The 143092-nt window shown below is 43.9% G+C and overlaps 9 protein-coding genes and 1 non-coding gene across 22 annotated transcripts in view; 4 read left to right on the top strand and 6 right to left on the bottom strand.

Annotated features, from left to right (window-relative positions):
* The window catches only part of eda (ectodysplasin A), a 110455-nt gene extending 98907 nt beyond the window's left edge, over window positions 1–11548 (top strand). The window contains exons 3-8 of one of the 2 annotated variants that reach the window (XM_063203888.1): window positions 1767–1808; window positions 3579–3746; window positions 4361–4395; window positions 4865–4916; window positions 6237–6358; window positions 8866–11548. In XM_063203888.1, coding sequence (XP_063059958.1) covers window positions 1767–1808; window positions 3579–3746; window positions 4361–4395; window positions 4865–4916; window positions 6237–6358; window positions 8866–9126 — 680 coding nt within the window. In that variant the 3' untranslated portion in view covers window positions 9127–11548. Of the gene's footprint in view, window positions 1–1766; window positions 1809–3578; window positions 3747–4360; window positions 4396–4864; window positions 4917–6227; window positions 6359–8865 lie in introns of both variants that reach the window. The other variant, XM_063203887.1, reaches the window with a different exon arrangement.
* Window positions 11549–18116: 6568 nt separating this feature from the next.
* On the bottom strand, window positions 18117–18188 carry trnap-agg (transfer RNA proline (anticodon AGG)). The gene has a single exon. It is a non-coding gene; the product is annotated as a tRNA-Pro (tRNA).
* Window positions 18189–19381: 1193 nt separating this feature from the next.
* On the top strand, window positions 19382–22617 carry wnt11f2 (wnt 11, family member 2). The gene is made up of 5 exons (XM_063202266.1): window positions 19382–19398; window positions 19894–20129; window positions 20256–20533; window positions 20641–20933; window positions 21353–22617. The coding sequence occupies exons 1-5, from the start codon at window positions 19382–19384 to the stop codon at window positions 21525–21527; spliced, it is 999 nt and encodes a 332-aa protein (XP_063058336.1). The 3' UTR covers window positions 21528–22617.
* Window positions 22618–26141: 3524 nt separating this feature from the next.
* Window positions 26142–31967, top strand: igbp1 (immunoglobulin (CD79A) binding protein 1). Its single transcript, XM_063203885.1, has 6 exons — window positions 26142–26366; window positions 26833–27141; window positions 27958–28153; window positions 30146–30222; window positions 31035–31153; window positions 31616–31967. Exons 1-6 carry the CDS (start codon window positions 26155–26157, stop codon window positions 31762–31764), a joined length of 1062 nt encoding a protein of 353 aa, XP_063059955.1. The 5' UTR covers window positions 26142–26154; the 3' UTR covers window positions 31765–31967.
* A 1250-nt stretch (window positions 31968–33217) lies between these two features.
* Window positions 33218–41773, bottom strand: zgc:158432 (uncharacterized protein LOC555281 homolog). Its single transcript, XM_063203886.1, has 11 exons — window positions 41137–41773; window positions 40846–41013; window positions 40171–40255; window positions 37821–37882; window positions 37253–37309; window positions 37004–37060; window positions 36239–36280; window positions 35822–35902; window positions 35108–35170; window positions 33860–33992; window positions 33218–33584 (listed from the first exon to the last, which is right to left on the bottom strand). The coding sequence occupies exons 1-11, from the start codon at window positions 41238–41240 to the stop codon at window positions 33498–33500; spliced, it is 939 nt and encodes a 312-aa protein (XP_063059956.1). The 5' UTR covers window positions 41241–41773; the 3' UTR covers window positions 33218–33497.
* A 1083-nt stretch (window positions 41774–42856) lies between these two features.
* On the bottom strand, window positions 42857–101539 carry taf1 (TAF1 RNA polymerase II, TATA box binding protein (TBP)-associated factor). Of its 6 annotated transcripts, XM_063203879.1 has the most exons (43): window positions 101247–101539; window positions 100480–100594; window positions 100163–100298; window positions 99535–99651; window positions 99141–99263; window positions 98402–98637; window positions 97555–97770; window positions 96846–97127; window positions 94927–95134; window positions 94001–94108; window positions 92022–92189; window positions 91488–91550; window positions 90974–91101; window positions 85856–85963; window positions 85237–85410; window positions 84525–84698; window positions 82089–82193; window positions 79481–79681; window positions 74882–75023; window positions 71443–71573; window positions 68648–68728; window positions 67449–67598; window positions 66393–66512; window positions 65909–66084; window positions 64119–64345; window positions 63048–63255; window positions 62242–62407; window positions 61817–61834; window positions 58981–59192; window positions 56252–56360; window positions 55650–55748; window positions 54570–54747; window positions 53848–53915; window positions 53380–53502; window positions 52438–52530; window positions 52066–52150; window positions 51891–51958; window positions 51477–51593; window positions 49747–49851; window positions 48998–49093; window positions 46684–46936; window positions 45895–46066; window positions 42857–44156 (listed from the first exon to the last, which is right to left on the bottom strand). In XM_063203879.1, exons 2-43 carry the CDS (start codon window positions 100591–100593, stop codon window positions 43922–43924), a joined length of 6093 nt encoding a protein of 2030 aa, XP_063059949.1. In that variant the 5' UTR covers window position 100594; window positions 101247–101539; the 3' UTR covers window positions 42857–43921. The 6 variants fall into 6 exon arrangements, with proteins under 6 accessions (XP_063059949.1, XP_063059953.1, XP_063059950.1 ...); XM_063203883.1 differs by lacking the exon at window positions 49747–49851 and having other exon boundaries at window positions 93995–94108; XM_063203880.1 differs by lacking the exon at window positions 91488–91550 and having other exon boundaries at window positions 93995–94108.
* Window positions 101540–109950: 8411 nt separating this feature from the next.
* Window positions 109951–112152, bottom strand: rhogc (ras homolog gene family, member Gc). Of its 2 annotated transcripts, none has more exons than XM_063203877.1 (2): window positions 112094–112152; window positions 109951–110801 (listed from the first exon to the last, which is right to left on the bottom strand). In XM_063203877.1, the coding sequence occupies exon 2, from the start codon at window positions 110753–110755 to the stop codon at window positions 110180–110182; it is 576 nt and encodes a 191-aa protein (XP_063059947.1). In that variant the 5' UTR covers window positions 110756–110801; window positions 112094–112152; the 3' UTR covers window positions 109951–110179. The 2 variants fall into 2 exon arrangements, with proteins under 2 accessions (XP_063059947.1, XP_063059948.1); XM_063203878.1 differs by lacking the exon at window positions 112094–112152 and adding an exon at window positions 111993–112086.
* Window positions 112153–114909: 2757 nt separating this feature from the next.
* LOC134452276 (FH2 domain-containing protein 1-like) lies at window positions 114910–124663 on the bottom strand. The gene is made up of 12 exons (XM_063202634.1): window positions 124550–124663; window positions 123220–123728; window positions 122796–122857; window positions 122553–122655; window positions 122030–122115; window positions 121041–121141; window positions 120698–120768; window positions 120454–120561; window positions 120018–120088; window positions 119488–119602; window positions 117562–117726; window positions 114910–117008 (listed from the first exon to the last, which is right to left on the bottom strand). Exons 2-12 carry the CDS (start codon window positions 123649–123651, stop codon window positions 115548–115550), a joined length of 2775 nt encoding a protein of 924 aa, XP_063058704.1. The 5' UTR covers window positions 123652–123728; window positions 124550–124663; the 3' UTR covers window positions 114910–115547.
* Window positions 124664–129168: 4505 nt separating this feature from the next.
* On the top strand, window positions 129169–139492 carry LOC134453089 (calphotin-like). Of its 5 annotated transcripts, none has more exons than XM_063203870.1 (11): window positions 129169–129394; window positions 131559–131588; window positions 132228–132342; window positions 132465–132530; window positions 133478–133555; window positions 134020–134070; window positions 134349–134444; window positions 134764–137079; window positions 137362–137415; window positions 137660–137765; window positions 138136–139492. In XM_063203870.1, the coding sequence occupies exons 2-11, from the start codon at window positions 131576–131578 to the stop codon at window positions 138256–138258; spliced, it is 3018 nt and encodes a 1005-aa protein (XP_063059940.1). In that variant the 5' UTR covers window positions 129169–129394; window positions 131559–131575; the 3' UTR covers window positions 138259–139492. The 5 variants fall into 5 exon arrangements, with proteins under 5 accessions (XP_063059940.1, XP_063059944.1, XP_063059942.1 ...); XM_063203871.1 differs by lacking the exon at window positions 129169–129394 and adding an exon at window positions 129602–130110; XM_063203874.1 differs by lacking the exon at window positions 131559–131588.
* The window catches only part of plp1b (proteolipid protein 1b), an 18500-nt gene continuing 13962 nt past the window's right edge, over window positions 138555–143092 (bottom strand). For both annotated transcript variants that reach the window (XM_063203876.1, XM_063203875.1), the window contains exon 7: window positions 138555–139777. In XM_063203876.1, coding sequence (XP_063059946.1) covers window positions 139703–139777 — 75 coding nt within the window. In that variant the 3' untranslated portion in view covers window positions 138555–139702. The remainder of the gene's footprint in view (window positions 139778–143092) is intronic.

Genomic DNA, 143092 nt, shown 5'->3' with positions numbered 1-143092 from the left:
CATCAGCAGTTGTTGACCAAAGCAGTGCCCACTAACACCCATTCGCGGTGCGCTTGATGAGGTGTTGAGCCGAAGTAGGCAAGCATGTTGTTGGGTAACTTGCGGCCTTTTTGTGGGGCTGTGTGTTTTCTTTATTATTACTGAAGTTGTGAGAATGGATATGTGTGTCTGGATGGAAGATGCTCAATGGCGTCATAGCGGTCAAACTTGTTTCTTTTCTTCGTGTCTGTCTGTCTTGTCTTTCCCTTTTGTTTCTTTATTCTTTTTTAGACAAAATGCTTTCTGACTAAGCCTCAAAACCACAAGGGAATCCGTTCAATGCTCCTTGTTGTACAAGGGCTAAGAGAGAGATCCACATTTTTCTGGATTCTAATCTGAGGGAAAAGTCGTAGATTGCTCTGGGAAATGTTTCATTTGTGAGTCTTTTCTTCTGAGCAGTCAGAGTCTTTTCTCCCCCCCTCCCCCGTTTCCCCCTCCTTCATCTTTTTTTAAGAGCTCAGCATGTGCTTGGCACACAATATTAAAATACCTGGCAAATCATTATCAGTCAGATCTTTCCAGGCTTCCCCCACACTTTCGCCTTTTGTCTCTCCTCCCTCCTACCACAAACACACACATACGCTCATTCACACAAACACAAAGACATAAGCGTGCTCGCACGCACACACACAAACACACACATGAACTCACACACAGAAACACACACACACACACACACACACACACACACACACACACACACACATGACACACACACACACACACACACACACACACACACACACACACACACACACACACACACACTCACAGACGTGTACATACGCAGACACTCTCACGCCCACCGCCTCCTCCACCCCCCCTGGAGTTCCTGTGTGCCGGCCCTGTGCGCCTCGTGAGTCCTATCTACCTACCCCTGTGAGGCCATTTTAGATTTTAATTCAGTAAAATTCCACAGTCTCTAAATGCTAATTGCTAACAGACTGGCGCTCGTCCACCAGTACCAGTAATAGTACCAGCGCTAGCACCTCTCTCTGCTCTTCAGAAGGGGGTGGAGTGGAGGGGGGGCGGAGGGGATGTGTGGGGGGGTATCTGTCGTTTGTTCCTCATCTAACATGTACCAGATTTCCAAAACCGAGCTCTCCTCTCCTCCCTCGTTAAACAGGCCCACTGATGAAAATCTGTTTGTTTATCTGCGAGGCATAAAAAAACAACCCGACGCGCTGGCTGGCCAACGGCCGTATATCGTAAGATGTTATCGTTAAACCGTCCTCAAGCACTGGACAGGAGCCATCACAAACTTCGGCCTATCTACGTTGTTAATTTCCAAAGTGTGTGCGTGTGTGTGTGTGTATGTGTGTGCGTGTGCGTGTGCGTGTGTGTGTGGGAGGGAGGGAGTGGGTCAATGTGTGTGTGTGTGTTCACATGATTAAGACTAATTTCAGCTACATTGTGTGTGTGTGTGTGTGTGTGTGTGTGTGTGTGTGTGTGTGTGTGTGTGTGTGTGTGTGTGTGTGTGTGTGTGTGTGTGTGTGTGTGTGTGTTGGTATATCTGTGTTTGTATGTGTGTGAGTGTGTGCGCACGCGGGTGTGCATGTGCGTGTGCGTGTACGTGTGTGTGCCTGTTATAACAGTAATTTCAGCTACACTGTTCTAATTGTACAACGATGAGCTGTTCAGAGACGTCATGACATTACAGCAAACTTGAAACTCATAACAATCTCTCTCTCTTTCTCTCTCCCTCCTCTTTGTCTCTTTCTCTTTAGAACGGAACGGTGGCAACGTGAAGAGAAAGGAAAGAAAAAAAGGTACCATCACCACATGACACAAAAAACAATTTTTTTGTAGCCCCATAATGCATGCCGTTCCACCAGTGGAACACTGTCATAGTCATTGAAAAGTGAACTACCAAAGTCCTACACTACTATGACTTAACACAGGGCCTTTATCAATGCACTACGACAGTGTTGCCCAACCTTTTTCTGTCTTGTGTACTCCCACCAGCCTTTTTATCATGCCACGAGTACCCACCAACCCATACTCCATGTCTCTTCCTCCATCCCAATGTGACAGTATCCCATACATTTGTTATCATTAGACTTTTTCCAAGTACCCCATGTAGTCTGCTCGTGTACCCCTAGTGGTACATATACCCGTGGTTGGGAACCGCTGCACTACGACATGGTCATTGCCATTCTGGTAACAGCACATTTATAACGCTGTGTCTTCTTGGGTAAACAAACAAAAAAGTAACCATTTCCCCACATTTGTGCGGCCCTTTTGTTTTGGTGGTGGCCATTTGCATAGTACATGTAATCCAGGCTGGTTTGGAATCGTCTGCTGTTTCATTTCAGGTCAAGTGGAATTGAGACAAGCTGGCCGATGTCTCGCCGACTAGACCCAGGGATGAACGGAGCACTCAGCTTATTTTTTAGATTTCTTTTATTTTGGTGCACAAACGTTGAAAAAACGTAATAAAGAAAATATGCTGAGTGTTCCGGTCATCGCTGGGTCTAGTCGTTGAGAAGTAGCCCAGCTTGTCTTGATTCTGCCGTGAGCGCCACAGACCGAAGCGCTAAAAGACATCCTTCTTCCAAGTCAAGTGGAATTGGTTTGCGATAGTTTCCAAGACAATTCCTTGGCTGTCATGTGCTTTATGTTTTGGTTTATGTTGGATGCATGTTATGAGTTTGTTTCTGTAGTTCTGTTGTCTGTATTTAGCCTCAGAGACATTGATGGCCATGACTGTTAACATTAGTTTGTGGTTATCTTAAAGGGACACTGTGTGAGATTTTTAGTTGTTTATTTCCAGAATTCATGCTGCCCATTCACTAATGTTACCTTTTTCATGAATACTGACCACCACCATCAAATTCTAAGTATTCATTATGACTGGAAAAATTGGACTTTTCATACATGAAAAGGGGGATCTTCTCCATGGTCCGCCATTTTGAATTTCCAAAAATAGCCATTTTTAGCTGCAAAAATGACTCTACTTGGACCATACTAGAATATATTTGTTTATTACTTAGTAAACTTTCATGTTAAGATCAAATTTGGCAATAGGCAGCCCAGTTTCAATGAGCAGCATAGTTGCAGTACCTTTTTTGACCATTTCCTGCACAGGGTACCTTTAATGGCTTCCTAATGCTCTACTGTAAAGCTTTACTACCTGTAAAGCCAGTCCTATCACTGAAACTCTGTAGAGCCTAGTCTCCTCTCATTATTCCAACCCCGTCTCCCCTCTCCACCCGAGTGGTTTGCTGTAGCTGCCCCACCTGACCTTGTTGCAAGAGTGAAATAATATTGAACTGAGGCACTAGCTGGCGACCGCCTGGCTAAACAACAGCAACACAGCTCCTTGGGTTACCACAATATCATCCTCTCATTATTTCTCTCTCCTATCCTCTCCCATCTTCTCCCCAACCCCCCTCTCTCCAAATGGCAAGAAAAGGCCTCTCATCTTGATGTGTCTTTGAATGTCATTCAAAGCGCTCTATAAAAACGTATTTATTTTTATTTACATTTTCTATTTTTTCCTTTCTCCTCTCCCTTCCCCAACCCCCTCTCTCCAAAAGGCAAGAAAGGGCCCCCAGGTGCTCCCGGCCCTCCTGGGCCCCCAGGCCCAGCAGGCATACCTGGCATACCGGGGATCCCAGGCACCAACGCCCCTGGCCCGCCCGGACCCCCAGGCCCCGTAGGGCCTCCCGGGCCCCAGGGGCCACCTGGCCCGCAAGGTCCGTCAGGTATATACCTCCAAGGGCCACTCTCATTCACTACACACAGTCATGGACACACTCTGAGACCACCTGCTCCTCAAGGTCTACGTATCTGGTACATGCAGTACCTGCAAGGGACTCTAATTCACTAACAAGCACTCACTCACTCAGGCCTCCCAGGGCTACTCTCATTCACTAACACCCTCGCTGACAAACTGACTCACTCACTCATTCACTCACTCACTCACTCACTCACATTCACTCACGCATATACTGAATGACTCACTCGTACACTCACACGTACACTCACTCACTCACTCACTCACTCACTCACTCACTCACTCACTCACTCACTCACTCACTCACTCACTCACTCACTCACTCACTCACTCACTCACTCACTCACTCATACATTTGTTGGCACTGCATTCTGACTCACATTACATTACTCACATTGCATTACTTTCCCATCCAGGCCTTACACAAACACAATATTCCCCTCAGGGGGATCTTTTTCACTGCATGTCAAATATGAGCCTGAGTCATACCTCTGTGACTGACAGCCATTTGCTTTTGTGTCATTAAAATGTTGATTTAATTAAGTATTATTAATTTATTTTGTCTTTTTGCTTTGGTTGCAGGGGGTGGTGAGAGGGTTCGGCTGAGAGACTTTCAGGTACAGTATAACATGCATAAGTTACCTGAGAAAAAAGTTCCATCACCAATCATGAACTGTGTAATATTTCTAGCAGTTTCTTTCCAGAACTCATGCTGCCCATTCACAAATATTAACTACTGCCATCAAATTCAAATTCATCAAGTATTCATCATGACTGGGAAAATTGCACTTTTTAAACATGAAACATCTTCTCCATGTCCTCCAGTTTTGAGTTTCCAGAAATTACATTATTACATACAGCATGTCTATGATTTAAAATAAAATCTCTAAATGAAAGGGTTAATCAGAATCAGAATCAGAATCAGAATCAGAATCCGCTTTATTGCTCAACTATGCTTGCATACTCAGTAAAATGAATTTAATGTGCATTTGTCCTTGATTTGTCCTGGCATGATATTTACAAAGGTGGCCACTAAGTGGCGCTGTCTTGCATTGATGACGGTGGTGTTTGCTTTGTGTTCCTCAGCCGGCTGTGGTGCATCTGCAGGGTCAGGAGACCACCATACAGGTGAAAGAAGGTAAGAGTTAACTTTTAGAAACCTCTTTAAGTTCACCTCACTGGAATAGTTTCATCTTTTCCCATAATACATACCAGCACATACATATTTCATGTGCACATGCATGCACACATACTACATACTACACACACACACACACACACACACACACACACACACACACACACACACACACACACACACACACACACACACACACACACACACACACACACACACACACACACACACACACACACACTCTATGTTTCTCTCTCTGTCTTTTTCTTTCCCTCTATCACACACACACACACACACACACACACACACACACACACACACACACACACACACACACACACACACACACACACACACACAGACACAGACACACACACACACACACAGACACACACACACACAGGTCTTTGAGTGACACTGCTGGGCAACAAGGAGGACAAGGCCTTGACAGAGTGTCAGAGCCTCTAACAGACAACGCTAAGTCCCTGTTTGATTTTCATCAAAACAAGTGAGGAGGAGGAGGAGGAGGGCCCCCCCTCTTTGGTCTTCTCTTGCTTCTCTTGACTCTCCTCCATTACTCTGTCTTCTGTTGTGACAGTGCTGCCCGACAGCGTTACTCAAAACGTTTCTCACGTTGCCAATGTTATTGTGTGTTATTGTGTATTTCATCAGCAGGGCAACTTTCATGTTAGCTCGCTAGTCGGTGACAGCTAGTGTTTTTAATCATCTTTAAGGCCCGGGCGGGCTGGTCCTGTGTGTGGGTGTTTTTTTTTTGTCTTGTGTTTTGTGTGATGAGTTGTTGTTAGTATCCCTGCGCTGTGTGTGTGTGTGTGTGTGTGTTTTGTTTGGTTGGTGTGCGGGCCTCTGTTTCTGTTTGTGCTTGTTTGTGAGTGTGAGGATGTGTGTGCGTGTGTGTGTGTGTGTGTGTGTGTGTGTGTGTGTGTGTGTGTGTGTGTGTGTGTGTGTGTGTGTGTGTGTGTGTGTGTGTGTGTGTGTGAGAGAGAGAGAGAGAGAGATAGAGATAGAGATAGAGAGAGAGAGAGAGAGAGAGAGAGAGAGAGAGAGAGAGAGAGAGAGAGAGAGTCTGGATTTGTACTCCTTTCAGTGTGTGTGCGTGTCTCTGCGCGTGTCTGTGCCCATTTGCCTGTACCCGTGCTCGTCCGTTTGTGTGTCTGTCCGTCTGTCTGTCTGTGCCTGTCTGTGTGTGTGTGTGTCTGTCTGTCTGTCTGTATGTCTGTCCGTGTGTCCGTGTCTGTGTGTTGTCTCCTCCTTATGGCGGATGTTGAGTGACTGCCCTTCTCTCACACTGAGATCTTTCAGAAGGCGTACTCAGAAACTGGAAAATGATCTCCATGCACCACAAGGTGTTTAAGATGCACTCGCACTCGGGGGAGCTGGAGGTGCTGGCGGACGGCACCTACTTCATCTATAGTCAGGTAGAAGTGAGTACGGTCCTTGACCTAGCTCTTTGCTTGCATTCGCTTCCCCACGCACCTGCCCGCTTGCTTGCATGCCGACACTGCTACACATAAACACACACACACACACACATACATACATACATACATACATACATACATACATACATACATACATACATACATACATACATACATACATAGTACACAGGGACATATGCATATGCATATGCACACACACACACACACACACACACACACACACACACACACACACACACACACACACACACACACACACACACACACACACACACACACACACACACACACACACACACACACACACACACACACACAGATAAATAAAGGCACACACACATACATTCAGTACACAGACAAAAACAGATCTACACTCAAACACAAATCTACACACACATAGCAAGAATGCACACACACACACACACACACACACACACACACACACACACACACACACACACACACACACACACACACACTGGATTTGGACTCCTCCAGGGCTTAGACGGGTTCGACAGGCCTGAAATCAAACGAGCCGGAGCTGGAAAGGCAAAGCGAGACAAGTCACGGAGAAACTATTCAATGACGAATTGATAGCACGGATCAGGCCCCCTCCGAAAACGGCACGCAACACAAATGAAAAGTTTTCGTCTTTTCCACTGTAGGAATAAATTAAGCCATTTTCACGTCCAGAGGGCTCAGGGTGACAGTGGTTGTGTGTAGACCTTGGCAGTAAGCAAAACATTTTATTTTCATTATAAAATAAAGGAATTGGGGTTGTATATTTCGGGGGGGATTTGCTCAAATGAATCCAGCCGTGTTTTTGCAATGCTTTATGGGGGCTATAACTTCTCATGCAGCCATGCTCAGCTGAAAAGAGGAATTATGCACCTTCTTATTCTTTTCCTCCTCCTCTCCCCCTCTCTTCCTCTTATTCTCTTCTCCTTTTCCCCTCCTCTCCTCTTCTTATCCTCTCTTCTGGCTATTCTCCTATCCTTTTCTCCTCCTCTCCTCTTCTTCATCTGCTCCTCTTCCCTTCTTCTTCTTCACCTCTTCCCATCCTCTCCTCCTCCTATTTCCTTCTTCTCTTCTTCTCCTCTTCTCCTCCCCATCTTCTCTCCTCGACGTATCCTGTTCATTCTCCTCCTTGATTCTCCTCTTCCTCTTCCCCTCCTCTCCTCTTCTTCTTCTCCTCCATGTTTCTTCTTCTCCTCTTCTTGTGTTCCTCCCTTCTTCTCCCCCTCTCCTCCCCTCCTCTCCTCTTTTCCTCCTCCTCCTCATTTTCTCTTCTTCTCCCCCCCTCTTTTCCTCCTGCACGAATATGGCATTTCTCATCCTCTTCTCTTCCTCGCCTCTCCTCCTCCGCACCTCCTCTTCTCTTCTTCTCTTTCTTCTCTCCTCATCTTCCTCCTCGTGCAGCATTCCTGCCCAAACCTCAGCAGACTGCAAAACATTTGGCTTCAGTAACGCAGCGGCATTCGAGCCGTTTGATGCATTCGATTCAGAGTTTTATGTTGCAGGCATTGACAAGCGTCGACCTTAAAGAAACCAAACAAGTTCCCCTTCCACAGCCGTAGTATTTTGACAGACTGCATGTAGATGGTTTTGATCTATAAACTACCCTCCCCCCTACCGTGTCCACCCCTTACCACTCACACCCACCACCCAATACCCCCTTGCCACCAATATCCACTGCTGCACCACTGTCCTGTCTCCACCCCCTCGAACCAACACCACTCAGCTCCCCATCGACCACTGCCCCTTCCCGCAAATACCCTACCCCACCCCATTCCACCTTTACTGCACTACTACCCCCTCCACCACCACCACCAAACACACACGCACACAGACATGAACACCCCCCTCCAACATATCCTCCACAACCCCCCGCCCTCCCCAAAAATAAAATCTAGCCACATCTGTGTCTCCCCAAAGCCACAAACGCATGTCGTCTCTCCCCGTATGTTTTGGGTTAGGCTGTGTGAGCAGCTCTTGCAGCTGTGCGATGAAACCAAGGTGAAGGGTTTCACAGCTGTGTCGGGGTGATGTCTGGGTGCTGGCGGGCCTCCGTTTTTTTTAGTTTTTGTGAGTGGCGTTTGGGTTGGCTTAGTTTGGGTTGGTTTAGTTTGGGTTGGTTTAGATTGGGTTTATTGTAGAGTGTTCGGGTTCTGGCTTCTAGTTCTAGCCAGTTGATTTCAGCTCTGACATCACAGAACCCTGGAGGAGTCCAAATTATATTTTTGTGAAAGTTGGAATTCTAAATAATATAGTAAAACTACACTACTAGTAACTACCAACAATAATATTAACTACGTACCTTCCCAGAGCTCTTTCTTCAAAGATTCTGTATTTTGTCCTTGTGGTATGTCTGCTGTGTGTGTATGTGTGTGTGTGTGTGTGTGTGTGTGTGTGGGCAATGTGTGTGTGTTTGTGGATGGGCAATGTGTGTGTGTTTGTGGCTGGCCAATGCGTGTGCGTGTGCGTGCTAGGTATATTACCTGAACTTCACGGACATCGCCAGCTACGAGGTGATGGTGGACAAGACGCCGTTCCTGCGCTGCACGCGCAGCATCGAGACGGGCCAGCGCAAGTTCAACACCTGCTACACGGCCGGCGTGTGCGTGCTGCGCGCCCGGCAGAAGATCTCCATCCGCATGGTGTACGAGGACACGTCCATCAGCATGACCAACCACACCACCTTCCTGGGCAGCATACGGCTTGGGGACGCACAGCCCGGGGGCCACACCTAACATCACTACCACCCCTCCAAAATCTCCTATCCCTTACTATACCACCTCCTTGGTATACGCCTGGGGGACCGCACAGCCCAGGGAGGTATCTCTAACATCACTGCACTCTAAAGTCCATTTCAGTGTCCCTATTCCCAACCATGCCACCTTGTAAGGCAGCATACACTTTTGGAGACGCACAACCTGTGGGGCACACCTAAAGTTACTACAGCCTCTCCAAATCTCCTATTCCTTACTATACCACCGTTTTAGGCAGCATACTCCTGAGAGACGCACAGCCCAGGAGACACACCTAACACCACTGCAGCCCCCAGTCTAACATCTAACCAGATTCCCTTCTCCTTACCACACCTCCTTGTTAGGCGGTTTACGCCTGGGAGACTCACACTCACTCACTGAGGTCCTGCACACTGTTGCGAACCCCTCTTCTCTCCATCCAAATCCTTATTCCCAACCACAGCACTGTCTTAGGCAGCATAGGCCTGGGAGATGCTCAACCAGGCGGGCACATCTAACACACCACTACAACCCCTCCCCACGTCCCACTCCAACGCACACAGATTCCATATTCCGTACCACAGCACCTTCTTAGTCAGCATACGGCCCGGCAGGGCCCACCTACCATCACTACAACTCCCTTACTCCAAACTATTCATATCCTCTATTACTTATCACACCAACATCCTGGGCAGTTTCTAACGCCCTTTTCTTCTACATAACACCTCCCCACCCAAACCTATCCAAGACGAGATGCACAGTTCACCTGGTAGGTCAAAGTTTGGGTGCTGCTGGGTGCATCAAAACCACTCATCCGAAATCCATTCATGCCTAAGATCAGTGCTTGGGTGCTAAAGCTGACTCTGCTTCTGATTACCGTGTGCCTAGTCCCCTACCCTGACGTCTACGATCACTCCCCTCTCCTTACACCTGTCAGGGGGGAATGCTCCCTTTGAGACTTTTCATTTGACATAGAGTACACCCCCCTAGCGAGGCAGCGCCCCTCTAGTGAAGCAACATCTTCAGTGTTGCTTCTAGTCAGGGCAGGAGCAATACAAATATCCTTTATGAGCGCCAGAAAAATCGGGAACTCCTCCCACTTTGTCAGGAAGCAAACAACCAGTAGCAGACCAATGGAGGCGGGTCAACCATGCTGTTTTTGGAAAATGTCCATTGTTATGCTCTTGGTCAGACCAAGTCTCCAAGAGATTTAAAGTCCATGATAACCACATCGCTTAAGCACTCACTACCGGGCAAGGCACCATCACACGCCTACATCCATATGCTGTCCCCTCCTGGCTACGACCACAAGTCATCCACACCCTTCCCAACACAGTTGTGTAAATTATGAGTAGAAGTGCTGTTACGGATGTAATTACAACACCAGTAGTATGATGTTACATAGCTGCAACTAGTAGCAGTACTTCTACTTGTACCGTACTTTACACAACTCTGCTTCCTTATAACCCCTCAACCCCATGACCCAACCACACTTAAAACCAGACAACCAAACAGCATCCGCCTTATGGAGGCACTGGGTGTTCATCCCTGAACATAAACACAGACTCACCTGTTATACCGCTGCACGCCCACCAGACCACAGACACGCCCCTCTCACCTCTGGCTTCCTGTCGTCACTGTCTGTAGGGCGGTGAGTCCTGGAATCCAAAAAGTTGGAAAGGGCAACAGCAACACACGCACACACACACACACACACACACAAACACACACACACACACACACACACACCCTACTTCACCTCCCCTTTTGCCTTTTGTATGCTATTAAACCCACTTCCACCTCCGGCTGTAGGCCAACTGCTCCCCTTTCCTGCCCACTCCACGTCTCACCTCGCCTGGACTCACCCGACCCGTCTCTGCCCTGGGCGTGTGAAGGGATTCCAATGCTCTGCCCCTCTCTCCCTCTCCCTCCCCCCTCTCTCCGGGGCATCCTGACGAGCTCGTTGGGAATCCTTTGACAGTAATCATAAAGTAGTGATGGCAACTGACGTAATGGAGATGCACGCAATGGCTTGCCAGCGGAGCGAGCGCGTGTCATTTCACAGCGACATGCAAGTAACCACAAGACCAGCAGAAGGAATTGTACGTAAATTGAGACAAGCGTGCACGACTCTACAAGTCGACTGTGCAGACGAGCGAACACAATACAATGTCGTGTCGGCTATCAAGCGCTCTCTCTTTTTTTGTTCTCTCTCTCTCTCTCTCTCTCTCTCTCTCTCTCTCTCTCTCTCTCTCTCTCTCTCTCTCTCTCTCTCTCTCCGAAGCAAGGTTATTTAAGACGGATAATGAACGAATTCCCAGTGAAGGAATGCATGCGACCATGGCCATGTTTCCTCATGTCCTATTAGCCTGGTTTGAACTCGGATCACTCCCATGTGCATGCACACCCATACATACATACATACTCTATACAGCTCTGTACTCCTGTTGTGCTGCTTAGCTATAATCAGAAATGGTCTGTAACTCAACTCAGTCATGTATAACCCAGCATTGTAACTAAGCCTATGGATATGCAATTATGGCCTAAATCAGTTAGATGAACTACTAGCAGAGATGGTAACTATGACAACATCCTTGTCCATGACGAATTACTTCCTGGAACCACTGTCGCATGCAAGGCCTATAGTTTATAGATGGGGCTTTTGAGGTCTCTACTGAAGAATTTGGTAACACTTTATTTTAGCTATTAGCCATTAGCACTAATACATACAATGTGCCTGTATAAGTAACTTGTAAGGCATGTACTAAGCAAAATCAGACATTTGTTAAGCATGTATTCGCAAATGTCTTGTTCATGCACAATAAGGGATTTATTACCAATTTAACCTTAGTAAGGACCTAGTAGGTCTTAGCATTTGCTTAGTACTTATGCAGGCATTAACATTGTATGTACTAGTGCTTATAGATGTATCCCTAAAATAAAGTGTTACCAAGAATTTCCCAAAGATAAAGATTTTCACAAAATATTCCAAAGCCTTATTTCTCACATATTTTCCCTCATTTCCAGTATTTCTAAAAAATACTGTAGATGTCCAGTTTTGAATATGATGATTATGATTTTTGATATTTTGATTTTCGTACCACAGTCTCCAAATTCTTCTCCGTGCCCATTTCAAAAAGATACAGCGGTACTGTAGAAGCCCTATGATTCTCCATTTTGGTTTCATTAGCTTTCTTTGAGGTGGTGTACACAGTTTGAAGGCCCCATTTAGTTACTATAGACATGAACTACAATGAGGTATCTTGGCATACTGTACTGCCTCTTTTCCACTGAAGTTTTTCTGGAAGGCCTACAGCTCGACCCAGCGCAACTCGGCCGGCACTTTTTGCTTTACGATTGAGCTGTGTCGTGCCTATTCGAAAAAGCAAAAAGTGGCGGCCGAGTTGTGCTGTGTCGAGCTGTAGGCCTACCAGAAAAACGGCAGTGGAAAAGAGACATAGTGTATGTAGCCTACCATCTTTGCTACTAGTCAGTATGAAGCTCTTCCCCTCACTAACACCCATATGTATTTATAATATATAGCTAGATAGCACATAGAGAGCTTATTCAACACTGGCTCTTCTCCAGTCTCTAACCCTGGCTCTCTCTCTCTTAAGCCGACAATGCCAGCCAGCTGCTGGATAGAAAACCGTCCGCAGAAGACATACATTCACACTAAGTGGCGAGACAGCCAGGGCGAGTCGGGGTAGGTGTGCGCGTGATTAAAGACTGTTCAAATAGCAAACAGGTGCACAACGTTGGATCTGTGGCCCTCTACTCCCCCTTTTTTCACAATACCTAACGTTTCTTTCTTTTCTTTTCATTTCTTTCTTTCTTCATTTTTGTGGTGAGCAGCTGGCGAAAAAGGGTAGAGGCCTTCCACACTATAGCGCTGGCCACAGAAGAATCTATCAGGAATCATTTGTACGAAGAAGTGCCTGAAATGGTATTAACATTTTGGCCTCAGCTAATGGAAGGTCAGGACATTTTTTTTTCACTGAAAGCATTGTACAAGGAGCTTTGAATGTGAACGCGATGAACATTTGTTTCAATATGCCGTCAGTCGTAAAAAAAAAAATGTCTACTACAAAATGTCCCTGCGGGCATCTCCTCTCCTAATAGTTTTCCGTTGAATCTTTTACATAGTTATATTTTTTATGTGTCTGTGATATTGTAGGTAAATATGGTATATTTGTTATCCTGTTTTGCTGAAAATAATGTACATTTGTATACTGTATTGTGGGTGTAAATAATGTACATAAATAGAATTCTGTTTGGTTGGTTTTGTAAATGGATCTGATTTTTTATATACTATTAAATTGTTTCTTTCTCACTCTTAAATGTTCTGCATTCTGGCCTGTTCACCCATAGACCTACAATTGTAAGTAAGAGTATTTTGCAAAGTCACATACGTAAATAAATACATTACAATCAATCACATACTAATGAAAAGGTAGTGCTATCAAAACTTACATACACTCTTACAGGCTTGACTTGTCTCCCTGAATGTGGAACGCTCTGTAACAATTTCTTTGGCGTGGTCTACATAAGAGTGTGTTGTAACCATCTTGTCTTGTAACAATGACATTACAGGCCCTACCGTGGCTTAATGGTAGGGCACTCTTCTACTATGTGGTCGACCTGGCTTCGATTCCAGCCAGGGTCATTTGCCAACCCTTCCCTGTCTCTCTCTCCCAAATGTTTCCTGTCTCTCTCTCTCAAACTATCCTGTCATTAATGAAATCTAAAAGAGCAAAAAATATCTTCAACAATGACATTATAAAAAAATTGTAACATTTAATTTCTGATTGATGTTTATGACTGTTGTCATATGTCATATAAACATTATCAACTTGCCATTCCAAAAATAGAATGACAATTTATTCTTAGGCTGGTTACTTCACATCCTAATGTTGATCACATTAAATAAAGTGTTACCGATTGTTGCCTTTATCAGACCTTTTGTGTCAGAGTGGTATTTATAGGGAGCTGTACTAGTATGTGACATCTCCATTATTTCGGCCATCATGTGTTCTTGGTCTTTTCTCATTTTGCACTGCTGCTTACAGTAATAGGGATGGAGCGCCTCTTGGTGGACAACTTCAGAAATACACCTTTATAGTGTTTGCTGCAGCTCTCTTTATTCGTTTGATTGAAGTTTGTGTTGGACAGATGGCTTCAATTGACTTTTTTCACCCTGCATTTGTAATTTTAGCCATTTGCCTTCTGACACAAACAAAAGCATTACGAATCTGTACCAGAAGCAAAAAAAAATGCCCTTAAACAACAGACCTTGTCAGATTTCTTGCACGGCTTCCAACAATACAATGGATAAAGCATTACTGCACTCAATCACAATGTGATCTGATTGAATCATGAGAGGCACAGGTGAGAAAGTTGTTGTAAGACACCTACCTTGAACAGTGGCTCTATGTTAGTAAATGGATAATACATATGACAAAACAAGGGGAGAGGTCTTCATAATATAAGAGGCCTTTTCTGCTGCTGGATTATATTCTATAATTCTATATCAAATCAATTCATACTGAAATTGTAATATATAAAGAACAACAGCATAGCATTTATTACATAATAAAATAATAACAATGTATGTAGTAAAGAGACCCTTTGGTGTGCAGATCTTAGTAATATGTATTTTTCCATGATGATGCATGATTTTGTCCTGCATTATTATAGAGAGAAAATGCCATTTTTTTATTGTGTGACTTTGGCCTTTTTCAAATCCATGGTTGCAATGCAGTCCGAGTCTGAAGGTTTTGCTTAGGGCTGCTGGCCAATGAAAGAGTTTTGCTGAGTTTTTCGCCTTGGATTATCAGCCATGGAGTTAAATAAATTCCTATGGTACCAATTGTGACAGGCCGTTTTCCCTTGTTCACACGCTCAATCCATCAGGGATATTGATCCACACAAAGGATCTGTGTTATGCTTGGCTGCAGAGAAGGGGTGTGAAATTGAGTGAAACCAATTCTGTGTATTCTGTTGTTGTGGCTAAAAGGTCACGGAAAAGATCAAGTGGACATCCTTTACATAAGTGGGTTTCTTGGCTAACAAAAAAACTGTCAAGTCAGTCTGTTAACAAGATAAGACCCTTGAGTCGGGCTGACACCATTACCAGCAACCATGTACATGTATTAATCATACACCAGCCTTCAGAACAGCAGGCAAATCATTGGAACAAGCCAGGCAATCATTGCTAAACAGTTCAGAAAATATTTTTACATTTAGATCCCATTAACAAACACAAAACTCTGGTTTAAAAAAAAAATCCGTTTTAGGGACTAAAAGTCTGTTTGTGTGTAAACAAAAGGCCCTAACAGATGCGTTTACAAAAATATCCATATAGGCCTACTATATGCAAACAGAGTCTTGATTGGAAAGATCTTTTTTTCTGCTAGCAATGATATGTATGTGTATGGGTATGTAATGGAAATTTACATTAACATATCCTTATAACCGCAATACTATGACACAACATTTTAGAATATACAACACTATGTATTTTGCAATAGGCAAATGAGGGGGATATACTGTGCCTAACATGATGAAACATGACATGTTTCCTCACACATCATCACATCACTTTGTACAATACACCTTCTGACTACACACCGTCTGTAAACAAAGATAAAGGTCATTCTCAGTGTTTGTTAAATATTTCCAACAATCAAAGGAATGTGATCAGTGGTGTAACCTGTTTGATATGTTTGATAGGGCTGGATCAGTGGCGAGGAGCATTGAATTCGGTATCACCTCTTGACAGTGCAGGGCCTACGCATCTCAAAGGCTAGCGCTTTGATGACTGGATGTCTGGCTTCTTGGCCTCTACACATCCAATACACAGTCCTCTGTATGTATATTGGGGGTCCCCAAGGAGGGTGTGTGTGTCTGTGTGAACTTGGGTGATTGGGGGACAGGGCCGGATTAAGATGGCCAGGGGCCCCTAGGCTACAGCTTGATGGAGGCCCCCATGAAAGTCAAATTCTGCAACAAAATCACATAGTCTGCATCTTAATTCCCAGATAGGAATTAAGGATAACATCAGGGCTTTAATGAACTTTTTTCATCATCAGCCAAACTAGCCACTAACACACACTCACTAATGGGTCATAGCCTAAGCTTTATTTTCTACCAGCCAAACTGACTTTTCACCAGCATTTGGCTTGTTAGCAGGTGTTCAAATTTAGATCTCTGGATAACTTGTCTAGCAATTGTGAAGTGGAGTATGATCAAGATTTAAAGCTGTATTTGACACATCAGATGTTTTTTTTTCAATACAGCTTTTGGCAATTATCGAGTTTTTCCTTCCTTTGGCCAGTTGAGGGTCCCCTGGCAGGTGGGGGCCCCTAGGCTACAGCCATATCTAACCTGTGAATTAATCCTGCCCTGATTGGGGGTGGGTAGGTGGGAGGGTGTGTGGAGGAAAGGGGAATACGGAATTGGGGTAGCAGTTAGGCTCTACAGGAAGAACTAGCCCCTTGCCTTCCTTGACTACCAGACTCCCTGGCTTTCATAAACATGAATCCCACCTCACCTTTTTGCCGTGATTTCACAGAGGCCCAAGCACAACAATGCAGACCCACGAGTTTCCTCAGCCTGAGAAAAAAAGATTTCCCAATCAGAGAGGAAGACCAAGACTAAAAAAAGTTTGAAATACACAAATGATCAGAGGGTGTTGAATTTACTTCCTTTCAAAACGAGTTCTGCCTCATGTAAACTGCTGGTGAAAGAAACTGAAAGAATTCTGTCCAGCGGAAAAATCCAATGAAGAAACAACTCACCAGCTGTAATTCTCCTCATGAACATGACGTTTCAAAAATACGTTTTTCGTCTTCGTTTGAAAATCACTTGGGCTAAATGTTGAGTTGACAATATTTGTGGGACAAAACAGACTAATCTTGACTCTTGACCACTTGAATTGGCCTACACACACACACACACACACACACACACACACACACACACACACACACACACACACACACACACACACACACACACACACACACACACACACACACACACACACACACACACACACACACACACACAGCATCCAGTGGTTTCCATCCATTCCATGTCAATTTCAACAGAAAGCTCTTGTGAGAATATGGGGACTTTGTTTCCAATCACATGAACAGGCTGCTTTATTGTCTGCATGGCAGTCTATATCCCCATGTCAAAATGATGCAGAATTAACAGGATAGGCTACCATATATACAATCTGAGAGGGTTTCAGTGTTCAGCAGGTTTCTGTGCCACCTGGGCAGCTGCCATTGAGATTATAAGGGCGGCCTCTCCAGAGATAACTCCTCACTTCTTGAGCAGAGTACTATTCACCTAAACTTAAAAGGGGAGCTACAGAAATTAAGTAAACAGGCATTCTCTCTATCTCTCATATGTGTGAATGAGTGTGATTAGGAGTGGTAATCCTCTCTCTATGATACAGCCCCTGGGAACCTTTCAACAGCTAATCCTGCTCTCAGACCACATACAGATAATGAATTCAAGATCCCCTAACTCGCCTGACCCTTCCCTCTTCCCCTCTGTCTTTCGTTCACCCATAAAGATTTTATATTTAATCATGTTGTAAAAACAGAGTAAAAACTGGGCAAATCAATGTTTCAAAATTCACAGGTTGAGAGGACAGGACTGTGCTGTGTTGCGCAATGGAAGGACTGATAGGTGATGAAAGGGCTGAAAAAGTTAATTAGTTTGTATTGGTAAAAACAAATTGTGGTAGGGTTTGTTTTGTGGCCATGGGGAAGCGTTGCGCACATCAATCATCGCCTTCCCCACCCAGTTGTTTTGCTTTGGGCTTTAGGTTTTCTACGGTGACATTCACATACGCTTCTCTCGCGAGGATAAACCCAGGCAATTTAACGTGCACCACACAAACAGGCAAAACAAACTTGCCATTTCCTCCTGTTTAAAAACCTGCAAACCTTGAAAACACGAACGGTTTGAAAAAGTAAGGGCTCGTCCGGGATTTGAACCCGGGACCTCTCGCACCCTAAGCGAGAATCATACCCCTAGACCAACGAGCCGCGTGCATGCCAGGGAAATTTACAGTAGTTAGAGTGTGCAGTAGTTGGTGAGTTGTGTCTTCACATAATATTGTCTACAACACAACACTTCAACAATTCCGTGTGATGTTCTTCGCATATTTTCATGATTCGGATTCGTCGATAGGGGAAGCGTGTCCATGCTTTTGCAACCAGGCAAGCTAGAACAGCACGACAGAGATGGGAATTTGTCACGATTACTATAATAGGCTAACAGAAAACGTTGAACCAGGATCACGTTCATTGAAATCAAGGAAAAGAAAACGGCACAATTTGACTGATTGTTTAGGCTAGTTCTAAGCAGGACGCGGATAACCGATAAAACTATTGTTTTAAGACACATAGCCTTCGAGGCTTCATTATTATAGCGTTGTTGTAGTACGCTACCTTCCCAAAGTCCTTGGTCAACCCTATATTCCAATTTAAAACCCACTCACAAGACAACGGTGTTTGTAGGCTTGTGCGTAAAAATGCCTGCGCGTAAAAATGCAAGCGTACTTAATCTCACAGTGGAATGCAATGACGAATGTATTTGAACCCTGCGTGGTATCAATAAGAGGAGCGAGAGCATTGCCTCCTGTCTTATGCCACTGACACTGCTTGCCTGTGAAGATGCGTCACTTGGAGAGGCTCTGGAGAGCCTCCATGAGCATATGAATGGAACGACGAACGGGATTAGGCTATAACTAGAGAACTAACTAAATCCGTTGTGATGTAAATGTCCATGTTGTAGATCCCGTCTCAAAAGAAATCTTCAAAAGACTTAGGCCTAAGGCCTGCTAATTGCTCCACACATAGGCCAACCAATCGACCATTCGGTCTAACACTGATTTTGTCACCGTCTGGGCCTACTACCAAATGAAACTTTGTTTCGAAATACGGAAAGGATTAACAAAGTAGTCTATGCATACTTTCAGTTGCGTATCGACTATTAATGACGAGTACACATTGGCTTGTGAGTGCGTAATATTGCTCGGCCTTTAAGCTTGCCTATACCAACCATACAACAGGCCTAAATGAATTGGCAAGGATATTGGCAAACAATGGCTCTAACTGACTTGAGAGATAGTCTGTGCATAGCTTCCATGCTTGAAAATCATTCACCAAGAAATTGTTTGGTTGACTTGGTTCGCATGATAAGCCTACTTACGCCTATTGGTGTTTTAGATGGCAATATGACATGTTTACACATGTAGGTGTAGGCCTATGTAAGATTTTGCTAAACAAAATTCCCAATTCTGGTGGAATTAATATCACACAGCAAAAGGTCAGAGGAAGTGCAGATGTAGGCCTACCTGAAGTGGATTCTCTGAGTTGGGATGGGCGTGGTTCACATAGGGGCTGGGTGGATAAAAAAAGACTCGCTGGTGGTGTCTGTTTTGAAACTGTCTCATCAGTTCGTGAGAACAGTAGAGGTGATCAGTGCTGTGTGTAGGTAACCGGTGTTGATTTACACTTGTTTCAATTATATCATCCATCTTCTGTGTCTGGAGTGGCCAAGGTGCACAAAATGAAGAACTCTTTTTTGCTTTTGCTGGTGGTGATTATGGAGTTTCGAGGATGTGCCAGTATATATTGGCTGTAAGTCTTTCATTCTGATACTTCTGTATGAATCAGTGCAGCGGGACTCGTGTAGACTGTTATTTGCCAACTGCATTGTTAACTTGTAGTTTTGTGGTGCTTTCAGGGGTCTCTCGGCAAATGGAAGTTCAGTGGGATGGAATCAGACGCACCATTGCAAGCTCCTTGACGGGTTGGCCCCGGACCAGCTCCAGGTCTGTCGGAGGAACTTGGAACTGATGCACAGCGTAGTGCACGCTGCCAAAATTACTAAGACTGCCTGCCAGACAACATTCAAGGATATGCGATGGAACTGCTCGTCAATTGAGAGTGCGCCTCGTTTTACACCAGACTTGGCAAAGGGTATGCATGTTTTTTTCCATGTTGGAAAAACACCTGCGCGCTGTTAATCCACGTACACCCGTATCCATAAATTAGACCTTTCCCCTGTAAGGGTAATGTATACTTACACCCATAATTGTTTTGTAGGTACCAGGGAGTCCGCGTTTGTATTCGCGTTTGCTGCCGCCGTGGTGAGTCACTCAATCGCGAGGGCTTGCGCCTCCGGAGAGCTCCCGAGCTGCACGTGCGCCCCTGCACCGGCGGAGCACGCCTCTCCGGACTTCCGATGGGGAGGCTGTGGCGACAACATTGGCTACGGACTGCAGATGGGCTCTGCGTTCTCCGACGCGCCCATGAAAAATCGTAGATCTGGCCCCCATGCTTTCAGGCTGATGCATCTGCACAATAATGCAGTGGGAAGACAGGTAGGTTCACGGAGCGTCCTCCTTTTCTGCACTGAATGACCTCATTTATGACAGCGTCTATGCACATTTGGTTTGTAATACTGATAGAAGATATCTCGTCTTCGCAGGTTCTGGCAGATGCTGTGGACACAAAGTGCAAGTGTCACGGCGTGTCTGGGTCATGCTCTGTCAAGACGTGCTGGAGGGGCCTGTACGACATTGGACATATTGCAGATGACCTAAAGGCCAAGTACCTCTCAGCCACAAAGGTCACCCATCGCGTTGTCGGTACACGCAGGCAGCTTGTTCCTAAGGAGATGGATGTGCGACCTGTCCGAGAGGCCGAGCTTGTTTACCTGGTCAGCTCACCTGATTACTGTAATAACAACTCCAAACTCGGCTCCTATGGCACACAGGACAGGTAAGGACACCCCCCCCCCACTATCTTTGTTTCAAAGCTGACCTGTCTGGCCCGAGGCAGAGTCAATCCTTCAAAGCCTACTGTGTGCTATCTCGTTGACCAGATGGTATTTTTATGGTGGGCCTGCTGGGCCAGAGGTGGATGCAGCCTGTGCCTGATTTACAGGTTTTATTAATGCCTTTTAACAATGACAAAATCTCAATTACAAATGAAAATGCTCAAATATTCAATGTCTTTGCAAAATCACACTTAAACCTAAGCCTCAAAAGAAGACTGTAGATGAGGAAGTCAAGAGTCTAATTAACAGGCTTGAGACTGACATGTTATTGTTTATTTATCTCAGTTGACTCTTCTCCCCCCCTCCCCCCCACACACACTTTTATTTATATTGCTGAATTCATCGTTTTATTTCTTTCCAGGGAGTGCAATAAGACGTCCAGTGGCAGCGACGGCTGTGGCCTGATGTGCTGTGGCAGGGGCTACAATGCCTACACGGAGCATGTGGTGGAGCGCTGCCACTGCAAGTACCACTGGTGCTGCTACGTCACCTGCAAGCACTGCGAGCGCACGGTGGAGAGGTACGTCTGTAAGTGAACTCACGAGTGATGGGGTCAGAAGACGCAAGAAAAAATAAACAAGGACCGGCAGATGGATAAAAGAAGAGAAAAGAGGTCACAAACAGTGCCACATTGGGACAACAAAACACTGCTGTGGCCTCCAAGCTGCCTTGCACAGTACACAACACATAGGCCTTGTTTCCATAAGGGAGAGGCTTGCTTTTGTGGAGGCCCTGCGACCATAGCGACACCTGACAGAAGAAACCATAGCGATGGCTTCTACAGACAACGCGCACAGCTGCAAGACGAGCCAGGTTCTGTTGACACGCCATGTGACGGATGGAGGGCGCAGCAGCAGCGGTCCCCTTTGAATGGACGAAAAGCTTTGTGGAGAGACAAAAAGACTGGGGATAAATAATAAAGAAAGGCTTTTCCAGAAATGACACACACACACACACACAGAGACCGCTCAGAACAAACGGATCCTTGCACATTAACTTCTCAGCTGAACTGAGCCGAGGCAAGAGATGCCAGAGGCCTGTCTTCACAGAGAAGCGCTGTTGAAAGCAATCCTAATGCAATACTGCACTGAGCAAAATGATTCATGGTTTTTGAGCAAATATTGCTCCAGACTGAATGTTTTAGTTGCTCTTTGGTGTTTTCTCATCCTATAACACATCCTTGTGGAGATTTGTCAGCATAAACAGTCACCACACCTTTTCAGTTGTATTAATTAGTTATCTTAAACTAGTTAAAGTGTTTAAAAAAACTAAGATGATGATCTCTTGGTTTCCACAGACAGTATGGTGTCTCTGAGTACAAATGAAATGCACTTACAAAAGTAGAGGGTATTTTAAGGTGAATGTGCAATAACATTTAAGGTAATGGTACGCAGGGCAACCTTTGAGCAATGTTGCCAAAAAAAAGTTGTTTGCTGCTGATCAAAGTTCTCTTGATAAAAATGTTATAGTGACTAACAGTCAACATATACTATATAAACAACGTATCGTTGCCCAGAAACACTGTTCAAAAAGTTGCCCTGTTTTCCATCAACTTAGACCTTCTGCAACCCAGCTTAACCTGCTACTGTAAATGAAGGATATGATTATGATTTATGTAATCTTCAAGCAAACATTTTTTTTGTGTGAAAAGTACTAAAGAGAAAGTGAATACTCAAATATTTTTAAATAAAAGATTGGTGCTATGAAGGAGTATTGTGGTTTACTTAAGCAGTTACTTTGTGCCTGTAGTTCATAACCTCAAAGAGTGGAAGATTGACAACGATTTTACATGAACGCAGAGACTTTGGGTAAGATCAAAAACATTTTGCATAGAACTATACTTGTACCAAAACATTACCACACCATTAAAAGCTTAGTCAGCAAGGCTGGATTTGATGTGCCCCATCGGTGAATGTTTCACTTGTTTCAATGATAAGTGAACAGGTAATGTTTATGAACTGAACTGACGGTGAGAGGCCATGTTGAAGTCAATGATGAATGTAAAAGATTCTATTGCAAGGGCGATTGTCCCACTGTTCAGTTTCAACAGACGAAACATTGCACAACATGGCAAACACAGCATTACCAACACAACAGTAGACCGTAATATAACCAAGCAATGCCATAGTAACTAACTTTACTTTTTGATGATCTCTGCATCAAGCATTTAGACAAGTTGAAGATTCAGAATGGATAACGGTATGATATTCTGCTGTCAGTGCATTTGTTGCTTTGCCTTCCCTTGCATGCTATTTGTGTAAGGCGCCCAGCTGAGAGGGCCACATGTTTGGTCTGTATAAGGACTCAGTCGGGAGGAAGAATGGAACCTCATGCTGGGAGAAAGAGAGATAGAGAAAAAGAGGGGGAGAGAGAGAGAGAGAGAGAGAGAGAGAGAGAGAGAGAGAGGGAGAGAGAGAGAGGCTGATGGAGCCTGGTGTCTCTGAAGAGTGGGGGATGGAGAGAGGGATGCTGATAGAGAGGTGTCATCACACTGTAACAAGCTGGCCTATTGACTCTGCAGCTGACACCACCATGTCAAGAATGCCTTGCCCTCTCCCAATCCCATCCCATGCCAATGTTTACAGTGCTGCTGTTTTTAAACAAACAGAATAAACCTAGCCTAGGAAACTAGACGGGCCCTAGCGACAGAAAATATTTTTTGCCTGGTAGGTTTGCCGGCCCTACAAAGGCAAAGTGCAGTAAATATGCCAAAATGAAAGCGGACAAAAATGCCTTCAAAGTTTTGTTATTAGGTTAGGTTATTATTGTCATTACTACAAATTTGACATAACAATATCTCTAAAACCGGACACGTTTGGAACATAAGGCTTTGTCACAAGATAAAGGAGTCGTTATGAAGACCATTTTCAGTGTAAAATCAATTTCGACAAAATATGTAGTTACTGCACTTTGCTTTTGTACAGGGGACAATCATCTGGGCCCTGAAATCTGCCCTCCAATCACACCCTGTATCTGTTTATCATATTTCTTGTCTGTGTGAATCTGTGTATCCTGTCATGGTGTAGGGCTTAGCACAGTCATGACGATGGCTGTGCCAGCCTTTTATGAGCAGTTAAGCAGTTGATGTCAGCTGTTGATTCTACCCACAGCCTTCAGCTTGGTCAATGGTGCGATATCAGAATAGGAGGGAGACGAAGGAGTCGCACAGGAGCTGAATGCAATTCAGTGAAACTGTATTTAAAAGCAAAAAATAAAGAAAAGACAAAGACAAAGTGGGTAACAAATGTTTCGGGACTCTAGCCCATCATTAGTGTTCCCTATCTGAAAAAATGATCAATCTATCTTACCATGCGAGAAAAGTCAAGCTTTCTTCACACACATATCAATTAAACAAGCCTAGCGAATGAGGTTGATAAATTGGAAAACAAACAAAACACTGCCTTTAGGAATCCCTCCAAATGGGTGTATATGACTCAAACTTTGTTTTCGTTAGGTTACTTTGTTTATCTGAAATAGGGACCATCTACAACAGCGGTTACAAAACATCAGTGGTTACAAAAGTAAGATGACTCATACTAGATTGTAGCTAAAAGCTTATTTCCATTTGGAGTCCCAGACTGAGTGACACACAGGCCGCAAAAGAAAAAAAAACATTTGTGAATGCTAAAGAACAGGCAGACAGGTCAGGCATTGTGGTCACGCCGAGTGATTTACGACACTGGGGGCAATGCTGCACTTAAATTCAGATGCAGAGATAGACATTTACAGCAAGGACTTAAGTCCCGCTCACATTCCTGGGGTCAATTCAACCTGGGGGGTAAAGCCACCGAAAGGACAGGTGGAGAATTTCTTATAGATATAACAGATTATAAATTCCTCTAAGCACACATTTCAAGTTGCAGCAAGCGTGCAACAATCTCTTACCATCAGGGTCTATTGGATGACAGCAAGAGCGCAAGGGAGTGTTATGAAGGACTGTCAGTTGTTCAAGCATGAGTGCTTTCATGGTGCTTTCATAGTCAGAGGAGTACACTTGAAATCACCTTTTCTGAGAGACGAACACAACAAGATGTTCTCCAAGGTCACTGGTTGAGCGCTTGCCATCTGTCTTCCAGGACTGAAAGCCTAATGGTGTCCCCCTATCCCAGAGGCATGCCAAGAATCTGTCAATGCCCCGTGCCTGTTGTTTGGCTGACTGAGGAATTGCTTTAAAAAGACACACAACATTTTTTTTTTTGCAAATAGAAAAATAAACAAATGAGCAATTTCTTGCACTGTTCATGGACTTGTGTAGTTATGTGCATCAGATCAATGCTTGCAGAAATGCTGTCATTAAACTATAAATGACTATGAAAGTGCACACCTGTGTGTATGCTCACTCATTTTTCTCCACTATTACACCCTTTTATGCACAACACTGAATAACATGTCCTAATATTTGTCCACTAAACGTTTTGATGGACCATATAGCCTATTATATAACATTAAAATAAGCATCTAAACTAAGCTTATATGGAACATTCATGGCACCTGTTAAAAGTGCAATGTGATGCTATTGCAGAGGCTTTTATGTTTCAGTAGGCCTTGCCAAATAGCCTACCCAAGGTATGAAACCAGGTATACTAATACTGAGTCTACAGTTATATAAATACTTCTAAAATGCAAAACTACTGACTTACACAATATTGTAGTAAATAATAATTTTCCAATTGTTTAAAGAGTTTAGTGTTGTCTATGCAAAATAGGCTGACCATAGGCCGCCTACTACGCTGCACTACTATAGCCTACTACTAACCACTGGAGAAAAGGCCTCGGTACATTTTAGTTTTGCTAAATGTACTTATTAGTAACCCATAGTATACTAAAATAAATTCTGTAAAACAGTTTAATTGCAGGCAATTAATCTCCTGGACACATCACAGAAGACAACAGAGAAAAAATGACAAAGAGGGGCGCTTTGCTTTTACTCATATTGATGTTAACGTTTCTCAAAACGGATTCCCAAAACTAATTCAGTTTAATCTATTGTAGGCAGGAATATACCTGTTATAGGGTCGGGAAGAAAGAGACTTTGCTTGAGTTACCAAAAATGACCTTTCATGTCCAACACTGACCCCTACTGGAGGGTTGTTGAAATTGTTAGTTCTGGAAAGTACGGAAGCCGAAGAGCACGCCTTCTCGTTGTTTTTCAATTTCGAGAAAATGGCGTCGACAGAAGATGTCAACCACATACAAAACTCAGAGCCGGAGACTCCTAAACTTGGCGATTTATTAGATCGTGGGTGGAAATTGTATGAAGAAGTTGATACTACAAATGAACCCACAGGATCTAATCCAATTCAAGTCAAAGTTAAGCGAGGCATTATGCAACTGGAAGAGGCATCGCGGATGGTGGCTCAGATCGCTTTATTCAGGTGAGTGTGCCAGTGCAAGCTAACTCAAACTAGCCCATGTTGACATTTGCTCACCAATTCACTAAGACACCCAAGTTGTTTTGTTATTTTGTACATAATGACGTTGACACCGCACTGTAAAATCACCCCAGCTAAACCGAAATATCACCATGTACAGAGTGTATAATAAACTAAACTGTCGGTAAGATAATAGCTAACTTAGCTCATCAGCTAGGGACCATAGTTGCTACAATGTATCAATCAGAATCGTCAGCCCGGTGCTGGAGTGATAATGATGCAAAATAAAATATTGTTGTTGTAGTGGTAGTATCCAATCTGACGTTTCAGTGTACTGACGGGACTAATGTAGACACAAGAAGTTGTAGCTGTATCATATCCATATTTCTGTCACCTGTTCTTCAATGTGATGCATACTGTATGTAGTTCCTATCTGGTTATCACTAATCCAAACATGTTTACCTTCCAGTCGGAATGAAGAACTGGAGGAGATAGCCACGGCTGACTTGAAGTATTTGATGCTCCCTGCTCTACTCGGCGCGTTGACTATGAAACAGGTGAATCTGTCAAAGCGTCTGGAGCAAGTGCAGATGGCCCGCGTCTATTTTCTGGATTTCCTGAAGAGATGCAAGGAATACAACGTTAGCAAGTTCGAGTTGCCTAAAGCAAGCGATGCTTCGGATGACACACCTGAAGAGGACGGTAGTCTTCCTCCAGCACCCCTCAGACAAGCTGACCTCATATCGATGGCAACACAGAGAAACGCCAAAATCGAAAGGTATGCATGACTTTCATATAAGTAAAATGTTGATGAAGCCTACACATGCACACATTCTTCACATCAAATAAAACCAACCTTCCCAAACTATTTAGCGATCTTCCATGACCAAAAATCAGCACATTCTTTACAAAACAATGTTAAATAACTATTTGTTGCAGAAAATAAGTCCATGCAATCTTGTGACCTTCCAAGTAGGCAGGTGCGCACAGGTGTGTAGCACTGGTATAAGATTTACAGCTGGTGCTCAGGTAAGAGAATAGGTTTAATGCTGCCCAAAACCCACATTTTAGAAAAGTAAGGTCTGCTTTTTTAATTAGAAAATGCATACAACCACACTATGCCATTTGAGACAATTGCTCCTATGAAGACACCTGAAATAGTCTTGCTGTGATATAGATCTCTAGTGCACATGTTTATTTTGTCTGTTTATTATTTGTTTGTGGGTTGGGGGGTGGGGGGTAGCACCAGTAAGAAATGAAAACTACTTACACCCCTGCCTAATACTTAAATTACCTGGCACGAGTCAGCTGATTATAATCATGACAGTGAATGCACTCCTGTCTCCCCTGTAAGGTCTTGGGTAAAACAAAAACAAAAAGAGAGGATGTACATGCACTACACATCAGGTTTCTGCTACTGCATCTGCACCAATATTTGCTGTATACTCACAGACTTGGTACGCAAGTCGATTCAATTCCTAGATTTCCCCTTTCTGGAACAGCCTTTACTGACGTGCCCTGATAATTCCAGGTATACCCATGAGAAACCTGTTCTTGTCCGCATAAACCTGCTCTATGCTTTCTACATGTGCAGGTATAAACAGAGGAAAGACACAGAGGCGAAGCTGACGGAAATCAGATCGTCAGTAGAAGATGGCACAGCGGATGACGAGATTGTGCGGGATTTCTACCTCCTCAACATTCGGAAGTGGATAGCGATCGCTCTCGAGGAAATCGAGAGCATTGATCAAGAAATGGAGATCCTCAAGAAAATGGACGTTCTCAAGCAGGTGTGTGTCTGATGTTTTTGTATCTGTTTATCTGTCTCTCGGTTAACATTCTCAAGCAAGTGTGTTTTAAATGGTATCTATCTATCTATCTATCTATCTATCTATCTATCTATCTATCTATCTATCTATCTATCTATCTATCTATCTATCTATCTATCTATCTATCTATCTATCTATCTATCTATCTATCTATCATTGCACTACCAAACAGTTTCACATGCAACATGTGCCTTAATGTATACATGCTGTATGTTTACAGTAATATGTATTGTACCTGTACATACAGTGCCCTCCATAATTATTGGCACCCCTGGTTGAGATGTGTTAAAAGCCTTAAAATAAATTCAGTGTTTATTGCAGAAGAATACTGTCACACTGAAAAATTTAGGAAAATGTAGCCTTCAACTCAAATGAATTGTAGGAAAATAAAAAAAATCCCTGACTAAAAAATAATTCTTTTTCATTAAATCACCTGTTCCACAATTATTGGCACCCTTAACAATTCCCAGGAAATAAATATAATTGAAGCATTTCTGTCATTTCTACAGTAGTTTACAAAGTTTACCAGAGTATGTAGGAACATTTAATTAGTAATTCATCACTTCCTGTTTCCCTGGGGTATAAATATGACGTGACACCGAGGCCATTTCTCTTATCCACTTTTAAACATGGGAAAGACAAAGGAACACAGCATACAAGTAAGGCAGATGTGCGTCGACCTTCACAGGTCAGGCAGAGGCTACAAGAAGATTGCCACTCAACTGCAGCTGCCCATATCCACTGTGAGAGGAATAATTACGAAGTTCAAAACAACTGGAACAGTGGTAAACAAGCCTGGACGAGGACCCAAGTTTATTTTGCCACCACGCACAGTGAGGAGGATGGTAAGAGAAATCAAAAGATCTCCAAAGCTCACTGTTACAGAATTACAACAAATGGTAGCATCCTGGGGTCACAAAGTGTCCAAATCAACCATCAGGCGCTGTCTACACGCCAACAAGCTGTTTGGGAGGCATGCACGGAGAAAACCTTTCCTCACCCACAATCATAAACGCAAACGTCTGGAGTTCGCCAAGCGGTATTGGGGCTTCAACTGGGACCGTGTGCTTTGGTCAGATGAGACCAAGATTGAGCTTTTTGGCAACAAACACTCTAAGTGGGTCTGGCGTGCCACGAAAGATGCGCATGCTGAAAAGCACCTCATACCCACTGTGAAGTATGGGGGTGGGTCAGTGATGCTGTGGGGCTGTTTCGCTTCCAAAGGCCCTGGGAACCTTGTTAGGGTGCATGGCATCATGAATGCTTTGAAATACCAGGACATTTTAAATCAAAATCTGTTGCCCTCTGCCCGAAAGCTGAAGATGGGTCGTCACTGGGTCTTTCAGCAGGACAATGACCCTAAACATATGGCCAAATCTACACAGAAATGGTTCACCAGACACAAAATCAAGCTCCTCCCATGGCCATCTCAGTCCCCAGACCTCAACCCCATTGAGAACCTGTGGGGTGAGCTGAAGAGGAGAGTACAGAGGAGAGGACCCAGGTCTCTGGATGATTTAGAGAGATTCTGCAAAGAGGAATGGCTGAAGATCCCTCTTTCTGTCTTTTCCCATCTTGTGAAACATTATAGGAGAAGATTATGTGCTGTTTTGTTGGCAAAAGGGGGTTGTACAAAATATTAACAACAGGGGTGCTAATAATTGTGATACACATTATTTGATGTCAAATAATTATTTCTTTATGTGGGATTTTTTCCCCACTGAATAAATGCACTTGTATTGAAGGTTGGATTTTTCTCTTTTTTTCCATTAAGGTCCCATATTATTTAGAAAAAAATAATAATAATTGGAAGCTAAAAAACACATCTTAACCAGGGGTGCCAATAATAATGGAGGGCTCTGTATGTACAGTATGTCTATGTCCTTTGTATGCCTATTGCATGAGAAGTGGACAATAAAGCTGACTTTTTCTTGGTTCTCTGCTTGGTTTCAGGGCACATCACAGCCCTCTCAGCCAAAACGCCCACCCATGAAGCCCTTCATCCTGACGAAAGACGCTCTTCAGGCCAAGTATGTTGGCACATCATTTTTTTCTGCAAAAATAGATTTAAAGTGTTACAGTAGTGTGTGTGTGTGTGTGTGTGTGTGTGTGTGTGTGTGTGTGTGTGTGTGTGTGTGTGTGTGTGTGTGTGTGTGTGTGTGTGTGTGTGTGTGTGTGTGTGATGATGACGATGACGATGACGATGACTGGATGTGCAAACACAAGCCTCCTTGGTTGTAATGACATCCCATGCCTTTGTTTCCTGCAAATGTGAATGGACAACATTGTTGTGAATAGGCACCGGTTACATGCACGTTTACAGGGTTGTTTTCCTTACCTTTATGTTAATGTGTATCACTTCCCTCTGGCTTGTGATTTAATATCACCCCATATGTTTTATCTGTCAGTATGTCTCACTCCTCTCCTCACATCTGATCAGTGTTTTTCTGTACATTACCCTGAAGTGGCGTAAGACTATTAAGGCAGCCTGTGGCGTAAAATTGCTCAAATTTTCAACATTGATATCGTTGATTTTGATGAGAATGCAAAGTTGTGATATGATGGGGAAATGCTTAGTGTGAGGGAAGGGAATGGGTAACGGACCAGTGGTGCATTTCTCGAAAGCGTAGTTGTTAGCAGTTAGCAACTTGGGTAGTTGCCAATGGGAAATTGCATTGCAAACAACAAAGTAGCTAATGTAGTTGGCAACTACGCTTTCGAGAAATGCACCCCAGGTAAAAACTTCTGGGAAGAATAGAACCTGGAAAGTGGCACATTGGTGTGCATCAAGCCTTAACCTTAACTAACCCCCTCACATTAATCCTCTCCTCCATGTCCCCAGGGTGTTTGGGGCAGGTTACCCCAGCCTTGCCACCATGTCAGTGGATGACTGGTACGAGCAGCACAAGAAGAAAGGCTGCCTCCCCGACCAGGGTGTCCCCCGAGGACCCAGCAGCTCTGGTAGGAACTTGTCTCTTTCTCTCTCTCTCTCCAACCCATCCTGTTGGCAATCTATCTTAAAGCAACACATAATAGTTTTTTGAATCTTAAGACAATGTTTCAGAAAGCATTGGTCAGTGGTCAATCAACTTTTTTTTATGTAAGAGTGGGTTTTGTAGTTTAAATTTGATCATGGTCCTGCTTCCAACCTGTAGATTGACAAAGCAAAAACTACATGCTGTTGCTTTAAATCATAATTTGGGGCTCTGTCTGTAATGGGCCCATCTGTGTCTAAAACTGAAAGAATGAGCCACTCTGTGTTAAAAGAAAGTTTGTTTCCTATCTCTGGACAAGATCCTGTAATGTGAACGAGCCAAACCCTTGTGTTGAATGGATACATTTAGATTTGCTAATGTAAGTGTGAACAACTCCTGATGTTTTAACATGTCTCCTCGATGTCCTGTGTTGCCCCGCCCTCCCCAGCTGACTACGATGCGGAGGAGCGCGAGAAGGAGGAGAAGGAGAGGCAGGAGGAGAACGACGACGAGGAGGCGTTGCAGAAGGCCCGGGACTGGGACAACTGGAAGGACACGCATCGCAGAGGCTACGGCAACCGCCAAAACATGGGCTGACATGACTACGCCACACACACACACACCTACAGTATACACATATACACACTGCCTGAACCGCCACCACCACCACAAGCACTTCACGATATTAGACCCCAACTGATAGACACACACACCTACAGCCCATGCCAACCACACTGAGTCGTCTCTCTCTCTCTCGTTTGATTTTGTTTGGAAATAAAAGTAGCAATCTATGGCCGCCAGTGTGTGTACGCGTGTGTGTGAGCAGCGCATGGCTCGAGTGAGACACACACCGCCACTCCTATTCCCGTTGCCGCTGTGACTGTGTGCAGCTCTTGAAAAGACTTACCTGCACAGCGGAGCTGCATGCTCGACCACCACACTCTCTCCTGAGTGAACCAACCAAGCCCCTTTCACAAAGTCGTGGAGCTCAAAGCCATACCTGGTTCGACTTGGATGGAAAATGCCAAGCCCTATTTTGCTAAAATGATCCAGAAAAGAAAAGAAAAGAAAAGAAAAGAAAAGAAAACAAAGGGTCATTTTTTCTCCCTGACAGGTTTGACCCATTTCAGACGAGAGTGTTCTAAGGGACTCGTCGGGACGCATAACTGATTTAATTACAGGCAATTGTCACAGTCGTGTTTTTTCATCTTTGCTTAGTCTAGTTTCGTTTGTGATTTGGTCTTGAGTCTTGTTGTGTAGAGGTGGCAATCTGAGGTGACCTAATTTTTTTTTAAAGAGAATTTCCGAAGGCTTCTATTATTGCATACTGTTCTGTGTGCAGGGTTCATGCAGTTGGAACACTGGTAATGACTAAAAGGGCGGATGTTGAAGGAACTGTACTAGATACCACCACCCTCACCCGCGGCCACTGTATATACTGTGGTTTCTGTGTAGTTTAAAGCTTCAAACTTGCTCTAACCCACTGATGCTTAGAGGTGGGCAGAAATCCAGAGAAAGGGGCAAATGAGGTTGTTTGTTATTGGTTAGGCTGTGCATTGGTAGTGTGGGGGGTCCGTTTCAGCTACTGTAGCCTTTTTGTATGTAAGGAGTATCAAGGCTATACAAATCAGAGCAATACGATGTGGTGCATCTTTTTGGTGGAAAGGCAGTGTGAAATATCCTCGTCCTGGCAGTGGGTTTGAAGCCATGTGTTACAGTAAAGAGATGATCTGTGATGGAGATCTCAGGCTGTTGACTCCGAGAGGCTCCTCCTCAATCAGTATTCACATTAACTTGCCAGGTACTTACTACTTAACTTTTTTAATTTTTACCTTAGCTTGTGTGTAATGCTGTGAGCCGGGCAGAGACACAACATGGATTCGTATTTATTGGAATCTGCTTGCAGCTGGGATTGTGTGTCGTGCCATATTCAGTGACTTAAACGCTCTCTCCTCGTACAAATTAAAGGAAATGTCTTCATTCTGTGTTGTGTTCCGTTTTTCTTTGTGTCTTTATTTATTTTTTTAAACAAAAAGCATAATTAACAAAACAGGAGTAAACAGTTTAAATTGTCAGCACTTCATCAATTAACTCATTAACATTTAATGAGAAATGTTATAAACTAGAGTGGGAATATACAGTCTGAAATTAACTTTAATTCACATACTTTACATTCTCTCCTGAGCGTTCAACATAATTTACAAGCACAAAACAATCTTGATGCCTTGACGTTATAAGTTAGCAAGAAAATGATACTGTATATACACAAACAACTGTGGAAGTGAGGTAGGTGATTCCTCACGTACGACCTCATATCAGCTCAGAAATTCTCAGTATCTTTGGAAGGGACTGTTGGGCGGGTAGTCGGGGGCGGAAAATGATGGAGCAGGGGGAAACTGCTGTGGAGACATCACCATCTTAGATGGAGAATAAAAGACGAGTCAGAAATTAATATGAAACAATTACAGCATACATTTTTTTTAATATGAACTTAGTAAATAGAGTAGCAGTGTACATTTTCATCTTAACAACCAGACAAAAAAGTTTTTTGAAAAAAGGCTTTTGAAATGCCTCATACATGCCGACAGACATTATCATGAACACATAAAAGAGAATAGCTGACTGAAGATGCAGATGTTGTTATTTAGGCCTTAAATACAGTGACTTTATTGATCCCAAGGGAAGTACTCACCACGCCATTGGTGGGGGGCTGTCTGGTGCTCTGTCCATATCCTGGAGAAGAGCTCGGGCCATCGTACTGGGGTCTCCTGATAGATGAACCTTCATATGGATTACTCAACCCCTGGCCCATGCCAGATCCATAGCTGAAAATAGGATGAGAATGATACCACATTAGTGGAGAAAGAAATAGTTGACTTATTTCTATTTACAGGTACTAAGCTTCATTTTTGTAACCAAGCACTTGTCCACAAACCTCCAGTCTACAGAGTAATACAGTGATAAATAGTGTTGCATGTTGTGATCATCAATGTTGTTAGAGTGTACATGATGATGTACAGTAGGTACTCTGTAAGAGAAAGCTTTTAAAAACTGTCCAGCAATTGTGATCACTATGCTTTGGAAGTACTAAGTTCAGACAATGCAGTGGGAGGTCTGAACCTTAGAAAATGTACTTCATAAGCTCATTTTACTGCACATTACTGAGCATTAATTTTATTCTGTATTTTATTTTACATTTTAATTTCAATAAACTATTTTTTTCCTGCTCAAAATAGGCCTGTGTCTGCTCACATAAAGAGAAACTATAATGTCATGCTTAAGAAAGTGAGGGTGTGTGATGGAGGGTGTCAAAAACAAGGCCTGTGGGGGCCAGATACGGCAGGGATGGTTCAATTCAGCCCAAGAGAGAAAAAAAAGTAACAATTACACAGTTGCTGCTGGTTTCTCTGGATTTTGATACCTGAGAACAAATGTACCTTTCTTACTCACAATTTACTGCCAATGCTTCTGATATACCCGCTGTCATGTCATCTTGAGATGATTGACTAGCAATGTTACGCCGGTACAAAGCAGAAATTCGCAATATTTTGCAATTACATTACTGGTCCGGCCCATTTGAGATCAAATTGGCTGTATGTGGGCCGAAATGAGTGTGACACCCCTGATATAGAAGCAGAGGTGTCAAAAGTAAAATAAAAGTACATTTGTGGTGTAATTACAACACTAGCACATGGCATTACATAGCTGTTACACCATTTACTCCATTGTACCTAATGAGATAGATGGACTGTGTTGTTACTGAAAAACACTGAAAACCTAACAATGACCCACCACAAATATGATCCAACCAGTGCAGAGTTAGGTGGTCAAAAGACAAGTACACAGGTCTACTGGTTACTCAAATAAGTTACTTATTTTGGAAGGAAACTGTTTCTTTTTTTACTTTAATTTTTACTTTTTTGACAACAGAAGTACATGCCTGTTGGACTGCATGGGAGGTCCTCCTCCTGACATTGGCCCATCTCGGGAAGGGTACATGTTCCTGTTTGGAATAATGACACATGCATTACTTACAGATGCACACACACAGGCATGCATGCGCACGCACGCACGCACGCACGCACGCACGCACGCACGCACGCACGCACGCACGCACACACCTTAATCAGTAGTTGAGGGGAAACATGGGGGGGGGGTTGCCTGAGAGGTAATACAGCACAATATGCCAACACAGTTATTTTTGGATCCTGAAGATGTTTAGTCTCTTCCCGGAGACTCATTTGGCTCTCTTCCCCACATCAGAATTTAAGAACTGGAGAAGACTGGAGAGGAGACTAAACATCTTGTTGTGTGTTTACTTATAACTAAGCTCTCTCTGAGAATACTCAGTGATAATACAACACAATATGCAGAGTTTGTTTCCAAAACACTAAAAAAAAGACATTTAAATGCATTGTTCATAAACCTTTTTTTAAATTTGTGTTTAAGGTTCAGGAGTAACACTGGGGCAATAGTAGCCCAATAGTAGATAGCAGCACTGGGTCTTATCAATTTGAAACAAAAACAGCTATTTTACCAGTAGGCCTATTTATGGATGAGGAGCACAATAAAAACATTTTTGACTAATTTTGAAATAGAATATAAAGCATATTGGGAACAAACTGATCATATGTACAGCAAGTGGTCTACATACCTGGGAGGTCCTCCGGACATGGGGGGTCCTCCAGACATCGGCCCATTTTGTGGAGGGGGCATGTTCCTAGGTGGATTGTAACTGGTATTGTGGAGCAATCACACACACACACACACACACACACACACACACACACACACACATGCACGCGCACACACACACGCGCACGCGCACGCGCACGCGCACACGCGCACGCGCACACGCACACACGCACACACGCACACACACACACGCACACACGCACACACACACACACACACACACACACACACACACACACACACACACACACACACACACAAGAAAGCAGCCTTCAATAAACGCTGTTGGTGATTACGTTTAGTATATAGCCCTTAAAAGATCCACTAAAAGAAAACCCGAGTGATTCTAGCCTAACAACACTACACATGGACATACCCATTGGACTGCATGGGAGGTCCTGCCGTTGGTCTGGGTATACTGTTTAGGACACAAACAACATCATTAATGAAAAAAGTACTAATGTTGATGCTGATGTTATATAGTGAAGAGGTGATGTGGAATTGATGTGGAATTGATGTAATTGAGTGATGAGGGGATGGGTATTTAGATAGGGATGATGTAGTATGATTTAGTAGTGTAGTGATGCCATGCGATGGCAATGTTTGATTAAACTGCTGCCATTAATGGCATTTTTGAGACGAAGTCGACAACCAGTCTTCCTTTGTGAATCTGGGTGTGCTGAATTCAAATCTGCAACATGCCGAGCTGTGTCTGACCTCTGTTGACCTCTAGAGGTCATTAAAACTTTGGGCCTGAAAGCTGAACCCAGTTTCTCAGCTTCATGAGCTCTCCCAGATTGACAAAATAAGTCTCAGAAATGCCATTGGATGTCATAAATCTGGATTTTGGCAGCATGTGCTGGTGATGCCGTGGTCATGTGACATGTTATGATGATGTGATGATGACAGAGTGATGTGATGAAGTGGTGTGCTGCGATGTGATATGACGCGCTATGATCATGTGATGGTCATGTGATGGTGATGCCGTGGTCATGTGACATGTTACGATGATGTGGGGATGATAGAGGGATGTGATGAAGTGATGTGCTGCGATGTGATGTGATGTGTTATGATCATGTGATATGCCACCAATGTGTTCTGTCTAAGAGCAGTACAGGAGTACATGTTGTACTGTTCATACCCATTTTGTTGCATGGGAGGCCCTCCCATTGGCCCGTTTTGTGATGGGGGCGGGTTTCTGTAGAGAGCAGAGTAGAGTATCATTTATCAATCCCAAGGGAAAATTAAGGTTGACTGGGTTGACTGTTTCTTTATCTAGATGTTTGTGTTCCTAACAGAGTCTGACAAACCCACAATAAACCACTAAAGTGCATTGATTATCTAAATGCAAGATGAACATTATCAGCAATAGTGCAGCTACTGTACATGCCTGAAGGATTGGCCGTACGCCGGTCTGCCTGGGCCTGCCATATCCTGGGGTGGAGGCCTGTTGGGATGTTACGTGAACATGACAGCTGAATATACAGTACAGTACCACACATACACACTAAATACTGAAGGGTTAATTCAACACTGATAGTAGTACCAACACCTTAACTCTATTAAGGTGCTGTTCACACGTATCCGGAACATTTTTAAATGTTGATATCTTTTTTTTTATCCTGTTTTGGTGTAAACGCAACATGTGGATAAAGATAAATCTCCTTTGTAATAGCTGTGTTTTAGACCCCTAAATGGGATATTTTTAAAGCCAGATTTTGATATGCAGATTTTAAAACCATTTACGTGTAAATGGAAGGCCAAAACCAAATGCTTTTTCAAAAAGATCCATATAAGTATAAACAGCTTCTAAGTGTTGAATTAAACTGACAAAATGTACCGTGCACACAATACACATCAGTGATGAAACGACATGACCATCTCTGCAGTGTTTTTTTTTTTTACACGATTTATGGTAGTGTATGATGTCTTTACAACTTCACGGAAAGAATCCTCACCTTTGGTTGTTCATGGATGTCATTGGGAGAGGCTGGTTAGGCAGCGTGGACTTTGGCCGTTCCTGTCAGGATATAGAAGGTGGGGTATACATCTTGATATGGTCACACGACTCATTATGCCTCCTGTCTGTCTACTGTGTATGGCAATGTGCAGCCTCATGACGTCAGAGTGGAAGTCACCTTTGTGCCAAATTTTGACACGACTGTCCAATAAAGCGGCAGTTGCCGTTTGCCGTTAAAGAAATGGCTTTGCAACCTCATACCCCACCTCCTAAAAAAAAGTGACTTTGGAAGGCCCTAGAGCAGTGGTCTTCAATAATTTCCCCCCACGGGCCAAATTATGTAGCGCAAATGAGGCTAACGCCAAACAAATCGGCCAACCATACAGTATGGCCACAGATAGCACGCATATGTTTTCATTTGTTCCAACTTCATGGTGGGCCAAATGTCTGCCATGCCCGGGCCGGATCTGGCCAGTGGCCCGCCATTTGGAAACCACTGCCCTAGAGCATTCAGAAACTTTAGCAACACTGTATACGACATGATCTAGGTGTATATAAGGGTGTCCAACTGGTCCAGAACTCAGCTGCCCGCATCATTACTAAAACCCCTTCCTGTCACCATATTACCCCTGCACTGCAACATCTCCACTGGCTCCCTATCAAATATAGAATTCATTTTAAAATACTTCTCCACACCTTCAAGGCTATCCACAATCTTGCCCCCCCCCTTATCTATCTAATCTTATTCACATTGCTGTTCCCTCCCGCCCCCTCCGTTCCTCTTCCTCCATTCTCCTCTCTGTCCCCTCTGCCCGTCTTAATACCATGGGGAATAGAGCTTTTAGCTGCTCTGCTCCTCGGTTGTGGAATGCCCTTCCCCCTGACATCCGCAATATTGACTCTTTGCCCCTGTTCAAATCCAGACTAAAAACCCATCTGTTTCAGATAGCCTATTCTTTATGACTCTGTTTTATTTAATTTTATTTCATATTTAAAAAAATGTATTCATTTATTTACGTTTGTTTAAAATTCTGTTTATGTGTCTTGTTTTATTTTTGTTTCTCTCTGTACAGTGTCCTTGAGTGTTTTGAAAGGTGCTTTTAAATAAAATGCATTATTATTATTATGATTATTATGTAACCACCACCAGAAGAAGGACATGACACATGTCACAGACATTAGTGACAGAATAGTGACTGTTTATGACTTGTCACGGACATTAGTGACAGAATAGTGACTGTTTATGACTGTTGTCACAGACATTAGTGACAGAATAGTGACTGTTTATGACTGTTGTCATAATATACAATTAGGCGTTTGGAACGCCATCACACCCAAACAATGTTCACTTTGCATTCCGAAATCTGAATGACTCATTATGAAAACCATCATTAAATAATGTCAATAATGATGTGTCATTAATGTTTCTCCAATATGTCATATACTGTACATGACTGTACCCTTATGTAGATCACGTCAAGTTTAGTGTTCCACTGTTAGTCTTTGATATGACAATCTACATGCTTTGATTTCAGAAGATGCAAACAACCGGATTGGGACAGTTAAGCCCCTGCCATGTCCTCCATCTGCCTGTGCTCTGAACACAGGAGAGTTCACTAATTTGTAGATCTATCCAAGTGAATTGGCTGAGGTAACAGTTTGTCACAAGTTGATGAAACACAGGGCAACTTTTTGAACATTTTTTTCTGGGCAACAATACTTTGGTAGAGTAGAGTAGAGTAACTTTATTGATCCCCGGGGGGAAATTAAGGTGTCAAGTAGCTTACATAGATACACATAATGCCAAAATGGACATTTCAAGACACAGAAAAATAAGATGTTTATCAAGATAACACTTTCATCAAGAGAACTTGGATTAGGAGCAGTCAGCTTTTTTTTAGCATTTCATCAGAGAAGTAAGTCATAATATTGCCCTACCTACAATATGGCTCAAAAAGTTGCCCTGTTCATACTGCATATGAAAGCCCATTGGGAAACTCCAACTCCCATTGTCATTGTGACACAGCACACAAGTGAACACTGCACACTGCACACAACGAAATTGCATTTTATGCCTCACCCGTGCAAGGGGGCAGCCCTCAGTGGCGCCCCATGGGGAGCAGTGAGGTGGGACGGTACCATGCTCAGGGTACCTCAGTCATGGAGGCGGATGGGGGAGAGCACTGGTTGATTACTCCCCCCACCAACCTGGCGGGTCGGGAGTCGAACCGGCAACCTCTGGGATGCAAGTCTGACGCCCTAACCGCTCACCCATGACTGCCCGATCATCACCTTTTCTGAATCCAGCATGTCTGCCTCTGGATTTCTGTATGTTATCATTCACTCACCGCTATGTCGGAGGCAAAGTGCATATTCTGGAACATCTCGGCCTCCTCCTGCTGCTTGGCGGCTATTTTGTTGGCCTTTGCAGCCCTTGGATAAAATTACAAGTGATACAACATCTCTCATTAGTCAGACCTTGGCCACAGAAGCAGCAACTTATCTTCATATATCAGTAACAACCTGCCTGGTGAATATGTCTTCTATTTTATTTTGGAACACCACACACAATCTATTGCTCTGTGTGTCTGAGAAATGATCTCGATAGAAAAGCATTCCCATATCCTTCCCTCCATATCACAAACTAGAGAAAAAGCATATTCTAGGAGCTTCATTAGGTGCCGTTAGGTTATTGTTACTTTTTGCAATCCAGATTTAGTCACCTTTGCTGTTAGATCAGTGCATGTCTAACCATCTAAAATACTGGCTTTCATTAGAGTAATAATTTTAATAATACTTGGGGTATCCAGTTTGTTCCCAAATGGACCCATTCATTCTTTGCTGAAGCGACATCATCTACAACTACATCAACACCATTGATACAACCTTACAGAGAACCTTAAGTTACAGATAAAGACTTGGTCATTACAATTTTGATGGCAATAAGGTTATAATCTTACAAGCTTATAGGAGGAGATATTAAGGAGGAGATATTAAATAGAAGAACTTGATGAAAAACATACTTCTTCTCTTTGGCGTTGTTTTTCGATTTAAGTGCAAAGAACACTGTCAATCCCACAATTGCAGCTAGACCAATTCCTGGAAGCGATGCCACCAACGCAAAAGTAACAAGGCTCCACTCCTGCTCACAGTTCTCACCAAAGAACCATTCATCAGCATCATTATTACATCTACCAATGGGAGAGAGGGAAGAAATGAATTTAAAATTAATATTAGTATTTTATTATTTTATTTCACACTAAAGTCAGCAAAGTTGAGCATGATAGCGTGTTTATAAAGTGGAGGCTCCTTACCGACAGTAGGGTTTCTTCTCTTTGCAAAAACATAAACTGTTCTTTTGGCAACCAAAGACAGGAGTTGGAGTAGGAGCAGGAGTAACAGTAGGAATACATGGCATGTAGTCTTCTACATCAGTACAGTATGCTGAAATAACCACAGAAAACTAGTTTGAGTGACATGAAGTAACACACGTTCAATATAGTACATACTACATTCTCTCAAGCAGAGGCATGAAGACTTTCTGATGTTCTCATGTCAGAGCACAACAGCAGCAGGTTAAAATAAATATATCATGGTGTAATCATGGTGTATATTGTCAGCAGGGCTGATGTGATTCTCCTTCAGATACCACATTCAGTGTTGACAAGTGAAGTTACTGATTTGTAAAAAGTGGCAGTTATGTCCTTGTGTCAATAGATCACAGACGGTTTAACAATATACTTCTGGTATTGGATTTTTGATACAGCAAAACACATTAAATGAATTAGTTTAAATAGACACATAAATGAGCAAAACAGACTTACGGTCGACCGTTTGTCCATTAACAGACAAAAAGCACAGTGTGTAAGCACACAGCAATAGCAGGAGCTTCATCCTCGAAGAACACAGGCCACTAACAAACTCAGTCCACAAAAAAAAACACTTTTTATGGGCGCCACTCCCTCATACACGGGTTGACTACTCATGACAACACAACACAGCACGCACACTAACCCATGGACCCAACATTGTTGCACTGCATATGAGATGATTTATACACGCCCATGTAAGATGTTCAAAACATTGCCTTCTTGTTGAGGTTTTAGTAAGCTCTGTAATGAAATAAATGTAAAATGGTTGGATATAGTTTTCTCTGTATCAGAGTAGGTGAATTCCTCAGCAGGTGTTCTTTAACCCCGAGGAGCTTTATTGCCTGGGCAAGGTCTGGCAGCAAACACAGACTCTGCTTCACCCAGCAGACACACTGAGCCTAAAACTCACCTGTAATCACTAACCAGTGTCAATAATTTTTTAACCAAGGATTTTTTAAAATACATTTCACCTAGAAAATGTCAACAGTACTGATGAATCATTACAACCTTTAGAGAAGCAGAATTACACAGGGAAGCACCTGCAGTTTGTTCGGTTATAATTTTCTTTGTGGTCATTTGTTTGAAATAGTAGTTCAACACTTCAGTCATAATATTTGTAATGGTAATATGTAAGATTTCCCTTTCACTCTTCAAAGTTGCCAGGGCCATGCCTGGACTGGTAATCTGGTCATTTTCTAGTCATTTCACGTGAAATCAGACACTTTGGGACCCGACCGACACGGATTTCAATCATACTTGCTGTGCCTGTTTAGTAGCAAGGTAGCACCCCAGAACTGCATTTGTGTGAATCTGACACCAATATTAAGGGAGAAACAGACTAGGAAAGGTTTACATATGAGGGTAGGACACCATGCATTCAGCCTTGAGTATATGACTTGACTTACACTGACTGATATAATCAAGGCTGAATGCATAGTGTGTGTTTTCTTAGTGATGGCCATAAGTTATCTCATTCTTTTTCTTTTTTTACGGGCTTTTACGCCTTTATTTGATAGGACAGTCTGAGATGGTGACAGGAAGCGAGTGGGACAGAGAGATGACCCCGGCCAGACTCAAATGTGCCCAAATGTGAGGGGCTTAGCACGCTGCGCCACAGCGCTATCCCGTTATCTCATTCTTTAATCAAGTTTCAGAGAAATGGTATGGGAAAACACATTTATTTTTACGACAAAACATTTAAATGCTGCTTGTGGAAACATGAATAAAAAAGTCTACATTTTAACACACGCCACATCACCAAACTAGAGACACTGCTCAAGGTAACTTTCTTTGAGGTAAACTCTGTTGGTTACACTGCTTTATGGTTTATGTCATGTCGGCTAAAACAATCAAAGAAGTAAAGGGAACGTGAATACTTGCTGCTGTCAACTGGTTAAAATGTACCACTTTTCATTATTTCAAAATTTGACTTAATATTTACACAACGCTGTACATTAAGCTCAATAGCTGGAAACAAAAGCTGTCGAAGAAATAAAAGATTTTGCACACAACTCAAATTCAAGACTGGCATTGGAGTTGAGAGACCTCAAATGACTTTTCACACAAGTCTGACAATCCACTCTTAGTCTGTCGTGCAGTATTGTTTTCAGAGTTCCACTGTCCGATGTTTTAGCTGTCGGAGTCCATGTCACTATCTTTTCTGACCCGAATCGCTAGTCTTGGATCTACAAAACAGTTAAGGTATCTGTCCAAGTCTGAATATCAGCTGTACCGTTTTACAAGCATTACTATTTTTTCCATGGTGCAATGTTTTAGTTGTTGGACTCCATGTTGCCATCTCCTTTGACCAAAACACAAAGGATGTGTATCTAAAACGAGTTAAGGTTTCCATGCACATCTGAAAAGTCGCTGCACTAATATGAATATGCAGTATTGCCTTTATTTCCTAGTCCATGGTTCAACATTTAAAGTCATCGGAGTGCATGTCCCTACATCTATGTCCTCCGACCAAAACAGAAGACGTGTGTTTTGGTGAACTAGTCTTGTATATTCAGAATAGTCTTGTTTCCTGTGTTTTGACGGTCTGGTGCTTTAGTTATCGTAGTCCAAGTCGATGTCCCCTCTGACACAACAGATGTATCTAGAAGTAGTTTCAAATTTCGATGCACATCTGACATTTCAGTTGTCGAAGTTGCTGTGCCCTCCGACCAACACAAGAGATATGTATATCTAAAAGGAGATTGGATTTCCGTGCAGGTCCGACGCTCTAGTTGTCTGAGTCCATGTCACTGTCCCCTCCGACCGAGCGGAACTCTTCGCTGTCCTCCTCGTCTTCGCTGAGCTGGACCTGTGTGAGGACGCTGGGCCCCCGCCGGCCCCCGGCCCCGTCTCGCTCGTCCTCTTCTTCCTCCTCCTCCTCCTCCTCGCTCACGCCCTCCTCCTCCCCGTGGCCCAGGCTGGAGTTCTGCCTCTGGGCCTCCAAGTCCTCGTAGCTGCCGTAACTGGAGACCCCACACACACACGCACACACACGCACACACACGCAGACACACGCAGACACACGCAGACACAGACACACACACACACACACAGACACACGCAGACACACGCAGACACAGACACACACACACACACACAGACACACACACACAAGCATGCGCGCACACACAGACACGCGCACACACACACACCAGGGGGAGACAGGAAACAACAACAAAGAGAGGGGCGGGCAAGCACAAGGTGTGTAATCAATGAGAATGTTTTTTTTTTTAAAGCAGGGGTGAGGAACCGTTTTCATTCGGGGGGGCCACTTCAAAATTTTATTAAGTCCCCCCAAGGGCCGTACTATTAACACAAACCAGGATGTCACTCAGCACTTTAGGCCTATCTTGAAGATGGCCACCTTCACAACAGACCCCACCCTTCAATAGGTCCCTTGATAATATAGAACTTAATTGTACTGCAAATGTAATTTCTACGATGTATTTAGAATAGATGTCATATTTCGTGAGAAACTGCATAACATTAAAATAATATAGGGGGGCCGGATAAGATGGCCTCACGGGCTATAAATGGCCATCGAGACATAGGTTCCCCACCCCTGTTTTAGAGGAAGTGTGCTCAACTCCAATTAAAAAAAGCTCTTTGGGTGTGAGCAGCTGAATCAGTTCATTTGTTGTAGAAAAGCTGCACTCTCAACTGCAATTCTTGGTTTTCTTATTTATTTAGAGGGTTACCATGACACAAAGACAGACATTTCTGCCAAAGCCTTCTTCACTCAAGAGTGCGGCCTTTCAATAACATGAATGAGAGTGGGAGTAAGGAACATGTATGAGTACAGGTGTCTATGACTGCAGTCTGGCCTGTGTGTTGCTTGTGCAGGTACTGGATGACTCATCCTCCTCACTGTATACTGAATGTGTGTCTATTGGTGAGTGTGCATTACTGTTATGTGGATGTGGTCCACCAATCTGACATTGTGGATGTGGTCCATCTATCTGACATTGCCGCCGTGTGTGTGTGTGTGTGTGTGTGTGTGTGTGTGTGTGTGTGTGTGTGTGTGTGTGTGTGTGTGTGTGTGTGTGTGTGTGTGTGTGTGTACTGTGGTACATGTGTGTATGTGGTCAGATGTTGCCGTCCTCCATGTGGTGTGTGTGTGTGTGTGTGTGTGTGTGTGTGTGTGTGTGTGTGTGTGTGTGTGTGTGTACAGTATATGGTATGTGGTAAACAGCATGTGTGTCTGTGTTATGTATCCTACCCGACATTGCTATTCTCCATGTGATGTGTGTATGTGTACAGTATGTGGTATGTGGTATGCAACATGTGCGCGTGTGTGTGTGTGTGTTCTGTGTTGTGCATACTACTGTACCTGATGTTATTACCTTCTGTGTGTGTGTGTGTGTGTGTGTGTGTGTGTGTGTGTGTGTGTGTGTGTGTGTGTGTGTGTGTGTGTGTGTGTGTGTGTACAGTACAGTGCAGTACATGTGTGTAACCTGGGCCTACCTGACGTTGCTGTCCTCCATGTGGTGTGTGTGTGTGTGTGTGTGTGTGTGTGTGTGTGTGTGTGTGTGTGTGTGTGCAGTACGTAAATACATACGAGTGCAGTACATGTGTGTAACCTGGGCCTACCTGACGTTGTGGTCCTCCATATGGTGTGTGTGTGTGTGTGTGTGTGTGTGTGTGTGTGTGTGTGTGTGTGTGTGTGTGTGTACTGCAGTACATGTGTGTATCTGGGCCTACCTGACGTTGCTGTCCTCCATGTGCGTCTCCTCGTCCATGTGCGTCTCCTCCCCGTATGACATCATGCTCTCGTCCTGCTCCATGCCCATGCGCGCGCTCTCCTGGTGCGCCGCCCGGGAGGGCGGAGCCATCTCGTGCTCAGAGTCGCTGCCGCTCTCCGATAGGTGGATCCCTGAAGAGGAAGAGGGAGAGGAAGAAGGAGAGGAAAAGGAGAGCCATGAGTTACGTACCTTCTGCATTTCACTGATCACACAAATGAACAGGGGGATAGCCATGACAACAGCACAATGGGAGTGACATGTAGCTGAGAAACACATGCAGTGTATATGCCTGTGAGTCTCTTGCCTACTCACTCGAGAGAAAGGGGAGGTCTCTAACACACTCACACATTGAGATGCCATAAATACACTTGCATGCAGTCCCTGGTGCACTCATAGGAGAAAGTGTGTGTGTCACCCCTCTCCCACACTCTCAGACATACACAGACATGAAAGGGGGTCGTCTCGGGGGGTGCTGTGGCGCAGCGTGCCAAGCTCCCCACATTTGGGCTTACATTGCCCACGGGGACCCCGGTTCGAGGCCGGTCGGGGACTTTTCCCGGCCCTGCGCCATCTCTCTCTCCAAATCATTTCCTGTCTACTCTCACACTGTCCTATAATAATAAAGCCCCAAAACATAACTTTTAGAAAAAAAGAAAAGGGGTTGTCTCCCTCCTCCTGGATGGTCATTCAAATGAGAAGGGGTTGTCTCACGCACGCACGTACAGTCCCGGTCCTGGTCTCTACTCACTTGAGAAGGGGTTGTCTCCCTCCTCCTCGCTGGCGTCGTCCTCCCCGTCGGACATGAGCAGGTCCTGGTAGAGCACGCTGGCCTGCGGGGGCCGGCTGGAGCCTTCGTCCTCGTCCTCCTCATACTCGTCCTCCTCGTTCCCTCCGTGCATTCCTCCTCCTACTGGACCTCGACGCACCACCAGCCCTCTAGGGGGCAGCAGCATCATGTCCTCGTCATCCTCGTCATACTGGTCTCCCTCTCCATCCTCAGCCTGTCAACATTCACAGGGGTTGTTAGAAGCAGAAAAAATACACATATGGAAGAAACGCATACATACCAAAACCCACTTACATATAGTATTACAACAAACTAAGTCACGTTAGAATCGAGAAACGTTTACAACCTTACACGCAAACACACATACAGTACACTCGTACAACAAAGGCACTAAAAAACTAGATCCTAGTGATACAAAGTTTAACTCCAAGGATGGTGGCAAATATCAAAGCAGAGGAGATTACAGAAATTGTTTTAAGATTGTTCAAAAATCTTTCCAAGGTGCACCAAAGTTCTAGCCTGAGTATCATCCTCCGTAGTGACCGCGCTGGCTCAATACTTTCGCTTGCTGACCACGGAGTCTGACCCTGCAGCCACCCCCGGCAGTTGGAAATTATCTCACTTAATGAGGGAATTAGCCTTTCGCAAAACCCCTCCCACAAACGGCCGCCAACCAATCCGAGCTCAGCAACGGTAACTAAGGAGTGTAGAACTTGAGTTGTCCGAGGTCCGTCAAAAACCTACGATTTCAGGGAGACATACAACGTGTGCCTATGGCACCGTCAGGGTCCGACACCATCTGAAGATTAATTAGGACCTCATTTTTTCACTTTCCCGAAGCAAAAACCTCAAGCAGACTGATAACAGGGATGGATTAAGCCATGTGAAGGCTATTAGCTCCAGGTGATCATATTTAAAATTAGCAGGCTAACTGTGCAATCGTCTTGTTTGCTAATATAGCCCCCTTCCCCCTTGCATTTAGCTGGCAGAAAACGTACCCTAAACAAATAATCAATGCATCGCTCAGACTTAAGGACAATATTATATGATATTATAGTATTGGATCCACGGCATTATGATTCAAATTTTATTGGGAAACTACTAGTTGCGTTGTTTAATATGCGCCAAATGCACAGCCCACGGAGCAGCCCCCACCCTCTCTCCTTCCCAGTTTGTGTCTGTGTATATGCGTCGAGTGTGACAGCAAAAAAAGTAACACTGAAATGGGGCTGCGCTTGTTCCAACCTTGTTATGAAGATATTAACTGTCAACTAAAACCATTAAAGTGAACAGAAGAGAAACGCCCAGTGTGACTGCCCAAGAGCTGCGCAGTGTCAGTGCCGAAAGCCCGTCAAAGGTCTTGGCGGACGGCAATGTCCCAGTTTACACCAAGCACTATCAAATGTCCTGGTTACAGACATCACATCGCCATCATCAAGTTGTTGTATTTCAGTTGAATATGTAAGAGGGCTTGGGGAGGGGCTTAGACTATCAGCGAGCCTATTGGCTATTCAGATACTGAACGAATATCTGAATTCCAACTGCCGGGGGTGGCTGCAGGGTCAGACTCCGTGGTCAGCAAGCGAAAGTATTGAGCCAGCGCGGTCACTACGGAGGATGATACTCAGGCTACCAAAGTTCTTCATATCTGTCCAAAAAGGATGTGAATCATGGACGACCATAATTACATTCTAAAAGCCCTGGTCCAATCGCTCTACTACAGAGCAATAACAACATTTTCAAAAGATTTGCTGTGTACAGATGCTCCGTCACATCAAATCTGATGGGGTCTCTAATAGTGGTGTGCATTGGCACTGTCCTCACGATTAGATTCGATTCGATTACGATTCGGGATGTAGCGATTCGATTCAATTAAATTCTACGATGCATTGCAATGCATTACATTTCTATTGAAAGCAAAGCAAATGTTTCATCAGTCATGATGAGGCAATACAAGTAGTTAGATACTGAGCAACATTTTATTGGTTGTTTTCTGTATCAGTCTATCAGTTTTCCATGCTTTGCAGTGCTTTTATTTCATTTAACATTAATTTGCCCCTGAAATATCAACGGAAGTAATTGAAACTTAAAAAAAATGCTGCATTGATTCTGGAACTTGCCGCATTGAATTGAATTGTCCAAGCCCCGCATTGCATTGCATTGCCGAATCGATTATTGTTGACACTAGTCACTAGTCTCTAATGGGGCTTACTTATCACACTGGTATGGTAAGTTTTGACTGTAAATTAGACTATGAAGCTCTGAGGTTCCATACCGGCGCTGGGGTTTTTGGTTTGCCGTCGTCCTCTTCCTCAAAGCCCTCGATGTCAACGTCAGACTCTTCCTCTCCCAGCCTGCGGCCGTGGCGACCCTGACAAGACAAAGCAGAACAGAGGAGGTGTGTGAAAATGGGAAGATTGACCAGCAAGCTGGGAAAGCAGGCAGACAGGCAGGTAGGCAGGCAGGCAGGCAGGCAAGGCAGGCAGGGAGATAAGGGTGGACAAAAGGTGTTGATGGAAATGGTCAGATAGGATAGTTCAGACAGACAAATTTACGAATCCTTTTATGAATTAGGGAAAGTAACGAAAAGTAAGAAAATGTATGGGTAAGATCAATCTCAGAGTTCATCGATGAATAGTATGAAACAGACTGATAGACAAAGAGGCAGGCAGACAAATAGATAAAACAGAACGATTTATGAAAAGAGAGTTATGAGATATGATTGATAGAGAAATTGTTGGGCAAATGCAATGAATGTATGAGGGTCAAAGACAGCGGGGTTTTTTTGACGTCAGGTGGCACAATGGCATCTAATGCCCATCAATTAATTATTAATTGGTGGTTGATATGATGCAATGAATATGCTTCTAAGTTAGTCCGCTAAACTGGCTGTCGTTGCGCCACCCTGACGTGTGCTACTGCATAAATGTCAGTGACCCATGAATAAATCGACACATACATAGATCAGACACATGCGCATGGGGACAAAGGGGTGGGGACGGGGGTCAAGAGATGGAGGTCTACCTGCACCCCTCTCTTCTCTGTCGGGGGCAGAAGCGCAGCCTCGGCTAAGAGACTAGCGTCACCCTGCAGACTCAGAGAGGTGCTGCTGTCAAACAACTCAGCAGGCTGAGAGCAGGAGGGAGGAAGAGAGGGAGGAGAGGAGGCATGAAGAGAGGAGGAGGGGAGGGATAAGGGGGTGGAGGGAGAGGAGGGATGAAGAGGAGAGAAGGAATGAGAAAGAGGGGAGGGAAAAAGAGCAAGGGGAAGAGGCAGAAAAGAGGAGGGATGACGCACAAAGGAAAGGAAGCGAAAGAGGAAAAAGAGAAAGAGAAAGAAAGGAAGATGAGACTCTAGACTAGAGAAGAACAGGAACAGAAGAGTCTGATAGTTAAAAGGAGATTTTGCCAAGCAGATGGCCGGACAGAGGATCCAGACAGTCTAGCAGTCTGTAGTAGTGCTCCCTGACAGCAGAGAACATACTAAACCACCAAACTAGCCCTGTATGGTAAACCAATATCTCTGCTATGCATTCATTGATATATTTCACATTTATACTATTAATGTATTTATAATATTTGATTCATTCTATTCCAGGAATTATCTTTAAAGACCAAGAATTTCCTGTGTTGAAGCATTTATATTTGTGTATCATACTATTTGTGCATTTATATTTGTTTATATATGTGTATCATATTTGACACTATGAGATTGTCTCTTGGGGGCAAGTATGTTATGTTACAATTGGAGTAGCAGACCTTTATGTGCAAGACACGCAACCTTAGCTGACCTATGCATGGGCACAGTGCATAAGGGTGGGGCTTATGGTCTCCTGTGCCTGGAACATGGGTTTTGAACTCTGTATGACTTATATTACTCTTGATAAGCTCATGATTTCCTAACAGAGAACGTCAAAAGTAAACCCTTATCAGCTGACATGGATTCTTTGCATAAAAAATATGATGCATACAAAAAGGTATTAGTAATTTGTCCTTTACCTACATCAGTGCTAGAGCTCTGAGCTAGAGCTTGTCTAGGAAACTCAGCAGCAATACGGACCTTTAAGCTATTATAGACAAAATTCTCTCGTACAAACACACTTAAAAGTTGAAGATATGAAATGCTTGAATTTGAAATCGTCCCTTTGGACGTTTTATGTTTCAATGAATAACCCGAGTAGTCCCTACGGACGTTAAATGTTTCAATGAATAACCCGAGTAGCAGTGAACAACTGCAACCCAAATGGGCAGCAGTGTGCCAAGGAAAAGGGTGCCAAGAGATCAGACAAAAGGAAAAACAGGTGGAAGTAGGTCAAGTGACAGGGGTCAAAGTTCAAAGCTTAGGGTAGATGAGAGCTGAAAGCTAAGAGGCTAAGAGGCATGTGAATGGAACAATAGAGGGAGAGAGAGAGAGGGAGAGAGAGAGAGAGGGAGAGAGAGAGAGAGAGAGAGAGAGAGAGAGAGAGAGAGAGAGAGAGAGACAGATGGAGAGTGAAAGAGAGAGAAAGAGAGAGAAAGAGAGAAAGAGAGAGAGAGAGAGAGAGAGAGAGAGAGAGAGAGAGAGAGAGAGAGAGAGAGAGAGAGAGGTGTGCACTTCTGTTGTGCTCTCGCTAGCTCCACAAGGCTCAGCAGTTTAAATGGCCTGCATGGCTGAAGGTGGGCCAGGCTCACCTGTTGTGTGTATGGCTCAGGTGTCATGTGATCTCAGTTTACATGTGGCATGTATGGGACAGGTGTCATGTGATCTCAGTTTACCTGTGGCGTGTATGGTCCGGGGGTCATGGGGTCCAGGCACTCCAGGTCGGCAGCATCCAGGGCCGCCTCCTTAGCCGTGGAGATGTCCTTCTCCAGCTGGGTCAGATGCTCATCATACTACAGACACGCGACACACACACACACACACACACACACACACACACACACACACACACACATACACACACACACACACACACACACACACACACACACACACACACACACACACACACACACACACACACACACACACACACACACACACACACACACATACACACACAGTATGTTAACTTTTTTAAAGCGTTGGAAGTGTGTGACGAGTGTACTATAGTGGCGAACAACATTGCCACATGATCGAATCTCTCCCTCTGTCCCTCTCTTATGCATACACAGAAACTACTCTCTCACCTCAGCCAGGGTTTGCTTGCAGACGTTGACTATCTCCAGAGCAGTCTTGGTGTATGGACTGTCCTGGCCTGCGAGAGAGAGGAAGGGATAAACAAGACTGTTTAATAAACAAGGCAACGGCCTAATAGGAGACCCACTTGAGGGAATGGGAATGGGTTTCTTCAGTGGGACTTACCATTGTACTTGGCACTGTTGGCATGGACAAGGTTGACATCAGACAGGAATACGTCACGGTTCTGGTACTTATGCTTGGAAATGTTCTGGAGGAAGACGAAGTGTACACACACACCACACACACACACACACACACACACACACACACACACACACACACACACACACACACACACACACACACACACACGAACACGCACACACACACACACACACACACACACACACACACACACACACACAAAAACACACACACACAAAAACACACACACACAAAAACAAACCCAGGCGGTTATTGATAGCAAAATGCTGATGCATGAGTGACACAAGTGATGTTTTTATTTTCGTAAACCACTATTGACATTATTCTCACCTTGCGAATGTTTTCCAAATCCATGGGCTGAGCGATGACTTTGTAATAATCAGGAACAAACTTCTTGTTCACAGGATGCTGGAATGGCCAAGACTGGGGAAAAAAAGAATTTCGAACAAGTAGAAATGCTGAACTGAAATAAATCAAATAAATCCCCGTTTTCTGAAAATGTTCTAGTGTCAACAATAACTTCACCTTTTTGTGCTTAATTTGTTTTAAGTTTATACAAGGAGCACCAGTGAAATGATCATGACGCGAGATAGTAAAATAAAAACGCCTGGACACCAGCCACAACAGTGAACAACATTCCCTGCCTATCGCTAACTATGTTATCAGACATTTGATAACAATTATGGCACGGCAGGGTAAAAATATCCACTTATGACGTGCGTGGAGAGCCATAAAAATGATGACTTGAGGGCTTTCTGAAATGATTGTGGGGCAAGAACAGGAAATCTTATCATTAGCTCTTGGAACAAAATGGAGTAATATTAATAAACAATGGGCGCTTGATGACAGCACATCACCACCATGAAAACAATGCCATCAGAAGACCAACCAAACTCAACTTGAGCACGCACATCTAGGATTTGGGAGCTGAAAGCAGGACTCAAAAGCAATCAAACTTGTGAATAAGACATCTGTTTCCACCACAGGTTTTGCCTTTAATGTAGACAGGACAGAGAAGGGATGACAAGTAGTAAGTGGGAGAGAGAGACTGGCTAGGGTCGGGAAATGACCACGGTGGGACTCAAACAGAGGTCACCCGCATACGGCACAGTGTCTGAGCACGGTGCCCCACAGCATCCCAAGGTGATGTTTAATTAAAAACCAAAATATCTTTAGAAAATATATATAACCAAAACTAATATTGGTCACTGGTTCACATGGACCTTCTATTCCAAATATGTTGAAGAGCAGCAGAGGTGGAATGGGACTCACGTCAGGTACGTTCATCATCTTCTGTGTGACGATGTTGTCCAGGATGAAGGAGAAGGCCACTTGGTCATCGTCATCCAGCAAGGGGTTAATAGCCTTTTCCAGACGCACCAACCGATCCTCCTTCTACAGAGAGGGAGAGGGAGAGGGAGAAGGGGAGAAATGAAAAGTGGACCAATTATATTTCATTCAGTTGAAGGGATTCATGTAGGGAAAGTGTAAATTTCCAAGTCATAATGAATTCTCGATGGGGGTGGGAAAAAGACATGAAAAATATGACGTTTGTCAGGACATATTCTGGAAATACATTACAGTACCAAAAACTCTACCATTAGGTTTCACACAAAATAGCACTTATCAAAAGCATAATGAATAAAGCTATACAATATGCACAACTTATGAAATATCCTGGTTCAAAATGTGAGTGAAAAAGATCTAATATGAAGGGAGAGAAAAAAAGTGTTTCTTTACCTCTTTGATCTTTTCTTCACACAGGTCCAGCATAGACTGAGCCACCTGAGTGAGCGGGTGCTTCACACCTGCAGATGGAAACAAACAACACAGCCATGACGCACAGGAATAAACTGTACATACAACTGTTCTAAACACAGAGATTGCTGTTGGCCTCAACCAGGGGGCATCATACATTAGTTTGGTGAAAAATAAATCACACCAAAAAGGTTTCTTGTCTGTGAGGCTTACTGTTATGCAGACCCCAAACCCTATCGATGCAATTAATTGATAACCAAATGTTTTTGTCCCACAGACGAAATAGGGCTTTGGAGGCTGGGCCTATCTTCCACTGAGAACAATTCCTAGTTAAAGGGCCCTGACTTTGAACCACTGGTGCAGTCCACAAGCTTAAGGATTGCTCCCGTTGATATTACGGGAGCAAATGAATGTTAAATTAAATAAAAGAACTTCAAAGCATTGAAAACTGCAGCCAATAAATTGTTGCTCAGTATCTGACTACTTGTATTGCCTCATCATGACTGCTGAAACATTTGCTTTGCTTTCAGTAGAAATGTAATGCATTGCAATGCAATGTAAAATTAAATCGGATCGAATCGAATCAAATCGCTACCTCCCTAATCGGAATCGAATCGTGAGGGCAGTGCCAAGGCACACCACTAGTGCCATTGTAGGAGAAAATACTAAGTTTCCAAAAGTGCCTGGACTAGTTATGTCCGTACCGTTGTAGGTGGAGCTGTTCTTGACGATGAGCTCCACATTTTCCCTGAACTCCTCGCGTGAGGGGTACATGCGCTTGCGGACGTTCTCCCGCAGGGTCTGCAGGTCCATGGGCCGCGTGATGATCTTGTAGTAGTCCTTCACCAGCTTAGCGTTCACCGGCGTGTGGAACGGGTAGGTCTGGAGGCAGCAAAATGGCAACTTTTACTCATCTTATTATAATTTATCTGAACTTTTTAGATGTAAGTGCACAAGGCTTTGGAATGACACGTGGTTTAAGTAGTGGTTATGCCTATATCTCCAGCAGTGACGTTGTTCAAATATTTGTGTGCCCTGCAGCATAGCTACTGACTCCCAAAGCTTTTCAGTTGAAGGTTGCCATTTTTGACCTAGCCCCTCTTCTATAATGGATTTCAAAAACGTTAAAAAAGAACTGGCAATACACACAAAGGCAATGAACGGTAGGAATTTTAAGTGCTTGCTGAGAGTATCCTTTTTTTCCCCAAAACTGCCTCTCAACCTCAGGTTATCCAACCTTTTGAAGTTCCAAAAAATCCATATCTTTTTATCTTTTCTGGAGAGAGAGAGAGAGAAAGAGAAAGAGAAAGAGAAAGAGAGAGAGAGAGAGAGAGAGAGAGAGAGAGAGAGAGAGAGAGAGAGAGAGAGAGAGACAGAGCACGCAGAGCTGTATCAAGTGGAAGTAGAAGTACTCTTACAGATGTAATTGCAACACTAGTAGTATGATACAGGTATTACAAAATTGAAACCATGTAATATCATACCACTAGAGTTGTGTAATTACATCTGTAAGAGTACTTGTATCTCATACAACTCAGAGAAAGAATGGTGAGTAGGGAGTGAGTCAGAATGAACAAAAAGCTTATGAGTGAGTGTGAGAGAGGCTGATAGAGGCTGAGAGAGAGAGAGAGAGAGAGAGAGAGAGAGAGAGAGAGAGAGAGAGAGAGAGAGAGAGAGAGAGAGAGAGAGAGAGAGAGAGAGAGAGAGAGAGAGAGAGAGAGAGAGAGAGAGAGAGCAGGAAGAAAGCGATTGTCTTCACATAAGTGAGGGTGTGTTGGTCTTACGTTGGGCTGGTCCCTCATGTCGTTGATGATACCCTCCAGGACTGAGGACAGTGTGACCATGGGGTCCGTGCGGCGCCGATGGATGGACTTGTGGGGGCGCTGGAGGAGATACACAAGTAACAAAGAGTGCTTACAGAACAGCTCAGCTCAGAGGCTACTTTGATATGATAAGCTGTGATAACACTAAAGGTAATGATACACAGAGCAACTTGTTGAGTTGAATTTGAGTTGAATTTTTGTTGATTGGCTATTCATTTTCTCATGGAATGATTGAACAACAAAAAACGCTCACACACACACACACACACACACACACACACACACACACACACACACACACACACACACACACACACACACACACACACACACACACACACACACACACACACACACACACACACACACACACACACACACACACACACACACACACACACACACACACACGACTGATAAACTTAAAATGGAGGTGTAGAGAGTAGACAGTCTGGCACACACAAGTACACCTATGTACACACACACACACACACACACACACACACACACACACACACACACACACACACACACACACACACACACACACACACACATCTTACGTTGAGGTAGTCGCAGTGTACGGTGGTGCCCACGCGTCTCTTCTTCTTGGGCGGTAGCTGTTGCTTGGGGAACTTCAGTACCAGGGACTTCCTGCGCACCTCATCAGCACTGTCAACCACAGCAGACACAAGTCAGGAATCACATCTTTTTAAATGACATTTTTGGGCTTTCAGTGCATGCACTGGATAGGGTAGTGAGAGGTAACATAGTGAGAGAGAGTAACAGGCACTTAGAGGGAGAGAGAGGTGGAGGTGGGGCAGGATTGGGAAATGACCTCGGCTCAGAATCGAACCCGGGTCCCCAGATTTATGGTATGCCCACTGAGCCATGGCGCCCCGGATTCAGATTTGACAGGTGATGATGATGCACAGTTGTTCATTCTGGCTTCAAAAGTAAAGGCCTTGGGACGTTATACTTGTAGCATAGGGTATTCTTGAGTAGCTGATAATATAATGGGAAGTGGCAAGTCTTTGCAAGTCAAGAGACACAAGTCCAAGTCCAAGTCGAGTCTCAAGTTATCAAATTGGTGACTTGAGTCGGGTTTGAGTCCAAGTCACATAAATCGAGTCCACGCCTATGGTTGATATACATATTCATCTGACAGACTTGTTATGACAGTCAACTGAATCAGAACTGGTTGGATCAAATTTGTGGCACTGTTTTTTTCTGTACTTGGTATTTATATTATAGATAGAAGCATAGAGGCTGTGTTCGTGTTAGGTCTAAGTTCTATGTTTGGCTCAGTACACAACCCCAAACAGTCAAAACAATTGCAAAGGGGTAGACAAAACACTACATTGAAAAACTCTGTATTGAATGAATTAGTGGAAGACTAAATACATTTTCCTCCTACTTACTGACCATCTGTGTGCTTTAGTTACCCACTTTGAATGTATGCTGGGGACAACAACATTCTTAATTTTCTAAGATGGGATAATAATATATAATTATGCGCTGCAATTTTCTGCTGTCGGGCCTGTTGGTAAGCGCTGATACAATTACCCTGAATAGAGACATGATGCCCAGTAGAAATAACAAAGTGCTGAGGAAACCTCTAGTAGTAACATTGCTCAAAACCCATTTCCTTGTATTATGCGGTTCTAACCATCTTCTTTATCAAATGAATGCCATTTTGTTCAAGCCTAAGTGGGTGAGGTGAGATGACTGGATCATGACCTGGATGGACAACGAGAATCTTCACATCCAAGGCAAGGCAAGGCAAGTTTATTTATATAGCGCATTTCATACACAGGTGCAACTCAATCCAGATAAAAGCAAAACCAAATCATTCAGCTTTTGAGTGAGCTCTTTAACCCTTGACTGCGCTCTTCATACCTCTTGAGGGGCTGTTTGTCCATACTATACTATACTATACTACAGTGTTTCTCAACAGGGGTGCCGGGGCACCCTGGGGTGCCGCAGGCCCCCCCTCAGGGGTGCCGCGGAAACGTGGCTGATAAATAAATTACGTAATATAATACACATTTGTCTAAATTGATAAGTTAATGCTAATCAGTGAAATCTTTCATCTGCCATTTACGCACAATAAAGTAAATATAGGTTGCCCCAGTCAGCTGCAACTTCGAACGTAGGTCGTGTGACGTCTCCAAATGTGTTACTTTTCTAAGCTTGTGTGGTATCGGATGCGATGCCATGTTACGGCTTGTTGGTTTGGGGTGCCTTGAAATTTTTCATGAATTGAAAGGGTGCCCCGCCTAAAAAAAGGCTGAGAAACACTGCTATACTATACTATACCATCATACTACAGTTTTTTTTTTAAATTAAAGTGTATGTGGGTGATATGACTATAAGGAATGGGTGAAGAATAAGAATAATAAGAATAAGAATGATGAGGAATAAGAATAATAAAGTTGTGGTGGCGTTGCCAATACAGTACCCCTCCATGAGCTGTTTGCCCAGCATGGTCTTGGTGCACTGCACCTTATGCAACTGTCTATGTTGTCATCATATTCACTCAATCTTTTAGTCTAAGTGGGCACAGTTGTCAGTACCTCAATAAACTGCTTGCCCAGCACGATCTTGATGTCCTGTGCTTTACCCTCATATTAACTCCTTCTTATTAGCAGACAGGACCTCTCCATGCTCTCGACACCCCTCTGCTTGCCCAGCATGATCTCGGTACACCCCACCTTGTCATACTGTATTAACTCAATCATATTAATTAATGGGTACAGTTACCAGCACAGTACATCTTGAGTTGCTTAATGCCCAGCACTATTTTGGTGCTCTCAACTTAATAATTATAGTAACTCTTAGAGGCACCGCTTACATAACTGCATTGCATATTGCAAGTACCTTTTGATGAGCTGCTGGCCCAGAACGATCTGGGTGCCCTCTACTTTATCATATTAACTTGTAACCCTCATATTAACTCTTTTCAGTTTAAGTCCACGTGGGTGCAGTTGGCAGCACCTCTAGATGAGCTGTGTGCCCAGTATGATCCTGGTACCCTATTCTTAATCATCATCATATAAACTCCCTCTCATTAGACTATTAATCTGTTAATAGCTAGTGACAGTACCTGTTTGCCCAGTACGATCTTGGTGCCCTCTCCTTAATGAACATATTAACTCCCTCTTGTGAGTTAGTGGGTGCAGTTGGCAGTACCTCTCGATGAGCTGCTTGCCCAGCACGATCTTGGTGCCCTCTCCTTAATCATCATATCAACTCCCTCTTATTAGTCTATTATAATAGATTTTGGCAGTACCTCTCGATGAGCTGCTTGCCCAGCACAATCTTTGTGCCCTCCACCTTGATGAGCTCCTCGTTGTCGTTGTGGATGACGGTCTTCTCCAGCTCCTCCTCCTGCTCCTCCGTCATGGCCACCGGGTTGGAGGGCGGCGCGTTGGTCTGGTAGTACAGCGGGCAGAACTTGTTGGTGCGCATGTGGCCGATGGCGCCGCAGGCTCCGCACTTCAACTGCGGGGGAGAGGAGGGGAAGAGAGATAGGAGAAGAATGGGGAAGAAAGGAGAACAAAAGGGGAAGAAAGGAGAGGGAGACAAGGCAAGCCATTATCAAACACAAGGACAGAGAGGGAAAGGTAGGACATTGTGAAATATAATGATAAAGAAATCAAGGTAGGAGATTGTGAAAAACAAGGTGAAAGAGATGAAGGGAAGACGTGGTTAAAGACATAGAAAGGCTAATGCCTTTTTCATTCACATCCTTAATTTCCCCCGGGATTGACTGAAGTTTTTCATCTCTACTCTATGCTGCCAACTTAATCTGTCAAATGACATACGATGTACGAGGGCCAGTCAAGGGACACATTGATAATGCAGGTGCAAGAACAGTGCCCCCCTGAGCCACTGGAGGTAAACTGCTTGGCTCAGGTGTGTAGTTTTGCAAATGGGGATCACTGACCACCAAAAAAACCACACATAAGGTATCTATTTGGTATTTCGTTGCATAATGCTTTAAGATGAAGTTGACATTTTTCACAACAGGGAGAATCTTTAAGATACAAGAGACACTGAGAGAGAAAACTAGAGTCCTAACCTGGCTGATACATTTAGTGTTTGTGGGCAATTTAAGCAAACAAACAACTACTCCTGGTGGTGGTTTGTTGGTGGTTTGTGCAGAACTGTACCACATATTGCTGAAGCACTGCTTGTTAGTACAGCAATGGTTACCTATACCTGGGTCATTCACCCAGAAACGTACATTCCCTGTCCTAGGCATATTTCGTTGCAAGTCAATTAAATTCTAAAACCAGTCACATGGTTATATTATGGGAGTTAATGTTAAAAGGAATATGATACATTATTTGGTTATCTGTTTCTTTTTCATTATTTATACCCTGAAAAATGCCTCGTCCACAGTCCACTTTCTAATTACTCTTTAAATAGAAAGTTACTATATAGAAATACAATAAAAAGACTGAAATTCAATATTTAATATTTTTCCTAATGCAAGTTTATTTTTAAAATGATAAACTACATGTATTAAAATAATAAATATTATATATCCGCAAACTGCTGTCATACCCTGTCACATTTACTTTTTTAAAGAATATGTCCAGTATATCTTTAAGGATATGATGTATAGGTCCTATTCGATAAGATGTGACATAATTTCCTCATCTGGAACATAATGCTAAAAGGTAACGGTCATTATTTTTGCTGACTCTACATTGTCACATTGATTTCTCCTAGAATACAATGCCAAATAATGGCATTCATTTTTGCCAAAAACAGTTTTGAAAAGTGTCAGGGTGACCTTGTGCTCATGAGCTAGCATGTTAGCAGGCAGACATGTGGTCAGTTAAAAATGGCTGGCCGTCAGGCCCCTTCACATCAGGCCCTGTCACAGTGTATGAAAATGAAAGCAATACCTGCCCGAAATCTATTGCTAATGCATGCATTCAATTCTTATGATTTACACAGATTGTAGTTAAATGGCTCCCACTAGTGCACCAGAGAGTAGGGTTGCCAACCGTCCTTTGAAATATGGAATTGTCCCGTATTTATAAACCAAAGAACGGTTCCGTATTGAGCTGAAACGGGACACAATTTGATTAAAATGCAGGAAATTGCGTCTGAGAAATTAAAAAAAATCTACGGGAGGGCCACCACACTCCCCGCAAGAGTGAGGTGTCGCATATTTTTCAAGGGAGTTGGCAACCCTAGCAGAGAGACAGGCTATGTTGAGCATGATGAAATGCAGACCCAGAAAGGAAGGTGCAGCATCTTTAGAGACCAAGGGAGAAATGGGAGGAGAAGAAACTAAAGAGGAAGACCATTGATGAGCTGAGTGAGAGAGAGGCATAGACACAAGTTATGGAGAGAGCATCAGAAAAGGAGTGTGTTTAAGAAGAAGGCTGCGTTTCCACAGGCAGAACCAAGTCCGGGACAAGAGACAGGTTCAGCACCAGAGACAGGTCCGGCACCAGGGTCAGAGGAGGTGCCAGGGCCAGTGTCGGAAATGCAAATTGTTAGAAAATGTGTGTGTTCTAGTGATGTTATTAAGCCACAAATGAATAATGGATTTAATCAGGAATACTTTACAAATATACTTCTCTTTCAACATACAAATATAGTTCTTTCAATAGATACATTATCTGTCGACACTGTCAGTCCTGTCACGCAGAGATTTATCAGTGAAAATAAATGATATAATGAATAAACTTTTTTCAATGATCACTCTACTTAAATATATAGAGCAAGATGTGGAGATACTCCCACGATTAAGCATTTTTTCAAAATATTGCTGGTACAAGGTGTGACTGCTTTAAGGATATGATTTAGTTAGGTTTGACTTACATCATCTGTAAAATTGGTTATGATTTGTATGGACTTACAAAAATCATTAAATACAAAAATACAACAGAAGGCACATGGCAAAATAGAAAGGACATTCACAAGGACATCCAATTTCTAGATACAAATTTGTTGGTGACAGGGCCTGACATTTAAATTTAAAACATATTTCATTAAAATGAAACTCGCTGAGATTGCCCAATATTCATTTCTGACAGTTTACCATTTTTGAAAATGAAAATGTACGTTTCAGGGAGAATGTCCCACACGTCTATGGTGATTACCTTGAGGTTGGGCCGGTCCTAGACAGAAAAAAAAATTAAGCAAAATCTGAATTAAGCGATTAAGTAATTACGTAATTAAATAATTAACACATCAAGTAAACCTGCTCATCTGCACTGATTCTGCTTGCCTGTATACTGCTGCTGAATTTAGCATGAATATGTCCTCATTTGTAAGCAGCATTGAATGAAAGTCTCTGCTACATGCAAAGAAATAGCGCTTTACCTTGGAGACAGAAAAAAAACACTAATCCTGCTACTCTGCACTAACTTGCACTTGCCTGTATACTCTGTACACATACTCCACACTCTGTATTCTCTGTACACATACTCCACACATACAGTATTAGATGCTGCTAAATGTCCATGTTTGTAAGTCTCTTTGGATAAAAGCTAAATGTAATGCAATGTAGTAGAGTGGTGCTTACCTTGAGGTCGGGCCTCTCCTTCATCTTCTTGGCCTTCTTCTCCGGCGGCCCTTTGAACTTGTCCTTCTCCTGGTTCCTCTTGAGCCTCCTCAGCTGCTCCTGGATGCGCCTCCTCTCCTTGCGCATCTCCTCGCGGTGCTGCTCGTCAAACAGCGCAAACTTGCGACTACGGAGAGACACGGATGGAGAAGGATGGGGTGTTAATATGTCCAATGTGGATATTATTTTATATCCATTTCATTATAATAATCATCATCATTTGATATAAACTAGAGGCTGTGGAAAGATGGATGGGTGTTAATATGTCCAATATGAATATTCTTTTATAATCATCGTCATAAACTCGCAGCTATGGGGAGATGAGGTGATGGCATAGTGTTCATAATTATGTCCAATAGGTTTTTATCTTGATCATTTCATTATCATCATATACAGTATATAATGTGACTATGAAGACGAATGGATGTCTTTTTATGTCCATCAGCCTTTTCATCATACCTTATAGGTATTGCGACTACCAGGAGAAGGAGAGATAGATGGAGTCTTTATTACCACATATAGGGATCCATCTTTTTCAACCATTTAATTATCATCATCATAATCGAGGTGGTAGTTGTATATGCAGCAGTGCATACACCCTCACAAACAAAATTAGTCACATCAGACAAAGAACACAAATGAGTTAGGAGAAGTCTGTGTCTTCCATCGAGTTTGTTGAGTGCATGGCTGGCTGAGTGGAACAAAAACATTTCTAAAGAAAGGAAAAAAGAAGCTGCTTTCAGTTGCGGTCCACTTCACTGACTCACATGAACTCGTCGTCCTTGGTGGTGCGGATGCGCGTGTAGGCGTCGATGACGGCGGGCTTGCGGACCGTCTCGCAGCGCACGTACTCCTTGCCGTCCTCGTCCCGGAAGGTGCGGTAGATCTTCAGGCGCCGGCCGGTCGCCGAGGAGTTCAGACTGGTCACCGACGACGCGTCATCGTCCTTATGGGAGCCCGTGGACACCGCACTCGCTGAGGACAGGGGATGACAAAAACAATACATTAAAAATGATAATACATATGAAAGTATTCATTCATTATTATAACATTGTAATTATGTATTTACAATACATAAAAATATTAATTATTATACATGATAAAACCAATACATTGTTTTTAAAATAATTTAACATAAAAACATTATCCAATCATTATAATGTTATAATGAATTATTTACCTTTAAATTGTATCATTTTTTAAAAAATATTCATCATGGCAGTCATGGGTAAGCAGTTAGGGTGTCTGGCTTGTACTAGAAATATTAGATATTAAGAGTGGCAAAGGAAACTGTGGAAATGAGATCCATTCAAATCCCTCACCCAGGAAGGCAGACAGAATGTATTAGCATAGGGTTCAATGTTTTGATTCTTGTTCAGTGCACACAAGCGAATCTGAGGAGGTGGTGTTTGTTCAAACTGGCATATTAAAGTGAATACAGAGGCTCTGGCTTGTGGATTAAAGTAAATTCTAACTTTTTGGAAGGTCAAGGCAACACAAAATCATTTAAAATCATCTTTTCCAAAAACAGCATGTTCACTTTAACAATCTTGCCTTTTGTTTGCAGGAGCATTTTACAATAATCCAACAAACATAAAGAGATTTGCAAACGTGCATGCATGTCTGATTTTACAGAGGCCTCGCCATGTCTTGGGGCCTTTCTCTTCTCGGCCTACTCTCCCATCAGCATACAACGGTACAAACACACACACTTACACCCCCCCCCCCCCCCCCTCTCTCTCTCTCTCTCTCTTCTCTCTCTCTCTCTCTCTCTCTCTCTCTCTCTCTCTCTCTCTCTCTCTCTCTCTTTCTCTCTTTCTCTCTTTCTCTCTCCTTACACAGGCCCTTGCGTCTCTTGTGTCCCTTCTTCTCGTCGGCCTCGTCTCCCATCAGCATGCGTTGGAGCTCCTTCCTCTCCTGCTCCTCCCTCTCCCTGCTCAGCTGTGAGCTGGTCTTCTTGTTCTGCAGCATGCTCTCGATGTTCTTGCCCATCTCCTCAAAGTCGCTGTCCTCCGCAGAGCTGCTGTCCGTGTCCGTCGACAGCACCTCCGTCGACTCCAGAACCCTGAAGGTACAAGCAACATTGACACATTAAAGAAGACACACCTTTAAGCGTTTACTTCAAACGGTTGGTTGCACAGACCCAGGCGGGTACTAGTCAATTTGGGGCACTAGGCGAGCACTCGCCTCTTTCCTTTTTCGTGGATTTAGAAATTGGCATCTGTAAACATAACATTGTACATCTGATCGAGCACATCTGATCTAGCACCTGCAAATACACTGAGTGACCATGAACATTCATTGCCAATTTTAAGTTTGATGTCTTATTTCGCTTGAGGTTTTAATTTTGTGGGAGCTTTTGGTATTCCAGGTGCCCCCAAGACTTTTGGTGCCCTAGGCGACCGCCTTGTCAGTCTATGCCAGTGATTCTCAAAGTGTGGTCCGGCGACCATTAGTGGTCCGCGACAGAGCTCAGGTGGTTGACAGGGGGATTTCTAATTTTCCAGTAGAAGACAAGCTAAAAGGATATATTTGTAAAATTATTACAATTCATTATAAGTCATATTTTCACTGCAATAAGGCTTGTAGATGTAAATAAAAAGTAAGGTATGTTTATCAAAATTAACAGTGTCGAATTAGCACCTGTCAACCGTCAATTCAGTTGACAGGTGGTCCCTGAACATTTTTTGGGGGACAAAGCGGTCCTCGGCCTGAAAAAGTTTGAGAATCACTGGTCTATGCCTAGCGCTGGCCCTGCACAGACCTGAGGAAATGAGGTAGTAATAACATGATGCTGGACAGGTTAACAAAAGGCATTTAAAGCCAGAGATGTGATAAGTAAAGTCTAAAAATCACGATTCCCAGATAAAGGAAGATCAATTTTTAGAAAATTGCTTATTTCTTTGGAGGTACTTACTACTGTGCTGGTTTGCCACACAGTTCATCAAAATGTAGCAGAAAGTTCAAATGAAGTGAACCGACCATCCCAGTATTGTCTGTAAGATGCTTCTTCAACAACACGTGTTGCTGTACACAACTGGGCTGCATGAGCAAGACTTATTGAATCAATTAAACTCTTTTCACTTCAAGAGCTTTGCTGACTTTGATATGTGTCTTGCTTTGTCTTCACGAATACAAAATATACTGAATCAATTAAATACTGTTTCACATCAATAGCTTGCTGACTTTGTTTTGATCTGTGACCGTGTAATGGTCAAGGTCAAAGATCAAAATCGTTTTTAAGTTTTGTCAGAAGTCTACTTCAAACCAACGAGAAATTTCCCCTTTTTCTATTTGAATGTGAGTCATAATCTTATCCATTGTGATATAATTAATACAATGGTCTGATGCAGCATGGTTTGTTGTGCCCCAGCAGGTTTAATAGATTTTTTTGTCCAACTCCATTGATTTACATTAGAAATCTGAATGGTATCTGAATCTACTCTCCCGTTCAGAATCCAGAGTAATCCGTTAAAATGATAAAAATGGCATTATGCTTTGCTGGTCACTACAGCCATTTGCACAACATTAAGCTGGCATGAAGACATTTTTGACTCAAGACTTTCAACTCTATTCTGTTCAATGGTTTTTTGATGATTCATGCCACGTGGAATGAGTCAATACTGACTTGTTCTGGAGGTCGAATATGCGCTGGCACTCCTCCTTGTAGCGCTCCTGGTGCTCCGCTACTGAGAAGCGTGACCCGCGGGCAAACTTGCTCATGGGGCCCTCTCCCGACCTCGCCTGCTCCGTGGACATGGTCCTCACCACGTCAATCACCTCCCAACGGGACAGCTTCTTGATCTACATAGTAGACACACACACACAAATATACACACACACACACACACACACACACAGGGGGTGAACACACAGACACGATCATAGGCACAGACACACACACACGTACAGACACACACACACACACACGTACAGACAGACACACACACACACACACACACACAGACGTACAGACACACACAGACGTACACACACATACTGACACACACACACGCATGCACGCATGCGCGCATGCACGCATGCACACACACACACGGCCATATGGTCAGGGACACTACTCTAGCTTGTAGTGTTTTCAGCAGAGAGGTTACCTCCTCCTCGGGAACCCCAAACTTGCGTAGCAGCTGCTTGGCGTTCTTCAGGGAGAGCCGCCTCAGATCGGCATCTGTCCCAGTCACAGTCTTCTTCACCGGCTGCACCTCACGGTCATCCTGGGGGAGAGAGAGGGAGAGAGAGAGAGGGAGAGAGAGAGAGGGAGAGAGAGAGAAAGAGAGAGAAAGGGAGAGAGAGAGAGAGAGAGAGAGCGAGAAAGAGAGAGAGAGAGAGAGAGAGACTGAGACAGAGAGAGAGAGAGGGAGAGAGAGAGAGAGAGAGGGAGAGAGAGAGAGAGAGAGAGAGAGAGAGAGAGAGAGAGAGAGAGAGAGAGAGAGAGAGAGAGAGAGAGAGGGAGGGAGTGTGCATTCCCACACGCGGGCGCACACACACACACGCACACACACACACAGGCGCACACACACACACACAGGCACAGGCGCGTGCACACACGCGCACGCACGCACACACACACACACACACACACACACACGCGCACGCACGCACACACACACCACACACACACAGAGCCAGACAGATGGCGTTAGAGAGACAGAGATGAAGGCCAGTGACTACAGAGACTAGGAAGGTCTTCTCTATGAGTCCTGTACAAAGGACAGATGCCTCTGCATCTCTGGACACTACATATACGAGTATTAGAAGACAGAAATAATGCTTAAAGACACCTTGACATTGATCCTTTACTGAAATACAGTAACATTAGACATTATAATTAGACCATTAATTACGTGGGGAACCTTTGTTGCTCCCTGACTTGCCAACTGGAGGCAAATCATCAAAAGTAAGATACCATACTTATTTGGCTGTAACGATACACTCAACTCACGATTCAGTGAGTATCACAATCTTTGACCTGCGGTTCGATACACCCCACAATTTCACATTTGCCAATATCGTTACAGCCCTAAAAATTATATCACAAAATGATTGTATCAAGTGTGTTGACACGTCATACAGCAAATGAAGGCGTTTTCGGCACTAGCGGCCTAGCCCATCATCAAGTCATAGCCAGTCAGCCGGCCAGACGGACGCACCTTCTGCTGCGTGGGCTTGTTGGGGACCTTGACGTAGGAGAAGCCCTCTCCGCAGCCCGTGGGGTCGGCCACCCCCGTCACCTCCAGCAGGCACTTGCCCTTCATGGCCGCGATGAACGCACGCGTCGTGTTCCAGGGGGCTGTACGCACCTGGATATGTACACACACAGATACAGACACACACACAGAAACACACACACAGACACAAGCGTGCATATGTACACAGTCAGACATGCACACATACAAGCAACAAATAATGCTACATAAGTGGAAGAAGAATGTCTGTGCGGTGCTCAAGGTAGAGGACAGCAGAGTGTAGACGATCTTTGGCTACTTCTCATCAACTATACCCAGAGATGACTGCAGCACTCAACATATGGAACGGTTTTATTTTGGTGCACACAGTGGGTCTAGTCAATGACAAGTAGCCCATCTTATCTTAAAACTAGTATGCAAGTGTTTTTGGACAAAGTGGCATTCAAGCATTTTGAAGACATGGAAGGAGAGACAGTATAGCTGACTGCCAATGTGGAAAAAGCTGTCTCACAACCCTCTTCCCTAAATCACATCATCAAATCATGCGAATCTGAATTCCAATTAGTAAATCCATCCACTGTATTTTCGTTCGGACTGATGGATGCAAAGAGGGTAGAAAAACATGTCCACGTGCAGGCAGCATGCATACTGTATGGTGACCCATGCCATTTTAAAAACAACAACAACTACTTAACAGTTCCTGGGAATGAGAGGACTATGGTATGTCAAAAACAACAAGCACTAAACGGTTTCTGAGAATGAGCCAAGAACTAATCTATCCGTGATTTATGTGTCAGTTTATCACCCGTCTCGACACATCATGACATTTGAACAACACGAACGATTGACGGCAGCAAATGACTAAACCACGTTTGACTGCCCAGGGGCCTATGCTACAAAGCTGGTTCAGGAGTAAACCAGGTTAAGAGGTAAATCATCTAATAGAAGAGCATGGAGTCCTCATTAGGACTCCAGGCTCTTCTATTAGATGATTTTCCTCTTAACTTAACCCAGTTTACTCCTGAACGAGCTTTGTAGATGATTTACCTCTTAACTTGACCTGGTTTACTCCTGAAACAGCTTTGTAGTATAGGCCCCAGGTGACAGGCTGTGTAACCTACGAGTCATAAATGGCTTCCAAGTCGAGTGACAACCAAACTCACCTCGTCGTCTATTTTCATCTGGAACTCCTCCTCGTTCTCCTCCTCGGGGGCAAAGAAGGACTTCTCTCCGTAGCCGGCGTCCTGCGTAGCACACGGAAAAGTTCAGGTTGTGCCACATTTTTCAGGTGCGTGCGTACTACAGAAGTGCAGTATGTGATGGATATACAGTCCCAGGAAAAAGTTTGTACACCCTTTGACATTTCTTACATTTCTGTCAAAATTGGTCATAAAACATGGTCTGATCTTTCCAGAAATCACAAGAAGGAACAACCAGAGTCTGCTTTAACTAATTCAACCCAAACATTTACAAGTTTTCATATTTTCATTGGCCATAAGATGTAAACATTCACAGGACAGCAAGGCATAAGTAAGTACACCCTTGCATTCAATAGGTTTTAACCTTAAGTTAGTCGCAATAACCTCAACCAGATGTTTCCTGTAGTTGCAGATCAGATTGACAAAACAATCTGGATGTATCTTGTCTCCCTCTTCTTTAGAAAACTGCCCTTCTTCAGCAAGGTTTCTGGGATATCTTTAGTGAATAGCTTTCTTGACTTCATGCCATATCATCTCAAATGTTTTTGTCAGAGCTTTGACTGGGCTATTCCAGAATGTGTATTTCATTCTTATGAAGCAATTCAAATGTCAATTGCCTCTAAAATATGGGTTGTTGTCCCATTTCAGCACCCATCCTCTTGTGTGCCTCAACTGTTTGACAGACTACCTCACATTCTTTCTGTAAAATATCTCAATAAACTTCTGAGTTCATTGTTCCACTGATAATAGCTAACTGACAAGGGCCTGAGGCACCAAGGTAGCCGCATATAATGATGCTGCCGTCACCATACTGAAAAGTGGAGATGATGTTTTGGTGAAGGTGTGGTTCTCCAGTTCTCCTCCAAACATGATACTATGTGTTCCCCTGAAAAATTCAACTTTAGTTTCAACGTTGGTCTACTAAATATTTAGCAGTAATTTTATGAAGCATATAAATGCTTTTTCGCAAACCTCAAAATTGCAGCAATATTTTTTTGGACAGAAACCCCAATAATTTTAGATTGGCAGAATGAACCCCATTTTTAGCTTTTCTTGGTTACATCTCCACATCTGAGTATGGTGGCGGGAGCATCATTATATGCGGCTACCTTGCTGCCTCAGGCCCTTGAAAGTTTGCTACTATCAGTGGAGCAATGAACTCAAGTTTATTGCGATATTTTACAGAAAAAAATGTGAGGAAGTCTGTCACACAGTTGAAGCACACAAGAGGATGGGTGCTGAAATGTGACAACAACCCATACTTAAGAAGCAAATCGACATTAGAATGGCTTCATAACAATGAAGTACACATTCTGGAATAGCCCAGAGAAAGCCCTGACTAAAAACAATTGAGATTATATGGCATGAAGTCAATAAAGCTATGCACTCCAGACATCCCAGAAACCTTGATGACGAGAGGCAGTTCTCTAAAGAAGAGGGAGACAAGATACATCCAGATTGCTTTGTTAATCTGATCTGCAACTACAGGACAAGTCTGGTTGAGGATATTGCAACTAACTGAGGGTTAAAACCTATTTAATGCAAGGGTGTACTTACTTATGCCTTGCTCTCCTGTGAATGTTATAGCCTTATGGCCAATAAAAATATGAAAACATGTAATTGTTTGTGTGGAATTAGTTAAAGCAGACTCTGATTTTTCCTTCTTGAGATTTCCGGGAAGATCAGACCATGTTTTATGATCTATTTTGACTGAAAAGTAAGACATTTCAAAGGGTGTACAAACTTTTTCTTGGGACTGTATGAGTGAGTGACTGGATGCTGGCACGCATGTTCGTGTCAAGATCTGTATGAGTGACTGTGTGACAGTGCAGAAGTATGTGCATATATGTTGTTTGAAGTGTGTGTGTGTAGTTTGTAGTGTGTGTGTGTAATGTCACTGTCTGACTGTATACGTGTGTTTCTGAGTATGTGCTGTGAGAGCAGACAGTATGAAATACTGTATATAGGCTGTTTGAAAATGTCCTCTATAAGCTTATGTGTGTGTACGTGTGTGTGTGTGTGTACCTGTGTGTGTGTGTGTGTGTGTGTCCCTAACCTTTAGCCCGTTTGGCCACCAGCATGCTGCAGTAGGAGCAGACTGAATGCATACTGTATGTGTAAGAGAATGGTGTATGTATACATACTACATGTATGCATGTGTCTGCGCATCTAACCTTTTGTCTCTGTTCGGTTACCAGCATGCTGGAGTGTGTGTGTGTGTGTGTGTGTGTGTGTGTGTGTGTGTGTGTGTGTGTGTGTGTGTGTGTGTGTGTGTGTGTGTGTGTGTGTGTGTGTGTGTGTGTGTGTGTGTGAGTGTGTGTGTGTGTGTGTGTAAATACTGTGTTTGTATGCCTGTGTCTCTAACGGAGCGAATGTATGTGTCTGCATATCTAACCTTGAGTCTCGGCCACCAACATGTAGCAAAAGCAGCATTGCAGGTCTGTGTGTGTGTATGCGTGCGTCTAACCTCGGCTCTGTCACCAGCATGGAGTAGTAGGAGTATGACTGTTCTGCGTGCATGTGTGCGCGCGTCCGTGTGTGTGTGCACGCTTGGTTTCTAACCTTGAGCCTCGGCCACCAACATGTAGCAAAAGCAGCATTGCAGGTCTGTGTGTGTGTGTATGCATGCGTGCGCCTAACCTCGGCTCTGCCACCAGCATGGAGTAGTAGGAGTATGACTGTTCTGTGTGCGTGTGTGCATGTGTGTGTGTGAATGTGTGTACGTGTGTGTGTGTGTGTGTGCATGCTTGGTATCTAACCTTGAGCCTCTGCTCAGCCACCAGCATGCTGTAGTAGGAGCAGCACTGCTCGGGCGACACCATGGCCCTGATCTCCTCCTCCGTGGGCAGCCGGAAGTCGGGCTTCACCACCCACCAGTTGGAGTCCATGCCTGCCAGCCGCGGCGTGTAGCACGGCAACACAGCAGCACACGGCACGGCGCAGGAGGGCACGAGATGACAGGAATACAGGGGTGAGAGGCAGACATGGGCAAGCAGACAGATAGAGATAAGACAGATGTAAGAAGAAAGAGAAAGACAGATGGAGAGACAAACAGAGAGAGGGGGAGTGGGAGTGGGAGTGGGAGAGGGAAAAAGAGAGAGAGAGCGAGAGAGAGAGAGAGAGAGAGAGAGAGAGAGAGAGAGAGAGAGAGAGAGAGAGAGAGCGAGAGAGAAAAAGTGAGAAAGAGTGAGAGAAGGGAAAAAATGGGAGAGCAGGAGACAGAAAACAAGACAGAGAAAGTGAGGGAGAGAGGGGGAGAGGAGAGAGAGACAGACAGAGAGAGCAAGAGAGACAGAAAGTGAGACAGAGCAAGAGAGAAGCACAGCTCAAGACAGGATGACAGAAATATGCGGCGGGGGTGAAAACAGGACAAGGCTTGAGTTGCACTCTCCCGCAGCAATAACAAAAGGAAACCGTGGCATCCTGTTTATTTTACATGGACATTTCTATTGCCTTTTCTTTTTTTCTCTCTCAGCAAGTTTCCCACAGCGGTCTGTCTGACCCTGCAGGGTATGGACATAATGCCTAGCCACCCTCCTACAGTACAGGGACTTTTCTTTCTTTCTGAGCCTAGACAGTGTTTCCCTTCAGGGCTGTGTGTAGTTAAGACGGGCAGGGCCGCTGACTGCTTTGGCTGGGCCCAGGACAAAGTCATATGAAAGGGCCCCTCTACCCAATACATACAGGGCCAACTCAATGCCAAGTGTTCTAGCATTGCTAGGACGTGAAAAGCCTGGTGATTGGATACTACACAGAGTTCACCAAAGAGTATCCAATCACTGGGCGTTTCACGCCCTAGCAAGGCTAGAACACTGGGCATTGAGAAAGAGCCAATGTAATGAGGACCCAATTCTGGGCTCCCCATCTCCCTGGGCCCGGGACAACTGACCTGTTTGTCCTCCCTATCAGCGGGCCTGACAGCAGGTGTTTGACTGGCAATGGCCAACAAAAGCAAGGGAAATAAACACAGCATAGTATGTGCGTTACAGAGTTTTCTATGGTGACAGTGGCTTTATACAACATGCCTTTTCAGGTGGTAAAATCAGGAATAAAAGGGCTTTGATTCCATGGTGTTTTCCCCCAGCTCTCATTGACAGTTTGGTTGAGTCTATGTCTGGTTGAGTGCATGACAAACTGAAATTTAAGACCTTTAACATGTTAAGACTTACTAAGATTTACCGGGCAAAAGGCATACATTTCGAAATATGGAACTTGAGACATAGTTTAGATCTGAGGTCTAATCTAAGTACTTGAAAAGCTGCAACATGAGCATGTTGCAGGAAAATGATGGGAATAATTCTGGATTGTGCATGCACCACCTCAACAAACACATTTCCCGTGGGAAACACTGCCAGGGCATCTTGACTGACCACTCCACACCACACCACATGATATTGTCACAAAGTGACCAACTTGCTGTCCCCCTCCACAGGGGTCATCCTCGGTGCATTCTCCCTGGTCATTTGTTCGTTTCCTGTCTCTTACCTTCCGAGTACCCTACTGAGCACCTCTTTTTCTCTCTCTCTCTGTCTGTCTCTCTCCCTGAAGTCTCCTCTGTCTTACCTTCCCTGTCTGTGTAACTCTCTCTCTCCCGAGGTCTGGCTGCCAAACACAAAGCAGCACACCGATGGACACAGTTATTACATTACATCATTACATTCTAAATCAACTTTTTTCATCACTAGCCAAAATGGCTAGTACTGTAGATGTCAATCTTAGTAGCCACACACACACTCACCAATGGGTCAAAGTGGCTTGTAAGTAGATCTTTTCGACCAGCCAAAATGAAATTTCACCAACATTTGGCCGGTTGGCTGGTGTGGATTTAGAGCCCTGATTACATTACAATAAATACATTACACCTCACTGATGCTTTCATCCAAAGCGAGTATAGCCTGAGTATCATCCTCCGTAGTGACCGCGCTAGCTCAATACTTTCGCTTGCTGACCACGGAGTCTGACCCTGCAGCCACCCCTGGCAGTTGGAATTCAGATATTCGTTCAGTATCTGAACAGCCAATAGGCTCGCTGATAGTCTAAGCCCCTCCCCAAGCCCTCTTACATTCAACTGAAATACAACAACTTGATGATGGCGATGTGATGTCTGTAACCAGGACATTTGATAGTGCTTGGTGTAAACTGGGACATTGCCGTCCGCCAAGACCTTTGACGGGCTTTCGGCACTGACACTGCGCAGCTCTTGGGCAGTCACACTGGGCGTTTCTCTTCTGTTCACTTTAATGGTTTTAGTTGACAGTTAATATCTTCATAACAAGGTTGGAACAAGCGCAGCCCCATTTCAGTGTTACTTTTTTTGCTGTCACACTCAACGCATGGGAAGGAGAGAGGGTGGGGGCTGCTCCGTGGGCTGTGCATTTGGCGCATATTAAACAACGCAACTAGTAGTTTCCCAATAAAATTTGAATCATAATGCCGTGGATCCAATACTATAATATCATATAATATTGTCCTTAAGTCTGAGCGATGCATTGATTATTTGTTTAGGGTACGTTTTCTGCCAGCTAAATGCAAGGGGGAAGGGGGCTATATTAGCAAACAAGACGATTGCACAGTTAGCCTGCTAATTTTAAATATGATCACCTGGAGCTAATAGCCTTCACATGGCTTAATCCATCCCTGTTATCAGTCCGCTTGAGGTTTTTGCTTCGGGAAAGTGAAAAAATGAGGTCCTAATTAATCTTCAGATGGTGTCGGACCCTGCCATAGGCACACGTTGTATGTCTCCCTGAAATCGTAGGTTTTTGACGGACCTCGACAAGTTCTACACTCCTTAGTTACCGTTGCTGAGCTCGGATTGGTTGGCGGCCGTTTGTGGGAGGGGTTTTGCGAAAGGCTAATTCCCTCATTAAGTGAGATAATTTCCAACTGCCGGGGGTGGCTGCAGGGTCAGACTCCGTGGTCAGCAAGCGAAAGTATTGAGCTAGCGCGGTCACTACGGAGGATGATACTCAGGCTAAAGCGAGTATTGGTAACTGGAGCGTTGTCGGCTTAGGTGACTTGCTCAACCGGCACTACAGCCATGGTTGGATGTGGAGGGACACACATTCTTACTACTGCTAAGGATTTGAACCGGCAACCCTCCGATTCAAAAACCAAGTCCAAGACTTGTTTCTATGTATACACTTTTGCATGTTTTTGTGTCTGTGAGTGAGTGACAGAGTGAATGAGTGTGCTTACCTGTGCGCTTGAAGTCTGCGCAGAGTTTGAGGCGCTTGCGGATGCTGCTCTCCGAGTGAGAGGGGAAAGCTTTCTTGATGTCCTCCATACGGATACGCCGAGGACGGTCCTTACTCTTCCAGAACAACCTGTAAATAAAGACCTGAATACACATACACGCACACACGCGCACACACACACACACATTTAAATGATGTTAATAACCCAATTTCTTCAGATTTATTATTAAGTAGACCGACACATGAAAATTCTCAGGGGGTATTGACTTATACATTAGATGTAACTAGGGGGAGCTGTTGGAGAGCTCTATATGTGAAACATATAGTCACATAGCAGTACACATTCAGTAGACAAATAGCCCTGTAGTACTGGAAATGAAAAAAAAAACATGTACAGGTCTGATGTGGAAACGGCACATAAATGTGGTGCAATATTGTCGGGCAATATTCTCTCCCGCTCACTCCATTTTCTCTCCAGCATTTTTCCATTTTTTCCATTATAGTACAGATCCCTCGCCAGAAATGACATTTCATGCCCATTTACATTCGCAATCTTCACTTCAAGGCCGACTGTGAGATAGACTCCAGCGACAGCGCTCCTTGGCCTATCACGCTTCTTTACACCGGGAAACCAAGACGGGGCCCATTATGATGGGGCCGTGCAGTTGCCGTGGCAACGTTGATGTCAAACGCCAGTAGTAAATGAGTGACGTCCAAACTGACACAGAGGGGGCTTTGTGTGCTGAACTGAGCCCAGAGAGAGAAATACAGGAGAAATACAGGAGGGAGAGAGAGCGAGAGAGAGAGAGAGAGAGAGAGAGAGCGATAGAGAGAGAGAGCGATAGAGAGAGAGAGAGAGAGAGAGAGAGAGAGAGAGAGAGAGAGAGAGAGAGAGAGAGAAAAGATGGGTAGATGGCGCGAGAGAGAGAGCCAGAGAGAGAGAGAGAGAGAGAGAGAGAGAGAGAGAGAGAGAGAGAGAGAGAGAGAGGCAAAGGGAAGCAATGAAGAAAGAGAAACAGAGAAATAGTGCAAACAAGAGAGCAATGAAGAGACTGAGAGAGAAAAAACAAAAGAAAGAGAGAGGGAGGGAGGGAGAAACAGAGAGCAAGAGAAAGAGTGTGTACGTGTGTTTGAGTGAGTGAGTGAGTGTGAGAGAGACAGAGAGAGAGAGAGAGAGTGAAAGAAACAGAGAGAGACAGAGTGAGAGTGAGAGAGAGGGAGATGGAGAGAGAAAGAAAGAGAGGGGGAGAGAGAGAGAGAGAGAGAGAGAGAAAAGAGAGGGAGAGGGCCTGCCTCCTGGTGACTTGAGGCCAGGAGTGATGCTGGCAGGCGTTGAATAGGTTATTATTTATGGCAGAAGGCAAAACGTCAGTTGCTGCTCTGAAGAGCCTGTCACCACATCACTGACAGTAATCACCTAATCTTTGCTCCTTGTCTCTGCTCAATGCAACGTGTGTGTGTGTGTGTGCGCGCGCGCGCGCGTGCGTGCGTGCGTGCGTGCGTGCGTGCGTGCGTGTGTGTGTGTGTGTGTGTGTGTCAGAGCGTGCATGCCAGTGTGTGCATGCATGCCAGTGTGAGTGCCACAGTGTGTGTGTTCCACGGTGTGTGTGTGTGTGTGTGTTCCACGGTGTGTGTGTGTCTGTGTGTGTGTGTGTGTGTGTGTGTGTGTGTGTGTGTGTGTGTGTGTGTCACCCTTTCTTTCACTGGGGCTTTGATGCTGTTCCTAAAGCAGCCTGACTCTAGTAACATACAGTACCTCATCACCACTACAAATGTACGCCATGTTCAACAGCATAAAGATTGTTTCCAGCATTAGATTGAATACAGGCACAGAATGTATAGAGAAGTCAGACATTCATGCTGATGGAGAAAGGGCAGTTATTGGTATCAATTTCCCGCTTGGGGATTGATAAAGTCTCATCATCATCATCATCATCATCATCATCATCGAGTAGCGGTGTTTCTGCTTGGTCTGGGTTTGTCCTTGAGTGTACATGCAACATATGAGTACGTTTTTTGCGTTTGCATGTGCTTGTGACTGTGAATGTGCGTAAGTTTGTTTGCGTGGGTGCTTATGTGGGCGTGTGAATAAATCCTTATGCAAGAGTGCTTATGGTGGGTGTGTAGTGTGAGCCATGAATTTTTCTGTTTGTATATGTGTGTGCGACGTATACGTTCTTAAATGTGTTTGTGACAATGGGTACAGTAATAGTGTGTGTGTGTGTGAGTGTGTGTGTGTGTGTGTGTGTGTGTGTGTGTGTGTGTGTGTGTGTGTGTGTGTGTGTGTGTGTGTGTGTGTGTGTGTGTGTGTGTGTGTGTGTGTGTGCACATACAGTAACTGTCTGTGCTTGAGTGTGTGTTTGTCTTTGCATGAGTGTGTGTGTGTGTGTGCAAATGTGTGTGCGCATCTTCATCATCTGCAGGAAGTCCCAGATGTTTGTGTTGGTTCGTTTGGAGTTCAGCCCGGAATTACATCTGTGTGTGCGTGCATACGTATAAGTGCTTCTGTGTATGTGTGCACGTGTGTGTGTGTGTGTGTGTGTGTGTGTGTGTGTGTGTGTGTGTGTGTGTGTGTGTGTGTGTGTGTGTGTGTGTGTGTGTGTGTGTGTGTGTGTGTGTGTGTGTATGTGTGTATGTGTGTATGTATGTATGTATGTATGTATGTATGTATGTATGTATGTATGTATGTATGTATGCAGGACTCTAAATTAACTTTTTTCCTCACCAGCCAAAATGGCTAGTAGATGTTAATCTCACTAGCCAAACACACACTCACTAATGGGTTTAAGTGGCTAGTAAGTTGGTCTTTTCTACCAGCCAAACTGAAATTTCACCAGCATTTGGCCAGTTGGCTGGTGTTCATTTAGAGCCCTGTATGTATGTATGTATGTATGTATGTATGTATGTATGCATGCATGCATGCATGCATGCATGCATGCATGTATGCATGTATGTATGTATGTATGTATGTATGTATGTATGTATGTATGTATGTATGTATGTATGTATGTATGTATGTATGTATGTATGTATGTATGTATGTATGTATGTATGTACAGTATATCACGAAAGTGAATACACCCCTCACAGTTTTGCAGATTTTTGAGTATATCTTTTCATAGGAAAGCATTACAGAAATGTAACTTTGACACAATGATTAGTGACCTTTTAACAACACATTTAACCGCTTAAATTTCTTGTTCACTCAGAAAAAAACTAAATACAGCCATTAATGTTTGAACATGTACTCACAAAAGTGAGTACACCCCAGATTAAAATCCGGTAGAGAAGGGGCTATGTTGGCTCGAATCGTCTCGAAATGAAACGAAATGAAAAGGGATGACAAGGGAGGTCATCAGTGTGCGTTTCAACCTTTCTTTGCATTGAACTTTTAAATTTTGAGTCTGCATCTGGCTTAAATAGATTGGTGTGAGATTTGAATGCAATCCTATGGAGAATATCATGATCTGCTTTAGTAGTCACAGTGCATGTTGACATGCATGTTTCTTTTAGGTGTATTTCAGATTGCCAATGTTGACAGCATTCATGCATCCCCAAACCATGTCAGTCCCACTACCATGCTTGGCTAGTGAGAGGATACACCTTTTTTGTAAAACTCACTTGTTTACCACCACACATGCTAGACACCATCTAAAGCAAATTTGTTTATCTTGGTCTCAAGAGAGATGAACAGACCAAGGATATGGATCACTGGAACAATGTCGTGTGATCTGAAGAGACCAAGATAAACAAATTTACTTTAGATGGTGTCAAGCATGTGTGGTGGTAAACAAGTGAGTTTTACAAAAAAGGTGTATCCTCTCACTAGCCAAGCATGGTAGTGGGACTGACATGGTTTGGGGATGCATGAATGCTGTCAACATTGGCAATCTGAAATACACCTAAAAGAAACATGCATGTCAACATGCACTGTGACTACTGAAGCAGATCATGATATTCTCCATAGGATTGCATTCAAATCTCACACCAATCTATTTAAGCCCGATGCAGACTCAAGTTAAATGCAAAGAAAGGTTGAAACGCACACTGATGACCTCCCTTGTCATCCCTTTTCATTTCGTTTCATTTCGAGACGATTCGAGCCAACATAGCCCCTTCTCTAACGGATTTTAATCTGGGGTGTACTCACTTTTGTGAGTACATGTTCAAACATTAATGGCTGTATTTAGTTTTTTTCTGAGTGAACAAGAAATTTAAGCGGTTAAATATGTTGTCAAAAGGTCACTAATCATTGGGTCAAAGTTACATTTCTGTAATGCTTTCCTATGAAAAGATATACTCAAAAATCTGCAAAACTGTGAGGGGTGTATTCACTTTCGTGATATACTGTATGTATGTATGTATGTATGTATGTATGTATGTATGTATGTATGTATGTATGTATGTATGTATGTATGTATGTATGTATGTATGTATGTATGTATGTATGTATGTATGTATGTATGTATGTATGTATGTATGTATGCATGTATGTATGTATGTATGTATGTATGCACCTCATAGAGCGGGCACTCCTGGGTGCACTACTGTGTGTGTTTGCTTGTGTGTGCGTGCGTGCGTGTGTGGGTGCGTTCATCACCTGTAGGAAGTCCCTGATGTGTGTGTTGGCGCGTTTGGAGTTGGGCCCGGGCACCTCGTAGAGCGGGCACTCCTGGCCCACCACGAAGATGTCCACCACCTCGCGGATGTAGTAGCCGTGCCGCGTGCGGATGATCAGAAAGTCCGTCTCCGGCACCTTGTGCAGGTAGATGGGCGCGCGGAACAAGTTGTTCTCAAACGCCTAAGAGGACAGAGGAGGACACATTAACACACACACGGAAACACACACACGTGCAAACAAACACGCACACGCACACACGCAAACATGCAAACATGCAAACACACACACACAAACACACAGAAAGACACACACACACACACACAAACACACACATCCGGTTCAGTGTGGGCTCACTGTCTGGAGCAGTGGACAGTGAGACAGAAGAGAGAGGGGCAGAGAGACCGAGAGAGAGACCGAGAGAGAGAGAGAGAGAGAGAGAGAGAGAGAGAGAGAGAGAGAGAGAGAGAGAGAGAGAGAGAGAGAGAGAGAGAGAGGAAAAGGAAAAGGAGTCAATGGGTGGGTGAAGAAGTCAATGGGAGGGTGTGTGCTGTTTAGTGTGGAAGAGAGAAAGCAAGAGAGGTTAGAGAGAGAAAGGGACAGAGAGAGAAAGCAAGTGAATGGGTGGGAGAGGTAGAGATACACACAAACAAAGAGCGACTGACGGAGAATGAGAGAAAGGAAAAGGACTCATAGGGAGTGGAGGAAGCAGTGGGACAGTGAAGGAAGGAAGAGAGAAAGGCGGAAGAGGGGAAAGAGAGATGGGGGGAAAGGGAGTCAGTGGGTGGGAGAGCGAGTGAGTTAGGGGCCTTTACATACGAGCTTGCAGGGCTTGACATTGGCACCTGCAAATCGGCGAAATGCTGCCGAAACTTGGCTGACTGGGGCTGGTAATAATTTCAGTGTCACTGGCCACTTTGGCAGGTAGCTTATTCCAAGGTATGACATATCAGAGCAGCCTATATTCTTTTATTTGCTCCTTGCGAATCAATTGTTTGAATTTAAGTTCAAGCTCAAAACACTCAGTTTCTATTTTTTAGCATTTATTTCTAGTTAGAAAGTGGAAAGTTATGCACTTACAGTATCTTCTTGCTTTAGCTATTCATGTTCTGAGGTTAGATGTACAGTGTTATGATAAAGGGAACAAATCATCAAATTTGTGGCTAGTAGAATAGTGGCATGGCTAGTGACTCGGGACAACCACTTGCCCCAGGGGCCGGTGAGCGATAATGTTTATGTCAAGCCCTGAGGTAGGGGTGTTGACATATCCTGAAGCATACACGGCCACACTTTATGTAGGCATTATGAGTCAGGGTAACGTACCAAAACACACCCTCTCAATTTCCGGTACTCGATGCGCATTACGTGCATTGTCATAGTAGGAGATACTTACGTCACCGTGAAGGATGCAGTAATGTGCATAAATGAGGCACGTTAACGCACGTTATCTTGCCTTACTCAAGTCTACTATGTATTACTCCCCTAGGGATGCAGTGAGACAGAATCAGGAAAAGGAAAGGGACTCAGGGGGTGTGGGCAGGCAGTGGGATAGGGGGAGAGAGAGAGAGAGAGAGAGAGAGAGAGAGAGAGAGAGAGAGAGAGAGAGAGAGAGAGAGAGAGAGAGAGAGAGAGAGAGAGAGAGAGAGAGAGAGAGAGAGGGTGGGTGGTAAGAAACTGAGTCAATGGGTGGGAGAGAGAATGAGTTACGGATGCAGGGAGACAAAGAGTGAATGATGGAGACTGAGACAGAATGAGGAAGAAGGAAAAGGAGTCATAGGGTGTTGGAGAAGGAGTAGGGCAGTGGAAGGAGAGAGTGAAACGGAGAGGGAATCAATGGGTGGGCCAGACAATGGGTCAATGGGTGGAAGAGAGAGCTAGTGATACAGTTAGACTAAGATAGATCCGGGTTCCCACTCCAGGTCAGACAAACATTTCCATGACTTTCCCTGACCAGAGAATAGAGAATTTCGATGACTTTCCGTAAAAATATATGCCTAAAATATTGATAAGGTGTTAAGTCGTTTAGCTCTGTGGTCATCAATGTGTGATAGCCAGTCTTTTAAATCGCCAGTAGACAAAAACGCAACACTGTTAAATTCCATCATATTCCCTAACTGGACATGCTAAATGGTCAAATTCCTTGACTTCTTTCAAAACACCTTTGTTGAAGTTTCATGATATTCAACAAATGCCATGATCAGTGGGAACCCTCAGAGATTGATGGAGAATGAGGTAGAATGAGGAATAGAGAATAAGTTCACAAGATGTGGGGATGCAGTGGGAGAAGGTGTGTGTGTGTGTATTGGGGTCAGTGTCAAGGACATGGAGTGTTGGGTGAAGGGTTGAAGAAGAAGGAAGGGGACTAACAGAGCATTGGGAATCAGTGGTGCAGTGAATTAAGAGAGAAAGAGGAGGGAGAGAGAGAGAGAGAGAGAGAGAGAGAGAGAGAGAGAGAGAGAGAGAGAGAGAGAGAGAGAAAGAGAGAGAGGGAGAGAAGATGGAGAATAAATGAGAGTGGGAAGTGTGGTGAGAGAGCGAAAGAGAGCAAGAAAGACAGAGAGAGGTGTGGGGGGCGGGGTGGGGACCTTACTTGCAGCAGCTGTCCAGGATGCAGGGAGCCCAAGAATGGCGATGTGTGGCAGTACACGGTCTCTCCATACTTGGAGTCTGGAGCACCGGGGTCTTTACCTGGTTTCTGAAAGTTAACAAATCAAATGGCAGAGATCATTTAAACTCTGTCTTCAGCAAACATAATCACACACACACAAACGCAAACACACGCACACACAAAAACTGTGCACGTGAATAGAAACAGCCGTGGCCCTATAGAGCTTGAAAGTGACGTCACTTCCCCCGATTTCATGGGACCTCAACGGCGTTTTTAGCCGAAAATCGTACCATGTACTCCAATGGTGGTATTAAAATGATATTTCGATCCCCTTCGAGTTGTGCCACAAGCTCCACATATGTTGTTTCTGATACTTTTGTTTAATTTTTCGTACGAACCCCCAAACTTTTTAGAAAGCTGTGTCTCTTCACATTTTTCATGCAGACGGCCTCGGAACAAAACATTGATACTTCTGCATGAATAATCTTTATCTAGCATCTTCAACAGCATATTTGTAGCCCAGCGCATATAATAACTGAGATCAGAAGATATTTACTCGCTACCATGTTGTTAGATGATCAGCTTAGGTCCCGTGAAATGCGGAACTAAGGGGCGGGACTTTCAAGCTCTATGGGCAGCCAGGGCCTGATGGTTACAGAGTCTGCCTTGGAATCGGAATGTTGCCAGTTCGAATCTCACACCATTTATGGCTGAAGTGCTCTTGAACAAGGCACCTAACCTCACATTGCTCCACAGACTGTAACCAATACCCTGTATCTAAATAACTCTAAGTCACTTTGGATAAAACCACCAACTACCTGTAATGTAATGTAATGTAAACAGACAGCGTGACAACTTTTAAAAAGCTGCTTCAGCAAGGCAACTTGTCTCTTTGCTTTTGCCATGTTCAGTTATGACAGTCCAACAGAAAATAAAGGAACAGAGCGGATTTTGTTGATTTCAGGAGGGTCATGGATCTCAACCTCCACTATTGTCTGGTGTGTGTGACTGCCTGCCAGTGTGCAGATTGCAAGACTAAAGACCTCTTTGCCAGAACACCTGGCCCAGACATAACAGGAAAGGAACATTACCTTGGACTGAAGTGCTTAAGTCTGGCAAGGCCATGCGATCAAGACTAACCCTGTCCACACTATTGTGTGATTACTTGTGGGTAGGCAGTTGAAACAGCTTTTCCAGCTGATGCCTCTAGACCAGTGTTTCCCAACCAGGGGTACGTGTACCACTAGGGGTACGCGAGCACACTGCAGGGGGTACTTGGAAAAATGAAATTTTATCAAATGCATGGAACATAGTAATAGCATAATGTAATGTAATGTAACATAGTCACATTGGGATAGAGGAAGTGATATAGAACATGAGTTACAGGGCACTCATGGCACGAAGAAAAGGCTTAGGGGGTACTCGAGACAAAAAAGGTTGGGAAACACTGCTCTAGACCAGTGACTCTCAACTTTTTCTAGAACAAATGCCTCCCTGGACCTCTTCAAAACTATCCCTGCTCCTCCTTGATGTCACCATAAGCCCTCCTCTAGTATTAAGAAATGAAATGGACTAATGCCCCCTCAAAGGCAAGTGAGAACCCCCCGCGTCTCATTGGTATCCTTCTCAACGCCCCTGTAGGGCTCCCTAACGCTGTAGTGTCCCCTTTGAGAAACACTACTCAAGACTGGCCCTCTCCACACCATTGTGTACAGTTGACCTGGAGGATGCCTCTATACCAGCCATTCCCAAACTTTACAATGCCAGGGCCTACTTTGAAATGTGAAAATGTCTGCACCCCACTAAACCAATCACAGTTCAATACATTAGACTGCTATATGCAAACTATTTTTTTTCCCAAAAGGAGACTTCTGTTAACTTGAGATGATTCTCAAACAATTTTCAATTGGTTTGTTTTATTATACTGCTGTATGTTTTTTCAACCATGTCATACACACTGTATTTTACACTTCACAGACTAAAGTCACATAGGAAAACTCGAGGATATATTTTTAGGACCTCTCACAGTCCACCTGCATTATCACCGCAGCTCAGAAGTGGCGCAAAGCCCACACTTTGGGAACCATGCCACTAAACTCACTCTCTCAACACTATTGTGACAGTGGGCACGTCCCTATCCACAATATTATGTGTCTACCTTTGCTTACAGACTGCCCAGCTGATGCCTCTGAATTCACCCTCTCCACACTATTGCGATTACCTGTGGGTACAGCTGGCACAGCTGATGCCAACATCTGGACTCACCCTCTTGTAGTAGTTCTTGACCTTGACCTTGACCTGGGCCATGCCCACTTGCATGAAGACTGCCCAGATAATGCCTCTGAACTCACCCTCTCCATTCTATTGTTATTACCTGTGCGTACAGCTGGCACAGCTGATGCCAACATCTGGACTCACCCTCTTGTAGTAGTTCTTGACCTTAGTGGCCATGCCCACTTGCATGAAGAGCGGCGGGTACTCCTCGCTGTACTCCGCCAGGATCAGGTCCCCGTCCTTGCCCGTCAGGTCCTGGGCCGTGCGCATGAAGAACATGTCCCCTCCGCCCGACGCCTGCCTCTCCTGCTCACGCATCTGGGTGGCGAGAGCAAACAAAGTATGTTAGTATCAGATGTATTGTGTCTTGCACTATTGTACTGCATAACATAACAGAAGGGCAGAGAGAATGGATGTTGTGCATCTTGTATCTAGTTTACGCACTTCTTCAGAATTTGACCAAAAAAAATCATAGTCTGAAGCCTACCCTGAAGAACCCTTTTCACTGTTCAACTGTAATGTACTCTGCAGTTGTGTACTATTACAAGTGTTTATTTATATTAATAACTTCAATTTATTGGCTTGCAATTTTTCTGAGCTGGGTCCTGGTTCACATTGCTAGCTCATCAACCTGATCAAAGTTTTTGAATTAAATGCAGGTAGTTTACTTGATGGAAAACAGACACATACAGCACAACACACACACACACACACACACACACACACACACACACACATACAGCACAACACACACACACACACACACACACACACACACACACACACACACACACACACACACACACACACACACACACACACACACACACACACACACACACACACACACACACACCTTGGCCTTCTTCTTGATGTGCTTGAGGAGGGGCTGTGCAGGGTGGGGGCCTGGCTGGGACAGCGTGCCAAAGGAGTACTTCTTCAGCGTGGGCCGGTGGAACTGCCTCAGCTTCATGGGACCCATGTGGGTCGGGAAGAAGGGCTGCCTCAGCTCAACCGCTGGGATGGAGTGCTGTGATGGAGGGAGGGAGGGAGAGAGAGAGAGAGAGAGAGAGAGAGAGAGAGAGAGAGAGAGAGAGAGAGAGAGAGAGAGAGAGAGAGAGAGAGAGAGAGAGAGAGAGAGGGAGAGAGAGAGAGACAGACAGACAGAGACAGACAGACAGACAGAGACAGACAGACAGACAGACAGAGACATAGAGACAGAGAAAAGGAGAGACAGAGATAGAGAAAGGGAGACAGAGAGGAAAAGACAGAGAAAGAGAAAGAGAAAGAATGAGAGAGAGAAAGAGAGGGAGAGAATTATGACATGGGACAGGAAATGAAAGAAAAAAGAGAATGGAGAGAAAAGTAGATTGATTAATGGGTTGGAAATGTGACGGTTACATAGAGATAAAGACATTAATATGGTTGAATATAAAATGTGCAAGCTTTTCGTCTCCTCGAGCTGTGCCACTTACCTGGATGATGTTGCCTCCAAAGGACCCTCTGAGCCCCTGCTGCTTGGGGTAGTAGAACTCATCATTGGACAAGTTCCACTGGTCCTTCACCTCCGGCTGGGACATGTTCTGGAATCAGGGGGGCAAAATTAGTATTGAGGACAGCAGTCACAAGACACAGACCCTTATGCATATCTGTACAGTTAATATTACTTCACATTCAACATGATCTCCAAAAATTCCGTGCTCCTGGACACGGATATTAAGGGCACAAAATCCGTGTTCAGGAGCACGGATTTTGCCAAAATTCCGTGCTCCTGGACACAGAATTGTTCTCCGTGCTCCTGGACACGGAATTGTTTTCCGTGATGGACACAGAGAAGTGCTCTCTCTATAGGCTACTCCCACAGCTCTATGTTTCCACAGTCTTGTGTTTTCTCAGGATTTTTTAAATTTCAAATATTTTTTCTCAAAAAAAACATTTCCTACTGACAGGTTAGGGTTAGGGATTGTTTTGGTCTGGGCACAGCTAGTTTTTAATTCATTCATTATATGAATTTGATAGTCTAGCAACCAACTGGAAAAGGTATTTCTCAAAAATATGTCTTTAATGACAGGTTAAGGTTAGGGTTAGGATTAGCATTTGGTATGTATTTTCTAATGATAGAGTTACACAGTGCTGTGGTAATAGCCTATAGAAAGCACTTCCATGTGCCCATCACGGAAAACAATTCTGTGTCCAGGAGCACGGAAAACAATTCCGTGTCCAGGAGCACAGAATTTTGGCAAAATCTGTGCTCCTGGACACGGATTTTGTGTCCTTAACATCCGTGTCCAGGAGCACAGAATTTTTGGAGATCAGGCTGTCACATTACACAAATTGCATTTTAAAACTCAGGATAATATTTGGAATGAATTTTAATCAATTCTTTGGAAATGCACAGGAAATATTTGCTGTGAATTCACTATTTCCCCCCCTCAATTGTGTGAATCAATTTCAGAGGTCTCTGATGACTGGTAATGTATAACAAGATCATCCTATAATGGGTAAAGATCGATAATATCAAAGAAAAATGGGAATTGTTCTGCTTTGAAGATCAAAAGGTTTGCTCAAGGTTTGAGTAAAAAGCTAAACCACGTGCTATATTTAGAAGAAAGCATCCCCTTTTTAAAAAGCACACAAATGAAAGGCCCCAACAAATCACTGCACAAAAAAGAGAGTTTGATCTTTTAAGCCCAAGACACGATTTATAATGACCTCAGTGCTACTTTGTGAGACCTGCAGCTCTCCAATCAATGCAACTAAGGAAACGTATAGGACATATTTGCTGTGACTTCATTGCTAGTGTACAGAGTCATCTGTTTTTTGGTCAAACTGACTCATCTGTTTTTGGTATAATGACTCGTCATTTTTTTTAGTGCACAGTCTCGTCAAATTTTTGGTGTACTGATTTACAGTTCAATAAATCAATCCACCCAAAAGCGAAAAGAGATTGAAAGAGAATCTTTTAAGCTTCAGGGAGACCTGATCTATAACTGGCGGAGCTGCTGGTGTTGGCAGTGGCACAACTGCTGAGATAAAATCAGGGCAATTCTGGGAAAAAAAGGAGAATAAGGTGTTTTTCTCAACTGAAGAATCACTGTATGTGATGTCTGGTGATGAAATGTATATTATTATTGCATAAGATCATCCAGAAGTTGCTGCGACTCGCTACAAGGGCTGTGATTGGGAAAGGACAGAAAAAGAATATATTGCGCACAAGAATATTATGCACATCGAAAAGAATGTTCTATGCTGAGAGTGGTCTCATGCATATGGATGCATGCATATGACTAAATGCATGCATATGCATGGATGCAGCATACATTCAGGTTTGAACATTCTGGTCCTCTTTATTCAGGGAAATTACATGTACGATAACCGCATGAGTGGCGTTGGTGCATACATGCTGGAGCATCTCCATTATGAAGCCAGTCTAGCCTAGCGGGAACTGTCTATCTACGCTGGTCTCTACGGCATATACTTGTATATACAGCCGCAGAGAGGCTTTTTCTGATTCACTTTTTCTGATTTTACAATGGATAGGTATGTGTTTGAGTAAAACATTGTTGTTTCAGTCTATAAACTGTTTCATTTTATATACTGTTATTTAGACCATTTGTACGTTTTTTGAAAATGAATGCTCAAAATGACAATATTTTAATTCGAAATTTGGAGGAAATGTTGTTGGTAGTTTATAGAATGAAATAATAATGTTTGTTTTACTCACACTGATCCATAATAAAAAAAAATCTGAAAAACTGAAAATTTCAAAATGGTCTCAATTTTTTTTCCCAAGGCTGTAGATGATTGGGGCGGAATTGGGAGACGGGCGACGTTAGCCGACCTTGGCTAGATCTATATTAGTAAAGTATAGGGATTCTTGAGAGATGGGACAAAACGCGTTTTGAAAATCTGATTTTGAAAATGCAGTATATGCTGTTGATGGTTATATATTCATGTAGATAAAGATGTGTAGTTTTCAGGCATGTAAAAATAGAGGCTCCAGATAAAAAAAGGCATTTTTAACAAATTAACATGTTTACCTTCACACCTAGATTTTCGTCAACTCCGTCAGACACAAGAAAAGTACATAATTAAATCATTATAATAGTCCAACAAGAATCTTTAGCTCTGATTTGTATTGAAATGATACTTAGTTACTTTGATGTACAATAATATGTAAAATATATATTAAAATTTTAATTTAAGACTGTTATTAGCACACAGAGTTCGAAAAATTGACATTTCCAGACTTTATCTTTTATTTTGCGACCATGAAGATGCATGGAGGTATAGATCTAATGACCCTTTATTGCCTAAAAAAATGATTTAAGCAGTGTTTCCCATACATTGAGGAAACTATGGCGCACCGCCATAGTTTAAATTTGGCCGCCATAGTTTCCGAAAATGTAAAAAAAAAATAATAATAACTTTTTTTTTATTTTTTTAAACGATTTCCGTTTTTCTAAAAACGATTTGAAAAACGATTTCCTCCGCATTTTCCTCCTGGAGTAAATACATCCTATAGAGAAAACCAGGAGTGCTTGAAAGACAGGGATCAAAAGCCTAGTCAAGTTGTTGTAGTTAACTTTGGTTTGGGAGCAATAAAAATCCTTAAGAGAAGGTTTACTGACAATCCCCAGGCTTTGTTTAACAGTTAAGTATAGGATAATGAGTTCGGCGACATTGATACAGCAGAGGAGACATCGGGCTGCATATAGAAATTAATGTGTAATGAATGTGAATATAGACATAAATGTGTAATATGTTGTTCAGCCCTTTTACTGGGAGGAATTTTGAAAAACTGGCCCTGTGACCAGCACCTATTATGTAGAATGTGTATGCCTGTGTGTGTGGGGAGAAAGGTATAGCCTACTGTCTTAGACCCTTTTTCTCAGTGCGTTAACACAGTACTCCTAAATTCTTATTTGTGCTCCTATTTTGTTTTTTTAGAGTTTTTTTTTAGAGTAGACCCCTGCATGAGGGACGAATGAAAAGTGTGTTGCAAACAGAAATGATTCACTGTACTGCATGTTTTAAAATGTAGATGACAATCACTACTATACATTGGCTGAAATGTAGGCCTATAGTTTCTCCATGCACCAATGGCATACTTTATTCATTGTTTTGCCGTTTTGCATTTACACCGCAAAATGCATTTGCATTTACAAACAGAAATGATTCACTGTACTGCATTTTTAAAAATATAGATGACAATCACTACTATACATTGGCTGAAATGTAGGCCTATAGTTTCTCCATGCACCAATGGCATACTTTATTCATCGTTTTGCCGTTTTGCATTTACACCGCGTGAATGAACCCCCCCCCAAAAAACAAACAAAAAAAAAATCCCGGCTGCCCACAAAGTTTCCAAAAATTCTCTGGGAAACACTGTTTAAGAATTAGCCTTTTCCCCCAAAATGTCAAACAAAAACACCTGAAAGTGCTGAGAAAAATCTTGTGGAGTTGACAGAAAAACTGACGGAGTTGACAAACTGGTCTGATTTTTGGAGCCTATTTAGTGCAAAATGTTTTTTCACAGTTTATTTTGTAGTTTTGTGACATTCTTCAGCTTCTCTTTTTAAAAAGTGTATTTCAAAAAATATCAAAAAACTATGTAGTTATATGCGTTATATGCACATTAATGTACATATAATATCCTAAAATAACTTTTTGTCCTGTTTCTACGTTTGAAAAGAACATCATATTAGCATATTGAGCAGTTTTTAGTGAATTTGTCTTACGGAGTTGACAAATCAGCCTACTTTTCATAATAACACATGATTTTCTCATCTGGTAAATCAGCAGTTGCCTAAGGATTTGCCAATAAAGTTATTCTAAGCTTTTATTGTACATAATACTGAAATAACCTTTATTTTTATGCATTATGGTGTTGACATTACGGTTGTGACACAGGTGGTCTTCCTAAAGATGCATTGATAAAATCAAATACCTTAACAGAACAGTGTCTCCATGGCATGTATACCAAACAGGAAGTAGTACCAGGCTATTTAGAGTGTGAGCTGACCACAATAATGGTAGATTTTTTTGTATTTGAAAAAAATCTTACGGTGTTGACTAAAAGTCCGGACACATGTTCAATAGTTTAAAAAGTATATAAAAAGGTTTATAAAACATTATACATACATGTAGTTTGATTAATTATCCAAAACACTTGATGACAGTAGCTATGATGTTTGTTATACTTCATTTTAACCAATTATTATGGTATTGTCAAATTCTAAATCTTGCTTTCGGACATGGGGTTTTGAAGGTACTGATGACACACTGCAACGTGTAAAATAAAAAATAAAAAAACTATATAAATATGAAATCATATTGTATTGTACAAAACTTCTTCTTCTATCATTCCAGCTAATTTTGTTGTAATTTTTAATTGAATTTTAAGCACAAACATGAGTTTTATCTCCCGGACATGTTTTGTCCCATCTCTCAAGAATCCCTACATAGAAAATGTATATATAATATACATACAATATATATACTGGCCTGTGTGGTGCTATTAGAGTACAGTATATGAGCGAGTGGTGTTGGTATAAATAAGAATACAGTATACTGGTCCTGGAGTGTACCTGTTGGGGTTCCTCCTTGATGACCCCGGTCTTGCCCAGCAGGATGCGGCTCTTCTTCAGGGCCGTCTCCTTCTTGTTCTCCTTGGACGGCGAGTGGGATGCCCTCTCCTCCTTCTCATCCGGGATTTCTGAGGAAAAAAACGTCAAATGACGAATGAATAAACAAGGACAGGTACACATACAAGCTGCCATTTTGACTACTAATATTTGTTCACCCTCAACCACATTGTCGCCTTCATGGTACGGTATTGTGGAATGGTAATTTATAATTTTCATCATTATCATTATAATTGCTGGTGCATTATACATTACAACACCATTATTAATGTGACATATTACTTTTTATTGCAACTGCATAACTTAGTCCAGCTTTCAGTGGGAGGAAACAATTGAAACATTGCAACACTGTCGCACACATAAGGTACTCAAAACAGCTTTGCTCATTTTACAGAGTAGTAGAGAAACTTTGTTATTCCTCACAGAAATTTGGTGTTTTACCAGTGCATTGCTTTACCTTTACGAACATTGTAACAACAATGTAATACGACCGTCTTGGGATTCCATCCTACCGAGGCCTCTAAATTAATCATACCAAACATGATGTTCTCATCACTGGGGTTGGGCGTAAACAATTGTCATCATTGGGGTTGAGAGTGAGTACATGGGCAAAATAAGGTAGCGGTCCATATAATAATACTTAACCAGTGCATTATGCATTGTATTGCCGCTACTTACATTGGGACAACATTGTAATATGACTGTGCATTACACTTTAACAATTACAATTACAATCACTCTTAGCTGACGCTTTTATACAAAGCGATGTACCGCTATTTTAAGTAAAGGGTATTGGATACAGTCCCTGTAACAGTGTGAGGCTAGGTGCCTTGCTCAAGGCCATCTCAGCCATGGAATGAGATAGGAAGTGGCAGGGTGGGATTCGAACCTGCAACCCTCTGATCTCAAGCCCATCTCCTTAACCACTAGGCTATGGCTGCATTGTTACAAGATTTCGTTAAGACCTGGCTCTGTTGAGCGTCCATCCTACCTAAGATGATGTTCTCGTCGTTGGGGTTGAGCGTGAGCACGGGGGGCGCGAGGTAGCGGTCCATGTTCTGGTCGTCCCAGATGATGTTGTCCTCCCAGCGGCCATACACCAGGTCCTCATTATCGATGGGGAAGATGGAGAACCACGGGGAGTCATCCTCATGGGACACTAAGGAGGGAGAGGGGGGTGGAAGAGAAGACAAAACAGCAGTTATTGTACCATTACTGGAGCCTTGAGCATAGACATACATGTAAGTCACAGAGGGGGGTTGGTGAAAGGGAAAAAAACTGTTATTGTACCGTTTTAGGAGCCTGGAGCATAGACATAGTTCATGTAAAGTCACAGAGAAAAAGCTCTACTAGGTTAAAAATTCTAAACATTACATACTCTGGGGGTTTCTTTTTTGGAGGGCTTCGGGCCATTTCTACAACGGGAACTGGTTAAAAAACGGTGCAAGTAATTGCATATTTTACTGATTTGTGCAATGATTAACAAAGTGAAACGATAACTGAATAACAACCTGTCAATGCCAATATCCTGAAGAGTCTAAACAGTTCACAGAATACTGGTGTTCGCTGGATAACTATATTATTTGCTTAGAAAAATGTACCAATAATATCACTCAGCCCTGTAACGATCATCTTAGTTGAGGTGTGAATCTCATCATCCCCTATAATTACAACATCTGTTAAATAAACATTACTACAATAACTATTCAAATCACTATTCAAATCACAACTTTTCAATAGACACAATTAGTTACCATTCCAGTTCTGGTATTCCAGAAAACGAGTTTTGCAGCCTTCATCACGAGGGATTTCATCTCTGGTCAGTTGGCTAACCATATGACAGAATTTCCCTGTGGCTATATTTCAAAAGAGGGACGATACTCCGAGTAGTTTACAACCTTCAGCTATGCCAATTATTTGGGCTAGACTAAGTAAACCACATTTTTGCAATATCTCCCCCCTCCCTCCGGTGTGAGTTGCCCCCTTGCGTGACCTGCGTGACCTGTACTTGTGGCCTTGCACTCCGCTGACGCCCTGTCGTCAATGACATCTTGTGATGTCATCATGAGGCCACAAGCACACATTAGGACAGGAGGGTGTTGTTGCCACATCTCATCATCAAAGATAATTGTCTGTGGTGGGTGACAGTGGCTTGGAAAAGGATAAAAAAAATCAGGAATGCTCACTAATCAGGAAATAAAAATATCTGAAGTTATTATATGGTGTGACGTCATCGGTCGAATGCTCCAATCATTTCAACGGGGCTCCCCAACGTTCGCACGTCTGTTATTTTTCGATAACGGACGGGTTGGTCTATAACAGACCGCTGTCAATGGCAACAAGACTTTTCACTGCTAAAGCGACTTTTCAACAAGACTCTAATCAGCTGCTATGATAGACAACACCTGTTGTCCTGGTTGCCTAGCGGTGTTCCACAACGGCACTGTTTTGTTTTGCGCAGCAACAATCCTTTGACATTAAAACTATAGTAGACTTCACATTAAATAGGCCTAAAGAAATGTCCCCGACATGTGTGAATCATTTAAGTATATTCATATAATAAGCGGGTTAACTTTCGGCGAGTCGGTCGCTTTGTGGAATAGCAGCACTACGTAGCAGCACCCGCTCCGCGTCGGGGTCTTAAGATTCTCTCTGTCGTGCTGCTATTCCACGGTAGCGACCTTCTCGCCGAACGTTAACCCTTACCTAATACCTGAGGCCTTAGCTGTGGGCCTTAGCATCTTACTGTTACACCAGGGAACCAGGTTCAACTCCGGCCCAAGAACCTTTCCCAACCCTACCCCATCTCTTTCTCCAAACCATTTCCTGTCCACCTCTTCAGCTTTCCCAACACAATAAAGGCAGAAACCCAAAAATACAACAAAAAATGTATGGTGGAGTTGATATTTCACGAGGACATGCAGTAGTTTCTTGAAAGTTCAATAAAGGTAAAATGCCACCCACTTCTACCTTGATGATCTTGGTTATGCTTGTCTCTCTTGGATCCTGAGATAGATGGCACTTTGGGCATGGGAGGAGGCGTAGGGGGAACCAACTGGGAAATGCTCCTTGTAAGCCCTGACACACACAGACACATACACACACACACAGACACACACTTTTTCTTTTTTTTTCCAGGTAGAGATCATCGCATGGAACTGTAGCATCCAGGGATTTAAATCTTCACATCACAACAAGAGATGATTTTCAAACTTTTGATAGCCAAGTTAATACTCTCAAATTGTGAAAGAACGCCAACTCTGGCCACCATTTAAATCAGAAAGGGTTACAAATGACGCTTTGAGGAATCAGAATAATCTCCCAAATTCAGGGGGTAGACAATTGGATTGAGGAAGTAAAAGTCCTGCCAGATATTTCTTCTGCCTGTGTTCCCAACACTTTCAATAGTTGGCTCGCCAAACTTGCTGAAGGGGTGTGGTAATTAGGATCGACTGTTTCATTGAATTGTAGAAGCAAATATGTGACAGGGTTTTCATTTTCTCAGCCAGGGATGTCTGACCTTGTCCAAATTGTCAATATTGAGGTCTTGGGTCACTTTGGGTAGGGTGTGCACATCCAAAATCACTTGTGGCAGGTGCCAGACAAGTGTCAGGCAGTTAAAGAAGGTAGGTCTGCACACTGCCAAATTAGCTCCAAAAAAAACAAACTTTATTCAATTGCTGTTATGATTGAATACAGTTTATTTGACAGTGTGCAGACCTGGGGTGTATTTCTCGACAGCGTCATTGCTAAACTAAGTTAACAACTTACTTGGTTGCAATGCAATTTCCCACTGGCAACCTACTAAGTTGCTAACTGGTTAGCAACGACACTGCTGAGAAACGGGGTCCTGCACTATTCAACGATACAATGGTCTTACAATGGTCATCCCTCACCTTGCTGGGCGTTGTACGCGTTAGCATTGCGGGTCATGCTGGAGGGCAGCCACCCGGCCAGGCTGGCGCGCTGGGTCTTAGTGCCCTTGTGCTTGACGTCCTCCCCGTTCCAGATGATGTCGTCCTCCCACTGCAGCTGTGTCACCATGAGGAAGAGCTCGTCTTCCAGGCTCCTCTTCTCCTTCTCCTCGCCCTCTTCATCCTCCTCCTGCACACAGATACAATAGTCTTTATATATTCAAGTCAAGGGAGGATAAATTTGGTGAACCAAAAAAACTACCAGCAAAGAAGGCCAGTGTGTGGTGATTTATCCTCCCTTGACTTGGATTACTTTTACTGCACATCACCAGCACCTGGACAGTGGTTGTGCACAGGGACTCTACTTTCAGTCTTTATATATTATTTCATTACATTGTTACAAATCACACTGTCAAACTACAACAGGATTAGCTCGTCCTCCAGACTCCTCTTAACCCGGCCCTCTTAACTTTCTTTGTTTGGTCGGCAACATGCTTGCTGTGTGCCTTAAAATGCACATGCAACCGTGGGCGACCGAGTGAACATACTTGCTTCAGAACAACCTGAGGACTTTGCATGGTACTGGAGGTGTTATCTAGGGGCCCAGATAGCTAATGGGGCTCTCATTAATGTTTTCTACCATTGTTTGACTCTACCGCAAACTCAATATATCAACAACTCGAAATGTTCATAAGATCGCCCCTTGCCGTTTTGTCAACATTGCCTCTTACGCACGTGTCTGTCTACCTTGTGTGACAGGTTCTCCCGCATGCAAAATTGACATAAAATTCGCAATGTGGCAATGCGTTTGTGCATAATAGCCTGCAATTATGAACCTGCAGCAAGCATATAGTCAGGCTTAATGTATTATTACATTACATGAGTGGTTCTCAAATTTTTCCCATCATTCCCCCCTTCAGAGTGTCTGAATGCTTCCACAGCAGCACTCGCGCAGACTGATTTTACGATCGCTGCGCAGAATCAAAGGAAAGGTGACTGGTGAGATTAAACAAAGAGGGATTGCAGTCGAATGCAGATGTGTGTTCATTTCCTATGCTATTCAAATTCATGGCAATTAATAATACAATTTATTTATTTTAGGGCTTTAAACTTATTGACTTATTGGTGAGACAGGAAATAATTTCCTTGGGGAAAAAAAACCCACAATCAGATGTCACAAGCCCCCCCTGAGGTGCCTTCGCGCCCCCCCCAGGGAGGCTTACGCCCCACTTTGAGTAACACTGCATTACATTATTACAAATCACACCCTCAAACTACAACATGAGGAAGAGCTGGACTTCCAGGCTCTTCTGACCCTCTTCACCCTCCTCCAGCACACACTCAGATCCTACAGTGTTCCTGGGATTCATTATTATTGTTGCAAATCATGCTATCAAACTAGTATTCTCATCCCCACAACGGCATTTGATCTACCTGGACTGACTGTTCAATAGAGGCAGCTGATTCAGAGCTGTTTGGGCCTAAATGTGTGAGTTATTAGCATGTTTAACTCTCAGAACCTTGAGAATCTGAACCAAGAGAGACCTGACACTTGACTTTGTCAATGACATATTTTTATATTTAGCTGACACTTTTTTCCAAAGCTACTTACAAAATAGGACATGAGCGGCTCTATAAAAAAGAACAACAGCAACATGAGGGGGCGCTGGTGCACATGCGCTTGCATGCCCATGGGAACTCAGGTTCGAATGCGGCCTGGATCACGTCCCAACCCTGCCCCATCTCTGTCTCCCACTCTCTTCCTGTCATAATCTCCACTTTTCCCATTCACAAAAAAAGCGCAAAAAGCCTTACAAAAAAAATGCAACATAAACAAAAAGCCCTGCAAAAAAAAAAACATGCAACATAAACAGACATTGATCTCCTGAGGTGATTCAGACCTCGTCGTTCGCTGGCTCCATGTTGAGTGCAGGCGTCGGCGCTGGTGCTGGTGCGGGCGCGGGTCCCGGCCCGGATCCGGCCTGCGTCTCCTCTGGCGTCTCCTCCTTGAGCTTGAAGCCGTAATGGAAGCCGCTGCCGTCCTCGGGCACGCCCAGCATGTCGTACCACAGCTGCGCCGGGCCATAGCGCCACTCCGCCACCCGCGGACGCGACTCCATCACCTTGTCCCCCTCGCCGGACGTCTGGGAGAACTTGGACTCCACCGGAGCCATCATTGTGATCTGAAGACCAGACCGCAGAAAAGAGGATACGAAAGACAGATAGATAGACAGAAACATAAGATGCCATAATATTCAAATAAAAAAGACAGTATCTATTCTAATACAGAACTCTTTTCCAACTACAGTTTCTAATGTTGAAACACCACTCGCATGTACACTGTATAGTATACTGTACTACTAATACCATACTGCAACTACAGTACTTGCCAGCTTGTCAATAAGTCATGCACTTGCACTAACATATCGGCTCGGGCACACTTCCTGCCTCTATGGTACAAAACTTCATCAAAATGATTGTTGATATGATTGATATGATTGTTTTAGTACAGATGATATTATGCACAGTTCAAGTTCCTGTTTGTATGCCAGTATGTGTGCGTTTGTGTATGTGTGTGTGTCTGTTTTTAGGTTATGTTGTTCCTCGTACCTCGTCATCAGACAGGCACTGTTCGGGAGCGGGGGGAGGGGCGTACTCGTAGGTCCAGCTGGACTTCTTCTCGCCCTCGGCAGCCGGCGTCTCTCCCTCGGGCGGCGGGGTGCCCGGCTGCGGCTCCCGCTGCTTCCTCTTCCTCTTCCTGCGGGCGCTGCGCCACACCGACGTGGTGTTCTTGCCCGGCCCGAACAGACGCAGGAACCGCAGCACCTTGACACACAATGAACACAACAATCACATTCCACACACACACACACACAGACACACAGAGACACACATAGTTTAGTGCTTTTATTTGGATTTCAAAACAAGGAAAAGGATCACACACTCACTCTCACACACACACACACACACCTGCTCCAAAACTATATAAATTCCCTTACACACACACATATATTCGCCAAACAGTCACATTCCACTGACACACATACACAGAAGATAAAAGGGAGGGAGTTTTATAAATGGCTGTAAGCATTACAAATTGTTCAGCCTATTTTTGAGGACAAAAACGTCACTCTTTCTATGCCAGGAAACAACAAAGAGTAAGCAAAGACATAACAAAGCAAGGAGAACTGAGGGTGCACCACAGTCTTGTACCATGGCTGCAGAGACTTGGCTATTGCCTTATTATGCCAACTTTGTCTCTTTAAAAAAAATCTCATTGTTCCGACAGTGTAGTAGTACAGCATAATTGCCATTGTGTTGTAACACTGTACAGTGACAATAAAACTGCCCCCTGTTCTATTCTATTCCATTCTGATATTTCTGCTTCTTCATGTCCTCTTTTTCAGTACAATGTAAAAGAAATTTTAGATTTATTTGTTACGCAAGTCCCACTCACCCTTCCGGGCCTGAACTCTGGGAAGAGCTCGGTGACGCCGGGCAGGGCCTTGGCGGCGTCCTTCTGCATGATGCCGGCCAGGGGCAGCGTGAGGATTGAGGGGCCGCTGGGGCCCTGCGACGGACGGTCCGCCTCCGACTCGGAGTCCGAGGAGCTGCTGAAGTCCACCTTGTCGGCTGCCGAGGACGGGGCGATGATGGAGGGTAGGATGATGCCATCGCCCTCTTCTGGAACAGCTGGTGGAAAAAGGTTATAAGTAAGTAAGTAATTAAGTATGCCCTTTATTATCCCACAATAGGGAAATTCATGTGTTGCAGCAGTAACATACATACAGCTTGCGCAAAAAACAGATGACATACTGTACATACAGACACAGGACCAGGAGGTCATGGGGGGAGAAAATGGAAGGAAAAGGAACACTACCGGTTATGATTATAACCAGGGCTCTAAATTAACTTCTCATCACTAGCCAAAATGGCTAGTAGATGTTAATCTTACTAGCCAAACACACACTCACTAATGGGTCAAAGTGGCTAGTAAGTTGGTCTTTTCTACCAGCCAAACTGAAATTTCACTAGCATTTTGCTGGTTGGCTGGTGTCAACACAGAGAGAAAAAGGAAGCAGAGTATCTCATTCCGCCCTCCCTTCCCAGACTAACCATATGAAAGAAATGGTCACAATCATATAAAACCATGTGTCACATTTCATGTCTCGTGATAAGAACGAGTCTATCCTCACCACTGCTGGGCTGGCCGGGTAGGTCGTCTTTCTTCCCTGGCGTAGGTAAGCTGGGTGGGGGAGGAGGGGGCATCAGCTTGGCATCGATGTCTTCACAGTCAGCATCGTAGTCATCCTCGTCATCTGGGGGCAAGAGGAGGCACAGTATTAACAGATACTGATTTTAGAGTAGGAAATGAGAACAGGCTTGAAATAAACACAACAACACAAAGCATGTGTTTGGGCAATGGAAATTCAATCATATTTCCTGATTATAAAAACGGAAATATAAAAAAAATGCCTTGTTTCATGTTTGAAAGAGGCTCTTCTCAAAGCTCCATGACCAGAGGGCACCCTGGGTATACTTTGTGTGGTGGGACAAATACAGTATGCATGTGAATGGTAAGTGCCGTACCATTGGTCCTGGTCGGGTGCAGGGTTCCCATGGCTTGTCTGTACTTCCGTGTTTCATCCTCAGCGACCTCACTAATGTCAGAGTAGTCAACAGCATCTTCAGTGCTTTTCACCCAACCTAAAACAAGGGAGGGATAGATAGAAAAACAGACAGGGAGAAGGAAATGGTGGGTTAACTATTTAATGCAGATTCAATATTATAAGCTTGTTGTTACCAAAATAGTAATGAACAAGTGATTATCAGTTACTTTAAGACTGTCTGTAATGTAGAAATGTTACATGTTTTTCAGCAAACTGTGACTCAGACAACAATCCCATCTGCACCAAAAGGCTAACAGTCAGGTGTCACTTTAACTCCTTGTTAAAGCAAAACAAAACAAAAAGCTATATTTCTAAAATGGTTGAGAGGATGCTCTTCTCTTCTCCTCACTATCGTGTATTAAAACAGGTGCGGAGGCACAGGTATGGGTGAACACAAAAGTTAACTGAACTGTGACATTCACTCTCACACCATGCATGCACACACACACACACACACACACACACACACACACATCACTTGCACATCGCACCCAGCGGCTTCATAATAAAAGTCCTCTTACTTGTACATCAGTATACACAACACTCACCTTCAGAGTCGGTGCTGGCTTTGTCTTTCTCATCTTCTTGGTCTTCATCATCATAATCATCCTCGTTCGCAGTAATCTCTGTGATGAGGGTGCCCAGACCCAACGTCCCCAAACCTGCCAGGTGCTTCTTTGACTCCTACATAACATTGGCAAAGTATAGGTCAATACGGCTGACGAGACAGAATGTTAAGGTCTAGGTAATATTTCACCACATCATGTTATTGCCAATGCTAGCCTACCAGTGGTAGTACCATCACACTGGTAACAAAACCTTATACATCAACTTGGTTCATTCATGTTCATGGAGAAAACTTTACCGTGTCCAGCACGCTGTCACCTTCCAGCTGTCCATCTTCGTTGATGTTGCCAAATAGAAAGCCGGTAAGGGAGAAGGGGCGATCCTGCTCCTCATCGCTGTCTGATTCAGACATTCTAAATGACAACAAAATTACCTGATGAGCACAGCAGACTGGATTGGAGGCAAAAATGGATGCAGTTGTACGGCAAACATTTGACACATTTCGACAGGCATTTAAAAGGTAACTAGATACCTGTTGAAAGAATATCAAATAAGTTTAATGAACACCAAAATGTAAACAACATGCTGCTAACCTAAGTCGAGTTGGGCATATGAGGTTAACATTTGTACCAACTGTGGAAGTGTGGCAAACAGATGACACTATTACAGTTATCAGCACTCTGATGGTATGGTGAAAGTTTTTGGGTGATATTAAGTTAAAACATGTCAGTCATGTCACCACTCCCACACAAGAGCAGTTAGATATGTGACAGGTACCTCGGGATGTAAACAACATTTTTGAATCGGAATTGGAAATAAAAACTCGGAATCTACAGCAAATGATCAGTAGGCAACAGACGTAGCCATTAACCAGGTGTTCTTTGGCAAAGTATCATACCTGCATAGTCTTCTGTGCATGCACTGCACGAGACTGCAGCTTTGTTTACTGAACTAGTTCGCACGTAGCTTTGTGTAAACTATCACATAAGTACATGTTAACTCTTTATAACAACATGCCAGTTGCCCCATGCTTCATAACAATGAATTAAATAAGATCCGACTTACTTGTTGTACTTTTTTTCGATGAGCGTAAAGGGCACTGAAATCCGCGGGCTGCGTCGAACAGACTAGCAACCTTAGCTAACTAGCGACAGAGTCGGTTCCGTTGCATCAGTGCAACAAGTTTGGTGACTGCTGTCGCCGTCAAATAAGAGATTGCATTATTTTTGCATTGGCATATAATTCATGGGTGATTTTGTCGAAACATTATCCAAAAACACGGACAGGTTTCCGTGTCTCATTTGTTTCTGACTGTCTGCAGATGGCTTCCTCTACATCCGTCGCTTGTGTGACGTAACACAACAAGAGTCATGCTCGACAGCGCCTTCGCTGGATGGTGGAGAAAAATAAAATAGATGCGCATAATAAACTAGAGATGCGCATGCAGTATGATGATGATATAAGCGACACAATGCAGGACATCATACGCGTAGGACTTTCTTTTATTCCCATGAGAAAATCATACAAAAGTTTCATATGCTTTAGGTTAAGTTTGCGCCAGGGTAGCATGGCAGTAGGCTTGGGCAAAGTTTATAAAACCGTCTCTGGTTTGGTTTTACAGGAATAGAGATAGACCTATGTAGGCCATTTTTTTTGGGGGGGGTACATTTAAAAGAAAAAATCCCATGTCAGTTTCTTTTTGTCCCTGTGTATTAATACATCGTTGTTAATATGTTAATAACCTATGTGCAATGTGTGTAATGTCTTGTGCATTCACATTCTGTTGTCTCACATTGTCTTTTATTATTGTAATGTAGTGTCTTGTGTATTCTGGTTTTTTTTCTATGTAGGCCTATGTATGCTGGGACACCTTAATTTCCCTCAGGATCATCAAATGATACTCTACCATCCCATTATGAGTCCCATTCTCCATTCAAAGTCTGTCTGTTACCATTCCCATAGTAGGCCTACTGTAATTTGGGATAGTCTACCACAGGCTGATAAAGGAGATACTTACCTGTCCATGGTCATTATGTACGTGGGCACATGCAGGTATTAATCAGCCCACACTGTGGGTGGCAGGCACCACTGATGAGATGTCATCCTCTTCTAACCCCTCCAGCATTGCTTGGCCATGCAGTGTGTTAAAATCTTTACCTAGCTTGTCTTATGTGTGCTGTTCTTCCAAGTGCACATTCACAATTGCTACATTAATGTAAACATGCAGCAACATTTAGGAATACAAAATTGGGGCCATGTTCCTCCTGATCTTTTCATTTTCAAATCCAACTCAGGCCTGGAGGCCAAATCTGGGCCATGGGGTCTTTTTATTTGGCCTGCGAGATCATTTCACATGTCTGTTATAGTTGGCTCACATAAACCATGAATACATATTATCGTAACGACTTGAACTCAAAAGTTGGTGTCTCACAGACATGAGTGGGCCCCAGACAGTGTAATATCTCACCCTCATATACAACAGAATATGTGCAACACTTTAACTAAAACAATATAGCTGCAAGCAGCAATGCGGGGCCAAGCAGTAAACTTGGCAAAGTTGCCATGGCAACAGAAGGAACTGTAGCGCCCCCTTTGGCCCAAATCTCGCCAATGTTGGGGTGCATTCCTTGGAGGGGAAAATGGGGAGAGAGACGGGGAGGGTCCGCAAAGGACCTGGGCTGGGAATCAAACCCGGGTCAGCCGCATGATAGACGAGTGCCCTACCGGTTGGCCACGGCAGGGCCTGTGCTGCCCTTGATTTATATTGAGTAACACATTTCCATTCCCTCTCAAATTAGTCTATAAAATATCAGCAAGTAATTTCTATACTTGAGAGGCTTGCTTTTTGGACAGCAATTATAATCCTCTGTGATCATTCTATTTAGTAAATTGTTTATATGACATACAATATTATGGAAAAGAATCAGGAGCCTACTGAAAATAGATATGGTCTTTGAAATCCTAAACATAAGAATCCTATAGGCTGCAATGTAATGTTGGCCAGTCTTTTGAGAGACTGGTCTGAGGAATTGGTGTACATAGAAGTAACGTGTGTGTGTGTGTGTGTGTGTGTGTGTGTGTGTGTGTGTGTGTGTGTGTGTGTGTGTGTGTGTGTGTGTGTGTGAGTGTGTGAGAGACAGAGGAACCGAGAGAACAACAATGCTCTCTCTCTCTCCCCCTCCCTCCCTGCCTCCTTCCCTCTCTCTCTCTCTCCCTCTCCCTCTCCCTCTCCCTCTGTCTGTGTGTGTGTGTGTGTGTGGGGGGGGTATGTGCAGGGGCTGGGGCAGTGGGGCTTTGGTTGACACTAGAGCAATAGCAGAACTACGCACACACCTAAGCTCTCGTCTCTTGTGTGTCCAGAGACCCCCTGCTGAGAATGGTGTCAGTGAACGTGCGCAGGTGCCGTTGGCAAAGGGGACAGAGAGATGAGAAAAATCCCTCCATTCTTTCCACAATTTTGAATGGCTGCTGTGAGCTGATAGTTTTTTCAATCGTTACGAAAATCCATACCTGGGTGCAACATAGTGTGAAGATGACCTGTGTACCAATATTGTGAAAATTGGGAGTACGGTTCAAAAGATACAGGCAAAAATGTAACTAAAATGTTGACCTGCTGGTGGCGCTACAGAGTTTGAGCTGGGGATTAGATTTTTTTGTGGTGGGTCATGGGATGGACTTCTGTGTGTGTAAAGAATCCTAGCCTAATCCGACAAACGGTTACTGAGATATGACCTCACTTCCTGTTTCGCCACTTTTACGACAATTTTGATTGGCTGTCACGGCTAAACGATAAAAGATATCCAATATTCCTTGAGACCCCATGTGTAGCTCAGTCCAGAGATACTATGTACCAAGTTTCGGGCAAATTGATCAAAAAGTGCGGGAAAAATAGCATTTTTATTGAATTTTACAAAATTCAAAATTGCGGGAAAACTATACACGCAGGGTACAATATCATCACTAGTTCTCGGATATGTCCTGGGCCAAGGATTCCAGGAATTTTTGAAAATTGGACCAGCGGTTCAAAAGTTACAAGCAGAAATGTACCTGCAACTTTGACCTGCTGGTGGCGCTAGAGCGTTGGGGCTGGGGACCTATAAATCGCTGCGGGTAATGTTGATGCTGCCTCGAATATGTGTGCCAATTTTCACAACTTTCCTATGTACGGTTCTATGGGCTGTAAGGCTGTAACGATACACCCAACCCACGATTCGGTTTGTATCACGATATATGACCCACGGTTCGATATGCCCCACGATTTTATTTTATTTTTAAAGGAAAAAAAGAAGAAAATAAATTATAGGCCTATATAGGCTATATATATGATTTCTTTTTGCATTTAGGCCTACCTGCCTACATTAATTTTGTAGGTGTACCTAAATGATGCTGCAGATATACCACTGCAACCTGTTCCCCAGGTGTTGACATCAAAGCACAATAAGGGATATTAGTTCAACAAGGAAAAGTAGGCTTCTTATTAATAGGCTTAGATCATATGATGCTGAGATGCTGACCGTGTGTGAGGGAGACAGAGACGGAGAGAGAAGGGTCAGGGTTCCAGTAGGAAGCCTATTAGTCTAACAACTGTCTCACATTATCAAACATTATCCAATTAATATCCAAACATTAACTGAAACAACACTGGTCATATTTCGTCTGGAAACATGTTGTGTAAAGTTACTTACAAAAATGCAACACTTAATTTTGATGTTTAATATTTTTTAAACTTTTTTGATCGTGCAGCAGCGCGCGCACGCTTATACAAACAAAACTCGAAACTCAGTAGCCTATGTTCTCACTATGCAACAGGCACGTTGTCCTTTGTTTGGTTTTGTGATTTGACATTTTGTCAAGAGCGGGAATGGATGCAGGCTGAAATGGAGCATGTTTTCGCTAGGCAGGCGGTCAATGCGGGGAAGAATAACGCTGCCTATTAATATCCACATCGACCTCAACGTTCGCCCGACTTCAGACACTTCCCTGATAGAGCGTCGCGTGGTTTATGAATTTGGGCAGGCGGAGCATCTCGCTCTCTCGCTCTCTTTCTCTCTCTCTGCTCAACGTCTATCTCCACTCATCAGCATCGGCGCATGCATGAATCTTAACACCTTCACACGTTTGATAAAGCCTTCTTGGGTCTGTTGTTCATTTCTGTGCTTTACCTTCCGACGTTTAAGTGTTTCGTCTCGCGGAGGTTGCTCAGGCAATTGATAATTAACAAATGCACGTGCTGGTTGGACGGAACATTTTATAAGAGAGGGATGAATGGAAGTGTTACTCGCACATGTGTGCCCCTTTTCTACTTGTCTTTTTTAAGCGCATATGCAAACATTTGCCTTTATGCTGCCGTTTTCTAGACTGAGGGGTAACAACAGAGATTTTGTTAGGGAAGAACTTTGGTAACAACTTTTAAAGGGCGCATCGCGATTCTGCGAGGCAGTTTCGCGATAGGGGTTCGTGGGTCTGCGTACCGCGATACCTCGGTTCGATGCAATATCGTTACAGCCTTAATGGGCTGCCATAGACTTGCAGAGGGAGAAGAATTTTGACTGGAGTCAATGAGGGAACTAAAACACTAGGGGCCTTCGCCAGCTTCGCTGCTTGGCCCCTAATAATGGGAATGAGTGCTTGTGAAATGTGCCTCTACCAAATGCTTGCTTCCACAATTTTAGCCCACTTGTGCATTTATTAAAATACTGAGTTCAGCCCACTTCTTCGTCCCAGATTTAGATCTTGGTCTACTCTGAATTTGTGATTGACACCTCTGTCTAATGGAGTATAGAAATTACCTTTGTATGAAGCACATGGTATTTCAGACATTACCATGCAAATGTTATGGCTGTAACCAATTGATTTCCCTACTTCTCGCTACTACACTGTGGACATATTTTATGGAGGAAAAATATACTTAAGTGTAAATACAGTATGTATGCTCACAGCAAGGATTAATGGCAGCAGGTTTAGTCACTTACACCTGAGGCTGTGTGTCAACCCCAGCTCAAGTTGTGCCCCGTGGTATTATAGTGCTCAGAGAAGGCAACTGTCAAGGCCTTTGTATTTAGATTAGCACCTGGAGTGACTTATCTAGGTTAAACACTAAATGGAGTACCTTTAAAAAAAATCCTGTCTAAGGTATTTTGTTACCTTTCCCTTGACGTTAAAATGGGTTAGTGTCTTACTGGAGCATGTTCTTACCCTGGCACACTGCACTTGAACATTAAGAGCTTCTGCTTGAGTGTAAATGCATTGAAATCATTAATCATTCATGAAAAACTGATGCACAGAAAACCACACATCTCCTTCCACAATATAGCTCAGAAACCCTATCTTTTCTATAATTCATAGTAGATAGACATTGCAGCTACGTATCACTAACTGGTTTCCCAGAATTCTCTAAAAGCTTGTTAAATATGGCACTCCGTGCTTGGTAACTTGAATGCAGGTAATATGGGCAATAAGTGGGTGATATATTCACTGAAAGTGAAGACACCCATTTACGTTAAAATATATTTTATTGGCATGCAAGAGTTTTGCCATCACTCCTGACAACCAGTACGAAAAATAGCCTCCTCCGCATCCTACCCATCATTTACTTGCTGTGGCACAAAAGGTGAAAGCAAATGAATTAAAAACACCAAAAAACACAATTCTGATTAAATATTAAGTACCTGTATTGTTAAACCTTCTGAGTACATCTTTACCTTCACATATAAAAAGGCCAAATATTTTAAAAATGAGGTTTTTCGAAGGATACAAATCTGGTGCCGCTAGTCCAAGGGTGCATCTTAATATGCGACCTTGCCTCCTCCACTTCCCTCCTCCACTTGCTTCTCGTCATGATGACATCACTGACAACAGCATTATATTTCAATTTCTTGCAAAAGCTCAATTGTAGAGTCTTTTTCTCATTTGCAATTGGGATGGTGAATGAAAAACAGTCCCTCAAAAGTTGTTGTGGCTAGGCTGACAGCTGGGAAACTTTATCGTTTTCTCCACGGAGAAGGGGCCAGGAGGCGGGACGAGGAGACAAGCGCAAGTGGAGGAGGCAAGGTCGCATATTAATACGCACTCCAAGTGTTACATCTAATCAGGGTGGTGAAATTCTAAAGTAGTGACCAGTAGCACTGAGAGTGGAACCAAGAATATTGTGTCATTTAATTCTTCTCCATCCATCTCACATACGTAAAACATCATCCTCTTTTCCAGGTGTGGTTTTGGCAGTGAATAAAAAAAAATACACATAACACATGTACATTAATTAAAAACATACTGAGTAAAATTGCACTTTCGTATGTATTTATACTTGGCTTATACATGTTGGAGCAGACTCCATTACACCGTTGAGAATCTTCTTAACCTTCGACTTTCATTTCATTTTGTTGGTAACACACAGGTGGCTCTGAAATTTAACTCTTAGGGGAGAGAGTTGACAGCAGCTTCAGCTTACATCTGCTCAGGGCAAACACGAGCAATCGCCACTAAGTACAAGAATTACTTCACTCTGTCCCTTAAGTGCTGATGTAACTGAAAACCAGCAGCATTATTTCTTCTCCTGTCATTGTCAGTCACTCATCACTTTGTTTTTTTGGGGGGTCTGACACTGAAGGCTACCAATGCTTGGACTACTACCACAACAACAGACGGGTAAGACCTGAGTCATACACAGATTCACCCTCACGCTCAAAAGACCCTCTATGTGCGCACACACAGCCTGGTACGAAGGGGCCAACGCCTGCAATTCCCTGCTTTCCTGACTTGACTTGTGTCTTTGTTGAATGGTCTTCCTGCACTCTACTCTCTCTCCCTCTCTCTCTCTCTCCCCTGACCACATACACACCACACCACTTAGACAGAGCAGCAGTGGCATGCAGGAGCTCTTAGGCTCCGAGGACAATAGAGGGTAAACAAACGATAAGGCAAGGACTTTCTTCAGGCATCATTAATAACAAGGGGGGGGAGACGCTACAGGCAACCAGAGGACATCAGATCACCAAATGCACTTAATTGAGTTACACAGGGGTGAGATGACACACTGATTTAAGACACACCATGTTGGCTCAAAAAGGCCTACTACTACAGGACAAATCTCCTCTGAGTAAGCAGTAAGGCTTCTGGCAATTATTGGATGATGTGCTATGCTATGTCACCACCCCAGTGCCCTGGAAGAAAAATGCTGTGGTAAATAATGGTAAACACAAGACTAATGGTATTCAAAGTGGCATGCCCTCACCAGAGGCGTATGCAGGATGATGAGGCAACTACGTTTTGCAATGCAAGGAAAAACAACCTGGTCATTCTATGGAGAGCAACATTAGCCCACATGTGCCCCTAGTGCTCCTCAGAGTGGAATGAATGAGAGTAAAAAACAAAAAAAACATTTGTAAGAGATGATCTAACGGAAATCCTTTTCTTTGTATCTATGGAACATCATCTGGCAGCTAAAGGCAAATTGGCCATTACATGAATACACAAGACAATTGTGTCGATTAACACAGGGAACATGAGTGAGTTTCCTTGTACCAGAGTGGGACCAGAAAAAGGCAGTTATTCAACAAAAAAACTATACGGTGCATAACTGTGCAGAAATCTGAACAAAACAACATAAAATATAGTAAGTGGTCAATATGCATTATCTTTTTTCGTTCAGAAATGGAATACTATTTTTCCCCTGGAGAGGAGAACTTGTGGTCAGACATGTATCCCTACTCAGGAAATGCCAATGGTGGAGCCCGTGTGCATGTTTAGCACAGGGCTCGAGTCACAAGTGTTCATTTCTGGCCTCATAACTTGTGCATTACATTTACTGATAAGCAGCCATCGCGGGGCAAGTTCCATGTCAGCTCTGTTTGTTGTCGTGTTTCCTTTCCAAAGCAGGAAATAAAAACAGACGTTACTGGGTCTGTGCTAATCAACGTCAAGATTTTGGGGACTGCACAGGCTAGGACAAAAACCAAAATCACAGGTGATGATGAATGAAATTCGCTAAATGGCAAGCACAGCTGCTACTGATTGGCAGGAAGATTCTAGCATTGCCATTCAAGGCTATACTTTATAACGGAAGCTATTCAGAAGCTGTGGAACACTTAAGGTTACATTATGTACGGAGGGGAGGGTGAAAAAAGCCCTCTTAACCCACAATTAACCGTTGAGAGCCCTTGCAACTTTTACATTCCTGATTTTCAGCTTAGGAGGCGTGTCCGAAAACAAGGCACCCAGGACTTAGTAGCATTGGTGTGATTCAGGCATGAAGGCATTTATGTATGTGGCTGACAGCGTTTCTCGCAAAGCTAACATACACAGAGAGAGCCAGGCCTATGGGCTCAAATAGTTTTAAGGAATAAAATAAAAACCCTATATGTATAATAAGGGCGACATGGTTGAGTAATAGCCATGATGATGATGCAACTCTGCAAAAATGCAGCAGGCCAAACAGAGACACCATCTGCCTGGGAATGGACTAACCAAATGCTTGGGAGGGTTACAATGCAAGAAAAAAAAAACTTAAACTTTGGCACGTGATTTAAGGCAAAAAAAAAAACATTAAAATTCCACAGGACTCGGACAGGGTCTCAACAAATCAAAATGACATTTTCAGAGAGGGGGAGGTGGTGAGGTGGGGTGGCGTCATAAACGGAAAAAGGCAGAAGTGATTCGGCTAGTTCCAGGCTCTCTTGAGTGAATCCCTATGCGGTTCTGTCTAGTGGTACAAGTTTGGTTCGGTGCACAGAGAGGCATTTTCCATCAGGTCCACCTTCATCCTCCAGTTTTTTTTTTGCCGGTAGAAATGGACACACCCATTCACATACACACATGCACGCATACACTCAAACACAATTGTAGCATCATCATCATCATCATCATCATCCTTCACATGTGCTTCTCCATTTTCTTCCAAAAGACAACGTCGGGTCGGATTGGGCCAGGTGGAGTTGGTCACTCCACGATGACCCCCACCACCACACAACACGCAACAAACATACACCCACATCACACGTCAGTCATAAGAGCACGCACTTCTTGGGGTTCTTCTTGGTGACGGGGTAGAGCACGGCCCTGACGGCCTCCGCAAACACTTCCCTAACGCCCTCCTGCAGCAACGCCGAGCACTCCAGGTACTTGACGGCGCCGATGTGGCGCGCCAGCGCCGTGCCCTGCTGCGGGGTGGTGGGCGCCAGCCCTTGCTCCTTCAGCTTCTCCACGGCCTCGCGGTCCGAGCGCAGGTCCTTCTTGGTGCCCACCAGCAGCACGGGCACGCCAGGGCAGTGGTGGGACACCTCCGGGTGCCACTTGTGCCGCACATTGGCGTGCGACGAGGGGCTGCCGATGGAGAAGCAGATGATGAAGACGTGCGTCTGCGGGTAGGAGAGGGTGCGCAGGCGGTCGTACTCCTCCTGGCCCGCCGTGTCCCACAGGTTGAGGCTGACGGCACGGCCGTCCACGCTGGCCTGCGTGCTGTAGTTGTCGAAGACGGTGGGGATGTATTCCTCGGGGAAGGCGTTGGTGGTGTAGGAGATGAGCAGACAGGTCTTGCCCACCGCGCCGTCGCCCACCACCACACACTTTATGGTCTGCATGCTGCCGCCTCTGTCAGCATCCAAGGGGTGACGCTGCCTAGGGCACCTGGGGGAGAGGAGGAGGAGGAGAAATGAATACATCACTCCAAATGCAGTGGTAAACTAAGCAGTTGCCCTGTCTCCTTTTAGTCAGGGTTAAGTTAAGTTAAGTTTTGAAGTGGACCTTAGCCCAAATGACAAAAAAGGAGAAAGGATGAGCACAACACTAATACACTTACCAAGCAATTGTGCAAATGTCACAGCTACTGTAGCTACATAACTTGTGGAAGCACTTGTTCTAATATGTTGACACATATCCAAAGTGTGTCACACATTTCAATTAAGCAGAGTGTGAGAATTGGTATATAATAATCTCTGTTTAAGTGCCGGAAAGTGATATTTAAATGTATTTTCCCTCCCACGACACAGTAACTCTAGAAATAACAACATTCAACAACCGCGCTATGTTCCAGACAGTGAGATCACAACTGGCTGGATGGGTCAACAACTAGGACCGTAATAAGATGACTTTGGCTTGCATCAGTCACCAAGCTTTAAATAACTTTGCTGGACATATGTAGAAACTTACGTTCTTTGATAGATAGGACAAGAAAGGTTGGCATTCCGCTGACATGCAACAAATAAACGTAACAGCTACTGTGGTAGCTGTGTCAGACAGAAAAGAAACCGCAGTAAGCCATGTCCAGCCCAGCCAAAAACATAAGCAAATCACTGCTCGCTAAGTGGTTTGGGAGGTGGCGTAGCTATCGGGCTAACTTTACAAGCTAGCTTGCCAAAGCATTCCGCAAATACTTTTATATAACACATTCATACATTTGCACAAAGGTTGCAGAGAAAACAAGCTATTAACTGACGATATAACATGACCTGTTCGTGAACAACTGTAGACAGCGATATTTAACGTCCAACTACCAACAATGAACATTACATCGGCTAACGTTACCATTAAGCTTTATAAAGTTTAATTGCATAGTTGAAGTGTTGTGCGAACACTGCTATTGTGTCTTCTTCATGCTTTGCAAAAAAATTAACAACCCGAGACGTTAAACCAAACTTCGGGAATGGTGTAAACATAAACACACATATTTGTTAGCTAGGATTCTTTCCCAAGTTTGTGTGGAACACCCAGGGAGGAGGATGCTAGCTTGCTAAAGGTGGCTAGCTAATTAGCTCTTTGCTTTTAAGTGGTACATCTCTCAAAGTACACTGTATGAAAGTAAAAAACAAAGCTACTCACAAGTTCAATCACTCGCATGATACAGTTAAGCAATCCGCTGGCTCAAAAACAAAAACAAAGTAGGAAAGACACAGCTGGATAAAGAGGACAAATCAACTCACCGCCTTTCACAGGAATCGCGCCCTCCTTCGATATCAGAAATATAGTGACATCCGGGGAACTTGCAGAACACACCCATTCACCACAGAATCTGGAAAATGTAGTTTTATTTCTATAAACAATGACACCAAAGGATATTGGGGGATGGGAATATGAATATGGCTGTGGACTGGTTATGGTGTGTTGTGTTTATAGTATCATTTATTTTTTTCAGAGGTGGCATTGGGGTGAATAAGTCCATCACAGAATGCATCTTTGTTTCGAGAAACAATGAATAAATTAATGAGTTATGGGGGATGGGATGATGATGATGGTGGTGATGGTAGTTGCAGTTGTAGGCCTACAGTTGAGCTTGTCTTGTTTTATCTTTATTTTGTTTCAGTAAAAAAGAAGACATTAACCTCAGATTCCTTGTTATGGTGCAGCAGGACGGCTGACAGCATTAACCAGCCCTGGAACATTCATCTGAAAACCCGTCAATACATTGTTTTATGGGCTTTTTACGCCTTTTACGCCCAGCACAACTGACCCCTTTGTCCCCCGCCCCATCTCGGCTTCCCTGTGTGGCAGAAAAGTGTAGGCCTAATAACTAAGTATTATTTTTAACTAACTAGGCCTAATTATAGTCTTTCAATGTCACACTAAAAAGGCCATCAAATGCATTGACATGAGTGCATTACCTCAGTTCATCCAGATACCACAAGGAATGAAGACTCTAAAAGCTTTTTGAAAAAAAAATAGTATGTGATGGAAAAGGAAATTAAACCTGGTGGAATTCAGGTGCGGTCCAATTCTTACTGTTAATGGCATGCTGGCAAGATGGAGGTCCACTCTCTCCTGTCAGTGGTGGCGGACGTAAGCATTGTTTAGACTGGAAGTGGAAACTTGGCTGCCTCATCATTTTAAGTGGATTAGTCTTGATGTGATTTCCGCTGCTAATAATGATGACCACAGCACTAGGCCACTTCCAAACGATATAGAATATCAATTAGCACCAAAGTCCATGTCTTCCACATAAACAGGATCTAGAGGCAGGCCTACTGAGCTACTCATACTACTGGTTGTTTTGGTGTTTTGTAAAACATGAGGCAAGCAATGTGTTCATTGAGAACTGATGATGTTTCAGATATTTATAGTTCAGTCATTCCTACTCCTGGTCAAAGGTGTCAAAGTAAAAGTAAAGGTACTTTTTGTGGTGTAATAACAACACTAGCACATGGCCTTATGTCCCATCAGGGACGAAGAGGATTAAGGTAAGGACATGGCATAACATAGCTGTTACACCATTCTACCTAATGATATAGATAGACTGTGTTGTTGCTGAAAAACACTGAAAACCTAACAAGGACCCACCTCAAACTTGATCCTACCAGTGCAGAGTTAGCTGATCACAAGACAAGTACACAGGTATACTGGTTACTCAGATAAGTTACTTGTGTTGGAAGGAAACTGTGTTTCTTTCTTTTTTTTAACTTTTGACACCTCTGCTCCTGGTGTATGTCTTGTCTAGAAGACAGCTCTGACAGCCTTCAGATTCAGTCTTCATAAAAAACATGTTTTGCTTTGAGTTAGGCCCTGCCATTCTCTGATTTACCTTGGACCATCTCTCTAAATCAAATCAGAAAAAAAAACACTTTTATCAAATTTGTGTGTTTGTGTGTGTATGTGTGTACGTGAATGCATGCTTGTGTGTGTGTGTGTGTGTGTGTGTGTGTGTGTGTGTGTGTGTGTGTGTGTGTGTGTGTGTGTGTGTGTGTGTGTGTGTGTGTGTGCGCGCGTGTGTGTGTATGTGTGCTTGTGTTGGTAGTAGAGCTAGTAAATATAGATTCATGTTAAAGATAATTTTATGTAAGGCCATTTTTCACAATCAGAAAAACTGTTTTTACAGTGTGTGTGTGTGTGTGTGTGTGTGTGTGTGTGTGTGTGTGTGTGTGTGTGTGTGTGTGTGTGTGTGTGTGTGTGTGTGTGTGTGTGTGTGTGTGTGTGTGTGCACGTGTTGGAGTCAGCCAACATTTGTTTTGTCTGGAGAATGCCATGTCCTGCTGAGCCACAAAAAATGGTCTGGAGTCAGTAACGTCCCATTTTTTAATTGCCATATCTGCCAAATGTGTCAACACTTTTTGTATAGTCACGGTTCAACTTTAATCTAGAAGTCAATCTCTTCATTAGCAATTGCTGATTTTTTCTTTTAACTGTACATCAAGATGCAACAGCTCCAACAAAAACAATAGCCTCTCTTCAGGGCCACTGACAGCTTTTAATGGGCCGGGACAAAGTGATCTGAAAGGCCGCCCCTCTCAATACATTAAAATGTAATGGGGACCCAATTCTGGGCCCCTTTTTCCCTGGGCCCGGGACAACTGATCCCTTTGTCAATCACGGTCGGTTTTCCTGCCGCTCTGCTACATTCACTTATTCCCTCTCTGCTGCATGCCCTCCTGGTTCTCCACCCAGTTTGACAGCCCTTCCTCTCTCCCCTCCGCCCAATCTCTTCCGCCATCTCCTACACACAGAAACTTCCTCAGGAATGCGCCTATACTTTCTGATCTTCTGTGACACTTCCATAGAAATCGGCTCAAAAGCTCAACACTGTTCACTTCAAAGTCTTAACGTGGTGACACACCCAATTTCTTTCTGCCTTCTCTCTCCAATTCTTCACTTTCTTCTGTTTTTCTTTCTATCCTATTTCTCATTTTCTATGACCTCTCTCTCTCTCTCTCTCTCTCCCTCTTCTTCTGTCTCTCTATCTCACCTATCAGAATGCATGTCTCATGTAATTCACTGATTAGGAATTAATTCACACAAACACACTCACACATATTCCAAATATATATTGTTAAAATTATTGAAATGCTTTCGAATTCCTTGTTGATTTAAGGAACATTGCAATTAGCATGACTTGATGGAAACTGGCAAGTGTATGCATCATGATCATGATATAAATTAAGGATAAAAAAATTACGATAGGCCTATGTTTACAAACACCACACAGAGCATACAATTACAGTAGGCCATGCCAATCAATCTTGATCATAAGGAGGTAGTATTGATCAGTGATCTTCATGCCCTAAAATAAAAAGTAAGAATAGGCTGGCTATCTTTCTTTCTTTCTTTCTTTCTAGGTCACCAGCCTGAATCTCTTGGAGTCCGAAGTCTCTGACTCCTCCCGTCAATGTAACATTCTGACATAATACCCTCTTTTGATGTCTTCACATTCAGTGTCCCTGATTTTCACGTAAATCCTTTTCAAAATCTGAATCCCTCTTGCAGTCCTTGTGTCCTCTCAATGCAACACTATGTCATCATTTGATGCGCTAACATACACAATGTCCCTGACTTTTTTCAATGTAAACAGTGCATTCTCCGCATGACACATCTGCCATGCTGCTCTCAGTCTGATAACGAGATTAAAGGCAGTGTGAGTGTGATGCACGCACAGTGATACTGGCACAGCTTTCACATCCTTGTGATCTGCGATGCAACGTCTTGGGCAGGCACAGGTGTGGGCATGCGGGATGCCAGGCCTTTGTTTGGGTTGGGGGAAGGGGCAGGGGTAGAGCTGCGGCTTCTGTCACGCTTGGCGGCAGCCGTGGCTGTAATGACAGCGGTGCGAAGCGCCCGTGCCGTGGTGACCATTGAGCTCTGGAGCATGCGAGGCAGACAGTGCCCGTGAGGCACCGGCATTGGCACCGCCACGGGGGCAGTGGACGGGAGCCTGGACACTGCCATGCTGCCATAGTCACACTCCATCGCGGTGGCCTCTGTCTCGCCGATGCCCTCGCTCTCCTTTTGTGTCTCCGTCTTGTCGTCTGTCACACCAGCCCTCCCTCTCTCTTTGTCTTTCTTGCTCTCTTTCTCCTTCTTCTCCTTCTTCGCATTCTTCTTCTGTTCTTTCTGTTCCTCCTTCTCTTTTTTCTCCCGCTGCTTGTCTGCCTTGTCGAGCAGCTCCCTTTCTTTACTCTTCTCCCTCTGCTCTTTGTCCTTACTGCTCGTTCTGTCTTTGTCTGGCTTGGCCTTCTCCAGCAGACGCCGCAGTGGGTTGGCCTTCCTGCCCCTCTCTTCTGGCTCCGTCTTCTGGCGGGTACTACCAAGGCGGCTTGCCGGAGTGCTTGTCAAGCTGGCAGTCTTGTTACTGCCCTGGGCCACTCTCCATCTCCTGGGAAGGCTTGCCCTCTGGGTCCTGCTGATTGCTGGAGAGGCCGAAGCGGTTGACTGGGTTGGTTGTGTCACCTGCGCCTCCTCCGTTTCCATCTCCTCCTCCACCACCTCCTCCTTCTCTTTCTCCTGAGAATGTGAGTGCGAGTGTGAGTACCTGCTGAGGGGTGGTGTTCTGGGTGGTGGGAGGGTCAGGCTCTTGTAGGAGCACAGGCCTTTCACCAGGGTGTGCGTCTCGCCAACCCTGGGCCTCACGTGCTCCATGCTCTGGGCCGGCTGGGCCAGGAGCCTCGGCCGGGGGATGGCTGTGAACGACAGGTCCATTGGGGAAGATGAGCTGCTTTGGGCGGAAGTCTCGCCGTTTGAGGGTGACTGCTGGGCATCTGTGGGAAACAGGGAAGCTGTGGCCTGGAGCTTTCTTGAAGACCTTACCAGCCTGCCCCTCTGTCCCCCAAGCTGATGCTGATGCTGTGGCTCTGCCTCTCCATCCTCCGCTTCCTGCTCGATGAGGCTGCGTAGAGTGGGCCGTGGCCGGGAGCTGGCGGTGGCTCGCGTGCGGCGGTGGAAGGTGTGGCAGAGGCCCTTCATGAGCGTGGACTCCAGGGAGGCGGCCAGCTCGTTGGCATCCGCACTCCACTCGGCCTCCAGGGCGGTGCAGGAGGCGATGGAGCGCCGCTTGGCCGCCCGAGCTTTGGCCCGCGCCCGCTCCGCCTCCGCCCGCTCCACCTGCCTCTCCTCCTGCTGCTCACGCATCTTGTTCTCCTGGGGACAGCGCCAGCCATGATAAACAGAGAGAAAAAACAAACAAACAAGCAAGCACGACACATTTTGACTCGTGTTAATACTTGTGCGGATTGGTGCTGCAACAAACACGGTGAAACGCCAGGAGAGTCACGGAAGCAAATTGACAGAGCTCCCCCGACAGCTCCCTGGAGTGCTGTCACAGTTATACAAGGCAACAGGAATTACACACACACTCCTGTAGATGTCAACAAACATAGTGTTTCTATTTTGTAATTCTTGTACAGCTTGCGCTGCAGTGATAACCATAGCAATGTTCTGGTATACAGTGATTTTAAATCAGATAATGTAGCCTCTAAGCACAAAATACAAACTGTGTTTTTGTTCTGTGATGCTACTCCCTACAGATGCTACATAGAGTGGTATGAGTTGCAGCTATAAAGAACATTGCTCATTGCTGCTAAGTTGCAGTATCCGCTGTTGACACACATCAATGAAAAGCTTTAAAGGTGCTGTTTTCAACGAGGTCAAACAAGCATGACTTGACCTCATCACTGACGGCTTGCGTACGTACCTGCACAGCTCTGTGAAAGCACATCTGAAAGGAATGGAAAATGCTGCAGGCCTCCTCCAGTTTAAAAGTCGTTTCATCCTCACAAAAGAAGTCCAACAGAGATTGTCGGGCACTAAGCATGGCCTTGACTTCCTCCTCTGCCTCTTTCAGCTTTCCCACAGCACGCTACGAACAGAAGAACAACAAACAAATCAATCTTACAAATAATCTACAAAAAGCCGACGACTGACCACCTATATCACACGAGGCGTGGCGGTTCTCCAGCCACATTTTTCAAGAGAGATTCATTATAAGTGTTAAAGCTGGTTCTCACGCGGTTTCCGTTCTAACATTTCCAACAGTCTAGCGGAAATGGTTTGGGAAATAAAAGAGAAAGTTCAGACATTGTTATTTGTTTTTGTGTTATTTTTCCTCTTCTTTTTTTCTTTCTGCTGTTTAAGGATTCGCACGTACTGACAAGATGCTGCGGGAGCTCCATTAAATAGCAATGAGAGCACAGCTGGTCAATAAATACGATTCAGTAGGTGCAGGAAAGGCAGTGCAAGTAGTAGTGCGACTAATGTATGCAGTTAAATTATACAGTCGGATAGAAAGGTGCGGTGCTCATATGCACTTGAATGTGAGGGGCTGAAAGGCTCGCCTGGATTCCATCCTACTGGCATGCTGAAACTCCATTTATGACCTTAATAATAAAGATCCCAATACTAGGGCTATAACGATACACTCAACTCACGATCCGATTTGTACCACGATTCATGATCTACGGTTCGATACACCCCACGATGTCACATTTGCCAACATTATAAAATAAAATTATGGATAGAAACTGATAATTAATTGGTAGAATAGGTTACAAGAGGCTACTAATAATTTTAAAAAGTTGAAATTTAATATGATGATGATTTGAAGCTTGGAAGCACTATCACTTTATATAATGTGATTGTATTCTGGGCTACTGGGTAACGAAACTTTAGAAGGGCGTATCACGATACTGCCTCCTTGTATCACGATACAGTATCGTGACTCTGGGTATCACGATTTCTCGGTTCGATACAATATCGTTACAGCTCTAACCAATACCCTTAAGTGTGATGCCACAGAGACAGCCTCTTTGGTGTGCTATCTAAGTGCATAATACTCGGATGTAATGACTCTGCACTTTGTCACGACACACTCAACATATGAGGGTAGGTTGTCGTCGTAATTTTTGTCATTTCGTTTTATGTTTCCCACATGCTCGAGTAGGCCAAAGCATATCGTAAATAGATGGCAATAGCAACAAAAATGAATGAAATACACCAAATGAAATGAAATGAACACTGATGAAATAAACGGCTCTCCATGACATGCTGATCTTGAGTGCTTTGTATAGCCTACTGTTCCTTAAAGAAAACAGTATGAAAAAATGAACAAAAAATTGAAGTTCACTTTCTATAGTATAGAAAGCCTGTGCCATATGAAGGTAAATGGGATTCCTCTTACACATGCTCTATTACTCTTTTGAATCAAAGATAACAAAATGTGTTATTCACAAAGGCAAATACAAAGCAACTCCATATACACACACTAAGTTATCAAGTTACTTCAGCACCTTCATCTTACACACCCGTATGAAACCCGTGACAGCATGACCTTGAGTGTATGCAGCTTGGAAAGTTCATACCGTACAACCAGTTAGACTGTACTGTAATATGTGAGAGTAGTACCTGTGGGCAGCCGCGGCATAATGGCTAAAGAGATGGGTTTTAGATCAGAGAGTTGTAGGTTCGAATCCCACACTCCCACTCCCTACAGTACTTCATGGGGTCCCCTTGAGCAAGGCACCTAACCCCATACTGCTCCAGGGACTGTATCCAATACCCTGTAAATAACTAAGTTGCTTTGGATAAAAGCATCAGCTAAGTGTAATGTATTGTAATGTAGTACCTGGAGGAAAAGTTTATTCTGCTTCTGTAGTTCCGGCTCCGCGTGAGAGGAGGATTGCAGAGCGGTGATGCGTTTCTGCAGCTGGGAGAGGTCCTTCACCACATCTTCAGACAACCTGTGGGGAAAGTGAAAAACACCATGAGGCACTGCAGAAACCCGCTTGCGCGAACGCACACACGCACGCACGCGCGCGCGCACGCACGCACGCACGCACACACACACACACACACACACACACACACACACACACACACACACACACACACACACACACACACACACACACACACACACACACACACACACACACACATGCCCATCTCCCAAGAAAAACATCATAAACAACAGAGCAATGATCAAACACACATACAAACACACACAAACATACAAACACAAACATACCCACACACACATCCTCGACCCATGACCCCCACAGACACAAGCTCAAAAAAATGTGTGCGCACATGCACACCTCCCCATACATAGTGCTTTGAGAGCCATATCGACAGTGCACTCATGTGACTACTGACCTCGCGGCTGGTTCAACATGGCTGATCTTGTGTTGAAATGACAGCAAACACGGATCTTTCTTTACCGCTTCCTGTCACACAAAAAAACAATCACCAATTATCAATTATGTATATCAATGCGACGGCACAGACACATTTCTTTTCCCAAATATAAGGTGGCTGGGATAAACATGCAGACCCAGCACAGAGGTCCAGCATACGCTTTGAGTTGTACTAATTTTGATATGGCACACTGTGTTCTCATAGTCCCTTTTATCAGAAAGCACGGTCACATAACACCCGTCCTTTGCCAGTTATATCGTTCTATTGATCACTGACAAAAAAACAACCAGGTCGGCTCAGGCTTGGTTAAAGAGGTAAGCTTTTTGTTCATGTACAGACAAGTCCACAAAAAACACATTATTTTGGGGTAAATGACAAAAAGCAGCAAGGTTACCATGGCTACAAAGTGCAGCAGGGTCATCCCAGGTTTGTTGGTCTTGGTCTCGGCCAGCTTGAGGAGTGAGACGATGTGGAACCCGGCAGCGTTGCCCGCGTATCCCCCCTATCAAGAGACATGAAATGAAGAGGATAACTAAGCTGGCGGCCCAACGCGGCGTAAGCAAGTTTTTCAGTGTTATATTATGCGGGCGAAACTGAATTACGATGACGGCTAATTGTGGGGTGATCTATGGACTTACTGCATTGATGTAATTTCCAGCTTTAAGAACTAGTCGTAGAATAGAGTGCAACTCGGCGCAGTTCATCAACTCTGCAAGAGGGAGTGAGAGAGAGAGAGAGACAGAGAGAGAGAGAGAGAGAGAGAGAGAGAGACAGAGAGAGAGAGAGAGAGAGAGAGAGAGAGAGAGAGAGAGCAAAAAAGAACAAGAAAAAGATAAAGGATAAGTGTACAATGTCTACAATCTGCAAGATAAGTCCTTAAAAGTGTGATTGCATTTTAACACAGGAATCCATTAGGAGCTGTCTATTGGCATGTGACTCTTAGGTAAAGGACAGCTGGCCGGGTGACCATTGCTCACTGACCTCTTGCTGCGCTGGCCAAACAGCTTGCAGAGTTGGTGATGGAGCTCAGAATGGGGTCAAAGTCTGCCTTCAGAATCATAGCCTCCAGACGCAGTCTGAAGCTGAACGGTATTGGAGACAGGCACAAAGACAGACAGTAGGTCAATATACCTACCTTGGTATGTCAGTACACAGAGAGGGATCAACAAACGCAAAGGGCTAATCATTGAAACTTGGAGAACTGTAATGTATTGACTATATTCATCATCATCATCATCATCATCATCATCAAATGCAGAGATTTTTTTCCCTCAATGAATGCTGTTCCGGGAAATTGTATTTCTGAATTCAGACTTTCTTGCATCACCCTCTGAAGAGACTAAGCAATCAGGAATATATCTAATCATGTCTAAAGTCCTTTGTGCTGTTGTGTAAAGCAAAACAGAGGAGAGCTGACTGCCTGAGCAAAACGTTGATCCCCAAATGCATCCTTTATTTGTACTGAACCAGTAATACAATCCAGTGTTTATTTTCTTTTTCTATTTTTTATTCACATGTGTAGGCATGATGCTGACTCTTAGCCAAAATCACTTCCGACCGATTGGTTGCATTAACCTATCAAATGGCTGCACATAATGAGCTGTGACAGGATGACATTTCGTTGTTTACAAAAATCCAAACAGCTGTCACTGTTATTTCTCCTTAACAGGCCCTTGAAACGTGCAAACATAACTGCAGGATGAACATGTCAACAACTACTTGTGACGGGAAGAAGTGTCCAAAATTCTGCTGGTGGGCAGCATAGAGACTACTGGGATTGTAAGGCTACAGTTACAAACTCTGTAGCAGAATAAGCTGGGTGATGTCCGGAGTAAGCATCTCTGACTGAGATGCCCTTGAGCAAGGCATTTTTTTGCTCCAGGGACTGTGACCAATAACCTGTACCTAAATAATTGTAAGTCCCTTTAATTGAAAATGTCTGTTTGGTGTAAAATAATGTAATGCTGTACCTGGGAATGCCAATCAGAAGAAATAAGAAAAGGTCAGGCTGCTCCAGTTGACTGTGATGTCCTTGAAATGTCCTCAATCGCTTCTCCTACACACAAGCACACAAGAAACACACACACACACTTGAAAAGATCTCGTAAACCAGAACATTGCTATACAACGACCCCTAAGTACACTACATACACACACACACACACACACACACACACACACACACACACACACACACACACACACACACACACACACACACACACACACACACACATCACACTATCTCAAAATATCATCACCTCTTAGTGACATGAAGCCTACGACCTGGCACAGGGAGTCCAGGCAGCATGCTTTATAAACAACTCCAGGACACCTTCCCCTCCACGTTGGTGGATGCGTGAGAGGAAGGATGTGGGATGGGATGTGTCCACACACACACACACACACACACACACACACACACACACACACACACACACACACACACACACACACACACACACACACTGTAGTCACACACTGTACACTTACCTCCTCTCTATCGGGCAGTAGTTTGTAGAGCTCTTTGAGTTTCTCGCTGCCATAGCGCTGGCCGTGTCCCCGTCTCACGTCCTCTATGATCTCCTCCACAGAGCTGCAGAGGCAGGAACAGGAACACACACCATAAACACACAGCCCAGCAGCACCTCAATTATGTAATAACAATATCAACACAAAATGGTGGACAAAAGTAAGGGGGGTCTGCCTGCCCCATGACCCCGCCAAAAGACGCACCTTCTGAAATGCCGCAGAAATATTCCAACATTCAAGCTCCTCTTCCCCTGAAGGATGGACACCTAGAAACGACAGAGGACGAAAGGAACCGATGAGGCCACACAGAAGGGATCGAAACACACAAAGTAATAGTTAATGTCAGGGCTCTATTTTAAGCTGCACCATTGTGGCCATTGTCAGACCAAACAACACAGCCGCTATCGGGATATCTCCATTCACATGCACAGTAGCAGCTCTGAAATCGTTCCCATAGTACAGTAGCTCATACAGACCTTTTCTTTTTTTTTCGATTTCATTTTTAATAGGACAGTGTGAGAGGTGGACAGGAAGCGAATTGGGAGAGAGACGGAGAGGGGTCGGCAAAGGACCTGGGCCGGGAATCGAACCTGGGTCAGCCGCATGGCAGGCGAGTGCCCATACTGACCTTTTCTGGTGTGCTTGTGCAAGTTGTCAAGGCCTGCGGGCTGCCGATCATGAAAGTTTTGCACCCCTTGGCCGGGGTCTGGCTCGCCTTCTGTCCAAACAGCTCGTCCAGCGAGGCCACGTCGATGCGGAACTCGTCCGAGCCCGTCCACACGCTCCTACGTCCCATCACCCGCTCCCTGGGAATCTGGTCCCAGTTCAGCTTGCGCAGTTTGGGACACCTCGGGGAATCGAGCGGAGACTTGGACAGGGGAGATGACAGTAGGGAAGGTGGGAGAGGAGGAGGAGGTGGTGGAGGAGGAAGAGGAGGAGGAGAGGGAGAAGAGGGAGGAAGAACTTGCATTGGCTCCATTTGAGTTACCCTGGCCTGACGTGTCAGATAGCCCTCTATGGAACCTGTAGGTAGGTAGACACAAGGCTCGATGTCTTGCATTCGTCCTTTGGCCAAAGGGTCCTGGACTGCTTTCTCAGCACACAGCTGCAAACTGCCCCATCCACTTTCCTGACTTTCTATAATGAAAAGAAGCACATAACAGAATATCAAGATTAATACACATAGGCCTATGCAAAAATGGAATTTGGACATTCCTTTTATGTGTTATACACATGCAGCTTTGCATCCTGTTTAAAGCGTTTTGAGACAACTTCATGGGTGTGATACTGCGCTATATATACTGTATACATGTTGTATTGTATTGCATATTGTATTTTTAGGGCTTTTTTTGGTCTTAATTTCTGACAGGACAGTGGAGGAGAGACAGGAAACGAGTGGGGGAGAGATTGCATATTATATTTAAAAAGCAAAACTACAGCCCTGTGACTACAGACCTACAGAACAATTACAGACCTGTGATCATCTTCACACAGGTCACCTGAGACACATCTGTACACACTGAGCCCTGAGAAACAGGTTGCGCAGATGTCTATTTTATGGAGAGAGAGAGGGCTAATTAATAAGAAACAGTTCAACTAACACCCCCGAAAAGACTACAAACTAAAAACCAAATAAAATGTCGGGCTGTGCAGGGGGTTTTTCCCCATTAATCTATCCACTCTGCAATTGACATGGACAGCTTTTCAATTAAAACGGCGCATTTAAAAGACCACCTTTGGCGCGCACTTCACATAGCCTAACTGAAACTGACAGAAAGGACGGTGTATCTTGTCAATTGAACATCTCATTTACAACGACACAGCCTATGGCAATAACCAAATCGGTAAGATATTATATAATTATATATTATAACAACCTAGCCTACATACACATTTCCCTATTCCCTTTGGTCAAACAAATAGCAACCACATAGGATGTAGCTCTCCAAATAACTTACTGTATATCCGCGTGCATCGAGCAAATGAGTCTGCTCACAAATCCACGAGGCTAGGGGATGAGTTTCACAAACGAATCCCATCATCCATGTGTTAAATCCCAACTGTGGTTTCGCTTGCTGATTCCGTTAACTGGGCTACTGTCCTTGAGTAAAACTCCCAATAAGTTGTTGCGCTGAACACGCCCTCTTCGCCCTCGATAGGTAGCCAACCGTGCAGACTACAGTCGATATGGAACAAACAATGCACGTGGATTTAATCCATATCCAGCAGCACAAGATTCCAAACCATATAGAAGCATAGACTATGTAGGCTATGTGTCGTTTTCATTTTTAGAAACGATGATATGTGTGGCCTTGGCGTTGGCTAACCTACGCGCTTGGACGCGCGTAAACACGGTACCCATTCACCAAAACGACTTAAATGAACAGACATTTAAAATTATATCATATTTTGTATTTCTTCAGGCGTGTTCGTTTTCGCAAATTGTGACCAAACCAACAACTTGGTGAAGATGGTAGGCTAGCCTAGAAACTCCATTGGCATGTCATAAATGTAGAACAAGAAGCCCAGGCCCAATTTTAAAACAATTGATTTAGCAAACGCGTGTGCCAAGTCAGAGTGAAGCTATAGGCCTATCGTTGTAGGTAATGTATGCTAATTAAGCACGGCATCACTGATTCAGGGGCACCACGAAACTAGCTTAACTGGACACAGTTTCGCCCCAAGTTCACATAGGCCTATCGGTAGTTAATTGTGAAACCCTAATTTGCTAGATGAGGCTTTCTGTTTACGTTTTCACAGGCAGCAGAAAGGTGGAGACAGACAGACTGGCAGACAGGGACAAATACGAAGAACACAAAGAACTGATTAACTGTTTTAAGTTTCACAGAATTCACAACCATCAGCACTCAATGCAGCCTGTTAACGAAGATAACATTCCAACAGGTGTAGCGCGTGGAAGTGCTGGAATGATGGAGCTCAAGAATGCGAGAAAATACCAAGAAAAAGCGCATAGTTGTTTTTAAGCTTAGACGAACCACAAATGGACACCCTATTCACGGTTAAAATGGAAATCCATTAGTTGGATATGCCCTTTATTAACAATTAGAGACAGGAGTCCATTCTTGCCTAGCCAACCTGTTACAGGTCAAATGTACAGTCAATTGATCAAGACAGACAGTTGAATCAATCAGTGACCGCAGATATTTAGCAAGAAGTGAAGCAAAGGTCTGTAATTGTCTATCTGGTGGTGTAGGCCTATGTTTGTTTTGTTACGGGAATCGTTAGACCATGGAATGTCTCTTGGACTCTGACATAACGTGTTCTATTGGGGAGCTGTTTTGATGTGCTTACAGTAGGTAGATTAGTTCTGGCAAATATGGCACATATTTTGCGTAGCCTACTGTACATTGTACCAACAATTTGTGTGGAGGTTGTTTGAGACACTCATTTGTTCAACAAACTGTAGTTGCGCCCATGCCATTTCAGAAGAGGAAACACAATGGTCTGGTTTCCTTCCTAAGATTCTCAACACCCTAGAATGCACACTGTACAACTTACTAACAGAGTCATTATTCACGCGCGCGCGTGCGTGCACGCACGCACGCACGCACACACACACACACACACACACACACACACACACACACACACACACACACACACACACACACACACACACACACACACACAAGAGCCATGTTGTGTTTGTGTAACAATATTGGCTGTTGTGTCTGTTGACTTGACGGAAAGCATTAACATAAATAAAAGCAAGTGAGTTTTAACATGGTGTACAGTAACTAGAGAGGCCTGGCCTGCCTGACAAAATACACCCCAGGCTGTCAATCAAAAGCTGATTTTTTTTAAAGGCCTGCACACTCCTTTTGGATTTTTCCCCCTTTTTGCTATTTATACATTCATTGTCATGATGACATTTCCACCTTGCAGTCGGAGCCATTGAGTGAATCTGAGGAAGACCGCAAGGTTGAGACGTTTTCATGCCAATGAATGAATAAAGAGCAAAAATGAATTTACACGAAGAAAGATCCAAAGTATTGTGCAAACCTTTTTTGTTCAGCACCAGGAATTGTGTCCAAGCTAAGCCACAAGTCAATCAAAAGCTGACCATTCTATCTCCCAGCTAGCAAACTCAGATGTGTACAAATCAACAGTGAATTCATCTCGAGCAAGGCCTATATAAACAAGAAATATTAATCCGACTTTTATGATAGAATTCTGCCAACCATGCCAAGTCATTTTTGATACATATATGTCAGTGGGTTTTTAAACAAGGACCTAAAATGTTAAAGACACAGAGGTGATTGTAGGGTCAGCAGAGGCCCCAAGTAAAAATTCTAAGGAATTAACATTTCAAACAGGCACTATAGGCCTATTGTAATAAAAATGTACACAGTCATTCACCATCTAGGGGCTTGGGGGTCCCAAGCAGCAGCGTGCCTAGCCTGGTGACAAGATGCGCCTCTGGACACGAATGATGATGGTGCTCCATGATACAATATAAACATGACTAAAACTTTTTTTTGACATGAAGAGGTGGTCCTGTTTAGAGTGCAACTCACTGAACCCCCCTGTGGTGAAAGTTGGGAATTGTAGTCCAAAGTTAACAGAGGACGACTCAGAGCACAGTGTTGCAAGACAGTGCCTTCAGCTGGCATTCCCCTGTAATACTTGACTTCAGTGGGGCTTCTTAGTAGAATGTGTGGCTGTGTGAATCTGTATGGCTGGTATTGGAAGGACATGGATTTACACATGCACTCTACCTCTCCCCTTAGGCTATTTCTCTCGGTCCCCCCCCTCTCTCTCTCTCTCCCTGTGTCTGTCTGTCTGTCTGTCTGTCTGTCTGTCTGTCTGTCTGTCTGTCTGTCTGTCTGTCTGTCTGTCTCTCTCTCTCTCTTTCTCTCTCTCTCTCTCTCTCTCTCTCTCTCTCTCTCTCTCTCTCATGTATACACACACGCAACTTTGCATGCCCAACAGGCAGGGAAGCAGACAAGGGGGGGCAAAGGGGTCAGTTGTCCCAGTCCCAGGGAGAGAGGGGCCCCAGAATTGGGTCCTCATTACATTATGATGACTTTGCCCTGGGCCCAGCAAAAGCTGTCAGCGGCCCTACCAGCAGGTGTATGGACCACTTTAACAGGTATAGAATCAGTCGGCCGTACCAGTTCTGTGGCATTTTTGAGATGCATGTTTAACATACAGGAGCAAGATCACTGTGTTCTTTTCTAACAGTGGCTTTTCTCAGCAGCAGATACATCTCCTACATATCAAACATAGCTACCCTTTGCTGCTATGATATTAACCAGACATGTAACCTCAGGATGTTCATGTAAAAATGTGGATGAAAAAAAATAAGTTGCAGTCTGAACTGGGTCAGAATGCTGTAGCCTCTGTTACTACGGAGTCATGCTTCAAAGGGCACATGTGAATAATGAATTTAAAACAATTAATTATTAACGGTAAACAAAAAAATACAAACAGAGCCGTTTTCTGCAGCTTCGGTGGCTGGCTGATAACACCCTTTCTATTCAGAAATCATCATGCCTTTAGGCATCTGATTCTAAAGTAGCCTAATGATAACGCTATTATTGTTGCTATTACTGTTATTGCAATTCCTCTGCAGAAGGAGGGAGTCATACCGTCATACTAAGGCCAGAGACTTGTCACACAACAGATTATTGATAGAAATGTAATGTTTACAGACATCAGTGGTTGATAACAATTATTATACTGACAGTAATCATTTTAAGTATGCTAAATTCCCTGTATGGGGAGTGTTCAGCTGTAGTCTGCAGTAGTCACTTGAAACTCTACTTCTCTTTTGTCAACTAAACAGGGGCATCTGGGGTACTCTAAGGTGCCTGGGAGGTCTATTTTGCATATCGTTAGCTATGCATGTTTATTTAAAGTTGCACAGTGTTCAGATTTGCATATTGTACATATTCCCTGTTTGACCACCTGAAAATATGTCTTTACCATGTATTTACAGATGCCAGAGGTGGAGAACAACTTTGGCGGCGAGAGATACCACAGAAATAATAAAAAGGCAGACGCGAGACATGGGTATGACATATGTTAAGTATTGGGAGCTCATCATATGCATGCCTTAGATTATCTGCATACCACATCCAATGTGCCCGTAGTTCTCAGAAAAAAACATTACTCAACAACAGAGGAAGGTGGCAGGGCCACATTCTAAGTTTCAGATGACACTGGATTCTCTCGAAGCGCTAGAGGGTAAAAAAATGCACTTCCCCTTGAAGGAAAAAGAAAGAAAACTTGTTACCTTCCCCCAGGGGTGTCTGCACATAAACACACTAGTTTACACATACACGCACGGGTGTGTGCGCGCACACACAAACACATAAAGACACACACACATGAGCGCGCTCACACACACACGCTCACGCACAATATGCAGAACAGGCAAGAGAGAGGGGGAGGTGTTTTTTCTTTTTTTTTAAACCTGTTCTTACCTGAGGTCTTTCATCATTGCTATCAGATGTTTTCTTTCAAGTACTGTGCGGTTGGAGGGGTGTGTGGGCGTACCGTAGGTTGGTAGGGTAGGGGGGGAGGGGGGGAGGGCTGTGGGGTGAGTGTTTGAACAGGTCGACCAAGATGCCATGCATATGTGTTGGAAAGGGGGTCATCAGGACAATAAATGCTCTCTTGTCGTTAGTCTCTATCAAACCAGGCACCAGCGAGGACTAAGCACACTCACCCAGGCAGTCGCTCTCACATCAACAAAAAACCCTTCAATGGTTGCGCCATCAGCCTGAGAGAAGCGGTAGACAGATTTCAAACTCACCAACACACTCACCAACTGTTAGGTAAGACCTCCATCATATTGGGCCTATGATCACCATGTCTTTATGACTCTTATTTTGCAGGTGTGTGTGTGTGCGTGCGTGCGTGCGTGCGTGCGTGTGGGCGTGCATGTGTGAGCATGCAGGGTGTGCAAGTGATGTGTACTTATATGGATATATGCAGTGGTGTAGTCTACTTTTTGCACTGGATATGCTGTATATTTGGGCAACCATAGGCACATTAATTCCCAAACCAGAGGAAGGGAATACTTCACCATTGTGAATGTTCAATGCATTTTCCCGCACTCTAGTTAATTTATGTTGAATCTTAACCTCATGACAAGGATAGAGAGTAGTAGATGTCAGCCTTTTAGCATGGCAATCCTCATGGGCCATTGTCTTGGTATGGGTGTTTCTCAATCTATCAGCATATTTGCGCTTGAGGTTCATGTAAGCAGCGTTACCCATGGCACTAATGAATTTGAGACGTTCGCCCTATAGACAGGGGTGTTAAATTCTTTCTTCGGAACGACTTTGTCATGAGCATTCCTGTTCAACTGGTGGAGAAGTCATGTGGGCATGGCTTTGCGGTTGTAATTTCTGAATAAATATTGATCGTAATCTTATCCTCGTGTTCATAAATTCCATGACGAGTCACCGTTGAATTAAATGTGACTGTGCTATTCTAAATATGGAACAATGAATTTGAAGTGGACATGCCGAACAGGTCACAATTTCAGGTGGGTATAATGAAATCCCCATTTTTGCTGGTGCGTATACGTTCTACCTAAACTACACCACTGTGGATATGCATATTTGATATATGAAAGGAATACACATCGTGGAAAAAATGTATGGGTATAGTTTGGATGTAGGTTTAGGGAACAGAGCATGCTGTTCTATGTGTAGTATTTTGTCGGGTCAGCCAACTGTGGTAATACTTGCTGCTTCCAAATGTGTAATTACACAGCTTGGAAACATAGCCTCATTACCTAGTGGCATTGTTGTGGCTGTATACAATGGCCAACTAAACGGCAATCGTAAAGTTGTGTGTGATCATTTTCACTAAGTGAGGACGGACAAGGCTAGAACAGACACTACTAATGCAGACGGATAGTACTGTAATTGGGACATGGTTTATATTGGCATATTGGCCATTTTGTACTGTAGTGCGCAAGTACTGTTTTTACCTCCGCTAAAGAGGTTATGTTTTCGGTCGCATTGGTTTGTTTGTCTGTTCGTCTGTCTGTCAGTCTGTCAGCAGGATAACTCAAAATGTTATGCACAGATTTAGATGAAATTTTGTGGAGTTGTTGGACACGACAAAAGGAACAAGTGATTACATTTTGGTGGTGATCCAGGATATTTTTTAAAGATTCTTTACGAATGCGGGATAGAGCAAATTTTGACATTCCACAAAAACAAGGCAGAAAAATTAGTGTGTAGTCAAATGTTGTATGCACTCTCTGAGTGCACTTTTAGTTTAGTTAATCTGTTGAGCTTTACCAGCATTCAAAACAGCATCTCTCTCTCTCTCTCTCTCTCTCCCTCTCCCTCTCTCTCTCTCTCTCTCTCTCTCTGTAAAGGTGTGTGTGTGTGTGTGTGTGTGTGTGTGTGTGTGTGTGTGTGTGTGTGTGTGTGTGTGTGTGTGTACGAACGAGAGAGACAGAGAAACAGAGAGAGAGAAAAAACAGTAAAGGACTGTGACAAGAGAGAAACAAATGTGGTATTGCCTGTTCCTAATACTCTTAAGCATGTTTCAAATGTCAAGACATCAAAAATGTTTTGTTCTAGAATGACAGAGTTCATGGGTCGAATATGCATAGTTCCTAAAAGTTTCAACTGTCAGTTTTGTTTATCAGTTTTGGCAAAGCTATTATGAAATGTTCCGGACGTTTTTGAAAAAAAAAAACGTTATTGCTGATGAGCGCTCTAAGAATATCGTGAAGTTGTACATATGCTACATATGCCACTGAATGCAGAGATGTAACATGAATCGCAATTTATTCAACAAACATGGGTACACAGGAAAAAACTGCAGTATTAATTCAACACTTAGAGAGTACCTTGGGACCAAATGCACTCTAGAGGGTGTTAATTGCCATGCTAAATGTTGAATTAACGCGCCGTTTTCCACTGTGCACTGCTTAGCCTACCTACTTATATTCCTGTTGTGTGATTGGTACAGGTTTTAGCAGAGGAGCCATGACTTCGAAGGGTGCGTTTATTCACCTTCTGGTGTCATTTGTCACTGTTGGAAAATGCATAACCTGCATGGCTGCTGCTAATCTGGTTTTCTCGAACTGTGACTCACTCCAATCAATAGTGAGACACTGTATGAGATGTAGTCGGTTGTTTTTGTTTGATTATCTTTCGTTAGCACTTTTTTTCACAATTAAGGTGGCGTTCAGAAACGTTATAAAGGTATACCTAGAATAAGAAAATGTTATTTTCATTTGATATACAGTATTTGCAAACGAAAAACACCGACTTCATCTTTCAGTTGATTACACGATACATACAATTAATGCAGCAAATCTTGCTTTAATTACCAATCTGCTTTAATTACCAATCTACTATATATATAATAATTATATTTACTTACAATGTAATCAATCTAGAGACACCTCATAATCAGCTGATTTCAGATGTCAGTGTGTGTGTGTGTGTGTGTGTGTGTGTGTGTCAGAGAGAGAGAGAGAGAGAGAGAGAGAGAGAGAGAGAGAGAGAGAGAGAGAGAGAGAGAGAGAGAGAGAGAGAGAGAGAGAGAGAGAGAATGTCTGTGTTGATGTTGCAACAGTCCCTGCATTGTTATGTTATGAAGGAGATTTTGTGATCTGTACATTGTGTCCTGCAGACGTGGATAGAGAGACAGTGTTTTTGACGACCAAAGTGCGCACGTCACTGAAATCTGACGGCTGTTGGATTCAAAGCCGTGCCGGACCAGAACCTGAGGAAAAAACTAAGCCCTGGTATTGTTTTGCACCTATTATTTTTATTATCAGCAGACATTGCTGCAACCAACCAATGATCCAATCAACCAATCAACCAATCTAACTCTCTATCCATCTACCAATCTGTCTGTCTGTAACAGTGTCCCAGTAATTGAGAGAAAAAGTTCAGGAATGAACATTGCAGAGATCCCCAACACTAATGGCAGGTGGGTCATCACACATGTGGTACGGTGACCAGTAGACAATGAGAGTACATTATAATGTGTAATTATTGATGTGCACTATAAAGATTAAAAGTTCCCTGACGAACCTTCAGTTTGGTACTGAGGAGGATTCCCTAAAAGTTCTTGGAGGCATCAATTTGTGTTTAGGCCTAATTGGTTCTTGGAAGAAGGTGTCCTTAATTAGAGAACCCAGTAACACTTCACAATAACCTTCCGCTAAATGGTTACCTAATGGTAGCTAATGGTAAGGTACTATTATGTCGCCCCGGATATTGGGGTGGTGGGGGGCATAAGCTCTGCTGCATAATGGTGATTAATAATCGTGATCGTGATTTTGATCTAAATAATCGTGATTATAATTTTTCCCTAATCGTGCAGCCCTAATATACTATTGTGATCAGCAAATGTTTAGTAAGTGTTATACAATTGATTTAATAATGATATATCAATGCTTATTATAGTATTAATGATGCCCAACAAACCATTAGCTAACCATTAGTTAACCATTTATGCAGAAGGTTATTGTGAAGTGTTACCGAGAACCCACCCAAAGATTCTTTGAAGAACCTTCGATTGCCAATGGAAGAATATGTAAGGCACTATAAGGATCCTTGTGGTTCTTTCCAGGACTTTTAAGTTCCTCAGAGAACTTTTAGCCCCCCTCCCACGAGGGTTGTTTGTGGAACCCTGGGATGTTTACAGTCCACTGTTACTAACGTGAAAGAAGAATTTTCAACCAGTAGCTACTGTGAGAAGTTTATTGACATTGTTTATGGAGAATGTATCTATGGGCTAACACCTGCTGTTTGGCCTTGTGAAGTGCATAAATAATGTGTTTAACCAGTCAGCCATTAAGTATGACCTTTTTTTTGACTGTTGCAATAAATACCTATCTAGAGTGGCTGCATTTCTCTTCCTCTTTCCTTCAGTGGTGAGAGCCCGAAACCTGACAAACCTCCCCTGCCACGCAAGAGCTCCTACGTTCTTTCAACTCTCAAGAGGTTTGAGTAAGTAACGTGTGAGCCTTTTTCACATGATGTCAGACACCTTTGACCCAATATATTTGAAGCCGGTATAGACATCCATATAGGCACAGACATCCATATGCATGCATTGACATAAGCTTATACAGTTTTCACACAGTTTACACAGTTAGTTTTTTTGGGCTTTTACACCTTTATTATTCAGATAGGACAGTGAGAAAGACACGAAATAGGAGAGAGAGACGGGGGAGGATCGGGAAACGACCCTGGATCGGGAATTGAGCCCTGGTCGCACGTGTAGAAGCACAGTGCCCCACCTTTTGAGGCCGGCAGGGCCGTTTATACCCGTTTTGCTTCAAAACAGAACTTGTTTCACGTAGGCCCTAATTGGGGAAAAAAAATATTGATTAGAGGAGCAAAAACAAGTTCAGGTGACAGGTAACATGTAACTGTTTGTTTATGTCTCATCATGTTGTCCCTCCTGACAGGGCCACTGAGGAACCCAAAATCTCCCCAGACAAGACCCACTATGCTAAAAGGTAAGACACAGCAGCACAACCTCTATCTATCAGGAATTCGGACGTGTGTTGTCCAGTGCAAGTATTTTCAGTATCTACCTTCATTCTGTCACAAACTCTTCACCTTTTCTTTCTTCCTTCTTCTCTCTATTTATATCTTTGTGTGTGCGTGCGTGTGTGCGTGCGTGTGTGTGTGTGTGTGTGTGTGTGTGTGTGCGTGCGTGTGTGTGTGTGTGTGTGTGTGTGTGTGTGTGTGTGTGTGTGTGTGTGTGTGTGTGTGTGTGTTTGTGTTTGTGTAGGGTGATTGTTTCAGATGACATTGAAGGAAAGAATGCATCAGAGGATGTTGGCATAGTGACAGATGAGCCAATCATTGATACTCCTGTGGCTCAGAGGTGCGATTAAATCAGTGGCGATTTTCTCTAAAGAACATAAGTCACACTCTGAGTTAGATAAAAGAGATAGTGAATGAATGTAGCTCACATAGGCAGACTTAGTTTTATCGCAAAAACTAAACAATTCTATTGACTCTATGTTTCCAACCCGTTTTGTGTCTGCTGTATTCGTTAAATGACTACGCACCAAAGAAATTATCTATTAATTGAGTGAATAGGCATGTGTAATATATGGCAAGGGATGTGACACATATGGAATGGGATACTGGCTTTTTTATACTGAATAATACTTATTGGTTGATTTTGTTCATTTCAACAGTGTGGAAATCTCTTTGAATGGATGTCCTGCCGAAGTAGTGGTAGAGGCAGTACCCGCAGTTCCTGTGGAAGAACCATCGGAAGTTCCTGCAGTTCCAATAGAAACAACCCCAGATGTTCCTGCAGTTCCAATAGAAGCATCCCCAGAAGTTCCTGCAGTTCCTGTAGACACAGGAGTGGCTGCAGAGGCAGCTCTTGAAGTTGAGGCAGTCCCTGAAGTTCCAGCAGTTCCAGTGGAATCAGCACCTGAGGTTCCTGAGGTTTCTTTGGATACAACTCCAGAGATTTCCGCTGTTCCTCTGGAAACAGTCCCAGAGGTTCTTGCAGTGGCAGTAGAGGCAGCTCCTGAAATTCTTGCTGCTCCAATTGAAACGGCACCTGAAGTTCCTGCAGTGGCTGCAGGGGCAACTTCAGAAGCTGTGTCTGAGGTTTCTGTGGCTGCAACTCCTGAGGTACCTGAAGCTCCAGTAGAAGCAGTCCCTCAAGCTGAAGCAATCCCTGAAGTTCCCGCCATTCCAGCACCTGAGGTGTTTGCAGATACAACTCTTGACGTTCCTGTGGAAGCAGCCGTTAAAGCTGAGCCAGTTCCTGAAGTTCCTGCTGTCCTTGATGAAGCCCCTGAGGTACCTAATGCGTCAGTGGAGGCAGCTACTGAGTTACCTGCTGTTTCCGCAGAAGAAGTACCTGAAGTTCTGGCAGTTGCTGCAGAAGTAGCACTGGAAGTTGAAATCGCTCCTGTTGAAACAGCCACCGAGGCTCCAGCAGCTGTGGCAGAAGACAACTCCAAAGTTGTTGAAACCATCTCTGAAGTTGCTGCTGCTCAAGTGGAAGTAGCTGCAGCCGTGGTGGAAGAGGCTGCTGAAGTCACTCCAGTCGCTGTAGAGGTAGCCGTTGAAGTTGAAGCAGTGCCTGCAGTTCCTGCAATTCCAGTAGAAGTCCCTGATGTTCCTGTGGAAGTCACCTCTGAAGTTCCTGCTGTTTCCGTTGAAGCAGCCCCTGAGGTGTCTACTGTTCCTGTGAAAGTGGTGGAAGTGGCTCCTGAAGTTGTCATAGAGCCCGCCCTTGATGTTCCTGAAGTTGCTCCTGTCGAGACAGCGACTGAAGTTCCTGAAATCCCAACAGTGGCTGACATCCCAGCTCCCACACCTGTGGAAACAGCTGCTGAAGCTGAAGCTGTTGAAACACCCAAAATTGCTCCTGTGGAGACAGCAGTTGTGGAGACACTTGCAGTTGCTGTGGTCGAAACAGCCCCTGAAGCACCTGAAGTAGAGCCAGTACCTGAAACACCAACAGTTGAAGTTGTAGACACAGCACCTGAAGCACCAGCAGCTGAGGTTGTAGAGACAGTGCCTGAACCACCAGCTGATGAAGTAGCGGCAACAGCTGTAGCGGTTGTGGCTGTAGCAGTAGCAGCTGCAGTTGTAGAGGCTGTACCTGAACCAACAGTTGAAGTTGTAGACACAGCACCTGAAGCACCAGCAGCTGATGTTGTAGAGACAGTGCCTGAACCACCAGCTGATGAAGTAGCGGCAACAGCTGTAGCGGTTGTGGCTGTAGCAGTAGCAGCTGCAGTTGTAGAGGCTGTACCTGAACCAACAGTTGAAGTTGTAGGCACAGCACCTGAAGCCGCAGCAGCTGAGGTTGTAGAGGCAGTATCTGAACTACCAGTAGTTGAAGCAGTTGTAGAGGCTGTACCTGAAACACCAGAAGCTGCATTAGAGTCTGTGCCCGAGGCACCAGCTGTTGAAGTAGCAACAGTACCTGTAGAGGTTGTTGCTGAAACACCAGTGACTGCAGTAGTGGAAGCTGTGGCCGAATCGCCAGCAGTTGAGGTGGTAGAGGCAGTTCTTGAACCAGCAGTTGAAGCTGCAGTAGAGTCTGTGCCCGAGCCACCAGCGGTTGAAGTAGCAGCAGTACCTGTAGAGGTTGTGTCTGAAACATCAGCGGCTGAAGTGGTGGAGGCTGTGGCTGAACCGCCAGCAGTTGTAGCTGTAGAAGCAGTCCCTGAACCAGCAGTTGAAGCAGAAGTAACAGCAGCACCTGTGGAGGCAGTAGCTGCGGAGGCAGCACCTGTGGAGGCAGCACCTGAAACACCAGCAGCTGCAGTAGTGGAGGCTGTGGCCGAAACACCAGCAGCAGAAGCTGAAATCACACCTGCAGTGGCTTCAGAGGTGTCTGCTGGAGCACCTGCAGAGGTTCCTGTGGAGCCATCGGAGACCACGCCTGAACCAGAGACAGAAGTCATAACGGCCATGCAGCAACCAGTGGTAGAGTCAGCATTGGCCCCAGATGATGCCCTCAAGTTGTCCGAGGCTGTGTAAGTTTACCTGTACCAGTTTAGATGTGTATACAGTAGCCTCATAATGCATAACGCATACTGCAAGGGAACTGGCAGGGGAACTAGAATGCATACAATAGTTTGACACTACAGTCTTATGTAATGCATTATGACTTGGTCATTGCCATTGTGGTAACTACAAATTTATAACAGGGGCCATGTCTCAATACATTAAATAGGTTTGATCTACGGTTAGATTGAAATATATTGTAGGATTTCATTTGACATATAGTGTGTTTCAATAAATGTGTTTTTTTTTAGGGATGAGAGCACTGAAAAGATTGCAGAAAAACAACCTGAAGAGTCACCAACAATGTGAGTATTCAGTGTAACATTGGATGGAAAAAAAAATCAGGCTTTTTGTTTGTTTGCAGCATGTGAATGTTGTGTTGACATCTTAGTCACTGTAGCAATTCATGTTGACAGATGCAAATTTTATTTTGAGACTACCAATTTTACAAATTGCCCAAAAAAACCACCAGTGCTGTTCTTGTCTAAATATCATACACCGCATGTCAACTGGTTGTTTTCATAATCTTCGTCTGCTGTTGTGTCACAGTATTACCGGTCCATCTGTGTGCACACATTGTAAGGAGGTAATTGATGGTGATGTCAGAATCCGCGTGGACGACCCCCCAATCTGTTGCCATCCAGAGTGCTTCAAGGTAATGAGATCACGGTTTGTGACAGATGCTGTGATGATGGGCTTTTAACAGGAAGCAAGCATAGCATACGGCGCCCTGACAGAAGGGACTCTGTTATGAAACTGGGTTGTGTTTAGAAATTGCTTGATGTCATAAAATGATCAGTGGCGTACCAAAGTGGACCAATTTTTAGAACAATCTCCTAAATTGGGTAATGTGTTTTTTCAGTTATTCAGGGTTTTTTTCAGCAAGGACTGCATTCAGTACAGTGTATCCAATGTGTAACCAATGCTTGTATGATTTAGGGTGTTGTGTTGATAGAATGGAATGACATTTACACTAACCTTATTTGTCAATCTGTTTGTTTGTCTGTTTGTCTGTTTGTGTTTAGTGTGGGAAATGCCAGAAGAGTTTGGGCAATCTGGACTTGAGAATGTTTCCCCATGGAGACTGCATCATCTGCGAAGAATGCTTTGATACAATTTACCACATCAGAAATGTTGCCACCGTATAAAGCATCTGTGAACTCATCCATGTATCTAAGGTCATGTCCATATCCAATAAGTCAGTCAAGCATTATCCAAGCATATGCCAAACAAATGTAAACATCAGCATAGTGCCTATATGACACTGGCCTTTTGTTTATTATTTACTTTCTCATATCAATACATACATATTTTTCCTATTGTGTATATTTAAGGTGTTATTTGTTTATTCACGTATAATGATATCTGTAAACAACTCTGTGCTGTCCAAGTATATATACGTACGTACTGTCCATTTATATTCATTTATGTATGACACGTTTGATTTAATAAAATTGTAAATTTATTCCATATTAATTGCAGGTCAACTGACATTCATGTGAGCACTTGCACATCCTTTTCCATGTATAGTGTCTGTGTGTTAGAGCAGAAAATGAATGCTTCCAGTCAGAGAATTCAAAATATTCAAATTATTTAACCAAATGTATTGGAGAGAGTTGCACTACGTGCTTGTTATTGTGACATTATTACGGGGACAAAACTCTCAGTCCATTTTGTATGTGCTTAGTTTACACTCAAAAAAAGATTAGCCGTGTGCAGAGAAAGACAGGAAGAAAGATAGAGAGACACAGAGTGGAGGAGGCACGCATGGTAGCACCAATTCTTGTCATCATTATCTGAAAGTCACTTTGAACAGTGCTTTGACAATGCAATAGCAATTATGTACTCACTGTAGTTAAATAATTGTTACCACTGTCAGTTTCAAACCAACAGTCAAACCACAGTCATACTGCAGAAGGTGTGTAGCACGGGCACACAATATACACACAGAAGATACAAACACAAGGCTATATAGGGCACTTGTATGAAACAAGGCTACAAAAGCAGCACAGCAGAGACCAGTCCAGCAGCAGCAATATGACAAATATCGCCATTTGGGTTACCTCCGAGGTCCAAGCCTGATATTCTGTAGGCATGAAAATACTCAGGCGTTGGGGAAATAGTACGACACATACGGTACATGAGGTCAGGAACCTCCCCACTGGTGTCGATGGCGTGACCAGCAGAGTGTGGAGTGGATGGTGACCTGACGTTAGACAGCAAGCCAAAGCTGAATTCAACTCTCGGCCCTGATGCTCGAACTGTGTGGTAGTGAGCGGTACCTATTACCGCATGCCACCACTGGGATCACATCGTATTGGTTTTCAAATCACATTCGCATTCTTGGTAACCCGTCCTTCAAACACGGCTGCTGTGATGTAACATACATACACATACATGTATTTTTTTTTTTTAAACAAACGTGGGCTCGCTCAGCGATGGCTATTTTTTCCCCTTCTTGTACCCAGTGAGCAGGTGTTTCAGGAATGGAGAGTTTCATGAAGCTCGGCTATGATTTCCCCACGGACCCCCGGCAGCCGACAACAAAGAGCAAAGCACAGCGGCAAGATGGAGTGTCTGGGGACGCGGCACCTAGCAACGCAGAGCCTTCCTTCCCAGGAAGCGCAGGACCGCATAGTTATAAGTAGTGGCCACCAGGTACAGGAACTGGAGAGAGAGACAGACACATGGGGGAGAAAAAAGACAGAGTGAGGGACCAGGCATGAAAAACAAAGGCTCAAATTCTGGATCATAGACTTGGAGCTATATTTGGAGCAGATTGGAATAGAACAGACAAGAGTAGACTATAATATAATGTAATAGATAATAGAATAGAAAAGAATAGAATGGAATGGAATAGAATAGGATAGAATAGAATGCTTATTATTGTCACTATGCACATGTTCAATGTGTACGACTGTATTCAACTATACTGCATTTTAGATTGTGAGAATTATGTAACAGATTTCATATGCACGTATAAGAGCAGAGAGTCCAGCAATCAGATAATATAAATCAACACATACTTAGATGCATCAGCTTTTAAAATAAATGTACGGTATGCACTAGAAACCTGACATATTAGTAGACTCGTGTCTTTTTTGTACAATAAACTTAATAACAGTTGTTATCGCTAATGCAACACAGTTGTTATGCTAATCCTAGATGCTTTTCCAGATGCTAATGTTTTATGCATGCAGGGCTCTAAATTAACACACGCCAACACGCCAAACAGGGGTGAAAATTCATTTTGGCTAGTAGAAAAAAATACCTACCCGCCAATTTGGCTAGTAGTTCCCGAGTACAATAAATTATGAACGGTAAACCGCTGCTCTGACGAACGTTAGACGGCGAGATTCCCTACATTACCCATGGACACTAGCGTCACGACGTAGCCTCCCACAGTGGGCTTTCCAGTGCAGCGAGCGGCAACTCCATGCTGTTGCGCGCGCCAGGATTGAAAACATTCTGTCAGCTAAGCTGCGCTCACACTATTCTGACAGGCAGCTCTCCTCCTATGCTCTCGTCGCTTTCGCTACAACCTTTTTAACGTCACTACTGCTATGAACATTGCTGTAACAGGCTGCATTTTTGAAGCAGCGAGGCCCTGGCCGTTTCAATAACAGGAGTTACGCAGATTATGCATAGAGCTACTTCTGTTCTGTAGACTATGTTTTGTGCGAGTGATGAGAATGTGACGGGGGTTAGCGCAAGGTTCTGTGCGTTGGTGAATGCTAGTAGTAATTGTAACCGTAATAATAGTGACTGTCATATACTGGGTATACAGGAATGTTGACACCCCCCGCACCCCGGGATATTATTGACGTGACACCGGATGTGGAATGTGGAGTTACGAGTTATGAAGTAAAGGAACGACACGCTTCAAAACGGTCTCCGTATGATTCAATTCAGTTAAGGTTTAATCCTGATAAATGTTTTACTTAAAAGTGTAAACATAACATTGGCGACGAGTATAGTGACGACGACGCGTGAGTAAATTAAATTTGGATGAAGATATTCGACGGACGATGGATAACGGAAAAATTCCACCGTTCGAGTGCTTCACTGACCCTGCCACGCTAGGCAGGCGTTGGACGAGGTGGCTAACCTCATTTGAACTTTTCGCGGATGGAAAGGGACTTATTGTGGAACCAAACACTCCTCCAGCAACTTTACAGAGGAGAAGGGCTCTACTTTTGCACCATGCCGGACAAGATGTCCAGGACATTTTCCTAACTCTAGCAAATAGAGGGGGACCGGCGGAGTATGATCTAGCAGTGGCAGCCCTGAACAACTATTTCGTGCCTCGTGTGAACGTCACGTTCGCGCGGCAAGAATTCCACACGGTCACCCAGAAACAAGGGGAGACGACTCAGCAGTTCATCACCAGACTACGTCAAGCGGCGAGAGACTGCGCCTTCGGAGTCGACATGGAGAACCAGATTCGGGACGCGGTGATGGCGAGATGCTCTTCAAGCTACGTACGTCGAAAGCTACTGGAAGAGGGACACGATCTCGATCTGGACCGGGCTATCGAGGTGTGTGAGCTGTGTGAGCGAGTGGAGCAACAAATGTCTCTGCCACAAGATGGAGCTGCTGCACCGTCCAAGGCGGACACAGTCAACCGCATCGGGCCAAAAGGCGGGAATGCTAAATTCAAGCATAAACAACAGACGCCACGTAAGTCGGAACAACGTTGTTTTAGATGCGGAAATTCTGGTCACTTTGGCAAGGACTCTAGCTGTCCCGCTAGGGGAAAAACATGCCATAAATGTGGCGGCAAGGATCACTTTTCCAAAGTGTGTAAGACCAAGAAACAGTCAGTCAACAATGTCACAGCCGAAGCGTCTGATTACGCCTTCATAGTCAAGAGCAGCGCAGCGCAGAACAGTTTGAATGTGTGCTTGGGGGGAGTGCAGCTAAACGTGCTAATTGACTCTGGTGCTACCTGCAACATAGTGGACGAGGGCACATGGGAGGGATTGAAAAAGCAGAACATCCAATGCCAGTCGTATGTAGCAGGGGCAGAAAGAAGCTGTATGCATACTCCTCTACCCAACCGCTGCCGGTGAAGGGTGCATTTAAATGCGAGGTGACTATCGGAAACGCAAGCGAGCAAGCTGAATTCATAGTCATACAGGGACATGGCGAGTCTCTGTTGGGCAGGGATACTGCCACGAAATTAGGAGTCCTACGAATTGGCACAGACATAGCCGCAGTGCAGGACCTGAAACAGTCCATGAGATCACAGTACCCCGATGTCTTCCAGGGCGTAGGGAAGCTGAACACCAAGCAGGTCAGTCTCTACGTAAACCCCGACGCGCAGCCAGTTGCGCAGCCCTTACGGCGCATTCCGTTCAATCTGAGGGGGCCTCTGGAGAGAAAAATCAAAGAACTGTTAGACATGGACATTATAGAGGAAGTTAACGGACCGACCCCATGGGTCAACCCAGTGGTGGTGGTGCCTAAAACAAAAACTGAGATAAGGCTGTGCTTAGACATGCGCAGGGCCAACCAAGCGATCGTGCGGGAACGGTACCCCATACCAACAGTGGATGAAGTGCTACAGAGCATGAATGGGTCCAAAATCTTTAGCAAACTGGACTTAAAGTGGGGCTACCACCAGTTAGAATTGACCCCAGCTTCCCGCCAGATCACAACATTCGCCACACACAATGGGATCTACAGATACAAGCGGCTGCTCTTTGGTGTGTCTTCAGCCAGCGAGCAGTACCAGCATGAAATCGCCTCTGCACTCGCTGGTATTGAGGGCGTCGACAACATCTCGGACGACATCATAGTGCACGCCGCAGACCCAGAGACACACAACCAGCGTCTGCATGCTGTTATGAAACGGCTGCAACAATGTGGACTTACCCTGAATGCTGACAAATGCGAGTTCAGCATGGATCGCCTAGTCTTCATGGGAGTGCTGCTGACCGACAAGGGCATCGGACCTACGACGGAGAGGGTCAGAGCGAT

Source organism: Engraulis encrasicolus, chromosome 7, assembly GCF_034702125.1.
Source record: "Engraulis encrasicolus isolate BLACKSEA-1 chromosome 7, IST_EnEncr_1.0, whole genome shotgun sequence".
NCBI lineage: Eukaryota > Metazoa > Chordata > Actinopteri > Clupeiformes > Engraulidae > Engraulis > Engraulis encrasicolus.
Note: the sequence above shows the minus strand (reverse complement) of the source record. Positions and strands in the feature narration are given on the sequence as shown.

Coding starts and splice junctions, on each gene's coding strand:
- LOC134452276 (XM_063202634.1), bottom strand. CDS start 123,651: ATGCAAGACATCGAGCCTTGTGTCTACCTACCTACAGGTTCCATAGAG. Junction 122,116..122,552: donor TACTGCCCGATAGAGAGGAG/GTAAGTGTACAG, acceptor GCTTGTGTGTAG/GAGAAGCGATTGAGGACATT. Junction 120,089..120,453: donor TGCTGCACTTTGTAGCCATG/GTAACCTTGCTG, acceptor TTTGTGTGACAG/GAAGCGGTAAAGAAAGATCC.
- taf1 (XM_063203879.1), bottom strand. CDS start 100,593: ATGTCTGAATCAGACAGCGATGAGGAGCAGGATCGCCCCTTCTCCCTT. Junction 95,135..96,845: donor TGGAGCCAGCGAACGACGAG/GTCTGAATCACC, acceptor ATCTGTGTGCAG/GAGGAGGATGAAGAGGGCGA. Junction 52,531..53,379: donor AGATGATGAACGTACCTGAC/GTGAGTCCCATT, acceptor TTTTTTCCCCAG/TCTTGGCCATTCCAGCATCC.
- rhogc (XM_063203877.1), bottom strand. CDS start 110,755: ATGCAGACCATAAAGTGTGTGGTGGTGGGCGACGGCGCGGTGGGCAAG.
- zgc:158432 (XM_063203886.1), bottom strand. CDS start 41,240: ATGCCATGTATTCCTACTGTTACTCCTGCTCCTACTCCAACTCCTGTC. Junction 37,883..40,170: donor ACTTTGCCTCCGACATAGCG/GTGAGTGAATGA, acceptor ATATCCTGACAG/GAACGGCCAAAGTCCACGCT. Junction 35,903..36,238: donor CCTCCCATGCAGTCCAATGG/GTATGTCCATGT, acceptor CCACAATACCAG/TTACAATCCACCTAGGAACA.
- igbp1 (XM_063203885.1), top strand. CDS start 26,155: ATGGCGTCGACAGAAGATGTCAACCACATACAAAACTCAGAGCCGGAG. Junction 26,367..26,832: donor GCTCAGATCGCTTTATTCAG/GTGAGTGTGCCA, acceptor TTTACCTTCCAG/TCGGAATGAAGAACTGGAGG. Junction 27,142..27,957: donor AGAAACGCCAAAATCGAAAG/GTATGCATGACT, acceptor CTACATGTGCAG/GTATAAACAGAGGAAAGACA.
- wnt11f2 (XM_063202266.1), top strand. Junction 20,534..20,640: donor ATAATGCAGTGGGAAGACAG/GTAGGTTCACGG, acceptor TCGTCTTCGCAG/GTTCTGGCAGATGCTGTGGA. Junction 20,934..21,352: donor TCCTATGGCACACAGGACAG/GTAAGGACACCC, acceptor ATTTCTTTCCAG/GGAGTGCAATAAGACGTCCA.
- LOC134453089 (XM_063203870.1), top strand. Junction 137,416..137,659: donor CCTGAAGAGTCACCAACAAT/GTGAGTATTCAG, acceptor GTTGTGTCACAG/TATTACCGGTCCATCTGTGT. Junction 137,766..138,135: donor GCCATCCAGAGTGCTTCAAG/GTAATGAGATCA, acceptor GTTTGTGTTTAG/TGTGGGAAATGCCAGAAGAG.